The 144,179-nt window shown below is 40.7% G+C and overlaps 3 protein-coding genes across 7 annotated transcripts; all 3 read left to right on the forward strand.

Moving 5' to 3' along the window:
• Positions 1 to 2,641: 2,641 nt before the first annotated feature.
• seh1l (SEH1-like (S. cerevisiae)) lies at positions 2,642 to 12,538 on the forward strand. Of its 3 annotated transcripts, XM_061081048.1 has the most exons (10): positions 2,748 to 2,876; positions 3,332 to 3,382; positions 3,494 to 3,536; positions 3,724 to 3,870; positions 4,006 to 4,217; positions 8,274 to 8,372; positions 8,489 to 8,629; positions 8,786 to 8,940; positions 10,514 to 10,667; positions 11,869 to 12,212. In XM_061081048.1, the coding sequence occupies exons 1-10, from the start codon at positions 2,815 to 2,817 to the stop codon at positions 11,948 to 11,950; spliced, it is 1,146 nt and encodes a 381-aa protein (XP_060937031.1). In that variant the 5' UTR covers positions 2,748 to 2,814; the 3' UTR covers positions 11,951 to 12,212. The 3 variants fall into 3 exon arrangements, with proteins under 3 accessions (XP_060937032.1, XP_060937030.1, XP_060937031.1); XM_061081049.1 differs by lacking the exons at positions 3,494 to 3,536; positions 11,869 to 12,212 and adding an exon at positions 12,276 to 12,538 and having other exon boundaries at positions 2,642 to 2,876; XM_061081047.1 differs by lacking the exon at positions 3,494 to 3,536 and having other exon boundaries at positions 2,642 to 2,876.
• A 4,354-nt stretch (positions 12,539 to 16,892) lies between these two features.
• Positions 16,893 to 71,575, forward strand: cep192 (centrosomal protein 192). 2 transcript variants are annotated; one of them, XM_061080464.1, is made up of 51 exons: positions 16,893 to 17,078; positions 17,854 to 18,095; positions 18,321 to 18,428; positions 19,679 to 19,836; positions 20,453 to 20,514; positions 27,563 to 27,698; positions 27,860 to 27,975; positions 29,096 to 29,248; positions 29,435 to 29,585; positions 29,711 to 29,925; positions 30,365 to 30,487; positions 31,104 to 31,259; positions 31,505 to 31,781; positions 33,769 to 33,918; positions 34,029 to 34,093; positions 34,895 to 35,110; positions 35,264 to 35,396; positions 35,516 to 35,604; positions 35,991 to 36,266; positions 36,703 to 37,528; positions 37,630 to 37,747; positions 37,915 to 38,071; positions 38,219 to 38,912; positions 39,432 to 39,602; positions 39,876 to 40,024; positions 41,106 to 41,336; positions 41,535 to 41,660; positions 42,153 to 42,293; positions 42,491 to 42,551; positions 42,714 to 42,853; positions 43,350 to 43,442; positions 44,930 to 45,048; positions 45,753 to 45,950; positions 46,323 to 46,413; positions 47,220 to 47,399; positions 47,537 to 47,797; positions 48,003 to 48,124; positions 50,430 to 50,539; positions 50,644 to 50,806; positions 52,451 to 52,541; positions 52,657 to 52,735; positions 52,866 to 52,989; positions 55,679 to 55,784; positions 55,887 to 56,106; positions 57,925 to 58,001; positions 58,275 to 58,370; positions 60,073 to 60,192; positions 62,216 to 62,328; positions 62,566 to 62,692; positions 66,037 to 66,095; positions 70,158 to 71,575. In XM_061080464.1, the coding sequence occupies exons 2-51, from the start codon at positions 17,926 to 17,928 to the stop codon at positions 70,288 to 70,290; spliced, it is 8,250 nt and encodes a 2,749-aa protein (XP_060936447.1). In that variant the 5' UTR covers positions 16,893 to 17,078; positions 17,854 to 17,925; the 3' UTR covers positions 70,291 to 71,575. The 2 variants fall into 2 exon arrangements, with proteins under 2 accessions (XP_060936447.1, XP_060936448.1); XM_061080465.1 differs by having other exon boundaries at positions 35,516 to 35,598.
• Positions 71,576 to 91,446: 19,871 nt separating this feature from the next.
• LOC133013571 (low-density lipoprotein receptor class A domain-containing protein 4-like) lies at positions 91,447 to 141,855 on the forward strand. 2 transcript variants are annotated; one of them, XM_061080552.1, is made up of 5 exons: positions 91,787 to 91,851; positions 98,572 to 98,632; positions 133,704 to 133,858; positions 135,665 to 135,715; positions 139,294 to 141,855. In XM_061080552.1, exons 3-5 carry the CDS (start codon positions 133,745 to 133,747, stop codon positions 139,876 to 139,878), a joined length of 750 nt encoding a protein of 249 aa, XP_060936535.1. In that variant the 5' UTR covers positions 91,787 to 91,851; positions 98,572 to 98,632; positions 133,704 to 133,744; the 3' UTR covers positions 139,879 to 141,855. The 2 variants fall into 2 exon arrangements, with proteins under 2 accessions (XP_060936534.1, XP_060936535.1); XM_061080551.1 differs by lacking the exon at positions 98,572 to 98,632 and having other exon boundaries at positions 91,447 to 91,851.
• Positions 141,856 to 144,179: the final 2,324 nt, after the last annotated feature.

Raw genomic sequence — 144,179 nt, forward strand, 5'->3', positions numbered from 1 at the left:
CTTATTTTTGATATCTGTAACATATAAAATTGTATGATCATTATTTAATGTATTTTAACTTTTGATATTTGTAATTTAACGTATGTTTTAAATGTTTGATATTGGTATTGTAATGTATGTTTTAAATGTTTGATATCTGTATGTATGTCTTCAATGTGGACCCCACTAAAAGTAGCTCTGTCTCAGGGTAGAGCTAATGGGGATCCTTCTAAATAAACAAATAAACAAATAAACAAATCTGTAGATACCCCAATTTATGTAATTGTTAATATTGTTGAAGTGTCTTTCTGTTATTTCATTGGGAAATATTGGCTCGCTTTAAGGTCTGACAATCTCATTTCCGTTTTTGTATTAAATGCTTTAATTTTGAAAGTAAAGTTACGGTAGAGACGCAGACTTCCTGTTATGAATCTGTAATTTCACAAAGGGAAAGTTTTATGTTTTAGCGATCCTCTGAAGAAGCACAAACTCTTACGGGGTTGTTAAGCTTCAAATAAAGCTGAAAACATCAGTTGAAAGTCTCGACCATCTTTCAGGGGGATATTCTACAAGACTCGATCATAGTCCATGTAGTGATACACCTGCGCACTGCAGATATTCTGTATGAAATATATGAAACACTTTATAGACTACAAACTGAATTTAGACTCATGTGTATCCCAGCTCACAGGGCCATTGAGGGTAATGAAAAAGCAGACTCACTTGCTAAACAAACATTAAAACAGGAAAGAATTTTGGTGGTAGCTCTGAGTTAAAGCTCCAGTATGCTACTCAGAATCCATTACGGACAGACGGACGGACGGATCGCACGGACACTTTTTCATTTATAGTTCTCCGGTGCTGAAAACATTTCACCGCCAGAACAGTAGGTGGTGCACGCAAGACGAGCTTAGAGAAGCCTACCTCATCAGAGTTTTTCAGAAGAAGTCCACGCTGTATATTTACTTTTTTTAACTCCCGGCTTTCCTCACACACAGTGAACAAAATAAAGTGACATCCAGCGGGTCAAAATGCTGATGTTATTGTTTCATAGCGCAGCGGTTCCCTGGTCCTGTTTCCGAACGTTGTTGCTAATTCCACAGCTTGAAGCTACACGGAGGCAGCTAGCCCCCCCCCCAGCTTCCACACACAGTCAGCTGGGACTCCCAATACTAACTAATACCCAGTGTTTGCTTCTAACCTGACGGTGTTTGAGAAACAGTGTCATGAAAGCCTTGGAATCAAAGTTTTTGCGCTGTTACCACCGCATTTAGCATGGTGGCTAGCACGCTAGCGCCGTTATAACTGTGTGTGACCGTACACACATGCCGTTAGAAGAAGAAGAAGAAGAATATACACTTTATTTATCCCACACACATGCACAAACATGCATAGACACACTCATGCAATGGGGAAATTAGTCCTCTGCATTTATCCCATCTGGTGTGTGATCTTTGGACAGACACACAGAGCAGAGCAGTGGGCAGCCATGTACAGCGCCCAGGGAGCAGATGTTGGGGGAGTAAGGTGCCTTGCTCAGGGGCACTAGACAGGGTAGGGAGAATAGTCTTTTGATCTTTTGGACAGATCCAGGTTCGTCTTGATGTTGTTATTCTATCCAGGTATGTTTTTGTTGAAACTCCGTGGAGTCGAACCGTGGAGTCGAACCAGTGACCTTTTTCTGCCAGTAGTCCAAGTTTCTGCCACTAGTCCACCGCCTCTCCCAACTAGCCACCGTCAGCCGGACAACTCCGCTGGCTTAGCACACTTGTCACATTAATCGTAGAATCGTAGTTGTGTTTGGGTTTATTGTGATACAGGGAAGGTAACAGGAAGTTTGAGGTCCGGAAATGATGTCGTTTCGAAATGCTGTCGTTAGCCGACTAATCACAGCCAGGGGCTGTCCCGAGGCTCTCCGCCATGCCGACGTGTAGATAGAAAAATCAGAGGTGCACGAAAAGCTCTCCGAGGCGCTCGGAGAGGGCGTTCCACGGCGGAGATGGCGGTCCTATCTGTCCGTGTCAGTAAAAACGGAGTAGCATAGCCTTATAGGCCGAAGCCAAATCAATAATTAGGAGTAACACCATGAATGACTGGCAAAAACAATGGGATGAGGGAGAAGAATGATGCTATCTATAACAACTAAAGCAAAAAGTGGGAGGAATGAAAACAATAGAGTTAAACATTAGTTTACACAGTTATATTAAGGTTAAGAATAGGACAAACAGGATTTTTAAAAAATGCACTTATAGGGAAACATCAATCAGGACAGTGTGAATGTGGTTTAGGAGAAGAAACTGTGGAACATGTCATCTGTCACTGCCTGAAATATAACACAGAGAGACAAACTACAGAAGGAGCTGAGGAAATGTGGAAGAGTTAAACCTGAAGAATTTGTTCAATATTGGATAAGGGAAATGTAAAGTAATCTTTGAGTTTTTAAAAGAAACTTGATTCATGAAGAGCATTAAAGTTTTAATTTTATTTTCATTTATTTTATTATTTATTTATTTCCGCAGACCAAACACTCTGACCCACACTCCAGCATAGTAGGTGAAGGTAGGTGCAACCGGGTGCAACCCGCTATTAAACAACAAAAAAAGAGAAAAGAAGAAGATGCGCCCCTCTGTGGTCAACATGGGAGCACACACTCACTGCTAACACACACACACACACATACACACACTACGGGGACCCGCCAAACACACACACACTCAAATAGACACATGACAGGCCTGCTAGCTGAATTGTGTCGCCAGTGTTGTTAGCACTGGGTTGTTGTAATCATGTTTGTGGCGCGTAGTATCGCTGCGGATCATAGAGATCTGATCCACGATGTGTCGTATGATTTCCACGGCCGGAGAATGGCAACGTGCTCCAGTGACCAAAGTGTTAAGGTAAGTTACTTGGAGCATCAGTTTGCTAACGTTAGCGTTAGCTTTCACCGCTAGCTAGTTAACATGACCCTCACCACAAGCGCCCTGAGCTCATCACTTAATATTCGGACTTAAACAACATTAAGTATGTTGCTTATTCTGACTTTCGATTGCAGTTTTACCTTGTTTTATTAAGCTTAGGTTAGACATTTTTTTCGTAGCACATAAACTAGTGAAGCTGTGGGTAAGTTGTACTGTAGTTGTAGGTAATCTTTTCAGAGTTAGCATGGAGGAACAACATGAAACTCCCCAGTATGTATAGTACACTTGTGATTAATAAGTAGTAATCTGATCGGTTCAGGACCACAAAGTGAAGACCTTTTTAGTTTCCAGTTATGCCAGTGCGTGTTATATGTTACTTGACATTAACACACGTACTTCAATGCAACTTTTAATTGTGATGTTATTTCTCTCAGGTTTGGGACAAAAGCGAAAATGGAGCGTGGCACTGCACAGCAAGCTGGAAGGTAAACCACCTGCTGCTCGATCACTTTTAACATTTAAAAGCTCATGGCTAAAATTACATTATAGCCTACCATCCAATTAAAGCTATACATTTGCATAATTTTCTTTTTGAGGTATCTTTTATTCCTTGAGGATTTACGGATTCAGCTTGAACTAGTAAGTTTATTGTTCTGTATTTGGGAAATTCAGTTTCAAAACAATGCACATCATTCACATCCCCCACTTCAAGCCAAGACTCATGAAACAAACAACAACATGACATAGAGCAAGCAGTACACATCATTCGATAATATTCTTTTTGGAGTTCAGTGATTTGACAGAATCTCTATCCTCTTTTCCTCAGACACACAGCGGTTCAGTGTGGAGAGTGACCTGGGCTCATCCAGAATTTGGGCAGGTTCTGGCTTCCTGCTCCTTTGACAGGACAGCTGCTGTGTGGGAAGAGATTGTAGGCGAGTCCAATGACAAACAGAGAGGATTGAGCCACTGGGTGAGTACAACTGTACCACTAGATTCTGCTCTTTATGTTGCAGTTATAACAGGGATGATCATCCACTTACTTTGCCAAAGTTCTTGGTTTTTCATGAAAGCTCTGACCCAAGTATTTCACATTGTTCTGCTTTAGATAAAGAGAACCACACTGGTGGACAGTAGAACGTCAGTGACTGATGTGAAATTTGCCCCCAAACACATGGGCCTGATGTTGACCACCTGCTCTGCGGATGGAGTGGTGAGAATTTACGAGGCTCCTGATGTGATGAACCTGAGTCAATGGTCCCTGCAGCACGAGATCTCCTGCAAGCTCAGCTGCAGCTGCATTTCTTGGAATCCCTCCAGGTTAGAACACAACTTCACTTTACATAAAAAAATGCTGTGACAATGCAGTGTCTGCAATGTATATGATATCTATATAGATATAGATGCATATATCTATATATCTATCTATATAACACAATTTGCTGTGTGATCATTTTAAATCAAGAAAAAGTTCTCCCAACAAAGAAAAATGAACAGAATAGAATAGATAGATTGATGTTAAGTACGCTGTAATGTCACTGAAGCCAGTACGATACATTCTATAGAATTATTATTGGAAGGGTATACAGGGCCTAGTGATGAATGAAAGATAATTTGTTCTATATACATCCAACAGCATTTCTCATCAAATAAGCCATATGCCCTTATAGAAGACATTTAGACTTGTTTTGGTAGGAAAAGTACAGATGTGTACAGGCTCGCTTTCACATTGTCATGGCTAACTGTGTTGCTTTTATAGAACAGCTCATTATTAATGTTATTGATACCTGTGTTTTTCCAACTATGATGAGACCAATTGTCAGCTTTGAAAAAGGACCACTGCTGTTGGTCTACAATGTTATACTCATCCTCTTGAAATTCCCCCACTCACTAAATTGTCACTGCTCCCCAGTTACCTGACCTTACTTCATAGTTGAAATGGGTAAATACAACTTATGGTAAATGGTTTTGTATTTATATTGCGCTTTTCTAGTCTTGATGACCACTCAAAGCGCTTTACAGTACAGTTTTACATTCACCCATTCACACACACATTCATACAGTGCATCTATTCGCAGCACTTTGTTATTCTATGGGGGGCAATTCAGGGTTCAGCATCTTGCCCAAGGACACTTCGGCATGCAGATGGGTCAGACTGGGGATCGAACTGCCGACCTTCAGGTTGGAGGACGACCACTCTACCCCCCAGCCAAGCTTTTATTTCTAAACAACATAGAACTGCACCAAATACAGGTGGACTGTTGAACGCATATTTTAACTATGGCTGCAACTATTTTGATTATCTATAAATTTGCCAATTATTTAACATTATATTTAATCGGATCAGAAGACAAAAACCACATAAATTCTTGCAAGCAGTTTATTTGAAAGCAACTTCATCCTCAATGCTCTTTTTATATGTATTACAGATATATGCAACTTAATAATGACCATTCCAGTTTCAGATACCAACAATTAATCCTGACTAGTCATAATTCTACATCAAGATATCTAATTCGCCTTAATTTTGTACCATGTCAGAATGGTGTTGTGTCAGCATTTTACTGTAGATATTTATACCTTCTTTATGAAAGATGGTAATAATTCAACAGAATTGTGGATATTTATGAAGAGAAACCCAATGCAAATGAATGGCAAAAGTAGTTTTTACTACTACCTGCTGTTACAGATGTTAAAGATTTGAGTTTTGAGTGGCCAAACTAAATTAAAGATATTATTTAAACTAGTCAGAAACTCAGAATGATGTTATTGATATCTTGCCTAAACATTCTTACTCTTCGAAATGTATTACTAATGGAAATTATGTTGTTGATATACGTAAAGTTAATTCTGGATAACCAAACTTGGTCAACATTAAATTAGAGATCTTAAATTCAATATTCTCTAACCCAACCATTATTTCAATGCAAGGTTTCTGCTGTGCTAAAATAGGAAAAATATGCATTACTTGATCTACAAATGAAATAAATATTTACAAAATTGTGTGTAATTTTTAGTATTGCATATTCCAATCTATATTTTATTTACAGATTTTTGGCTTCAACTTCACAGATCTGATCATTTTCTCCCTTGAATAGCTTCTTGTGTACACAAATGTGAAACATGTGAGGACGGCCTGCAGGTCCGTCCACACATTGTGCCTCATTTACTAACATGTGCGCAGAAATATTCTTACTCTCCGCAGAAAATAAGTCTGTGCGCAAAATCGCCCCCGGTTTCATGACATCTGCAAACCAGCCTATTTAGTTCTCACCACCATGCATATATTTGTGAATCAGAATCCTTCTAAATTGACTGATCACAAGTTATTAGGACACGTACAGTGACAATGTTTACTTTGTGTTTGTTTGATTCACTTTAGAGTTTGAGACACATGCAATAAATAAATTAACCTGCTACGTCACAAGATGTGACAGTCAGGACATTAGGGTTATAGTGACCGGAATGATCCAGAGAGATTAATAACTGAATACATGTGACTATCAGTTCGTGTGAAGAGGGACAGAGACGAACAAACACACACACACACACACACACACACACACACTCACACTCCTGCAGACAGGACACTTCATTGTTGCAGAAGAAGCGAAGCCCCGTTTATCCAGAACATAAATATGAATTCATCAGGTTTTTATAGAGATGAGGAGGAGGAAAGGGCATCAATATCGTAGCAATTTAAAACATTTGGTCAATGCATTAGTAAATTTAATTATTGCTGTATTTCAGCTATTTTTTTTTTATGAATGGAGTTTTAATATACTATGCATTTAGTCAAAAGGGTGTGTGTTTACATTTTTCCAGGACAGCCAGGCCTATTTGTGTGTACGCATGGTCTGAGGAAATTCTAAATTTGTTCGCAGAGTACCAACAAATATAGGTACGAACATATTGATGAATCACAGATTTGTGTGTCAACTGACGTACACAGGGTTTATGCACAGATTTGTGCGTACACACTGTTAGTTAATGAGGCCCATTGATCCAACAACTAAGCTACTTCATTATTGTTTTTTTGATAGACTGCTAAACTTGAATTTAGACAGTGTTTTGATATTTCTCCAGAAAGTAACTTGAATTTCCTTTAGTTTTTGTTTATTTTGTTGTTGGAAAGCTTAATGTAGATTGATATATTACTTTAACTTAAATGGAACAAGCTCTTCCACTAATTTTATTTTGGAGAGATATGGGACTGTTAAAACCCTTGTGTTGTCCTTGGGTCGGGTTGACCCCCAGTGTGTGTGTGTGTGTGTGCATGCGTGTGATCATCCGCAAGCCCTGGCCGGTCAGGTAGAGGGTTAGGGTGACCCAAGGATTTTCCTTATCGAATTCTCCTGGGTGTAGTTGACACGAATGGATTGTCATTCTCGATTCGTCTGGGGGGCCAGTTAGACACACACACACACACACTGGTGGTCAATCCGACCCAAGAACAACACGAGGGTTTAATTAACGACACCAGAGAACAGGCCACTTAGGTTAAGGGGGGGTGTTTTTAAATCAGTACCCAAACTCCCACAGTCCACAGCCAGTGGAAGCTAGTCCACAGCTGGGGGAAGCCGGGTCGGGGTCGGCATGTCATATTGTGTCTGTTTTACTTAATTTCCCTTCAGGGATGAATAAAGTAATCTATCTATCTATCTTTTCGTGCGTGTCATATACGTCCCTAGCCCTAGTTGGCAGTATAGAGTTCAAGGTAAAGTGACATGAACTGTTAAAGCAGTTCTGACTTAGCTTTTTGTTCTTGTGAAAGTGTGCCTTGTAGTGCATACTTTGTTTTCATCAGATCATATTCACGTCTTTGAATACATTTTTAATAAATTCATTATTATATTATTGAGGGACTTTAAAATCATCTATAGATTAATCTAAAAAATAATCATTAGATCTATCTAAAAATGATGGATTAATGTGTTGGATTAATCGATAAAAATAATAATTAATAGGTGCAGCCCTAGTGAACTGGGCCTCAGATACACTGTAGCAGAAAGGAATAGAAAGGACTTGCTGTTTTTCCAGCAGAAAAATATCCTGTTTTTAAGACGTTCAATTTATTGGTTGCTGTATAGAGTCTTCAGCTGGTAAATGGGTTTTAGGTATTTAAGTTTGGATTAGAACTCACTGATTATACATTTGTGAACATTTAGGGCACAATTTTAATGAGGTATAAGTGTGTTTTAAGGCATGTTTCTAAACAGTTGACCTCTTATTTTTCATAAATGTGTTTTGGGCGAAACCTGTCATAAACTCAATAAGTGTCCGATCCCCAATTCTCTCTTAAAAGACATCAGCCTTGAATTTAGATTTTGAGTATTTTAGGTTGAACACTGAATTTTTTTTCTGCCTACCAACCAGCTCTCGTGCACATCCCCCAATGTTTGCAGTTGGGAGTGACGACAGCAACGTGTCATACGGTGGGAAAGTTCAGATCTATGAGTACAATGAAAATACAAGGTATGTGTCCTTTAGCCACTTTCAAAGTTAACCAATATAAAGAAAAAATCTTTGAATTTTTGTAAGTTTTCGTAGAATGTATTGTTTTAAAAAAATTATTTATCAATGTTTAAAAGGAAATATGCCAAAGCAGAGACGCTGATGACCGTCACTGATGCAGTCCATGACATTGCATTTGCTCCAAACCTGGGAAGATCCTTCCATGTCCTTGCCATAGCAACGAAAGATGTCAGAATCTTTAAGCTTGTTCCTATGAGGTGATCAATTCTTGTTAATTGTCAAAGTTGTCATATGAAGGACTCAGACATAGAGGTTGTAGTGTCATTGCTTTAAACCTGCCTTCTACGTGTCAGTGAATCTTCAAAAATGACATGAATCTATAAAAAAATATATATATTTTATCCATCTGACAGGAAGGATAGCACCTCAACAGGACCCACGAAGTTTGAAGTGCAAATTATGGCTCAGTTTGACAACCACAACTCCCAGGTGTGGCGTGTGAGCTGGAACATCACCAGCACCCTGCTGGCCTCCTCGGGAGATGATGGCTGTGTGCGGCTCTGGAAAGGTTGGGAGGATTTTTTGGTGTTGCCTGCTGTTAATGACTGCTCATGTCTCTCCATTTCATTTTGAAAAAGCACTTTTCTTTTTAATAAAAAGATTTAGATTACCAGTTTTATGAGTAAGTATAGACTTTTACGATAACCACGGTTTTGTAACTGTAAGAATTGTAAAAACTACAATACCTGACTATGGTTTCCTGCATCTCGTGAGTCACGTAGTCTGTATGTTCGCAGATCTCCTCATGATTCACGTTTTGTGTGTGCGGATGCGCTTGTTTGTGGGTGCGAGCACTTAACTGAACCGTTAGTTGAGAAGAGGGAACTGACATACCAGCCTTATTTCCACCAAGAAAAATGCCTTAAATGTGCAGTGTGGGAGCATTTTGGATATCTAAAAATGCAGGGCAATGAAGACTGATATTAAATCTGCAAAACGTGCTGTCAAAAAGTGACTGCCAAAGTTTCCAATACGTCAAACATGTTGCAACATCTTCAGGATCATCAACTATTTCTGTATGAACAAATCAAGGTAAAAAATTAAACTAGCTAATGTATGCTGCTTCAAAAACTGTTCACAGCGAGAGGAAAGATCCTTGTTTACTTTCTGATCAGCTGACTGTGCCAACAAGTCAGACATTGATTTGTCCACATTTGGAGCCATTGTCTGTAAAAACGTACGACTGTTGATATCGCGATGATGATACATTTTATATATATCGTGCAGTTGGTGGTTTAATCCCAGTCTTCCCAATTCCGAATGCCCAAGCGGTGAGATGACTGCAGTGCCATTCTCATAGATGCACTGTATGTATGAATGGATGAATTACAAAATCTGTACCTTAAAGCGCTTTAAATAGTCAAGACTAGAAAAACAGGGGTTGACAAAAAAAAAGTTGTTGAAGTCAGTGAGCTGACAACTATTGCCGATCTTGTGTCTCGAATTTTCTTTTGTGTTTCAGATAAAAAAGATGCTTTGGAAATCCACAAAGAATACAACCAACAAAGAAAGAAAACTTTATTATAGCTGAAAATGTTAACTATAGTGTAAAGTGAAAATACATACACAAGTTTGCATCATCTATAGAGAGAAATAAACATAACCTTCAGAAAAACAAAATAAGGTACAATAACTTAACAGCAACAAAGAGAAAAAAACAGATTTTTCCTGCCAGTGGTTATGCATCTTCAGAAAATCAGATGTACATATCTATCACACGTTAACCAACATCTCCCGGTGAAAAAGTGGTAACACAGGCGTAGAAGACACAGACGAAGATGATGACGGTGTCGGTGTGCTGTAAAAATGATCACGTGATCTCTGCAGCGGAATTAATATAATACGTTCTGCCTCTGTTTGCTTTACCACCTCTTGCCTAAACAATGCGGAGGATTTGTTGCTGTTGTTAATGCATCTGTGCAGATAACCTCCCACTGCAATGTGCGTGTGTGAAAGGTAAAGTCTGGTCAAATCACCCTGACTCAAATTGTCCCATCATCTCATTCCCTTTGATTATGTCCGTAAGAAATTACATATTACAAGTAGTGAAGCCCTGACTTTGCTCCATTGTCTTTCTGCAGCAAACTACATGGACAACTGGAAGTGCACGGGCATCCTGAAGGGAGACGGCAGCCCGCTCACCAGCTCATCTGGTCAGCCCACAGCCATGAGCACCATTGTGGGCTCCTCTGTTCAGACACCTCAGAATGCACTGAACGGGATGTCTGCAGGAAGGTAGGTGGTGTGGTGCATTAGACGCCACTCACCCAGCCCGACCCAAGCCAGTCAATCTGACAACTCACTCTGCCTCACACTGACTGGGACTGCAGCTTCTAACTGACAAATTCCTGGGCCCACACTGACCCAATGCTGCACTTATGCAAAGAGCTTGGCTTCCAGCATAGGAGCTGAGGGCATCAAGCCTGTGGAGGCCAAAGTTAATTTTTCCCCCCTCTTGATATGTATGGATAAATGTTGTGAAAATGATTTAGGGCTTAACACTTTCTTGGTATAAAAAGTAAAATAAAGCCGTTCATATGCATTTGAAATTGGACTATTATTTTGAGTGATTTTCATATTGCGAAAATACGGCAGAACCATTGTGTCGGTAGGAAGCAGCATTTTGTATATGTCATAAACTTGATTACAACATTTTAACATCAAGTAGCTCTATGACTGTTGCATTTAAAAAGAAGCTCATTCATTTCCTAAACACTTTTTTTCCCGATACATCTGAATGCATCTGAGCAAATATTGCCAAACTCTTTGCTGGGCAGAAGGATGGCTTGAATCAATCGCATTAACTACCTGTAATAACATTAGAAAATAGTTTATACACATGGGCATGAATACAGCCACTGACATTGACAGGTTACACGACTATGAAACTTTTGAGAAACATGCTAATACATATTTTACAGGTAACATGGTTGCAATAAACATTTTAATTTCATCATTCAATATCTGAGTTTTTTGTTGATATAGCCTAATATAATCTAATAATAACACTTTGTGAGTGTCATTGCAGATCTTCAGTTCTCTCCACTTGTTACATCACATTTTCAAGCATTTATCATTATCTATGAATAGTCACCTGCAAAAGTTACAAATGTCTACTTAAAGATATGGACTATATAACAGAAAATATTATAACTGTCATATTTACTGATGGTAAAAGGGGCAGTAAACTAATTTAGCTAATGCTTGTTTTGTCAGAGTATGTATGTGGCTGAATTCACTTTTAATTTGTTAACTTTACTTAACAATTGTTTACATTTAACTCTAACCTGAGTAACATTGGATCTGTGCACAGTATGATGATCTATGTTACAGAATAATCCACTCTGCGACCAAGTAAAACTTTGTAATGCAGTTTTCTCTCTGGTTGACAAAACTGTGACATTTAATACGATATTGTACTGCTTGTTGCATGCAGGATTGGCAAGAGAGCTCCATTTTCCCCTCCCCTGCAACAGCTGACTTCTCCAAAGATTTACATGGATCCTGCGTATCAATAATGTCTCCTCTGCATCAGCTACCATTTGCCCTCTTTGGAATGCATCACAAATGTGTCTGTTATGTCGTAGCTCAATACATGGGAGTTACTTCTGTTCATGGCTTCAACTTTGCTGTGATTACAAAATGATGTCTGGTGGGTTCACCTCTTTGAATAGGCCCTTTTGAAATCATAATCTTGTAGAGCACAAAATCCATCCTTACGCCTTTGATTTCTCATCTTTACTTCCTTTTACGTGTTTTCCCCCTGTATTCCATTGTTTTTGCCCTGTCCACGTATTTGTCGTCTTCGTCTCCTCTCCTTCCTTTTTATTTTTGTTGCTTCAGGTATTTCTTTCCACCTTTGGATTTTCCCAGAGCAGGAACCAGGTATGGTCATCTGCTGCCTCCCTCCTCCCTCATAGAGCACTGTGATGCTGAGCCCATTCAGCCTCAACAACAGGCTCTGCCCGACAGACACTCCTCTAGATCACTGCTGACCTTACCAGAGGCTGAAGGGTAGTGATATTGGGAGTGTTTTAGCTTAAATAAGCAGGGAGCCACAGAACTGTCGCTCATTTCTAATAAAGACCTTCATTCTGTGTTTTTAATGGCTTGTTCTTTGCAGAATTTTTTTATGTCAAATGATTGTGGGAATTTTACATTAAATGGCCAAGGACAGCCATTTTGACAACTGCTGTAATAGTCTAACATATATGCTAGTAAGTGACTAATAAACATAATTTTCCAATATTTAGCTTCGTATTTAAAGGTTTACTGTGTGAGATTTAGGTGAAAGGGATCTATTGGCAGAACTTGAATATAAAATAACCACACTGATGATTTCACTAGAGTGTTTCATCTATATTGTACGGATAGTTGTTTTATGTAGCTTTGTATTTACAGAGCAGGTCTTCTCTACGGAGACCCCTATGTTTTTTGCATTAGTCTAAAGACAAACTAAACACCTTTTGAGTTTTTATGACAACCGAAGGCTACCACAGATTCTCTTTCATCTTTAGAAGAGGAGGGTTAGGTGAGGGGTGTTCAGATGCAACATGCAACTTAACCACAATATGTCACTAAATTCTGAACAACCTTTAAGTGATTTAAGTGCATGGAATGTAAAACAAAAACACATGTATTGATTTATATGTTTTGGGAGCATGCAACATTGGCATAGTCATTGACAGATACATTGACAATCTTTTAGTAACTACTGATATTTCACTCAGTACTTATGGATACTTGAAAGTTAATAAGCTGTATAATTGGATGTATGTAGCACCTTTTAAAACACAAATCAATGAAAAAGGACAGAAATAAAAATAAATAATAAATAAATAAAAAGGCTTTCTGGTATAGGTTTTCTTTTTTGTACTGTACTGTAAAGATATATTGAATAATTAAATAAACACATTTAAATAATACTTTTCCTGGGATCCATCTGCCCTGGTTAAGGCATGTCTACCCATCTTTTGCTCCACCACGGTCAACATAATCAACAGCTATCCTGAAAAAGCCAGATTTGGACCTCCAATCAACCTAGGCTCAGTGCTTGCCTGAATGACATACAATTCTGGGTGTCATTAAATATTTTCAAACTTAACAGTAACATGTCTGAGCTCATGGTTGTGGCCCTCAAGGCTCTGAGCCGGGAGGGTGGGGTTCTTGTCCACGACATTAACAGCTGCTCATTTTTCCCATCCCCGAGGTCCGCAACCTGGAAGTTATTCTCGACTCCATCCTCTCTTTCTGATACCACATCTAATCCTTCACCCAATCCGCCTTCTTTCATCTCAAAAACATCAACCAGACAATGTCCTGAACAGACTTCCGTATGTGCAGAACTCTGCTGCCAGGGTTCTCACTAAGCCCTGGCAGCACATCACCCCGGCCTTCATTCACCTCCATGGGCTCCAGCATCAAATACAAACTACTCCTTGTCACCTATAAATCCCTCCACGTCGTAGCCCTACCATATCTACCTGACCTCCTCCACACCTCCACTCCACTCAGAAGGCTGCGGTCCTCAAACACAGGTTCTTGCTCCATCCCCAACACCAAATTAAAAACCATTGGTGTTGCAGCCTCCACCCTCTGGAACTCTCTCCCCGCCGGAATCCGCAACACTACGCTTTCAATAAACTCCTCAAACACTACCTGTTCACAAGGCCTTTGGCCTCAGTTAACGCTCCACCCTGTCATAAGTGCTGTTTATTTCTATTCTGTTATGTGCGAATTACTTTCTTTTCTTTCTTTTTTCTCTTTTGTCACCACGGACACATGTTAATCGTCTTTGTTTCTCTTGAAAAGCACTGTATAAATTCAAGCTATAATTATTGTTATTGTTCTATTTTATTTTTTAATCTTGAGTTTTGTTTAAAAAAATTTCTAAAAAAACATTAGTTTTTTTACACTATATTATAGCTATTATGATCTGATGTGGTTATCTAGAGTCTGATTGTCAACTGGTCTGTTTTAGGAAACTTAAAAGTCCTTGTTTTCCAGATATGAACATCTGCCCTGCTTAAGTGTCATTTAACAAGTAACTGGTCAATTTGTGTTGTGGTTACTCTTCCCTTATTTTGGCTGAAATGAGAGATTTCCCCTACGGGGTGTATGGAGCTAGAACAGTCTCATAAGTAATACATGCACACAGAAATGAATACATGCGCAAAAAAGATCCACAAATGTGCAAAAAAGATCCACAAATGTGCAAAAAAGATCCACAAATGTATTTGGGGATTTATATATATATGTGACTCAAAACACAAATACATTTTCAATGCACACACAAATATCTTTCATTCCATATATAAGTAAAAAAAATTCACACGTAAAACATAAGATTCATATACTTATTTCTGATGCACACACAAATATAAAAAAAATTCACAAATATACGCATGTAAAAGTATTTGCAATCTTCATCAAATACATGTTTGGAGCTTGTTACATTCATATATAAACTGTTGGACCTGCATTTACAGTGCTTTTAATTTGAAAACCTCGCTGCATTTGTGTTTGGACTTTTGAGACTCCCCTGACAGGAGCCTGATCCACAAATGCGTTTTTTCTAAGAGGGGATCGTCTGTAGCCAATCAGATGTCTCACTGCTCCAAGCCAATCACGTGAGAGTGCCTCCACACGACGTCATTACAACGCGCGCTGGAGTTTTTTTTCTGTTCATTCCGGACATCGAATCAAACGAAAGTGGATTAATCAGCGACATCTATCCCGGCGTCCCTACTCGTCCCAAATCAGAAAAGGCCTCTGTCAGACCCTCAATTGCCTGCCTGGAGGATTTTAGCCCGTCTGCTTACTACATCCCGTCCGGAGTCGCATTTCCGGGTTCATGCCCGGAAACTGCGGAAACCACGGAAGATTTAGAAGAACGAATATGGACCAAAATAGAAGAGTACTTGGCAGAAAAGATCCGAAACTATGACCACTAGTATAACCCGTCACTGACCGGCGGATTTGTCCGCCAGAAAAAGGCTCTGAGGAGCCGCCGTGGCGATGTCAATAAACGTGTGCCACACACGAAGAAGAGCCGACTTCAACAACAAACATTACTCCGGCTAGTGGTCTGGCGGTGAATTGCGTTGCAACACGCGCAACTCTGGGGGAACTATAAACCAAAACGAGTCCGTAGAAGCTGCGTGCGTGCGTAAAAAACGACTATAAATCGGCCTTTACACTTGAGTGACCAGAGGCCATCTTGCCTCTGGCCTATTCGATGTCCGGAATGAACAGAAAATAAACTCCAGCGCGCGTTGTAATGACGTCGTGTGGAGGCACCCTCACGTGATTGGCTTGGAGCAGTGAGACATCTGATTGGCTACAGACGATCCCCTCTTAGAAAAAACGCATTTGTGGATCAGGCTCCTGTCAGGGGAGTCTCAAAAGTCCAAACACAAATGCAGCGAGGTTTTCAAATTAAAAGCACTGTAAATGCAGGTCCAACAGTTTATATATGAATGTAACAAGCTCCAAACATGTATTTGATGAAGATTGCAAATACTTTTACATGCGTATATTTGTGAATTTTTTTTATATTTGTGTGTGCATCAGAAATAAGTATATGAATCTTATGTTTTACGTGTGAATTTTTTTTACTTATATATGGAATGAAAGATATTTGTGTGTGCATTGAAAATGTATTTGTGTTTTGAGTCACATATATATATAAATCCCCAAATACATTTGTGGATCTTTTTTGCACATTTGTGGATCTTTTTTGCGCATGTGGATCTTTTTTGCACATTTGTGGATCTTTTTTGCGCATGTATTCATTTCTGTGTGCATGTATTACTTATGAGACTGAGACTGTTCTAGCTCCATAGGGGTGCAGTTGGTGGGGATTCATGTTTGTAAATATAAGGCAATTCTTTCCCTGATTTTACTTAAAAATTATGGACATAGCCTAAATAGTGTTTAGTTTCTTTTGACAGGGGAATGCATGTGTAGGCAGTTCTCTCAGTGGGCATCTGTCTGCTAACCAAGGCTTGGCAGAACACGTGATACAATAAAATCCCCTCTTGGACCAGGGACTATCATTGCTCTAGCATCTCTGGCCTCGTTTGCTGTGTGATAAACAAAATGCTTTGCTTATTGGGGGAGCTCTTCCAAATATAATTTTATTCTGCGAATTCACTTGTTTACACTGATACATCTGATTTCTACAGTAATTCAAACAGTCTTTAACCGATTGAAAATAAGCATGCAGTTTCTTTATTTTCTCTTGTGTTAGGAGAAGCCAGGCTGATTCATTATTTGGCTGTTTTTCAGTGTGTCTCACATTCCCACAGAAATGATTGACGTGTGCGCAATCAAATCATGGTCGACTAATGCATGCCTCACGTTTCTATTGTCCAATAAGAGTGGTTTATAGGGATTAAGTCTTGCCCCTCTCGACATTACGCTCTCGCGGGCTTCCTGTAGTTTCCGGGCGCTGCTGCTTGGTCCTGCTAACCTGTGAACTGTTTCACGGTTTGTTCCTCAAACGTACCAGACTTTCATTATTTAACACACGACTTTGGGAAGTTACTTTTGTAACTTAACTGCGCATTGCAGCCTCTCGCTGCTAGTTTACAAAGAAAATACTTCGAGTTGGAAGGGAAAAAGCGGTGTCTCAGAGTTTTCAATGTAAGTTGAAGTCCAGCTATCGTTCACGTTATCTTTTGAATTTTTTCGTCTCGGTGAAATGGACCACTTCTGAGAGAATTGGTTTATATTAGCTCGCAGGATTATTTAAATAACTAGCAACGAGCAACTCAAATGTCGAGCGTAATGGCGAGTTTGACAAACTCATTTGTTGTTAGCAAGTAGGTTAGCTAGCGTGTGTGTGTGCGTGTGCGTGTGCGTGTGTACTGTATTAGACTGGACTGTGTTGGGCTCGTGTGGTAGACTGAAACGGACTTTATATATATACAGATTGAACTCTCAATGTTTAGACTGTAAGCAGCACACACACACCTTCACCTCTTTTCTTATTCTTTGGTTATTTTTCTTCACGTAGTTATATTTGAAGTAGAGTCCAGTTCTTTAGTGTTCTTGTCTTTGCTGTTCCTAATGTTGGTGTTTTAATGAAACCCAGAAATGTTCCCCCAGCTTCCCCCTCCCCTTCCAAACATGACAGAGAACCTGTGCTAGCCTTCAGTTATCATAAAAAATCAATCAAAATCAAAAATCAGTTTGCCAAGTTTGGACTTCTGTAAAAAACATGGCGACCTACGTAGAGATGACCCGCTCTCGGTGTAAATATAAAGGGCCCATTCAAGGGTTAAGAAAACAACAACTTGTACAATTTTGTGAAAATGTCATTCTTTAATTAAATCAAATCTGCCAATTGATCCATTTTACATTTTTGTTTGTTTTCAACTAACAATACCCTGCCTTGTTGTCCAATTATCTTTCCTAGACATTACAAATGAGCTTCGCTTGAATTCAAGACAAGCCACACTTGGCTGTCAACCTGCTCATTTCAAGCACCATGGCAGGTTATTACAAGCTGGAAGATGAAGTCCTTCCCAGTTTCCTCTGTGAGTCTATGGACAGCTCCAGTGGCCGTGCTTCACTAGGGAATGTGACACTGGGCTCAGGCCCGGGATTGCCAGTGGCTGCCTCCACAGTGGCCAAAATCAGACCCAGTTCTGACAACAGGTGGGAGCTGGCTGCTGCTTAGGACAGATGTGACTTTCAGTGTGAGAGTGGATACTGAAATCATTCCAGTTTTGTTTGAGAATTTTTGTCTTTGTTCCATCAATACTGAGGGTGTTCACACTGAGTCAGCATTCAGCTGTCTGAGCACTGAAAATAATGTAGAGCTGTTGGTATGTTAAAAAGCATCTGTTTTTGAAATCGGTGCCCTATGCTTTTGCTTTACAGAGAAGATCATTGGAAGTCATATCTGGATGACAATACGTTGAAGCAGGCCAGCTCACAGCCATCAGTTGGAGAACAGCCCAAGTTTGCCCTCAGCTTTAAGGATGAATTGTGAGTATATACATGAATGTAGATCACACAGCAGAATTTCCTTTGGAGTGTTGTCTGAAGTCTTGTATGAGCTGAATCTCATCTTCAGGTTCCTAGAATTGTTTTATTATTGATTTTTTTTTGTAGACCTTTAGCTGGGGTTTGGATTGACTTCTTATTGCTGTATTTAAACTGGTGCCGACGTTTGTCACCAAAAGGCAAAAGCTTGTTGTACGTTACTGTAATAATTGTGTAACTGTGTATATTTATCTTTTTTTAAATCAAACCTTGTCGTTAGATTATTTCACTGAGAACTTTTACAGTTCAGTGCACAGGTGAATTCCTTTTTAATGCCTCCGTGCAGGTGACAGCCAGGCGCCATTATGTTTTCGGGTTGTCTGTGTACTACATTCACTTGAGCTCAATATTAACTGATAACATATTGGTGGTCAAAGGCCAGGGTCTCTGAACTCCGGAAGCAATTTCTTTGCTTTGTGAATGCTATATCTGCTGAATGCCTTGAGGGAATCCTTTCACATTATGCACAAACAGTCACTTTGACTCAAGCATTAACTGATTTGATTTGGTAGCCTCTTAAAGTATGCTTTTTTTCCCAGCTTGATGTGAGGACTTTTAAATTTGGTGCAAACATTCACTTGGAATCTAAGATGAACTGATTAGAATTTGTTGGTTGAAGGTCAAAAGGTCAAACACATGTGACTGCATGTTGTTGTGAATGCCACATATCAGGAATGCCCAAATGGAATTTAATTGCATCATTCACACACATTCATTTAACCTAAAGGATAGACTGATTAGAATTTGATGTTCAAAGTTCAAACATCTAGGTCACGGTGAACTACCAAAATCCTTTTTTAACCCTACGGAATTTTCTCCATAACACCTCAAGGGAATTCTTGCAAATTTAGCAGACATGCTCACTTGATGAAATGGTCACATGATCGAAGGGCAAGGTCACGGTGGCCTTGCTAAACATGATTTTTGGCCTCTTGAATGTGATATCTCAAGAGCGCCTTTAGGGAACCTCCTAAAATTTGATCAGTTGTCACTCAAAAGTAAAGTTCACGGTGACCTTATGTAACTCAGAAAAACTAAAATGATCCAGATGGACTGCACTGGTTGATCGAGGCATACAACCGCAGTGCTGTATTTACCTTGTGGACAAGCATATTATTATGAAATAATATGTTCTATATTTGACATGTAATTTGTATGTGGTCTTAATTATTTGCTACGCATCACCTTCACAGGGACAAAGCGGATGACTTCATTGCAGCCCACCGTCTTTCAGACATGCTGGTGAAGATTAATCTAGATGACAGCGCATCTCAAAACCAGGGCTCCATTATTCACCAGCTTCCTACACAGATTGGTTCAGTCCATGGCTGGCCCACAGAACTTGGAACAGGTAAAAGCGCCTGCTCCTTTCTAGCTTTAGATTATCCATACTACCCAGCATGAGACTCCGTTAGCCCATTCTTAACTAGAGCACTTGAGATTAACACCAGTAAGCGACCATTGTTAGATCACGGCCCACCTATCAGAGAATTTATTTACCAGAGTGACAACCACCATCAGTAAATAATCCAATCACAATTGAATATCTTTTAAGAAGCCAGGAATGATTGAAGAAAAATCTAAAGACAGCGCAGCGCCAGACTCAAACCATAAAAAAAAAGTTATGTTTTGTAGTTTCAGTAGTGAACATGAAATACCACAATGGACTGGATTTACACGTTCGGGGAAAGCTGTATTCGGGATAAAGTCGCATAATTGAAGTACTTTTTCTTTTTTTTATTGATCTGATTGGAAATGAAAATAAATATTGTCAAAAACAGAGAAGACAGAAAAGAAAAGGAAGGTGCACAGAATTATCTGAGCTGGAGCTGCACATCACTGTAAACTCAGCACTGCAGGTGAACCCTCAGCTGACCATCTGTGGATACTCGACCTGAGCCTGACGGGAGAAATAAATTGAACACATATTTTTCAATGATACTAATAGAAATTTTTCCTCTCAACAGATCTGTCAACAGGGCTTCTGGCCCTTCCCCAGTATGGACATAAAGACAAAACGGATGCAAAGGTACCCATCTTAGTTGCCCTATAATACAGGCTAATTTACAATAATGTATAACCAGTTCTGTTCATAGGTCATATATTTTTGTTGATTTTCTCTCAACCTGCATCAAAATCAAAGGGAGTCATAATCAGCTATGTATTTGGTATCTTGCGTCTTCCAAAGGCTATTTGGGCAGCTGTGGCTCAGGATGTAGAACGGTCGTTCTCTAATCAGAATGTAAACATACCCTGTCCTAGGGCTGGGTTTTAAAAAACAATTCTCTGATTAAAACGTATCTTCCTTTAAATGGCCAATATTATGTAAAATACATTTTCTGGGCTTTTACTATCAGTAATTACTTGAAGGGGGTCAATAAATACCCTTAAAGTATTAAAACAGTCACTCCACAGACTTTTTCACTCAGTCCATTCTAAGAAATTCTAAGAAAACGTATCGTTTCGTACCTCCTCTTCGTATGATGTCATCTTGGAATCGCACTCTTCTCTCAGCCCTGCCCGGCCGGTACCAGCACAGCCTCCGAACGCACCCTCCCAGCGGTCTCGAATAGTATGGACATGGAAATAAACATTGCACCAGTTTTTTCGACTTTAACCCTATAACACTAATGTCGGGTGTTTTTTACCCGAGCGTGTGTAGTCATGGGATTTTCATTGAGTTGCTGCTGTCTGACTGGCGTGGGTCCTTGGGTAGCTTCAGTCTGCTCACTGACGTCATAGAAGGTAGGGTAGTCTCCCTGCTCCCATTCCTTTTTTTGCAATAGGCACGTGTTTGGGTCATTTTCACCTGACGTTAGTGTTAGAGGGTACATTTGTTTTGAAATATTATATTAGTTGTAAATGATGCAGGGAGACTGTGGCTACACCGGACATGTCCCAGGAACGGCTGGACTGAAGAAGAAGTTCCCAGCTCTATATATATTTTTTTTTAATGGTGTTACAAATTTCACGTTAGTGTTCTAGGGTTAAACCACTGATATATCATCTTAGGACAGGGGGTAGGCAGCCTTTACTATCAAAAGAGCCATTTTGCCTCCTTTGAATTTGTCTGGAGCCGCAAAACATATTTGATAACTCAGCTTATAAAGTTTTATATATAGTTATTCCATATACAGTGGGTACGGAAAGTATTCAGACCCCTTTACATTTTTCACTCTTTGTTTCATTGCAGCCATTTGCTAAAATCAAAAAAGTTCATTTTATTTCTCATTAATGTACACTCAGCACCCCATCTTGACAGAAAAAAACAGAAATGTAGAAATTTTTGCGAATTTATTAAAAAAGAAAAACTGAAATATCACATGGTCATAAGATATTCAGACCCTTTGCTCAGTATTGAGTCAGGGTTCCCGCGGGGTCTTAAAAAGTCTTAAAAGGTCTTAAACTTAATAATCAAAATTTTAGGCCTTAAAAAGTCTTAAATTGATTCGGCCAGGTCTTAAAAATGTATGGATTCTCAAACTGTGTCGCGCGACCGGGAGCTGGAAATGTGAGGCGGAACATAAGTTTTGACTTCGGCATCTCTTTAACGGTGGAACCGTAAACACATCGTTCTTTCGCCGTAGCCATGGGTCACAATACAGTCTGTGGTCGCAACCCGCGGCTCTGCAGCGGCTACCTGTCCTCCTCCTCCTTCTTCACGGAGTGGTCCCGAGCCGCGATACTGGCCTCGGGGAGGTTAAGGTAATACTTGTTCTCCAGTAAATGTGTTTTGGGGAGAGGTCCGCGCTGCAAAATGTCCCCCCACCCAACAATTCGTAAGGAAATAAATCAGCATGGAACCAATAATCACTAACTTTGCAGCCCCCGGTGAGGACTTATCGGCGAACACCCAGTGCCTAGAGGCATTACAGGTGGGCGCGCGACCGGGAGGGGGAAATGTGAGGCGGAACTAATGTTTTGACGTCCGCATCTCTTTAACGGTGGAACAGTAAATAAAACGTTCTTTCGCCGTAGCCAGAGGTCGGCAACCCGCGGCTCTGCAGCGGCTCCCTGTACAGTGTTGTGCGTGCGTGCCCCCAGACAACACACACACAGGCCCCGGGGCTTTGCCCCGGGGCTTCGCCCCCACTCATTCGCTCAGAGAGACACACAGTGAGATCAGAGCTCGTTAACGTGCAGCCGCCGGTCAGTGACAAACAAGAGACAGTGTTCAAACACCAAGTTGAAAAGAAAGTACGATGACGAAGCCTGTCTTGCTCTTGGCTTCACAGTGAATGAAGGAGGACATGAGGAGACCAGTGTGTATTTTAGGTCTGAAAACTCTGGCAGCTCACAGTATGAGACACAACAATTTAAGAAGACACTTAGAAACATTACACCCCAGTCACATGCATGTGTTCTTTTTGGTTGAGCTTTATCATCGTTGTAACAAAGTGATTAGAATTTAATACATTTTTTTTCTATTTTTGAAAAAGTAAAGACTGATGGAGGAATGTAGTGATAAATGTCACCAAAAGTACTTCAATTAAGTTGAATTTAATCAAAGTTATTGCACTATTCTTTGAAAAAAGTGTCACAATAAGAATCAGAAATTGAATTGAAGGTGAATTTAATGTTTATGTGTATTTTATGTAAATACACATGTTAAACTTGGCCCATTTTGTCATAATTTTGTTGGGGCAGGGTAGTGAGTGGGGCATGAAAAATATTGTAGCTCCGAAGTGGGGCATGACAGAAAAAGTTTGAGAACCACTGGCCTAGAGACTGAACAGGTGCGCAGCAATTAAGCGAAAAGAGGGAAATTTTACTTGTGTGTCGACTACTTTTGTAAATAATGGGGAAGTGTAAGTTTAACCCATCTTGGTTGCATAGAAGCACGTTTAGTGCGTGCCTAAAACCAGTGGAAGGGAATGCTTTTGAAGCCCACTGTACTCTTTGCAAGAAAACGGTAAAACTTGGAACATTGGGTGTAAGGGCTTTAGAGTCACATGCCCAGTCAGATAAACACAAAACCCACGTGAAAAGCCAACTACAAACTCCTGCCATCTCGTCGGTGTTGGCCCCTGCTTCGGGACCATCACCTGTGTCAAATGCTCCATTAGCTGGTGTGCCTGTCAAACTGGGTAACTGTTTGGGAAAAAAGCATGTTTATTGATTACAAGGCTCAGTTATTTCTGATTCTATTTGTTACCATTTTGGACTTGTTTGACTTGTGTACTGTTATGTTCAGTCATTGTTCTTATGTTGAATGGATATAAATTTACTTTGTAAGTAATTCTGTGACTTATTTCTTCTTTCATAGTAATTTTCCTTCATACTTTTTGCCAGTATGGTCGTGAAATAGGTCTTAAATTCTATTCAAAGTGGTCTTAAAAGGTCTTAAAAAGTCTTAAATTTATCTTGTTAAAACCTGAAGGAACCCTGTGAGTAGAAGCACCCTTTTGAGCTAGTACAGCCATGACTCTTCTTGGGAATGATGCAAGAAGTTTTCACACCTGGATTTGGAGATCCTCTGCCATTCTTCCTTGCAGATCCTCTCCAGTTTTGTCAGGTTGGATGGTGAACGTTGGTGGACATCCATTTTCAGGTCTCTCCAGAGATGCTCAATTGGGTTTAGGTCACGGCTCTGGCTGGGCCAGTCAAGAATGGTCACAGAGTTGTTCCGAAGCCACTCATTTGTTATTTTAGCTGTCTGCTTAGGGTCATTGCCTTGTTGGAAGGTGAACCTTCGGCCCAGTCTGAGGTCCAGAGCACTCTGGAAGAGGTTTTCTTCCAGGATATATCTGTACTTGGCCGCATTTATCTTTCTTTCAATTAGGGCTGAACGATTTGGGGAAATAATCTTATTGCGATTTTTTTCCCCAATATTGCGATTGCGATTTAATATGGGATTTTTTTATTTGATCCCATTTTTTTCCCCCAACAAAACGTAATGAATGATTTAAATATGACCAACGCAATATTAGATACATTTAGTGTTAAATAATATTTAAAATTATAGGTGTCTTACTGCTCCCAAGTCAGAAACATTTCACACAACTGAAACATAGAATTTGCCTCTACTATACTTTGAAAATATTTTGTAAAATCAAAGTTAATAAAGTTATAAATAAAAAACGGAGAAATGCACAGGCCACAGAGTCAAACAGTATAACTTCATGTATGAACAGTTTCCTGAAGTTAATGAAATGGTCCCACTCCTCAGACTTTGATTTTTAACCCTTTCGATCACAAGTCACGTAACAGACAGAGTGTGTGTGGAGCCACAACACAGCAGACATGAGGCGGTGTAAAGCCTTGAGCATCCCGTTCATGTGCGAGTGGTCGTGCAGATGTACGGAGGTGCCGGGCCTCAGCAGGAAGACCCCCGTGCTGAACACCTCCGTCTCGCAGATGTGCATGTAGGGGACCGATTTTCAGGTCCGCCGCCGGCCCCGCGGTCACCAGCGAGATGAGCTCGCTCTGTGTGTCCGTCACGTAGAAGACTCGAGGCCCCTGTAGGTGATGCCGGCCTGCTTCGCTATCTTCTGGATCAGCGGAGTTGTGTTGTCCCGCGGCATTCTGGCTGCAGGTGCGGACGGCAGCCCGGTGCGCTACTCTCGTTCGCACGTTATAATCGCGCACGTTGCGATTAGGAAATCGCGTTTTATCACATCGCGATTTAATCGCAAATGCAATTAATCGTTCAGCCCTACCTTCAATTGCAACCAGACGTCCTGTCCCTGCAGCTGAAAAACACCCCCATAGCATGATGCTGCCACCACCATGTTTCACTGTTGGGATTGTATTGGGCAGGTGAGCAGTGCCTGGTCTTCTCCACACATACCGCTTAGAATTAACAGTTCAATCTTGGTCTCATCAACCAGAAAATCTTATTTCTTATAGTCTGGGAGTCCTTCATGTGTTTTTTGGCAAACTCTATGCGGGCTTTCATATGTCTTGCACTGAGGAGAGGCTTCCGTCGGGCCACTTTGCCATAAAGCCCAGACTGGTGGAGGGCTGCAGTGATAGTTGACTTTGTGGAACTTTCTCCCATCTCCCTACTGCATCTCTGGAGCTCAGCCACAGTGATCTTTGGGTTCTTCTCTACCTCTCTCACCAAGGCTCTTCTCCCACGATTGCTCAGTTTGGCTGGACGGCCAGGTCTAGGAAGAGTTCGGGTCGTCCCAAACTTCTTCCATTTAAGGATTATGGAGGCCACTGTGCTCTTAGGAACCTTGAGTGCTGCAGAAATTATTTTGTAACCTTGGCCAGATCTGTGCCTTGCCACAATTCTGTCTCTGAGCTCCTTGGGCAGTTCCTTCGACCTCATGATTCCCATTTGCTCTGACATGCACAGTGAGCTGTAAGGTCTTATATAGACAGGTGTGTGCCTTTCCTAATCAAGTCCAATCAGTTTAATTAAACACAGCTGGACTCCAATGAAGGAGTAGAACCATCTCAAAGAGGATCAGATGAAATGGACCGCATGTGAGTTAAATATGAGTGTCACAGCAAAGGGTCTGAATACTTATGACCATGTGATATTTCATTTTTTCTTTTTTAATAAATTTGCAAAAATTCCTACATTTCAGTATTTTTCTGTCAAGATGGGGTGCTGAGTGTCCATTAATGAGAAATAAAATGAACTTTTTTGATTTTAGCAAATGGCTGCAATGAAACAGTGACACATTTTAAGCGGTCTGAACACTTTCCGTACCCACTGTATGTATATATAGTTTGAAATTATTGAACGACAATAAAGAAAACTGTTGACATTTTATTGCTATTGTTACGTGCTACATTAAAGGAAAACACCAATCTCTAATGAAGAGGAGAAAAAAATACACTGGCAAGTGTAGGCCTACTTTGAAATATGTGCGTGCGTGCGTGCACTATCTGGGAGCAAACACACACACGCTCGCCCGCTCCTGGTATTTCATGATGGCCTGATACGATAATGATTAAAAAATGAACGTGGCGTTCACTCACGTTCATCATATGAAGACGGCTTCGTCAAATTCACTGTTTGGTGAAAAAATTACACTGTACAGGGAGCCACTGCACCTTTCTGGGATTTGGGATTTCAAATTAAATCCCAGAAAGGTGTAAAATATGGGCCCTTTAAAAATCCGATATGGATTCAAGATCTATCTTTTAATATATGCCTTTGCCTCTTGAGTTTTTTTACATGAGAATGTCGCCAACATTTAGCAAGTTGTGTCACTTCTCTTCTCCTGTGTTAGGAGTTCCAAGAGCAACACACACACACAATCTAAGAGGAAATACTGGAATACTGACCTAATACAAACCTAAAAGCTTATCCCAAGCATAACCATCCTATAACCAGTTTACCAAACTGGTAAGATATACCTTGTGCCAAATTATATTTTATATTAATTTATTTAATCTTTTTTATTTTTTTATTCAGGATATTTGAATGTTTTTATTCTAATTCAAATGTAAGATTGAATATGCATAAAGTTCATTGCTCTTTGAAAGAGTTAACTTGCATTATTATGCTATAATATTATCATTATGTCGGTGGTTATTAAATTGTCTCAAGAAGATGACAATTATATAATTTATCGCAATAAATTCTGGGACAATATATCATCCAACAAAATTTGTTATCGAGTCTGGCCAACTTCAATATTTTTTAGTAATGCACCAAGTAAGAAGTTTCCTTCCACAGTTTACAACTTTTGTTCTCTGAGAATCACTTTCATTTCCAAGCAAAATTTGTACATACACACATACACACACACACACAAGCACACACAAGCTCCCTCGCTGTGAATCCAGCAAGGGGATTCCCTGCTGTGTTCTCAAATCAAATCCTCCCGAATTTCTATGGACTTAATACATGCACAGAAATTCTGCAGAAAACTGCAGAGCCTCTCACTGTGACATTTGCGTTCACACATGCACCTCCTCCGGAGAAAATAAAGAGTATCTGCAGAGTTCAGTGCATGTCCAAAAGCTGGTTCAAGGAAATCTATTTTGAATCAAATCAAGACCTTTTGAATCAGAATCTTATTAATATGACAAATCAGTGTCAATACCCAGCCCTACCCTCTCTTATCTTATAAAAAGCATGATAAAGTACCTTCCTTTTTTCCACATACACTCAGGCCTCACCAGCCATAGTGGGGGAGGACAATGTGCAGAGTGAAGGAGTGGACAGTGACCATTTCAGTGGCAGCAATTCAAGCTTCCTGGCAAACGAGAAGCTCATGTCTGTGGACAGTATGAACAGTGATATCACGGGTATGACTTGTCTTTAACTACTAGAATCATTTCACAGTATCAATTTCTTAATTTACCTAATATACTTTATACTTCCTTGTTATTTTAATTGCAGAAATAACTGTAAAATTGTTCACATGTTGTCAAAGCTTGAGTCCGAATCTTCTGTGTTTTATTCTCAGATGATGACACTGACTTCAACAATTTGCCTGATGACGAACTGGAGCTGTACTTCAATAAGCTGGTTCCTCCTGCCATGCAGAGAGGCAGAGTGGAGGGCCAGGAGCTTGTCTCAACAGTAAGGCCCAATCTCATTTCACCCCTTTTCCAACCCCTACCCCTTGTTTTTTAGTCATCTTGTTCTTTGGAGTAGTGTTTGAAATTTTCTCCTGCGAATTGGGACAGCCCCTTTTGCCATTCATTCAATGGAAATGGAAAAGCTTGGATGCGCTGCATTATTTCCTGTCTGAATCAAAAGCACACTACTTCAGACTGCTGGTAACATAGCTGCTATACGCTGGTTAAATCCATTGTGTATCTTCAAAGAGGGGAGATGCGACATGACTTTATGTCAAAAGAGTTAGGGTTATTGTGAAAACAATGATCATAATACATTCAAACGATATTAAACTAAGATATTACAATTATTATCGTAATTTTTAAATCTGTATTAATGGAGAAAATAATAAATTTGTGGGTCTCTCTCCCATCTTGCTTGTGATTCACAAGGCATTCTGGGAAATTCTCATAGCAGTCAGTTTAAAGTGTGGGTCTGAAAAATCTCGATACAGACCTTACACTTGGCCCTCCATCTTAATCCCAACAGGTATTTGGACAGCCTACTCCTACACGCGAACACGCAAAAGGGAGGGGAAGTGCCAAGGTGTGGGGAGAAGGGGTAAAATGGGATTAGGCCTAAAACTGTTCTCTTGTTTCGTAGACTGTACAGTTTATTTCCACATAAGAGCACTACCTGCTGTCAGGAGGTTGCATCTGCTGTTCGCTATCACCTTAGAAAAAGAAGAAACCATGAACTGGCTCAACCATCTTTAGAAAGTTGTGGGAGAGCATTTTAATTTAACATAACTTTTCAATCAGCTCTCATTCACTAAATGTCTCATTAATAGCCTGGTGTTACTGATGACCTATTAACTATACCTTCTGCAGAGTCAGTACAGTATAAGCACCAATTCTTTGATAACAATGATCAGGTGAGCCCACCCACTCCCTTTGTGCCAAGTGCTACGTTTATGGACAACAGCTGCTTGAAAATATAGTTTAGTTCCAACTTAAAATTCAGTCGTAACTCATGATTACAATATCTTAGGCCTTTCTTATTTTTCCATCAAATTTAGCTTTGTTCTCCTTGTGGAGATTTTTTGTAATGTTTTATTATATCTTCTGCACTTTTATTTCAGGTGGACTTCATGATGCCTGACGTGCGTCTGGCTGCTACAGGTATGGACTCCTGTCCTGCCAGTGATGAGGACACTGAGGATGAGCTGGAATCTGCCAGAAGGAACAATGATGCATCCAGAACACGGCTGCTGTCAAGCACCTCCAGACAACTGGTCAGAAATAGAAAGAAGATTCTCAAACTGTGAAAGTTTGTTTTAGTAACGTATTAAGTATAATGAGCAATATTGATTGGCCTTGAAAATGCAGTGTCCAGTATCCTCATCTTTTACTAAAATGTACAACTTTTGCTTCATTCAATTTGTACTTTTACGTTTGTGTATATCGACTTTTTGGAACAGGTTGGAGAGAGTAATCGTCCCAGTTTCAGGCCGGGTTTAGAGGGAGGCAGTTCTGATGATGAGTATTTAAGTGGCCGCAGTGGTCCATCTGTGTCAGGGATCGAACACAGACGATCTGCTGAGGGACAGGTCATCAACCCTCCTGTTACAGGTGTGGTATGAACTTTGCTTCCTCATGTATTTCTTTTTTGGCTCTCTGGCTTGTTTTTTCTGCCACAGCTCTTATGCCAGACCTTCAAAAGATCTCCTTTTTTTTGTGTCCTTGAGTAACTATAGGAGATGGAGGCGGTGGGGATGGGAGCAGTGGGAGTGAGGAAAGTGGAAATTATAGGGGTGTGTCAACCATCCCTCCTCCAACAACTATTCAGACCACTTATGATGCCCTGCGTGGGCTAGGAATTGTGGGCAGCAGTGCTGTTGGTGAAGATGAAGACGAGGATCTCAATAATCTGGTTGGACATGGAAGGAACCGTCTTTCCAGACATACTGAGGTGAGAACGAGTCACACAGTCATTGGTTCAATGGATAGTATATACAATGGTTTTATTCCATATAACAGCAAGGTGGCTCAGTATACCACCCAAAACAAAAGTGTCTAAGGCTGGATATCAGCACTGATTTCCACATTCATTTTGTTCGAGCGGAACATTACATTACATTACATTCAACAAATAACAATGCAACCCTCAGCAAGGTTGGTTATTCAGCCTTTAGTTCACTTTATAGTATAAATTGCTAGTCCATTTCTTGGTAACACATAGCTACTTTGTGTACACATAACTTTTTACACATATCATGTGTACTGAAAAAAAGCTTCAAATGCCAATTTAATTATTGGGATTTTAAGAATTGTTTTGATTGTAATAGCACTTTCTCATATACTATAGTTTTTCACTTTGAGACCTGTAGAGTTTTTTTGTCCTTGTGCAGATTGGTCACCGGGTGGGTCCTGTAGGAATAGGGGAGGCCAGCTCCTCTCTGGCAATGTCCCTGGGAACTCAAAAGCTCTCTCCTGTGAACTGGAGTATTGTGCTGGATCGACAGGAGGCACTGGTCAGTACAGATGCATGACTGTAATTCAACTACAGCTGGTCAACTGGTGGCCATTTTAATAACCTTATGCAGTGTAGAGGCAGCTGTGTCTCGGGCTGTTTGATGTATCAGTCTCCCCGACTGCGCATGCCAAAGTTAACTTTGGCAAAATACTGAAAGCCAAGTTGCCCCTGACAGCTGTGGCAAAAATGTGTGAATTCTGTAGGATCGAGAATGTGCTGCACATGGAAGCGCTGTACGAATGTGTGTGAATGTTAAAAAAAAAAAAAAAAAAAAAAAAAGGTGAAGTGCCTAAGGTGGTCACTAAGACTACAAAAGCGCTATACAAATACAGATAATTTATATATTTGTGTTATATTGATTTGATATTGCTTTCTCTTTTATCACAGTTATTTTTCATTCTAGTAGCATATTTCAATTTTATCTGTTTAATATGAAATCCTCAGTAGCGCTAAACAATTTTTTTACTTGTAGCAAAACTAACCAATCAATTCACCATAAATGTGTTTGTTATTCAGAGGTTGGAATTGGGATGGAGTGTCAGTTAAAAAAAATGTAATCCATTGATATTTTTGTGACTGATGTGGACATCATTGTGGTTCTAACGGGATTGCAGGATGCAATGGAAAGCATGGAAACTGGGCCCACAGTTGACCGATTGCTGGATTCAGTCTACCTGAGAACTAGAGCTGGACTCCGAAGACCCCAAGATGTCGTAAACATGAATGTCTCCCATCTTCAAGGCACCCAGGGGAGTTTCCACCTCTGCCAGGTACTACATTACATACAGGACCAGATGAAAATAAGTGATTTGCAAAGATCTAATGCAAATATCTGTTACACATATCTACAGTTTGATAAAGATTTGCTTTCTATATCCATTCTGAAGTCCTTGCTGAATTAGTGGAACCTACATCTAACACATTTCAAAATTAATTTGAGAATTAAGACAATGGTATTGGCACAATCTATAATGGTTATTCAGCTCTTCCTTTCTTCTTGTCCACCTTCTTTCAGGTATTACTCCCAGAATTTGGTGACAAGGATGGAGATGATTATGATCACAGTGGAGTAGATGAACCTGATGGTGCCAGACCCTCTTCAGGCTTGAGGGGAGGGCCTTGTGGGGATGTTACTACTGCAGAGGCATCAGGTGGTACCAGTGAGGATGACACAAATCCTCTCTCCACCTCCCTGGAACCCAAGTATTTCTCCCAGAGCTTCTACCAGGAACAGGAAGATTCAGACGAGTGGAACCACTGTCCAGACAACCTGGAGCTTGAGTTTCAACAAGGCAGGCTGTCTTTTTCTTTTCGATTTTCAGATCAAGAGCTGTTTACTTACAATTTATTTAAGCTGCTTTCAGACATGCACTGAACTCCAGAGATCCACCGCAGCTTCTTTGGAGGAGGTGTATGTGTGGAAACAAATGTCAGACTGAGAGGCTCTAGACCATTTGTTGACTTTCACCGCCTGACCCCCTAGTATAAAATCTACAAGAAGTCTGCCGAAGTCGATGTGAGAACGCAGCAGAGATTCCCGCTATCACTGTGAGCGAGTGGGGGGGTTGATGATGCTTCTTACATTTATAAAAATAAATCTAAAGGAAACAAATATATCCAGGTTAAAAAGCATTGTCACGGATGTTGAAGATAGACAAAGATGTTTATGTTAAGAGCCGATGACGGTGTTGCGGTAAACAAAATCACGTGATCTCTGCATCAGAATTAATACATTACATCCTGCATCTGCCTGCTGCACCACCCTCCCCTGAATCCTGTGGAAGATCTTAATTATTGTATATTATAATGAGTTTACAATATTGTAAAGGAGACAGGAATTGGAAATCTAAGAATGCACTTTCACTCTTTTTCACACAAAGCAGAATCGAATAACTAATTTATCGAGTACATTTTTTTTTAAATGTACTGCATAAAATGTATGATGTGCAAAACATAGATATGATTATATACAGTATATTACTGCAGGAAGTTCAGGTGATAATGACCCTCCAAAATTATGTACGCATTTGTCTTGAAGTGGAGGGCAGTGGTTGTGAACCGTGCACTGCAATTCACAACTTGTTAATCAATTGACTTAGAAATGTATATAATAAATTAGAAGCTGGGCTTTAATTAGTAGATAGCTGTTCAGCTAATGCCTATGGAAAGCTTTGCAAGCTTTTTGATGCACAGTGTATCATTAACAACATTGCAGTGTTAATTTCGTTGACGAAAACTAAAACAAAAAATATTCGTTAACGAGGCGGGCAAGTGTGTGTGTGCTCCCAAATAGCGCACACACACCGGTCCCGGGGCTCCGCCCCCGCTCACTCGCTCAGAGACACAGTGGGATCAGAGCTCGTTCACATGAAGCAGCCGGTCACTGACTTACCGGCTGATTCTTAACAATAGAAACAGTGAAAACACAGAGTTTCTCTGGTCTCAGCTGTTCAGAGATTAGCGCCGCAGCTTTTTGATCAGAGTATAAACTGCAGCTGGTTTCTACCGAGCTTCAGTTTCTGTGTCCGCCTCCAGTCTGACCTGCTCTCACTTTTTGTTTTCACATTTCACCAACTAAAATATATATTTTTAAGCTATAAGGCTGCAGCTATATGTTTTTTATTTATTTCAAAATAGGGTACTTCTTATTTCATACATTTCCCACAAATATGGGGAGGACTCAAATAGCCCTACATAGTTCTTTTTAATTTATTTCAAAGTAGGCCTACACTTGCCTGTGTATTTTCTTCTCCTCTAGTTTAGGTGTTTTCCTTTGTCGTAACAGGTAGAAATAGCAATACAATGTCAACAGTTTTCTTTGTCGTTCTATTATTTCATAAATGCAACAAACTATAGTTTAGTAAAGTATAACTTTATATAAAACTTAATTAGCTTTGTTATCAAATATGTTTTGCGGCTCCAGACAAATTTCATTTGGGGGAAGAAGGTGCAAAATGGCATTTTTTATAGTAAAGGTTGCCGATCCCTGCTACAGACCTATGCTATGAGGGATATCTAATGGACAACCTAAGTACTGCAAGCTAGACTATTATGCAGTTCGAGACACAACAGAGGGGGTCCCTGGGCCTGAGAAGGGAAGAAAAGGAGTTTAATGTGGCTATTAAATGTGACCAAAACTAGACTAAAATGTTCTCGTAGACTAAAACTAAGAAGGATAAAAATTACTGAATGTGACTAAAACTAATATGCATTTTTGTCTTAAGACTAAATCAAAACTAGCTGCAAAAATTAACACTGCAACATTGTTTGTGTCTTTAGGTGCCAGCACCACTCATAATGTTGTGTACCAGAATGAAGAAGGGCAGTGGGTGACAGACCTGGCTTATTACTCCTCCTTTGAGAAAGAGGTTGATGGGAAGACCTCTGAGAATGCTGGCCAGTTTCATACTGAGGACTTTGTTGATCCCAGTAAGTTAACAGCACTACTGTAATACAATAGGATTGTTTACTATAGTTTTTTGTTTTGTGCAAAAATGTGTGAATTGAGTGTTCTGGCCCCTTTTTTCCCTCCTTTACAGGTAGTGCTTTGGAAAAGTTAGATAAAGATCAAGAGGAGTTTGAAAAAGAGCACCAGTTCATTCAGGTAAACATACACATAGGGCTGGGCAATTGCCCGAAAATGTATCGAAACCAACATTAATAACCTCTAACCGACTTAACCTTGCTCATTCACTCCGTTGGGTTTCCACTATGCTCATTTTGTCATGGCACCCCGGTTACCTTGTACCATGGTGTATAACCCTGCCGCATGTCCTCCCTCCTTACTCCACCGCTGACCTGGGCTCATTTTACACTTCAACAATAAACATCTAGACTAATCAGAGAAGGACACATACAGGACTTGACGTTGACATAGTGTTTGTTTGATTTGCTCTAGAGTTAATGAGACATGCATTTAAACACATTGGGGAAAAAAAGTCCAACCTTTTGTGAGCATGAAGCTTCCTTGCTATCCATAACACAAGATTTGACATGAACAATCCAGGTTCATGATCTTACACCATAGATTTATAGCTAAATAAATGTGTCATGAGCGACCGAAACGTGCAGACACACAAAATCACACACTCCTGCAGACAGGAGAGAAGTGTTTATGACGAAACAGTGTTTTAACTATATTGTTGAAGAAAAAGCAATGCCCTATTTATCCATGAACATGAATAGGAATTTAGCGGATTTTTTATAAAGTGCAGTTCTATTGTTCTCACTACGGAAAATGTATTTGAACAAATTTGATTTATTATTCAATTAAACATAAATTAATGAATTGATGAGAAATCATTTATTGTAGTTTGTTTGTCAAATTTTAAGGTAACAAACTTACAACTCTTGACTTGCATTAAATGTGAAGCAAAGATTTGGTTTGTTAATGTTCTTCAAATAGGAAGAGAAGATTGAACTGGTCAACAGCAACACCTTTCAGAGTGACTCATTTTGGAAGATCCCCAGCAATAGCCTGATGAGGGCTTCCCAGGTCACTTCTGAATTTAAGCAGGGAGACCAGAGCTACCTGCGACTCTCTTTAGGAGAGTTTTTTGGACAACGCTCTGAAGCCCTGGGCTGTTTGGACAGCATGAGTGATGTGGATGGAGTTAAACGGGTAAGTGATCTGCATGCTTAAACTGCTTATTGAAATTGAAAATTAAATTTTACTTCCTTGGCTAATAATTTAAGTTATTCAAACATAAATCTATAGTTGAGGTTTGCATCAACATTGTAAAGTGCATTAAAAGTTTGTTTTTTTGTTCTATAGCCATCCTTTGGCTACATTATTACCTCTCCAGAGAAAAGGGAACCATTTCCCCTCATTAACTCCCAAAGAGTCGTAACATCGCCTCACATTGACACCATGGAGCTCAGTGAAGCAGACAAAACACTCAACCCAGGTGTGTCCATGGTGTTGCTGTGGCTGAATGATTATTTAAGATTCATACAACAGTATCTAGTGTTGTATTTCTTTTTAATTTAAAGTGACACACTGTGCTTTTTTTCATGTTACATGCAGAGGACCTAGAGAAAACTCTTGAGGCTCCAGGTGTAAGGACGTCACCAAAAGGTGATATTGATCGAGAATCCAGTGAACAGGAGGTATATGTATGTTATTTATATTTTTACATCATATATTTTATATTTAAATATTTTTAAACATTTTTAATTACTTTTTTGTTCCTTTATAAGTTAGGTGACTTTTTTTCAACATGTTTAAATACTATTCTGTAGCAAATCAAACAAGCACAGAGTAGCCTGTACATGAACTAATAACTTCTGATTAGTGTTGGTGTTAATTATTATCGTGTAAAGTGCGTGCAGGTCAGCAGGGGAATGGGAGGGAGGACACTCGGACAGGAGACTCCAACATAGTGAAAAAATACAGGTCCTATAATTTGGGTCTGCCCCACTTTTGTAGCGGCAGGCCACTGCTGCAAAATTAATTTAGTGGAAACCCTGCATTCTGACATGAGCTCATTTCACGTCTTTAGGACCATTTTGTTAGTGCTGCATTACCTGACCACAGTGAGGGCTCTCCAGAGTCAATCTGGGGTAGTCAAACCTGTGCCACCCTGGACAACAACAGCAGTCACTTGATGCTGAGTATCAGCACCATTGCTTCAGCCATTGCAGATGCATCCATCAGCACTGACCCATCACAGCTGGCTGCCATGATCATGGCGCTCTCCAAGAAGAGTAAGATGAGGAATCAACCCATCGCTTCAGTACCTGTTCACAGCACAGAGGATCCACACTCAGCTGAAAATGTAAAGCTTTGGATATGTATATTTTTTATCATTATACATATTTTTGAAATGACGTTTGTTAGTTTGTATATGTTGCTCATTTCCATACACAGCAAAAGTGTTCTCAGTCCTTTCTGGTGTTATGACAAACGCTTACCAAATTGTTAATTCATAAAATTGAATTCCAGCATTCCATCCTTTGAACACTTTTGTTTTTTTTAATACCTTCAATTATTCTGTTACTGTACTGTTTCAATATAACAAACCCTAAAACATGTTCTGGTCTACTTATAAACACCCTTCTGTTGAACTTGACAAAGAAAATGTATTCCTTGTGGTGACTGATGTAAAATACTAATATTCTGTTATTATGAAGCATAATTTCTTCAGTTCTCTTTTAAATGTTCCTCTTAAAATTAATGTTAAATTTAAAGAACACTACTTGGCCTCTACATAGATCCTCTCTGAACCAGATGAGAGTGCCATGTTGGACACACTGCAGACAAGAACCCATGTTGGAGAACCAAGTGCCTTTGACCTGGAGAGGTACCTGAAAACGACTGATGTCCCTTGCCACGGTGATGCCTCTTTCGCACACACTACCTTTGACCTGACCAGATGGGCGCACAACCTCAGTAGGAACCCTCAGACAGGATACCAAGCGGACCAGAACAACTCATTTCATCAAGTGGACAGTGAGACTCAAAAGAAGGCATCTGCAGTCTCACTTTCAAATTCATTATCGCCAGGTAATGGTTTATCAAAAAGAAGCCCTCTTCCTTGTCCCGAAAAATCTTTCAGCTCAGCCAGGAGGTCTGTGGGATCAGGACAATCTTCAATGCTGAAGATTCCTGCAACCAAAACGGCAGCTTGTGATAAAACCATTTCTTCTGGAACCAAGACTTGTGGATCCACAGGCAGCACTTCCACAGAAAATGGAGTTAAGCCAGGAGAACAAAAGCCACCAGCAACCAACAATACTGGGTATTCTTTAGATGCAACACAAAAGAGTGATAAAATCTCTTCTTCCTCAACTGGCTTGCCTAGAACCTCCCCAGGATGGAGGAAAGGGCAGTCAGGTCTGCCCTACCTTAAAGGTTACTCTCCCCCATCTCAGAGGATGAGGACTGCAGGCCAGCAGCATCAGGACAGACTGAGTACTTCTCCGCAGAAGAAACCACTATCCAGGAATATTGTGGGAACTCCACTACCTTGTAGCTCTGAGGAAAAACAGGCTGGCTCCCCTTCCCAAAACATCTGGCCCTCAGTAGAACCTGCATCAGGTAAATAAGCAGCTATGTTGTACATTGTTGGCAGGTATTGCCTGGCTTAATCATCATAATGAACTAATTTGTTGATTGATTGGATTGACTTTGTTTCTCAGAACTCCCGAAGGGTTTTTCAGAGCCCTGTGTGGAGGAGACGCAGTGTAACTTCAGACCATCCACTTCTCCACTCACCCACTCATCTCCAAGTCAGACCTCCATTCCCAGTGCTAATGGGTATTGTATCACATCATTTCTGCAGATTGTATTAAATGTCAGTTATATTTTGAAATGGTAATTTTCAAATAAATGTAACTCAAATTAATATGTTACAGTATGAGACAAGAAAAGAGATGCCATATATTTCTTTAATCACTCTGCCTTTACGTTGTCTCGTCTTACAGTATAGTGTCACCTTCATCCTCCAGTGAATATATGACGGACAAACGTCCTGGTCTTGACCTCTCTCCTCAGTCTACCTGCTCGAGCCCTAGTCTCAGCAGGCTCACATACATCTCCATGAATGATGGTACTGTCATACCAACTCCTGAGAGACAAAAGGTAATGTACAATATAGTGTATTTTCATTTGTGTTGAAAAAATTCCCTTCTGCAGTAGTAATCATTTTAAGACATACGACAAGATGTAAAATATCAATTGTATCTGTAACAATTAAGGCCAATGTCTTCTTTGTTTTACTCTCCACAGAACAATTGCACCATGGCACTGAGCACCACCATCATTAGATTCAGTCCAACTCCACCTGTAGGACCCGATGAACAGTCTAACCTTGATATTCCTTGCTCACCTAAAAGCATAGATCAGCTGCAACCACAGCATTCTAAAAGTCTGGACCCTCTACCAGCACCGCAATGTAAAACCCAAGAGCCCTCACGTAGTGGTTCTGCCCTGAGCTGTACTCGCAGTCAGAGTGAATGTAACTACCACTGTGCCAGGGACAGGACCAGTGACCTTGTAGCAGGTTGTAGGACCCACAGGCACCTCTCTGAATCCAATGTAAGGCAGCTCACCAAAGTGGACTCAGGTTATTGTAGCAATCTGAACATTCAGCAAACTAGAAGCATCCCAGCTCCTCAGAGCTCCCAGCAATGGGGAGCTGCTAGCTCAGCGTTGTCATCTGTCATCTATGCTGGTGGCCTTGGCGTTCCTCTGTCCTACTCATCAGAGGGATTTCACTTTGTGCCCATCCCCAGCTTTAAGCCCCAGTGCACTGGTTTTATTGACATTCCCCACCAAGGTGATGTGCAGTCCCTCCTAACTGGATGCTCTCTCTATAACTCCCAGCTGGCTCATCATTATTTGGGATCTGAAGCTCCATTACATCCTAGTCCTTATCCTGTGGGACCAACAGGAAGCGGTATCTACAGTGTGTCCTCTACCGGCATGTGTCTTTTCTATCCACTTTTTATTTATTTATTTTATTTAATCTGTATTTCATCAGGCAGCCACATTGAGATCAAGATCTCTTTTGCAAGAGAGGCTTGAGAACAAATAACATTCAGTATCAGCATAAAAAATTAAACCCGAGCAACAGGAAAATAACACCATAAAAATAACTTCATCAAAACCGTAACAGTAAACTGTAAAGGAAACTGAGTTTGATTTAAAATGTCTGGGTTAGTTGTTGAATATGTGTTTTGAATGAGAGTGACCTATCTAGCCAAATTCCTAGATTTTTGTAAGGGTCCGTTTGAGTGATATGGGTACCATTTAATGTTTAAGAGTGGGATGAATACACCAGTATTGTAGGTAGAAAAGATAATACATTTCCTACTGTATCTGCATTTAGAACCAGTTATGATTATACAACTTTATAAATAGTCATTATGCTATGTCTGAAAAATAATACTTACACATGAAAAATAATACTAACACATGATAAAACTAACTTTTTTTTAAGGCACATCCAATAATGATCCAACATCAGGGCCTCTGGGAATTTCTGCTGCTGCTGGCTCTCTTCGCCTCCCTAGACCCCATCAGAATCAACAGGACATAGGTATAATAGCGACACCTTACGGTCACCATGATGCAGAGCCACTTGGGACGGGTGGACTTGAAGAACCGAGAGGTAGCAATGGTTTTTGCATTCATAAAAATACCCTCTTGTACATATTTCAATGTATTTTGCATATATATTAGAGAATCTGAGGAGACGTTTAAGAAATGTGAATTTAGGCTGTTATTGTTTTATATATATTCTTGATACCCTAAACTAATGAAATCTGTGGATAACAGTCTTTGCATCTCATTATTTTCACTCTTATAATAAGAACATACCTTCCTTTGCATTGAGAAGCAGCATTTCCCTGCATCAATTTCCTCACTCTGCTGGTATCCCCAGGCCAAGTGGTGGTACCAGGAGAAGTGCGGTTTCCTAATGCCTGCTGTGTAGGCATTGCCTCACAGACCTCCCTCAGCCTCTTCAACCCCTCGGAGAGATGGCAGCAAGTTTCAATCAAGGTCACCAACCTTGCTATTGATGGAGAGAAGGTGAGCAGAGAACACAGGGGTGTAAGTGGTGACGAGTTCTATGCAATATCAAAGCACCTAGATAATACTTTAAATGCATACTTCACATTTTAAATTTTCAGGGTTTTGGACACAATTTGTATGGCATTTTATCAATTAAAAATGGTGAGAAATTGCAGATTAAAGACAAGTTCCTATTATCTGTAACCGAGCAATATCTATATTGTGTAAAATAAATTTATCTGAGCTTTTACTATCCGTAATTACTTGAAGGGGGGCAGTAGGTACAGTCAAAGTATGAAAACAGTCACTCTGCTGACTTTTTCACTCAGTCCATTCCATGAAATATGTTATTGAACGTCTCGTTTCGTACTTCCTCCCTGTATGACATCATACGGCTAGACACTCGTCTCTGAGCCCCACCCAGCCAATACCAGTCCCCGATCCCACCACCCCCACTCCCCGTCACCTACACACCGAACGCAACACCAAGCAGACAATTTGCTGAGCTAGCAGCTTGTTAGCTACCACAGGTGAAAAACAACTACAAACAACACTGAAGAAACACTGCAGACGCTACTCCGTATTGAAACTCCGTACTGAAACTCTGTACTGTAACTCCGATGATACTCCTTCACTGTCCTTCTAAAAATTGAACAAACATGAGGACATTGTTACTTACCGTTGCAAACCACTGTAAATATGTGGCTGGTCTTCTATAGTGATATCCAAACATAATGTGACTTTCAGCTGCGTTTACCAGAGAGATTGTCAAATGCGCAAGAATGAGACCGGTAATAGGCCTGGTCGCGTATCACTCAATGTGCAGTCACCCAATCAGAGGAGGGGCTCAATAGGCAGGCGAAAACCACCTGTTCTGTCAGCAGCTCCAGAGAGAGGCAGAAGAGAGGACAAGGAAATACACATTGCAGCTGTTTTTTCGACTTTAAACCACTGATATATCATCTTAGGGGTACCAATACATAAAATGAATACCCTGAAAGGTGTAAAATATGGGGCCTTTAAACTAGCTGACATGACTTAGATGAGTATGTGAAAATGCAGTTCAATTAAATTCTATCTTCAACATTATCTCCTACAGGTGGAGAGCTTGCCTTATCAGTGGCTCATAGTCAAGAACAAGACTATCATTGGGCCAAAGAGCACAGAAGAGCAGAAAATGTTGTTCATAGCTCCACAGGCTGGTGTTTACGAGTGTGTCCTCAATGTTTGCTCCTGGCCTGCTTCTGCTGAGATAGAGGTGGCTGCCAGGGCTAATATCTTTGCTAAAAGGGTGGTGTTAATTGCCATAGCGGAGAATCCTGCAGTAGAGGTAAGGATCACATTCTTAACCAAAAATAACCATCATAAAATGAAATACATTACTCAAAGGTTAATGTTCACATACAGAGATGGTGATATATTTGCAGACATGACATAACCTGTTTTCGCTTGAATGAGTCATGGATTAAAGTTAATATGTTGCATTTCGATCTCAAAGAAGGATTCTTTAATTTGTTTTGATTCTCAGGTTGAAGAAAGTAAATTTTGCTATTTGGATTTTGGAGACCTTCCGGGAGGCAGTGCCAAATCTCTTCCTCTGAAACTTGTCAACAAGACTCATGCCACAGTTCCCATTCGTCTTGTAATCAGTGCAGTGAGTCCACAGCATATTTTTTCACATTCTTAGACCATATACCAATACACAGACACTGATCCACAACAGAAATGCAGTGACCTCCAATGGCAGCTCCATGGATTACTGTGAAGGCTATAACAAATGTATAATTTAAGCAGCGTCCGCTGAGTTAAACGACATCTAGGCTAATGACAGAGCAAAAGCTAAATCTGAGTTCATCACTGTTTTGATATTATGGAGATTAGAGAAGAACAAACAAGATATTTTGATGTTTCTTCTCATTATGGAAATTTCAAGTAGCTATTTAAAAGTTACTGGTGCAATAAGTTCCATATCTAGTATAAATGTGGTCTTAATGCATCTGCTCTAACTCAAACTTTGTGTGGTAGGAAGGATATTATTGTACTTTGTATAAACTCATTCTGGCTTTGCTTTGCTATGGAATGCAGTTAAATAACAGCAATATAAAAAAATGTAATCAGTGTTTCACATTCTACATCTCTCTCCTAGAACGCTACAGCAAGCCGATGCTTTACCTTTTCCAAGCAGCCAGTTATCATGACACCCGAAGAAACACAACAGGCTGGACACATCACCCCAGTGTCCTCTCCCTCTGTGATTAATCATGTGATGCCTGCCAACTACGGAGAGGTTAGATAACTCAATCATTGAAACATAATCTGTTATTTACACTTTCACACATAATTATGGGAAACTGTGTTTCCCATAATTATTTATGCACCAGGATGTAATGGAAAAATACACAAAATATTATTTTGTGTATTTAAACTGGTGGGATAAACTGTTGAAAACACTCATAACTATTACTTGTCCTTCTGTCCCCCCAGAATACAGTAGGCTTCATGGTCTGGGTACATTTCAATGCCCCTCAGAAGTACACATTTTCAGGTGATTAACCATGACTGATTACCTCAGTTGCATTTAATAGACGTATCAAATATTCAGTAGGTCACTGAACCTATAATAATCTTTGAATTATTTGATCTTGTATTTTCCAGATGAAATAATATAAGCTATTTTCTGCTAACTTAATCTCTCTGTGCTTGCCAGGAGAGCTTGGTCCGCCTGTTGAGTACCTTGCTCGGGTGGACATTGAATTGGACTCTCCTGGTCCAAGTCATATTATCAGGAGTATTCCCCTCAGTGCCAGGTCTGGAACTGCAAGAGTCCATGCTCCTAAAGACCTACAGGTAGTCAGGCTGCTTAATTACTTTTTATTTTAGACTGATCGTGTTTCTCTGTACACTACATTTAAAGGGATAGTTCACTGAAAATGTTAAATTCACTCGTTATTTACTCACCACTATTCCGACATTCATATTTGAATCGTAACAAGGTAATTTACACGATGTTTTCAGCCCAAACCCTACATATTCACTAGTGGAGTTACTAATTACTATTATTAATTAAAAAAACTCTACATTATGCTAAATAATAGTTTTCCAACGTGAGAGTTTAAACCATCTAACTACAAACTTTAATTAAAAACTGTTTTGCCCATGTCTCCTTAGGGTCTCCGTGGAATGTGGTCTTTTGAACACCACTGTTTATATAATACTCCACTGATACTATTATAAAAGATTATAAATATATATATTTTTCTTGTTCTGCTGTTTGCTATGTTCTATAACTTCTTGACTGTTAACATCAGAGTTGTCAGTGAGCTGTGCTTTTTTTTTTGTCTAGAATCTTCGCCTGTCTGCTCCGCTGGGAAAATCTAGTAAACAGATGCTGCCATTAAAGAATGCTGGAAATATTGATGTGCAGCTGAAACTCGAGGTAAGTCTGACCTTTACATTTCTTATTAGACTAGGGTTTCGGGTAAGTCTCCTGCATTCTGTGCTCAGACTGTAGCACATGTAATGGGAATTCATTGATATTTTTGCTTCTATTTTTCTTGTGCTATCCATGTTTTTGGTCTTCTTTCACTCTTTCACCCACTCATCCTCCCCTTTTCTCTCATCTATTCTCACCTACTATTTCTCCATTCCTTTTCTCTTTTCATCTATTCACTCTGCCTTTTACTCCTAAGCTGCTTTCAGACATGCACTGAACTCCAAAGATCCCCTGGAGTTTTTCCGCAGGGGCTGTATGTGTGAACACAAAGTGAGTGATAGCCCTCAGGAGATTCCGTGGTCTTCCTCCATTTGGCCTCCTAGAAATTCTGTAGAAACTCGGGAGTAGCCAATGGCAGAACATAGCAGGAGACCCTCTACAGGATTCACTGTGGCCTCTTTGTCTAGAGGCCATGTCTTGTTATTCAACCTTCTATTCCTTTGTGGTTTTATCCTATGTACTGTAGTGTTGCACGGTGTACCGGTACTAGAAAAGGTACCGCGGTACCCTTACGTTAAAAACGATACGGTTTAGCATATTTTTAGTACCGGTACTTTATTAAAATAGCAGCAGTCAGAGCGCACTCTCTGCTCCGCTCCCTGTCCCGCTGCCTGCATGCATTGACTGCGAGGGGCGGGGCTACCCAGCTCTCACACATGCAACAGGCAGCCGTCACTCACAGCGAGGAGGGGAGACATGGCCGAGCCGACCGTCCTCGGCTTGTTGAAAGTGATTCTCTCTCAAACTGTGGCGCGGCCAGGCGGAGACATGACAGGTGGAGCGCGCCACCGGGAGAGGGGGGGGATGTGACGCGGGACTGTAACAGACCAGCATGAAAAAACCAGGAGCGGGCGTGTGTGTGTGCGCGCTGTCCCGCGCCAAGACAGCGCACACACACACAGGCCCCGGGGGCCCCGCCCCCACTCACTCGCTCAGGTGGCATGTTTTTACTTTTTTTTTCACCTCAAACACACATCTGTAAAATTATGTAACTCTTGTGGAAATAACTATGTAGTCATATAGTCAGATACGGACAATAGGCCTGCATCGCCGTGTATAATCAATGCTATGATGTCACCATGTAATTTTCATTTATATCTTGCTGTAGGCTAATACTAATATGAATACCATTTGTTAAGTGTTCAAAAAGCTGGGCAGGAACAAGCTGGTAAAAAAGGGAACCTTACAGATGTTTTATTTATTACTATGATAAATAAATATACCAGTATCGTATCGTATTTGTGGTATCGTACCGTATTTGTGGTATTGTATCATATTGGTGGTATCGTATCGAAAGTATCGAGTATCGTGATATTTTGGCAGGTATAGTATCGAAGTCATAATTTTGGTATCTTGACAACACTAATGTACTGTCGTCTTCTCAATTCTATTTACTAACTTTTATTTCTCTTTCATTCTTCTGTGTACAGAGTAGTGATGCTGAGTGCAGTTTCTCCGTGACACCTGATGAACTCTTCCTGAGAGTAGGAGATGAGCAGGAGGTCACAGTTTCCTTCAAGGCACAGAAAAACAGGAAAACCAGAGAAAGGTTGGCATATATTTATTGCATTTTAAAGCTCTTAAGTTAATTTAGTTTATATTCTGGGGAAAAAATAATTTCTGTGAAAAAAAAGAAACAGTTTCCTCAGTATAATAGCTGTTTTTAAAGAATCTGAGAAACCAGGATAAGACAACTTTATTTAGTCAGGAGGAACCTGATAGTTTGATCGTCTATATGTTGTAAGGTTTCTAGACTTCAGATAGTGAAGTATTGCTGTGACAGCAGCGCTGAGGGAATCATGTATTATTTGTAATATTGTGTCTTTATATAATACAACATTAATCCAAATTCTAACACTGAAAACAGTGGCAAAATTAAGAATGAAGGCTTGACAAGTTAACATCACAATGGTTTAACAGTAGACTTCATAATGGATCTAGACATATTTCATTCATATTGTACACTATCCCCTGTCACTGCAACACCAGTATAAACCAAAATAAAATCAATCATATTAATCTCAAACCACTTATTAAATTTAAAAAAGAATGCTTGCCCTTGTTCAAATATGTAGCTGGCAATGGGGTTAGAAAATTTAGCAGCATGTAAATTTGGGGTTTATACCATAACCAGGTTATTGCAGTACATGCCTGAACAAAATTATTAGTTATATTGTGTCATATATGCCAAAATATTATGCTCAGTGGACATGCAATTCACTAATTGCAATAATCTTTGTTGTTGTGTTACAGCCTCCTCACCATATTGGTGTTGCCATCAGGCCCTCAGTATGAGGTAACCCTGAAAGGAGAAGTTATACCAGAGGACTCTGGAAAACCTGCTGTTCACTCTTCTGCTGCCTTTGGCTCTGGTCTGGCCAAAGACATTCCACCAATTCTCTCTAATAAGCAGTTCATAGCTTGGGGAGGCGTCACTCTGGGACGAGCTGTGTAAGCAACTTTTCAGTTTTCATCAATTTACATTAGATATTACTTGGTTACAAAAGAAGACTCTAGTCATTCTAGATATCAGTCATTCATTTGAAAATAATCAAAAAACTGGAGGCCCTATGGTCTACCTTATTCCATTGAGGTTTGTATAATATTATTCATGGGAAGGGACAGAAGCTGTATACAGAGGATGTTATTCCTCAGGGGTAACTTCAATAAAATGCACATTTTAGCAATTATCTTGAATCATTAGTCGCTACATTCTTCTTCACACATTTTTATTCAAAGTTTGTCAGAGATACTTGTGTCATATTTACAACTGAACTCCTACTACTTGTTATCACATAACCAATAGCAGCCATTATTTTTCAGCCAACAGAAGCTGGTTCTAAGGAACAACTCTACCAACGTCACACAGCAGCTACGGTTGCTCATTCGTGGTCAAGATCAGGACTGTTTTCAGGTAGACTCAAATTTTTTAGTATTTGAAGAGTGAATGCCGCATCTGTGTTTTGTATTGCTCAGAATATTCTGACATTACACTTGTTTTCAAATCCTAGCTGAATTTTCTCATCAAGTAAAACTAAAGTCCGGACTACTACGCTATCCTGTCTGAACCTGGACCCAAAACTGAGAAATCATTCAGGATTCCTAATTTTATATTTTGACATTTTCTCGCCTTTGCAGCAATGGTTTAGCTGCCCACCAAACGTGCAGACCAACAGGATGCATTTAATTCTTCTCAGGTGATGTCATTCAGGCAATCAAATCTGTTGATTCTGATGAGCAGTGTGTGAGAAAACACACCAGGTAGAGATGACAGGAGGAGAATAGATGTGAAAAGTAAACAAGCAACTTCACACGGTGTGATCTTGAAAGTAAAAGGTACACAGTGTGAATTTTTCATCAAGACTAGACAGACGCGTACACATTACGAGACTGTGACGATTGTTAAAAAACAGCATTATGAAGCAGCCCTATACCATTCCAAATCATTTAAAATCCTGGCATGACAAGCTAGAACTCACTTGTCTCACTGAACAAGGATAGTGGGGTTGGGATCTAAGGGGGAATAAGGAAGAGGAAAGCAAGTATTACAGATGATCAGTTAAAGGGATGGTTTACCCAAAAATGAAAATTCACTCATTATCAACTTACCACTATACCGATGGAGGGGTGTTTGAGTCCACAAAACTGTGGCTCTCCGAATTTTAAATGAATACACTTGCCAGTTCTAATGTAAAGTATACAAACTTATTTTTCACACAGCTCCAGAGTATGTTCAGTCCAGAAGAGCGTCTAACCCGACATGGGGAGCTGTCCATCCGTCCCAGAGAGGACGTGGCTGTCCACCTGCTGTTTGCTCCCACCAGGGTGGCCTCAATGTTGTCCAAGCTAGAGATCAAACAGTCTGGAGTCCGGCCTTCACAGCCAGGGGTCAAATTTACAGTGAGGATGTGGCCATTCGTTTTTCGCTGCTCTTTTATTTCCCAGTTTTATTTTTCTTGTTTCATTGTCACTGTTTTCTACTTCAGTTCCTTCACTGTTTTGTGGCATAGTTGTCATTTTTTGTTTGTCATCTTAAGATTCCACTGTCGGGCTATGGCGGGACCAACAACATCATCCTGGAGGACCAGAGGAAACAGGCCGACAGCTATGTGGCGACGCTAACAAACATTGACGTTGGTCGCGTCAGCAAAGTTTGTTTGTGTGTGAGGAACACAGGCTCCAGAGCAGCCTTCATCAAAGCAGTGGCCTTTACAGATATGCAGACGCGATCAGTTTTGGAGCCCTCTGTCATCAGCCTTGCTCCATCACAGTTTGTGCTTAAGGAAAGGACACAAGAGGTAGAGAGTGTATACAGCTAATATCATTTACTATTATTAACCCTTAACGAAAATAAATCGTGAGAATTTCTTTATGTACTGTACAAGACACTATTATGCAGTAAGACGTAGGGAAGAATTAAGTAATATAAACTGTGCTATTGCTCTGCTATGGTTTGTACTTAACTAAAACTTTTTCACCATTTGTGTTTGTTTGTGTTTTCAGGTGATAACTGTGCTCATGAAGTCAACCCAAAGAGAACAGAGCCTGTGTCAGTCAGTCACTGCCCTGCTGGCTACTGTCTGTTTGTTCTGTGGAGATGAGGTCTCCAGGCAGCAATACAGGAGGTGCGACTATTATTATTCAAACTTAATAAAGTTCATCAATTTATTTTCTTTTGTAGTGACAATGGGCCTCATTCACCAATCGTTCAAAAGAAGAAATTTCTTCTTAAAACCCTCTGACGCCATTTGTACTAGGCTCTGACATTTACCAATGTTTTTCGTTCTTATGCAAAAACAGAATCTACGTACACCGCTCACTTGACAACTGAAAGGCTTGGGTAAAATAATCAATTATTGTGTTTTTTACTTTTAATTCTACAGTTGTATAATATGATTACAAGTTTCAGTGCACAAATACAAACATTTTTAGTGAAATATTGAACAGGAGAACACACACACATAGACACTTTTCAAACAAGGATCAAAGTCAATGCAATGTGACGAGGCCAGACACCCAGGTTAAGGTAGTCAGAAACGAGGTAGTGTTCAAATTAAATGAATAAACATGGAGCTATGTCACATGAAAGCTTGAACACATTAAAGCAATAATATGACAATAAAAATTAACTAGCAAGTAAAACAAAAGGTGAAAAGAATACGCTCCACTCAGAAAAAGCTTCGATGTTAATATCAGATCTGAACGGGGTGATGGTGATGATTTACAGTGTCTTCATCATGTCACTTTCTCAACCAAAACTTCTTAATTCCCTGAGCACATTGTCACTTGGCTTCAGCATAAAAGTTTTGTCCTGTTCAGCAATGGCGAATTAAGAGACAGCGGAACTCACTCTGCTTAGTTCTGTTATATAAAGTCTCTTGAAATCATTTAGTGCTACTTGTCAGGATCTTAAAGGGATAGTTCACCTGTCGATGGAAGGGTGGTTGAAGTGTTTGAGTCCACAAAATATTTGTCTCAGGGGTTAACACTAGTGGTGGGGGGAAAAATCGATTCTGTTCAATATCGCGATATTTTGCGCCCGCGATTACATCGATACTGTAGCATTAAGTATTGCAATATTTTTTTTTTCGTTTAATATTTATTTACAATTATAAATGTAACAGCCCCTGGCTGGCAAAGCATGACGAGGAGAGTTTCAGAGTTTAAAAGATACCTAGTGTGTATGCGGAAAGGATGTTCTCCAATGCAGGAGATATAGTAACGGCCCAGAGGAGCACTTTAACATATGAGCATGTTGACCAACTCCTTTTTCTCAACAAAAATGCCAATATTCCCAAATGAATTTAACATTTTGGGTCATGACCTTTCAGGTCTCAATTTGGTTGAAGCTCTAGGTTACTCTTATTTATATGATTGAGCTCAGTGTTCATGTGAGAGGTCTCCTATTCAGAAAATAATTACAAAGGTCCTGTGTCCTGAATGTTCAAGGACAAAGTTTTTACAATACCCTTTCTTAGTTTTTGCACTTCAGTTAATGTGTAGAAGACAATGTTGTTCACAGAATTGAATGTGACATTTGAAGTGAGTTGAGCAGTCTTATTTTCCTCAATACTATTGAATCGTCACATTTTTGCCAATTCCCACCCCTAGTTAACACTGTTGTAGCCAAATCAAATACAATTGAAGTAGCTGGTGATACTTTTTTCAAACGTAATAAAACACACATACATAAAATGCCTCCATGCTCGGGTGGTGTCATCCATCTGTCCGGAAGCCCTGGCATTCAAATTTGACTCGAAAGAGCATAATTTACACCATGTTTTTAGCACAAATGTCCACTAATGGAAGTATGGATGCTAGCGGAAGTAGTGATGCTAATGCGCAGGCTTGGGTGACCACTTGTTTGCAGTGTCTGTGTGTGCGGATAAAAACGCGGCTCAGAGGAAGATATCAGAGGAAATTTAGGCTAAAAACATGGTGTAAATTATGCTGTTTCGAGTCGAATTTGAATGTCAGGGCTTCTAGACACTTGGATGACAGCACACAAGCACTATGGAAGCATAATGTTTTTTATCTCCTAAATTGTTTTGCCGACTCCAGCACTTCACACACACACCCCTCCATTGGCATAGTGGTGAGGAGGTAATGTGTGAACTATCCTGTAAGTCTTTTGAATATACATGTAGTATACATTCTTTCTTTAAATCGTTTGTATAACTCTTCCTTTCAATAATAGGAAATCCACATAGCAACCACACATTTGATTCCCACGTTGATGTGTTGTGCTACATGGAGCATAATTGCACTTCTGTCTTCACTCACATATGCCTCTCTCTGAAGTTTTTTTTCCCGACTGCCTTGGGCAAGATACTGAACCCCAAAATGGCCCCTTCTTGTAGAGAAAGTGCTGCACATAGATGCACTGTGTGAATTGGTGAAAGGCCAAACTGTACTATTTTGCTCTTTCAGATTTCTTCAGAGCAAACCAGAAGCTGCACAGAAAGCTCTGTCCGAGAACAGTCTGCTGAAAAACATCAACTTCAATGAAAAGTTCCTGGGGGAAGAAAATGTCACAGAGAGTAAGATGTTATATTTGATAGATTACTTGAAACGCCAATTTTGTCATTTTGGAATTCATGCTTTAACGTTTAAAGTCTGACTAATGATTTAACTTTTCCTGTAGCCTGTGACCTGCCCCAGCGGCCAAATGAGGCTCACATCTTCTATGGCAACATGAGTAAGGTGGTGGTGTCGTTGCTGGGAAGTAGAAAGAACACTGCGTGTGAGGACAGAGACCATACTGAGCTGCAGCTGCCCCCTGCTAGGCGAGATTCACAGACAGACTGGTAATGTCCAAAGTATTACCCACGTACATAAGCTTGGACCTGGTTCATCTTAATACCAACCTTCACTTTCACTTCTCAACACAAAGACAGGCATACAAATATAGATTCAAGGTTTCCCCCAGTGCTGTATAGGCCTGGCGGGCCGCCAGGCCTATACAGCCCCCCCGCCAGGCTAAGCGTCGTATGTTTTTTTTATTTAAAAAAAAAAAAAAAATCCGTCACCCGCGCACATCAACAACACTTCACTTCCTCATTGAGCCCCGATCCCCAAGCAACCACCCTATTGGTCCAAACAGTCACATGTCCCACCCAGACGCCTTCACTGACCCTCGGACATCAGAACGCTCCTTCAACACAGTGTTTTACTGAACATACGTCGCCTTCACTGACCCTCAGACATCAGAACGCTCCTTCAACACAGTGTTTTACTGAACATAAGTCAAAACCGAACATAAACATAAACCTAGTCCGTTACACGATTAGGCTGCAGCTATTTGGTTTTATTTATTTAAAAATAGGGTACTTCTTTTTTCATACATTTTCCACAAATATGAGGAGCACTCAAATAGCCCTACAAAGTTCTGTGTTTAATTTATTTCAAAGTAGGCCGACACTTGCCTGTGTATTTTGTTTGTTTGTTATTTTGTTGCTTGTCTGTTTGAGTAGCTGGCTGAAAGCAAAGAAGTAGTACGCTTATCTTTTATTGGTAACCAAACTGTTACGGTTCATTGTTTCTGAAATAAGAGGCCTGACTGCTATGTTCACAGCAAACTTGAATTTTTTTGAATATTAAGTAGGGCTGCCACTAACGACTATTTTTCTATCGATTAATCTGACGACTATTTTATCGATTAGTCGATTAATCTAAACGATTAATTTTCCTCCAAAAAAATCAAATTGACCATTTCAATTCAGTTAATTTTATTTTGATAACAACAAACTGTATGTCACCGTATAATGCAGCACAAAACAAAATGTAAACAAAGGCTCAAATATTAAAGTGCAAAACTGTAGGTTTAAACTAGCAACTCCAACGTGATAAAAATAAATAAAAAAGAGGGCTTATAAGTCAAGTCAGCAGTGCAACTCAAAAAGATATCAAAGTATCTATTTAAGCCCTTATCAAAATAAAAAGGTTAGGTGTGCATATTAAACAAAGTGCAACATGTTTAGAGTATAAGAAACAATGGTGTCCAGCTCAAAATCCGACCACCCCCCCGCGGGTGCCTTCTAGCAGCCCTACCACCAGGCTTAGCAAGTTTTCTGGGGGAAACCCTGAGATTGATTTTGACTGTCCAAGTGCCAAAAAAACCCCCAGGTCAACTGGATTTCGCTGAGTCCAGTTGTTTTTGTTGTAATCGGCATTTTAGCATCTTTCGATTAGGCATTCATCATTTTGATATTTGAGAGCTACTTGAAGTGTATGGTTTCAGTAAAAAACCTAGTTATTCGATCTGTCTAAAGCCTAGCCAATTCTGGGTTTAAGAAGAATTCCATTATCAACCGATATTGTATCTATTTATACAAAACCAAGTAACACTGAAAAGAGAAGACAATTAGGCTAGAAAGCAACTTATTCTGACTCCACACCATTGTCCGCTCATGTTATAACACATTGCATAATTTGCTTTATATGTTTTTCAGTGGTTTGGTAAATGGGGGTGTGTCTTTAGATGTGCTGCCAGTCAAAGGTCCCCAGGGTCCAGGACTGAGAGTGAAAGAAACCTCCTTAAAGGTACAGATATCCTCTTCAATTAAATTAAATAATGTTTATCTGAGTGGCTTTTATATTGGTGCTTTTTCAACAGGATGAGATAAACACTGTAGAAGATGTTTTCTATCTCCCTCAGGCTTCCAATCTATTACTCAGGAAGTCTGATTCCTGGACCATCCATCCAGAACAGCTTGTCCTAACAACTCCTGCCATTCGTGAGTAGAATCGAAATTTCATCAAAATTGTGTGAACTTATCATGTTAGATGTCTACATTACATTTCTGCAACACACCACATTTAACTGGCACTGAAATGGAATCTAACATTGTTGATATTCATTTTTAGATGGAGCGGCCACCACCAGTCAGATTCAGATCCGTAACAACACTTCCAGAGAGCTAAGCTTTGATTTGTCCTGGCCTGCTCACTGCCTCACCATCACACCTCAACATGGAGTGATCGAGCCTCAGTAAGACAAAATTACACTCGGTGGTTCAGTAAAAGCTGTGTAATCTTAAATAAATGCTTGATTCATGAAACATGCTAAAAAACATTTGGTAGCCTTATTGGCCTAAATAATTGTAATATACTGTATACTTATACCAAACTTATTGAAATGTCAATTCTGAAATACACGCTACATAAACTAATACTACTACTGTGTTTAGATAATGTGTCATGTTGGCTGTTGTTCCACTTGACACTTTGGTCAACGTTTTTAACAAAACAGCCACATTAGTGACCTTTTTGACATGATGGCTATCTGATTAGAGATGGCTTTGAGTAAATGTTCAACAGAAGTTAAATATTGTAGACATTACAATACTACCCATCTGCATGCCGAAGTGTCCTTGGGCAAGATGCTTAAATCCAATGGCCCCCCCATAGAATAACTATGGAAGCCCATTTCCGCCACTGTGATGAAAAAAAAAAAAAAATTGGTATCTCATAATTATGAGATAGCATCTCATTATTATGAGATAGCATCTCATAATTATGACTTAGTATCTCATTATTATGAGATAGTATCTCATTATTATGACTTAGTATCTCATTATGACTTAGCTTCTCATTATTGTGAGATAGTATCTCATTATTATGACATAATATCTCATAATTATGACTTAGCATCTCATTATTATGAGATACTGACTGCAGGGTCTGTCATGCGAGTCTGCGTGTGCGTGTGCGTGTGTGTGTGTGTGCTTGTCTCTATTCCTCTTCACTAAAACTGATAATCACATGTATTTTTTAGTAATTATTCGATGATGACCGATCAAGACTTCGGATCGCTCCGTCACTTTAACGCTGACGGTCCTGTACTGTGCGCGTCACGTTACATCTCACGTTACGAAACACATGTTTAAACACCGTGTGCACGTAGTCCCCAGCTCCACACAACACGTGTTTCATGAACTCAAACAAACACAAAGTAAACATCAGTCCTGTACGTGTCCTAATAACTTGTGATCGGTGCTGGTGTTTATTGTTAAAGTGTAAAGTGAGCGCGGGTCAGAGGGAAGTGAGGCGGAAGCAGAGTCCGACACACACAAGACAACCGGACTTTTAAAGAGCGTCTTTTCTGATCCTGGAGCAGCGCTTGTTATAATTATTCAGCGGCAGCACATCGCTAAGACAATGAACGGAGCAGAAAACATGGATCGATCCTGTTATGTCTCTGTATCGATGCACAGTCGCCCACTTCCGCGAGTAAGGCTGCTGTCCCCGCACCCGCTCAGCCTCGGGTTCCCTGCTCTGTGGCGCCCCGCCCACAATCCGTATCTCATAATAATGACTTAGTATCTCATTATTATGAGATAGCATCTCATAATAATGACTTAGCATCTCATAATTATGACTTAGCATCTCATAATTATGAGATACTATCTCATAATTATGAGATACTATCTCATAATAATGAGATACTATCTCATAATTATGACTTAGTGTCTGACTGTGGGCGGGTTGCAGCAGAGCAGGTGAGCAGTGGTAGAGAGGCTGGGAACTCAGTGAAGTAAAGTTAAGGTTTGAGTTAATGATAACTATGCCCGCCACTGTAACAGAAATACAACATTTGACTTGCATGACAGACCCTGCAGTCAGTATCTCATAATAATGAGATGCTAAGTCATAATTATGAGATATTATGTCATAATAATGAGATACTATCTCATAATAATGAGAAGCTAAGTCATAATTTTGAGATACTATCTCATAATAATGAGATGTTAAGTCATAATTATGAGATGCTAAGTCATAATTATGAGTTACTATCTTATAATAATGAGATGCTAAGTCATAATTATGAGATAGTATCTCATAATAATGAGATGTTAAGTCATAATAATGAGATGTTAAGTCATAATTATGAGATACTATCTCATAATAATGAGATACTAAGTCATAATAATGAGATGCTAAGTCATAATTGTGAGATACTTTCTCATAATAATGAGATAGTAAGTCATAATAATGAGATACTATCTCATAATAATGAGATGCTAAGTCATAATTATGAGATACTATCTCATAATAATGAGATACTAAGTCATAATAATGAGATACTATCTCATAATAATGAGATGCTAAGTCATAATTATGAGATAGTATCTCATAATTATGAGATACCAATTTTTTTTTTTTCATCACAGTGGCGGAAATGGGCTTCCATAAATAACAAAATGCTGCGAATAGATGCACTGTATGAATGTGAGTGGGAATGGGTGAATATAAAACTGTACTGTAAAGCGCTTTGAGTGGTCATCAAGAATAGAAAAGCGCTATATAAATACAAAACCAAAACCATTTTACATGTACATTACTGGGTAATTATGAAGTTGTGTAAACAGGATAGTCTATCCCTCCCAGCACTGAAAATAATGGATTAATCTTGGAAGGGCAGTGATGTAGTGCTTTTCTCCTTATGCATGCAACATCAGCAATCAGCCAGACGAGAGCATATTGACCAACTTGTTAAACAGGAGACCACAGCACACACTAAATATCTTGAGCGGTTAAATCTATTTGATTCTGATTTGCTTGTTTGTAGCAGCTCAGCCCCTAATACTATGTCTTCATATCTTTCTAGGATGAACACTTGCAGGAAGATAATAATCTTTGTGACTGTGTGACTTTTTCCATTTTACTTATTAACCAAGGTGCCATCTGCAGATTTGGATCAGCCCTAACCCCTCACTAACAACTAAATCTGCCCTGCTACCATGGAGTGGACAGGTTTATGTCCAGTGTGATGGTCGACAGAAGGTACTAAATATCACGAATGCACTCCAAACTGTGAGCAATTGCTATCTTCAATTGTGGGAACTCAACATGAGCTAAATGTGAACAATGTTACCTCTGTTTTAGTTTATTAAGGTCCAGATTCGTCAGGACCTGGCTCTGGATGTGTCCGCAGCCCCATCAGATAGGACACTGTCAGCGCTGCCCCCTCATGCTGCCACCCCTATTCTTCCTGTGGCCAGACTCACCACTGAGCCCTCACTGGCCCTGGAGACCCCACAAGCTCAGGTGGAGATCAGCAACAAGAGTATCATCTTTCCCACCACTCCCACTGGGGAAACATCAGGTAGGGAGGTGACTATCTAGAACAGTGGTTCCCGAAGTTTTTACAGTCCGGTACCCCTTCAGACATTCAATCTCCAGCTACGTACCCCCCCAGTTTTATTTTTAACGTTGGCAACCGCCGCCCCGCTCTGGATGGGGGTCGCGACTGACGACCGGGCCGGACTGTTCTCAGTGCGCCTCAACTCGTCACGTTGCTCAGGGCAGGGTACGTCTAGAAACACGGACCAAGGAGTCTAACGCGCGAGTCAGAGGGCTCGTTTCGAAACCCCGTGGCGCAATGAAAGTGAGGGCCGGCGCGCGCCGGGTGAGGCAGGATCCCAGCCCCCCGGGCTCTGTGCAAACCACCGGCCCGTCTCGCCCGCACTGTCGGGGAGGTGGATCGGGTGCGATAGGACCCGAAAGATGGTGAACTATGCGAAACGCAAATTTTTCTCCCCCCTGAACGGTACGCGTACCCCAGTTTGGAAACTGATGATCTAAAAGAAAGAAGTTTCTCTTTTTTTTAAATGTATATTAGCAGTCATGTTTGAGTAATGACAATGGTAATCTACAAGTGTTTTGGTGTAAAAAAAACTATAAGGGATTGTAGATGGTGGTAGTGCTGCATGATATATTGAAAATTGACCGTCATGCAATATCAACATGCGCGATATATGTACCACAAAAGACTGCTTGAACTTTCTTCAAAGCAGCGTGTGCATTCATTGGTCCATCCTGTTCGCTCTCTTCCACACACACATCGACACACATAAACAGTGTCAGCAGGCATAGGGTTGGTAATGAATATTCGATTATTCGTCATTAAGAATTTATTCGAATAAAAATCCAAGCCTAATGAATAATCGTTCTAGTCCCACGCATTATGAGAACAACCAAATATTACTTCAAAACGTAATTTAAGTGCACTGCACCACGGTGGGCATGAAGTCCAGATATTGCAATGCAGTAGGCTAGTCTGTAAGGTAGCTATAGCCTATAATATTTAGGCTGTCGCCAGCGTCGGGAAGCCTGACGTTTAAAAGGATGGATATAAGTCATTAGACCGTGTTTATTTCTTTTTAAAATTATTTTCCAATGTTATTATTATTTATACATTTTTCAAAGGTCTATGCTGTAGCCAGGCAATGTTGCTTTGCAATCGCTACCTGTTAAAATCCGTCGGATGGCATAATGCGCTGTGAAAAGTTAAACTTGACTTAAAAATGGCGGGGGTCATGAATAATCGAATAATTGTTCAATAACGTTATGAATATTCGAACATGAAAACTTCTGTAAAGTCCCATCCCTAATCAGGCACGGGTAGAAGCAACATAATTTGTCAACTTAGACAATGTATGGAGAGCCAGACGAGATGGCAGGGCAAGCACAGCTTGGCTCAATTCGGTTTGCAGTGTTGCGCAAATGATAGAGACACATAGCGGAGCAGTAAATTACTGTCAGATCCGGTAAAAACTGTCATACGTAACTTTTCACTGTCCAAACATGTATGAATAGACCCCAACTGATCACTGTAAGCAAACTTAGTTGAGCCACGCCCTAGGGTGTCTAAAACCATGTTGTTTAAATGGAAATAATGGATTTAATTTTTTCAGTTTCTGAATAGGCTACTCATTGTGTGTAGTCTGTTAGCAAGGGTAGCCAAAGCAGAAATACTATAACACCATATTATAGAATTTGTTTATTTAGCGTAAGTCATATCGTAATCGCAATATTCAAAATGTTATTGCATATCACATGTTTTGCTAATATCATGCAGCCTTTGTCTGTAGTCAACAAACAGTGTGCTTATTCAAACTCTTGCGTTGCTGCTGTACTTCAGAGGCCAAGCTGGAGGTGCAGAATGGGCAAGTAGAAGTGAGGTGGTACCTGTCATCATTTGCCCCACCATATGTCAAGGTGCTCTTTTCTTCATTATCCCTTTCGTCTGCCAACTCTTTTTGTTAGTATTGCTTATGTTTCCTCCCTTTAGTCTCCCTCCATTTTACTATTTCCAGTTTCATTTATTTAGGTTTTTTTTGTCAATTCTTTTGTCTCATGAATGACTTTGGTAATGATTTTTTCCTCTGTAGGTTTACACCCCAGATTTTGTTTAATTGATCTTGTAGTTGTCTCTTATTACTGACCATTGGGTGATAACAGTGACTTTTGTCAAACCGTTTCTTTCCCCAGGGTGTTGACAACACTGGTGATGTCTACCGGGCTACCTACACTGCTTTCACATGCTCCAGGGTCTCAGGAATTCTGGGAGCCAATGAGAAAATGCAGGTAGGCATTCACACATTTTTAGAGCAAGTCAGTGTAAAAGAACAGGGCATGATTTACGAGAGCTGCTTTCAGACCTTCACTTAACTAACCAACGTGATTTAGGCTTCTGCTTCTTCCTCATCTTCTCTCCGTTTACTGGTGGATCATTAACAACTTAACTCATACAAAGCAGCAAAGATATTAAATGTAATTTTCTGATTGTTTCACAGTGGTTGTTCCAAAGCATTAAAACAACCTGCTGTAGATATAGACGTTTTGTGTAAATACAGAGATGAATTCAGCTCAGTGCAACCGGTCAGCTGTGAGTCACACAGACATCTGTCTGTATCATGCACATTCAGCAGGACAAATAGTTTTAACATTTGTATAAGAAGAACTGCTGGAAAGGACAAAAAATGTGCCTTTTGTCTGTTTTTTGTTTTTTTTTATCCAGTTTTAATCGACTAATTCAATTAATTAATTATCAAATAATCGTTAGTTGCAGCCATATTGTGAACGTCCGAGGTGATGGTCAATTTTACCTTTGCAAAGGTGGGTTGTAAAGTCAGCGTGTTGTCGCTGCTCTGGAGCAGACACCTCGTCCATGAAGTCAGTCAGGAGGAAATCAGGTGTCGGAGTCAGGTGTATTGTTTATTCCTAATGGAGTTTCCCGTTACAGTAAGCCGTCGTATGCCCAACTGACTGACCGACTTTACCATCAACCCTACCAGTAGTGCCCTGTACATATTGTATATGGGAACACTTTTATTGAAGCGATAAGGATGCTTCTCTTCTTGTTTACGTTCCTGAGTTGTTGGTTGATCAAGATCTTTGTTAAAACTGATTTGCTGCATCTGTTTTCGTTGATTGAACTGAACTTTGTTGAGCTTGTGGGGGAGACTGAAACAGACTTTGTAAATACAGATTGAACTCTGGACGTTGAGATTGTGGGAGATACACACACACACACCCTCACCTCTTTCCTATTCTTATTATTTTTGTTAAAGTAGTTTTATGTGAATTCATGTTTTGGTTTTGTTTTGGTTCCAATGTTTTAATAAAACCCATTCAAACAAACCCAAAGTAAATATTGGTACTTTACATGTCCTACATAACTTCCGATCAGTGATTGTGTTTATTGTTAAAGTGTCAAGTGAGTGCAGGTCAGCAGGGGAGTGAGGAGGAGCCGACTCCAACAGAGACTGACACATACAGGTCTACTGGACCTTTAATGTGCATCTGTCCTGGTCCTGAAGAAGCGGTGGTTATAATTATGCAGCGGCAGGACATTGCTAAAACAATGAACGTAGCGGAAAACATTAATCGATTATGTTCTGTCACTACATCGATGCAGAGTTGTCTTACTTCAGTCCTGTTCAGGTCCTGATAACTTCTAATTAGTGTTTGTGTTTCTTTATAAAGTATGAAGTGAGCACAGGTCAGCAGGAGTGTAGAGGGAGCACACCCAGACAGGAGACTGACAAGTACAAACCAACCGGGCTTCTGTAACAAAGGAACATCTTTAGTCGTACAATATGTTGTTAGAATCACAAAAAAAGGGTTCTGTATGTACTTGAGCCGCAAATATTATCCTATTCCTAAAATTTGTCTGAACTATTTTTTTTGAATTATGAAACCATTATGATGTCGAAGAACACGTGAGTGCATAAGAAAAAGTTAAACTACAAATACTTTTCCTCCAATGTTTTTCTTATCCTCTCAGGTGCCTATGACTTTCCTGCCCAGGGACCGAGGAGATTATGCACAGTTCTGGGACTTGGAGTGCCACCCGGTGTCCGAGCCCCAGCCAAAAACCAGAACCCGCTTCCAGCTCTGTGGCACTGTGAGAGAACCCAGCCTTTAGTTTTATGGTGGTTGTCTTGGTCTACTTCAGAACATACTAAAGCAAATTTTCAGCACAAGCCAGACACTTCTTAGTGTAGTTTAAAATGGCCATAGTATTATAACTTCTCCTTAATGCATGCTTTTTCTAAACCATAATGAAATAAATTTACTTTTGCAGAGTTCAAACTCTTGCAAGCAACAAATCAGGGGATTGATAATTTTCTGAATATATATTTATATATACACCCACCGTGTTGTGCCAGCATGTTTGAATAGAAGTTATGATTAAGAAAGTGTTCATAGTAAGTTTATTGGCCTATTAATATCCAATAGTAGGGGAAGCAACACCCATAAAGCCAAATACAGCCTTGCATTGTTTTAGTAGGGATTTCACGAGAACCAATACTTACGATACCTTTCGATACTAAGATAACAAAACACAGACGATGCCCATTTTTTTTAGGCACCGTGAGCGTCGATGCCAGCAGCTGTTAGCAACTTAGCATTAGCATCGGTGCTGCGCCAGTCGATGTTTACATTCAGAAAACCAAGATGGCAACTGCAGCTGCAGCGTTCGCCCCACCTCGACTTGTTGATAAAAAAAAGGCTCAAAGAGTCGTGTATGAAAGTACTTTGCGTTTGAGGCAGATGACCGTGGCGTTATCATTAATCCGCAGAAGCCATTATGCAACCGATGCTATTGTGGTCTTCAGACCAAGGGAGGTAATACTTCCAATTAAGCAAAGCACCTGAAAGACTGTCATCCGGATTTGTTTAAAGAATTCAAGGTGAGTTCTGATTCATATTAACTGTAAATCAATGCTAAGCTCGCTTTAATGCATAACGTGTCTCACAACGATGCGTCCTCAACTACCGTATAACCCACAGTATATGCGCAAGCACATTAAACTACCGTATATGACATTAACAACATCCAAAGAATGCACTTGACTTTGGTAGCCAAAGGTCAAGGTCATGTTGGCCTCACAAAGTATGTTCATGTTTTTATTGAAATGTATATCTGAAGATCAGCTTCGGGGAATGTCTACTAATTTGGTACAAATGTTCACACAAACTGATTCGATTTTAGTGATTGGAGGATGACAGAATTAACAAATAAGAAGAAGAGAACTTGCTAAGATTGGGTTTTTTAGGTGTTAAAGGTGGTGTGCAAAATCCCTCAATTGCAAATCTTTCACTCCAATTTGAGAAACTACATATGTTAGGGACCTGCCGGAAGCGGCCACGAAATGCTGCCTGCCTCCTTTCCGTGCCCATGTTAGTCAATTGGGCTGTTCACGCCAGCAGCAAAGCACCGCTGCCAGCTAGCAATCTGCAATTATGGTTTTGGTGTCTGTTCTATTCTTTTCATTTTAAACAATATAAATTATATATTGTATATGATATAAATGATCAAATGTGAATCCAATTAAGTTTTCCTGCTATTCTTAAGTTTCAGTTGTGTCTAAACAGACAGATACACACAAGCAGACAGACAGAGAGAGAGAGAGAGGTGGGGTGGATATAGGCTTGCGTAGGTCAGTCACTTGTGAAGACTATCATCATTTACCCCCGAACCCCTCAATTAAACAGAGCCTACAACAACCAGCGGAAAAATCGTGGGCTGACCGGCGGGGAGAAATGGGTTTCTGGTGTTAACAGCCAACGGCTGGGCCCGATCTGCTGTTGCCAATGCCATGGGTAAACTCTTCAAAGACAAGATTAGAGGCTCACTGACACGTTAAAAACTCAAATCCGGTCAGCGTCACCACGTTATCTTGATCAAACATAGCTAAGTTTAATGTTGTCCCCCCCATCGCTAGTAAGTCTTGTAATATGAACTCATAATGACTGAAAGACTTTGGGTCACAAGACAGCAAATCGTTTTGTGTGCTGCAGTAATCCGACGACTTTGAACTTGTCTTTAAATAGCCCAATGTTTTGAGGGGTCTTTCAGTTTTATTTGCTCACTTTCTGAGATGACTAGCAAAGATCCTAAAATGTTGTCTGTTTGTCTAAAGGGTGTAAAAGCTGGATCTGTGGAAGAACCACAGGAAGAAGACAGCACTGTGGTGAAAAAAGAGCCCACAGTCGAGACCAGAGAGGGAGATGATGCCTCAGCAGGCAAAAACAGGTTAGAAATATTTTGCTAAAACTTAATATGCATATGATCCTCAGCAGGTTCCCTGTAGAACTTACAGCCAGTATGGGAGGTATCAGATCATCCACCTGTTGTAGAAGTAGTCTGTTTACTTTGTGTATAAGGAAGCTATATTTGGATGCCATGATAGCGTAGAAATTAATCTCACATCCCCTGAATGTAATTGTGTAAGGCTTCCTGTTTAAACTATCACAACTTGTAATCCCCCAGGCAGGAGGAGACTGTGTGGAGGGGTGTGTATTGTCCACAGGATCTGTACACCTTCCCTGCCACACGGATGGGTGAGACAAACACTTTGAAGGTCAGCATCCGCAACAACTCATCCAGCACGCATGAGGTGAGACACAACTTATTCCCATCAAGACTTTTGAAGGGATTTATTATTCTGAATTACTGCAGCAGAAGCTGAAATACAGTTTATACACACATATTCAGCATTTGCTATACCACAAATTGTTTTCTAACAAGTTATTTCCATTATTTTCATTCCCTTTTGTAGATGGGATGGGGTCGTAGGGCTCCAGACTACAAACTTTTTTTCAGTGGTAGCACTGATGCTCCGTACAGAAAATTTTAGGAGCACTAGCACAAAATCAAGGCGCACCACTTGTGGCGACATGCAACACAACACATAGGGTTGCAAAATTCCGGGAATATTCAAAGTTGGAAACACTCATGGGAATTAACAGGAATTAACAGGAATTAACTGGAATTAACGGGAATAAACTGGAAATGTTGTGGGTAATTTTTACTAACTGTATTTACCTTGTCATATACAGACATAAATATAAACATTTTGTTTTGTCATAGGCTAATTTGAGCCCTGAGGAAACTTTGGGCATTTTGGCTATACGCTTCTGCATCGTTGTGTCATTCTTAACATAGTTTGTAGAAATGTCTCCACACATGAGAGTGCACGTGGCATTGTTCTGTAGAATAAGATGAGAACACTAATGCAATGCCAGAGATATAAATAGTTCGCCAAACAATTGGAATAGTCTGTAAAATATTTTACAATTGATGGATAAATTAATGGAAATAGGCTAGATGAACAGATGAACAATCCTCAAAAAGCATGCTAATATATTTTCCCAAGTAATATCATCGAAACTTACCTGACTAGTCCTGCACGCTACAGCAGGCCTTAAAAGCCCTGCTGTAGTGTGCAGGATGCTGGGAATTATCTGTGCATGTGATGGAAGAATGCACAGTGGAGGATTGAAATTCAACGTGCAGCGTGTGCTGCATTCCATACATCTTTAAAATAGAATTTTGAATGATGTTTTTATTGCTGAGCGTTTAAGTTGCGTAGTTTTTTTTTTTTTTTTTAATTCCCCAAATTCCCGTGCTTAACTTCCCATGGAATGTTTCCGGAAAGTTTCCTGTAATTTACCGGAAACTAACAACAGATAACAACACATAACAATTTTTTCCCATCTTAACTGTTTTACAGATATTATTACATTTCATTTAGCTGACGCTTTCATCCAAAGCAACATACAATAAGTGAATTTAAATATGAAGGTAAAAACACAGAACAACAAGAATCAAGTAAGTACAATTTTCATAAAGAAAGCCAAACTACAAAGTGGGAGTAAGAGAGAGTAAGATAAATGTTTTGGTTATAAATAGACAATTTACAAATTCCAGAAATGAAAAAAAACTAATTAAAGAACTAGTTTTCAGACATAACCTTCAGGTAAAATAATATTGTACTTTGCCTTTCACAAATGCACAACAAAGAGGGAGGTTCTCTACACAAACGTGTTCACAACAGCATCTGATCCTTTGCATTATTCAGGCAAAAGGTTGAGCAGCCAGAGACAGGAAGCGACCTATTAACTCCGCTGCATGGATCATGTGATCATGTTTACAGCACCCTGATGTCGGCTCTTATCACCACAAACTCTCTCGACACCTACGTTGGTGTCTTCCATGTGTATGACTCCTTTTTTTATTTTGCAAAATGTAGAGGAACTGCAGAGTCCAGTGCCTGTTGGAAAGCAGCTTAAATTAAATTGCACTTTTTAAAACATTAAGACCAAATAAAAAATTTTAAATGTAAACATGGGTTATATGCCTCTCCTTTCCTCTGTTTAGAGCACATCCCCTTGAGGACCACTCAGAGGCAGTTCAAGAATATTCTCTTCAATATTTAGACTAATAAGTTGAAACAATTAATTTTCTTAGATTGTACAGTTTGTGTATTTTATGTCTTTATCTTGCTTTTGTTGGCAACATTAACTCTTTCACCCCTTCTTGAAGGTGCATATGACCTTTTTAATTTTCCACTGTCAACTAAAAAATGCTGATGTCCCCTTGTTTACAATATTCACATATTACATGGTGGGCAATACTATGGTGGATTAATAAAAAAATGTTTGATTAATATTCTACCATGGCAACCTTTAGGTGCTGCAAAAGTAGGATGAACTTGCTGCTGCCATCCCATTTAGCACTGTTGTCATTATGATCAGTCTCCTCCCTTTGTGGATCTAAAACAATTGATTGACATAGTCAACACTTAATTAATTACATTCTGAATAAAACTACAATTTCACCTTTTACGGTTTAGCATAAAGTGCAGATATTAAACAATGACACATAAGAAAACTGCACAGTTGACATTGCCAGCTTATTTCAGTAATTAAAAGTAGGTATTCAAGTGACTTAATTCAGTGGGAAACTGTAGAACTCTCCCAGTTTGTTTCTTATTCATGAAGAAATCTTTGAGGTCTCCTTAAAATATAGAATTCTTACCTCAACTCAGGCGAATATTGCTGTGCTGCTACAGTGACCACGATGAGGAAAGTCCATAGTGAAGTGAAAGCATTTAATCGGTGGAGCCACAGAACCACTTCCTGTATTGCTTCAAGATGAAAGCCCTCTAGAGTTTTATACAAAGCCCAGCCTCTAGGTCTCCGCATTGCTTCCGTTTTGTTGTAGAGCCACGGGTGGCAATCAGATTCTAAGGGGGGTGAGATTCCAATTCACAAGATCTTGATACGTTTTGATTCGATATGATTCCGTTCAATATTGATTCAGTTTGGGATATTTCATTGTACAATACCAATTTTGCTTGAATATGAACGACATTCTCAGAGAACTAAAGCAGTCAAGTGTGAAAGGAAACCTCTTACTCGGTGCATGATGTAAAATATTGAGGTAGGCCTGTCATGATAACAAATTGTGTTGGATGATATATTGTCCCAGAAATTGTGACAAATATTATTGCCATACCTTTTAAACTATTTCATACCACTGAAATGATATTCTTTCAAAGAGCAATTCCCTTTTTATTCTTAAGAATATTCAGTCTTACAATTGAATTAGAATTTAAACTTTTATAATATCCTTAATAAATAAAACATTTATAAAATGGACTCTTTGTAAACTCAACTCAACTCGTTCCCAGTCGAGAAGTCTGGGAGCGCACACAGTTTCTTGCTCGCTCCTGGTATTTAATGTGATGGCCTATATTATAATGATTTTTTTTTTTTAATGGGGGGCATAAGTGCCACTGTTTATAAAATTGTTGCACTTTCTCTTAAAATAGTTGCAAAATGCAACTAAATAGTGGCAGTCTGGAGCCCATATGAGAAATGTAATAACATCAAACTAACAGTTGTCGCTGTGCATGGGTTTGATATTTGATGTCTTGCTTCTCTAATTGTCTTGCAGCTGAAATTTGTAAACACTAAGGAGCCATTCTACATCAAGCATTCCAAATATTCTCTGAGGTGAGTCCAGTAGTTATTATCCTTGATAGAAGCTCCATTTCATGATAGCAGCCCACTGAAAATCTGGTTTCAGGAACTTTAATTTGTCTGTGTAATTTTTGTCGAGCTCTGTTTTGTGTTATCTTATTACTACTATACACTTTTCCGTTTGTTGTCAGAGATGGCTCCACACTGATTTCTCTCAAAAAACTCAGTATCTATGATCCAATCCGGAAGAGTAGGGCCAAGTTTTATGGCTCTACTGTATAGCCCTCAAAACGTACATTTCTCTGACCCTCACTTCAAACGCAGGGGTACCCAGAGTGCCTTGCGAATCACTGGCAGGCTGGGAGAGAGGCCCTCAAATGTAGTATTTTCTAAACTAATAAGGATTTACAAATTACGATATTGATTGTAATATCTTAGTTTAATATAATTTCAATGTATTATGGTCATTTTTTTCACAACTTTAAAAAAAATGAGCGCTAGCTATCTTTTTTTATTTTTTTGCATGATAAAAAGAAGGGCACAAAGCACTTGATGGAACTCGCGAATAGCAGCGGTGATACTGAACTTAACTGCTCCTGTTGTGTCTTTCAAGTAGCAGAGTCTTGTTGAATTTGATGTTTAAAGGAAGGAAACTGCGGACCCAAAACTTACATCTATACAATGTTTATTACAAGAAGTTTACAGGTCAGGACGAGCTCTAGAAGCTCGGAGATAACACAAGTCGAATGGTGAAAATCTGCCTTGCCTCTGCAAGACAAGGGCTCATATAGGGGAGTTGTTTACCATAAACCTAGAGATAAAATGACGTCACCCACAGGGTCTCTGACTACATTTGGCCATGCGTTGTACCTAAGATTGAAGGACCTGTTGAAGAACATCCCTTCTGTTACTCATCCATAAGCGGGTCAAAGATAGTTTAGAGAAGGGAGGAAACTTAACAGAACACATCTGGATTAGTATTTAAAAGTCTGAGCATAAGAATCAAGACGCCAAGGATATTAACATGTCATTTTGGTTTATAACTATGCTAGAGAGATCCATTAGCTGAATATAAGTTTGAGCATAAGGCGTCATAGATGTAAATGTCATCATGTTTTATAACCATGTTCAAAAGATCTCTTAGCTGGATATACGGCGCTCCTCTAATAACAAAGCATCCTGGCAGGGTTCTATACCAGCCACTGCTAGCAGTGTGCTTTTGCTTCATACGTGAAATAATGCAGCGCATCGAAGCTTTTCTATTTCAAATGTCATTGATTCCCCTGCATTAGCATAGATGTTATTAGGATATTATAGGTTTGTCACTTTAGTAACTGCAAACAATAGCATTGGTTTATTTAAGATCTCAACAATGATATTACATTGACATCCCCGGCAAAACTTTTGTCTTGTCTGTTTACATCGACGACTAGTGATTTCTCAGGTTTTTAGCTACGACTATTGATGATTTAACGGCTTCTTGAACAGGCTGTCCCAATTCGAAGGGCAAGATTTCAACCACTACTCCCTGTAACTCCATTTCAAGGGGCAAGATAACCCCCTTGAAAGAGGGGGTGAAATGGTATTGGGCCTATGGATTAATCTTGAGTCAGAACATGCTCTACCATTTTCCAAATCACTGTGGGAGTTCGTGGGAGATGTTAGGTCCTGGTGGATGATCAGATCAAAACCTGCACCATGCCAGCTTCTTTCAGTAATTAAAAGTAGGTATTCAAGTTACTTCATTCAGTGGGAAACTGTAGAACTCTCCCAGTTTGTTTCTTATTCATGAAAAAATCTTTGAGGTCTCCTTAAAATATAGAATTCTTACCTCAACTCAGGCGAATATTGCTGTGCTGCTACAGTGACCACGATGAGGAAAGTCTGTAGTGAAGTGACAGCATTTAATCGGTGGAGCCACTGAACCACTTCCTCCAGAGTTTTATACAAAGCCCAGCCTCTAGGTCTCCACATTGTTTGTGGATGATGTTACTACAGTTTATTCAGTGCACACGTTTTGTCGAACTGAGTCCTCTTGGCAATCAGTCACAGATACTTGCTGTGCTATGCTCTGTTGATGAGCAACTGTGTTCAGTGGGCAGAACGTGTTTTGAGTACTGGAGATTTTCGTCATAACCTTAAACTTGCCTTTTGTGTGTTTGAGAGTTTGTCCTAGCCGTGTGGTGACCCCAGCATGTTGAACTTTGTATCACGCACTCTCATGTCCACCCGACTGAACACAAACCTGCCCTTGTTATTGTTTATTTGTTATGGATGATTTTGCATTTACAGTACATTGTAATTAGGACCCGAGCATTCACCGATCCTCACAAAAATGAGGACTACTACTACTTTGGTCTGATCGTGTCCAAACTAGACACATAAGACAAGAGTCGCGCTCTGATGACATCTACACAGAAACCATGAATTAAAATTACAGCGCCCCCTGGTGGCAGCAGGAAATGTCTGGTTTTTGGTACGTCTTACACTTCCTCATCCACTTTGCGCAACCATGTCAAACTGTGTCAAATGGGTCTCAAAACATTGATAATATAGATATAAGAATACTGTGACTTGGCATCAAAGTTCATCAACTCGCCATGACAAACGAAAGACACAAAAGAATAAGTCTCTTGGATACATATGCTAGACCAAACAGGAAGCCCGCCATTTTGGATTTAGTGGCCATTTTGTCCATATTCCGCATATTTACTTTGACATACTTGTCGTAGGGCTTTCATCAGATCAACTTAAAATTTAGATGAATGTCTTCACAACAAGATGGAGATCCAAAGTTATTTGAATTTTAACTAGGGCTGGGCAAGTTAACTCGTTTTAATCGAGTTAACTCATCACTTATTTAACTCAAATAAATTTGACAATTATTTTATCTCGCATTAACTCAGGTTTGATTATTTATTGTTTTATTGTGAAAGTCAGGCTTTTATTTTGTGAAAGTCTGTTGCTGACTGCTGCGGAACCGGAAAAAAGAAAATAATTGGCGGATAAACCACCATGGATAAGGGTACGGAGCTTTTACATGGCCATTTTCATTTTAAAGTTCTTCAAGACGGCGGAGTCGACAGAACCAAAGTAATTTGTATCCACTGCCAAGGTGAATTTTCTTATCACCGGAGTACTTCCGGTCTAAAATATCACCTAAATGCAAAACACACAGTTGATATCAGCAAATCACTCAACGAAACAGCGAGCGGAGCGAGGCTTCGGCAGACTACGTTAGACGCAGGGAGGAGTATACATTTTTCATAACGAAGAGGATAACATTAATGCCCTGGCAGTGGCATTGAGCTCTAATTTTGTATTTGCTTTGATAACATTAAGTTGAGATTTACACTGAATATTTTATTTAACTGCTACTGTATTAAATGCTGATGTTAAAAGTGTTTGCACAACAAATGTTATGGCACTTTCGTTCATATGGCAGAACATTGAAAATAAAATTGCGCTATACACTACTTTTTAATTAATTATTGGATTTTGCGTATACAAATGCGATTAATCGTGATTAATCAGGGAAATCATGCGATTAATAGCGATTAAAACTTTTAATCGTTGCCCAGCCCTAATTTTAACATTTCGTCACACCATGTGACCGTGGCCTGGCGTCAAAGTTTGATTACACTCCATCGAAACACGGACATTCTGTATCTCAGGCATATTTGGTTCAATCGAGTCCAACCTATGCATGTAAGACAAGAGTCGCGACCTGATGACATCAACAAAGACACCATGACTTAAAATTACAGCGCCACCTGCTGGCTACAGGAAGTTGCAGTGCCCAAACGCATGCAACGCGGAGACCAGCGCTTGGTCATCAAATGCTCTCTTCTCCGACCACAACAGACTTGAAACCGCCGGTGTGCTCGGGCCCATTAGTGCTACAACGTAGCCCTAGTTAAGATTATTATTTTAGCCATAGCCTCATTTCATGATTCATATAGTGCAATCTTGAGTATTTGATTCAATTTTAATGTGTAAATACATGTTTGTGTGTTGTGTATTCATGCTTTTACTGTGTTGTGTGTGTTAAAGTTTACTGTGTTTTCACACTTGTTTTTCTCCTCAACCCATTAGATCACAGCACTATTTGAAGCTACCCATCCAGTTCAGGCCGAGCACTGCAGGCAGACACGCCAGCTTGTTGCTCATCAAGTCAGAAACAAGTGAAAGTCTTGTAATTCAGCTTATCGGTGAAGCAATGCCTTGACCACACCATCTACCATCCTAAGCCACCCCCACATGCTGACTGGTCGGTTTTGGGTGGATGCTCATCTCTGTACTGTTCATCATGGCACAGAGGAGAGAAACGGGTGAAGAAAAAACTGCACAAAATCCAAAAATAAGGAAGCCTGAACTTAAAACTTTCCCTGTCTTCCTATTTAAAGATGTGGACTGTTTACCTTGAAATGACTTTGAATCTGCTACCAACATCTGCCTCTTGATAAGGCTCGGGTGTCATCAGGTGGCCCATGGAAAATGATTTGTCCTGAAGCAGAACATTTGGGCTAACTGGCTTATAATAAGTCTGCGACACTCAGAATTTGAATGATTCCTGTCACGTGATTCACAAACTTATATTTGCTTAACCCCTTAGTTGCGTCACATGGGAGCATTGTTGCCACCACGGCCTGTCAAACAGAACCAGTACCAGTTGGGATATATAGGGGATTTTTTGGAGTTGGTCACTCAGGAATGTCTTTATCTCTTATTTGGTAACAAGATTACAGATTTTTGAGAGAAGTCCTTTAATGTTGCAATTAATTTACTTAGATATCAATAAAAAGTAGCATATAGGATTAACCTAATTTATTGTAGTAACTCCAATGTGCCCCTTGGGATTTAAGGAGTATGTTTTCTTTGAATCACATAAATTGTTGGTCTGTTCACATTTCTTAAGATCTTTTTCCTCTGTGCTTGTGGGGTTTCTGTGTATGAGACTCCTTGTCACACAGAGCCCACCTGGATATGTGTCGACTTCCAAAAAACCTCAAAGAAAAAAAGTTCAAATATACTTGATTTAGTCATCATCATTTATTGTTATTTTCTGCTTAAATTTGAGGTTTTCTGTACAGCAGCTTGCCATGCCTGCTTAGTGTGGTTACCCTGGTGTTAATTGCAGTTCAAGTCACAGGAAATTAGCTCCCAGTTAACTCTTTTGGCACTGGGGCAAATCGCCAAAATTGCGTTTGAGTATTGGATCACATCCATAATGATTTTTTATATCTGGATGGGGAAATATTTGAAACTTCAACCAAGATGTGGCATTTTTCTGTTAGAACAAGTAGACAACATTTAGGCAATGTAAAACAATGTTTTTTTATACTTGTGCAGGAAATGTTTATAGGAAGGCAGTATATTGTCTCAGGTTGCGCTCAACATGCTCTGACAGCTATCCTATCATACATTTATTTACAATTTCCACATGCTATAAATAGTATATCATGTAATATATTGCTATGTGTACACATTTTAAATAAAACCTGTGATTAATAGCTTTGCTTATTCCAGTTCTTCCAAAAAGGGATAGTAATTGGAAAAATAATTTTATAAAAGAAAAAAGTAGAGAATTCAAAGATCTTGAAATAACCTTGTGTGTTTTGTCCATTCATTCAACCTTTATTTATACAAGATGATCAGATCACAGCAGATCAGTGAAAACAACTTGCATGTCTTTCAGCAGAGCAGCACATACTTAACAACATTGGTAAATCATTACAAAACAAACTACACACAAAATAAAATCACTGCATATCCTCCTCAGAGACCCTCTAATAATCCACACCAATCTCCATGGGATCTTTTTTTTCTTTATATCATGGTAATTTACCCCTATAGGTGAACAAGCTATAGGACCACAATCTCTGACCTAATTATAACTGAAGTTACCCCGATAACTGTAAATTCTGCTTCGTAGTACAGGCCTGTGCTCTGGAGCAGGTAACATCAGATCAGATCAAAACCTGCCAACAGCCCAACTGACTAGTCACGTCCTTAATAAAAGAGCCCCCACTGCCTCAACCCTAATGGTAAAGTAACTAATATTAAATGAGAACTTATATTTGTGTCATGAATCAAACAACTATTTCAAATTTGTGGTTTTAAAATGAACTCTTACAAACAATGGTTGGTCGCCCACAATAAATAACTACATAATATATTTGCTGCATTTTAATCGTGCAAAGATTGTGTTAATTACTTTATGACACCCAGGTCTATTCTGTTGCTGCAGCTCAGAATAATATGATGACAATTTGTGGAATTAAAACTGGTTAAGAACATGAAATTCCCCCTGATGTATTGTATGAGAGATATTATTCTCACACAGCTCAGTATTCTCCCAAAACAGCTTTATCTGGTAATCTGGCTTTACTGCATCTTTGTGCTCACTCTTTTTTATGAGTGTCTTGTGTACACAGGATGATAAAAGCTAAGAGCAGTAAATCAAACATTTGAAAAAAAACTAATTAATTATTAAACATTATTTAAAAAGGTTAATACTGTACGTAAAGTAAAATAATGGTACGCATAACACAATGCAGTATAAACTGTGTTGGTGGTATTAAAGATGAAGTGAGAGAGAGACTGTCTCATGAAGACCATCTAATGTGAAAGCAAGATAAATTAATTAAAAATTAATTCAAACAACTTCACGTGGGAATTCATTTAGAGCTGAGACAGGTACAAAGTGAATGAAAAATCACTTTTTTAAAAGGCATGGGTTTAAGAATTGTAGTGGAAAAATAAATAATGGTAAGTAAGTTTTTGCAGACCTGTCTAAGGACTTTTATGACCTGTCTAAGTACACATAGAGCCTGTCTAAATACTTGTATGACCTGAACTGTGACCTGCAGTTAGTAATTATGACTTAGTATCTCATTATTATGAGCTAGTATCTTATTGCTATGACTTAGTATCACATTATTATGAGATACGGACTGTGGGCGGGGCACAACAGAGCAGGGAGGCCGTGCTGAGCGGCTGCGGGGACAGCCTCCTGTCTCGCAGAAGTGAGCGACTATGCATCGAGGCAGAGACATAACATAATCATTCATGTTTTCTGCTATGTTCATTGTCTTAGCGATGTGCTGCCGCTGCATAACTATAACCAGCGCTACTACTGGATAGTAGTAGTTAGTGTCGGGAGTCCCTGCTGACTGTGTGTGGAAGCTGGGGGGGAGCTAGCTGGGATGGGAGCTTCAAGCTGTGGAATTAGCAACACAGTTCGGAAACAAGACCGGGGAACCGCTGCGCTAAGAAACGATAACATCAGCATTTTGACCCGCTGGGTGTCACTTTATTTAGTTCTGTTAGTTGGTTCAGTGTGTGGGAGGCAAGCCGACAGAGATAAACAGACACACGTGGACTTCTTCTTCCAAAATTGGGGTAGGCTTCTCTGAGCTCGTCTTACGTTGCGCCACCTATGGGTTTGGCGGTGAATTTTTTCGACGTACAGTGGTCGGAGAGGTAAAAATCAAAAAGACTCTTCGCCCTCCGTGGAGCCCTCTCCGAGAAACGGATACGTAGAAGCATACTGGAGCCTAATAGATAGTTCGTTACTTAACACAATAAATCTGTCATTATCATGAGGTTATGTACCACAGTCTTTTAAAATAGCTGTAATCAAACCCCTACTCAAAAAACCCACCCTAGACCCAGAGGTTTTAGCAAATTACAGGCCAATATCCAATCTCCCCTTCCTCTCTAAAATCTTAGAAAAAGTTGTAGCCAATCAGCTGTGTGAGTTTCTCCAGGAAAATAATATATATGAAGACTTTCAGTCTGGGTTTAAGAACCAATCACAGCACAGAGACAGCCCTGGCAAAAGTCACTAATGACCTTCTAATAGCTTCAGATCAGGGACTTGTGTCTGTCCTTGTTCTGTTAGATCTCAGTGCAGCATTCGACACAATTGACCATCAAATTTTATTACAAAGACTAAAACAGTTAATTAACATTAAAGGAACGGCCCTAAGCTGGTTTAAGTCTTATTTTTCTGATCGCTCCCAATTCGTACAAATTAATGATGAGTCATCTGTGCGCACCAAAGTTAACCATGGTGTTCCACAGGGGTCTGTGCTCGGCCCAATTTTATTCTCATTATATATGCTTCCACTAGGAAACATTATCAGGACACACTCGGTAAATTTTCACTGTTATGCGGATGACACCCAGTTATATTTGTCAATAAAACCTGATCAAAGTAATCAATTAACTAAACTTCGAGCATGTCTCAAGGACATAAAAACCTGGATGACCCGCAATTTTCTCTTATTAAACTCAGATAAAACTGAGGTTATAATACTCGGCCCTAAACACCTTAGAGAAACATTATCTAATGATATAGCTGTGCTAGATGACATTGCCCTTGCTTCCAATGAAACAGTCAGGAACTTGGGAGTGATCTTCGATCCTGATTTGTCCTTTAATAGTCACTTAAAACAAATTTCTAGGACCCCCTTTTTCCACTTGCGTAATATCTCAAAAATCAGACATGTCCTTTCGCAAAAAGATGCAGAAAAACTAGTCCACGCCTTTGTTACATCGAGACTGGACTACTGTAATTCACTATTATCAGGCTCCAGCAGTAAGTCGTTAAAGACTCTGCAGCTGGTCCAAAATGCCGCAGCACGTGTCCTGACAAGAACTAAGAAAAGAGAGCACATTTCCCCAGTATTAGCATCGCTACACTGGCTTCCTGTTAAATCAAGAATAGAATTTAAAATTCTCCTCCTCACCTTCAAGGCCCTTAATGATATGGCACCTTTTTACCTTAAAGAGATGTTAATACCATATCAACCTACTAGAGCACTCCGATCCCAGAATTCAGGTTTACTTGTCGTCCCTAAAGTCTCTAAAAGTAGAGTAGGAGCCAGAGCTTTTAGCCATCAAGCCCCACTGCTGTGGAATAATCTCTCACTTTCAGTTAGGGAAGCAGACACGCTCTGTTCGTTTAAAAGTATACTCAAAACCTTCCTTTTTGATAAAGCTTATAGTTAGAGCTAATTAGTGGAATTTATGACACAAGACACATGGAGCTTCTCTTTCCTGCTTCTCCTTCCTTTTCTCCATCCCTAACACATCAAGGTAATTCTTATTTCATCAGTACATGTTACTAACTTGACCCCTTTCCCGGAGTTTCTGTGCCTTAGCGCCCGCGGATGCAGGGCCACAGCTGTGGCCGCACCATGGATATGATTATGGATCGCGCGTTAGAGGTCGCAATGGTGGATCCAGTTCGGTGGATTCTGTATTGTGCCTGCTGATCGTAGTGGTATTGGAGGATCCTTTGTCGCGCTGGCATCAGCTGATGGTGGACCACGACCGAGGCGGCAGCTGATAATGGATTCTAACTGGCGGCAGTGGACTATAACTGTGGACTATAGTGGATCCCATCCTGATGCTGGATCGTGATCTTGCTGCTGACCAGAGACTATGATTGCAGCAGGACTGCTTCACATATAGTATTGAAAAAATGTTTACCCTCATCGATGCTGCTAAAAACTTTAATCCTGATGATGTTTTCTTAACACTTGACATCTATTGCACTTCTGTCCGTCCTGGGAGAGGGATCCCTCACATGTGGCTCTCTCTGAGGTTTCTACATATTTTTACCTGTTAAAAAGGTTTTTAGTAGTTTTTCCTTACTCTTGTTGAGGGTTAAGGACAGAGGATGTCACACCATGTTAAAGCCCTATGAGACGAATTCTGATTTGTGAATATGGGCTATACAAATAAAACTTGATTGATTGATTGATTTATTAGGACACGTATGTTTGTTTGAGTTAATGAGACACGTGTGTACACCGTGTGCACGCAGTCCCCCGCTCCACACAACACGAGACGTTACGCGCCGTGCACAGTCAGGACCTCAGGAGTCATGATCCGACACCATCGATTAATGACTAAATACATATGATTATCAGTTTGTGTGAAGAGGGACAGAGACGAGCGCACAAACACACACACAAAAATGCACGCTCCCGCAAAAATAACGGCAGTCAGTAGCTCATAATTATAATATCGTTCCGTCACTTAAACCCTGATGTCCTGACTGTGCGCGGTGCATAACGTCTCGTGTGAAGCAGGAGACTGCGTGCACACGGTGTTTAAACCTGTGTCTCAAACTCAAACAAACAAAAGTAAACATCAGTCCTGTACTCGTCTTAATAACTTGTGATCAGCACTGGTTTTTATTGTTTAAGTGTAAAGTGAGCGCAGGACAGAGGGGAAGTGAGGCGGAAACAGACTCCGACACATAAAGGACGACCGGACTTTTAATGAGCGTCTGCTCTGATCCTGGAGCAGCGCTGGTTATAATTATTCAGCAGCAGCACATCGCTAAGACAATGAATGGAGCAGAAAACATGAGTCGATTATGTTATGTCTTTGCCTGGATGCATAGTCGCTCACTTCCGCGAGACAGGCGGCTGTCCCCGCAGCCGCTCAACCACGGCTTCCCTGCTCTGTTGCGCCACGCCCACAGTCCGTATCTCATAATAATAATAATAATGAGATACTATCTCATAATACTGAGATACTAAGTCATAATAATGAATTACTTAGTCATAATAACGAGATACTATTTCATAATTATGAGATACTAAGTCATAATAATGAGATACTAAGTCATAATAATGAGATACTATCTCATAATAACGAGATGCTAAGTCATAATTATGAGATACTATCTAAATGGGCTTCCATACAATGCCCCTTGATAACTGATAACTGATGATAACTCCGCAAAGGGAAACAAGTTCTAGGCACAGAAAAATAAGATAGTTTCTCTTTTGCAGCCTGGACAGTGCTAGTACAGAGAAGAAAAAATCACTGGACACAGTCTAGTTTTGCTGCCAAATTTCAGAGAGAATAATAAAGACTGAACTGAACCGAGCTCCTGCATCAGCACCTGGATAATTCTAAAGGGAATAAATGGATGGGGAATGACTCATTGATTAAGTCCCTGCCCTTTGTACACACATCGCTACTAACCATTGGATGGTTTAGTGAGGTCCTCGGATCAGCCCTGCCAGAGTCGGTCACGGCCCTGGTGGAGCTCCGAGAAGACAATCAAACTTGACTCTCTCGAGCAGACAAGGGCAAAGTACGGCCCCCGGGCCGTATACAGCCTGTTGGGCTTTTTAATCCGGCCCAACGAACTTGTCCAAATATCATTATTATTATTAATTAAAGTTTGCCTTTCTCCTGTAATGCCCCCATTTCCCAATTAGATGGCTCACTTTGACCAGGAGTGTGGTGTATCTGAGGTACCTCGTCAGTCTAACTTCCAGGTTTCTTCTAAACCTTGGATTAAAATTTACCCGTCTTTCACACATCTGGGATCCAATCCCCACTAATTTCTCCTAAAAACTATGTTTACAGGTGTAACAGGCCAAATTAACCACCGCCCAGATTAAAACTGGGTATTCTTTGGCCCAGGCCAGAGTATACCCCGGGGATAAATTGTCCTAGGCCAAACTATATTCAGGGGGTGTAAAATAGCCTAGGCCATACTATACCCCTCCAGGCCAGAGTATACCCCAGGGGATAAACTGTCCTAGGCCAAACTATACCCGGGGTGTAAAATAGCCTAGGCCAGACTATACCCGTCCAGGTAGGGCCAACCAATATTTTGACATTAAAAAATACATTTAACATAAGGGGAAAATTGACCAAAAATCTAAAGAGGTAGCGCATTGATGGGTATGGGTCGAGTGTGGGTCGAACGGACAATAAAAAATGTAATTAATAATTTTTTTGAAAACTTGCATACACCTAGTTCTTTCTTAATATCATTGGTTGAATGTTTCCCGGTTCTGTATCCCTCCACTCCCCGAGATGCCCGACATGCAAGAGACGTCCTAACAAACGTTAGATGATGGCTGAAGTTCAAGCACTCTGGACTCTGGCCACTCTTTTATTGACAGAAAATAAAAAATAACGCACTGCAGTAATGGGAGACAAGCATGATCATTTTGATGTTATCAGTGTTTAACTTTGAACATTTATATTGTAGCGAGGACTTGCTAGTTTTAGAAGTTGAAGTTCCAGGACGTAGTAATCTTTGATCTTTGTGGAAGTCTAATATTTTTTGTGTTTTTCTGGTTGAAGTAATAAAAGTCTATGTTTTAGAGTTTTAAGATTTAAGTCAGTTAACTTTCTCACTTATACCTGGGGTATAATCTAGCCTAGGCCCCTGTTACCCCAGGTATGGTCCGGACTGGGGGTATACTATGGCCTTTACACCTACTTTACACTTGAACTTTCAGATTATCACCAGATAGATTGCAGCAGTGAGACGATCCTGGCTCGGGTCTCGGTCCCTGCGTCTCACCCGTTCTTATTGGAGAGGTAAGGGTTGGTAGAGGTTAACTACTTTCACAAGAAGGCCACTCAACCGTAGACACCGAGTCCAGATGCGCCCAGTCGTGCAATTCCACTTCTGACGCCGGGTTCACAGCGGACGCTTAAGCGCTAATCCCTAGGGCACCGGCACTAGGCTGGTCACACCGGACGCGTAAGCGTCGCGTAAACGCTGGTCCGGACACTCTTTAAACTCCGCGGCGGTCATCCTGCGATTCCTCTCCGTGATCACACATACAGCTGATATTTGTCATTAACTGCAACAGCGTCCCAGCATTTGTCCTTTTTAATGTTGTCTTTATACAACATGTGCCGAGGATCATACAGCTCACTGTACTACTTCTCCACATCAATTATTAATTTAATGTCATCCATCTTCAAGAACTTCTCCGCTGTTTGCCCCGTTCAATGTCGGGTGTCGAGGGTAAATTACGTATTCTCCACTCAAGCCTATGTGGAGAGTACGTAGACACCCCCCCCCCCCCTTCTCTCTCTTTTTATCTATATGTTTGTGTGTCTGTATCACTGTGTTTCCCGGAGCGATACGCAGTGTTGCCAACTCCTCAGCAAGGAAAGTAGCTATTGGCTGTCCTAAAAATCGCTAGATGTATTCTTAAATGTGGTTTGTATTGGGGGGTAACTTCTCTCTGATTGTTTAAGAAAGAGGATATTTGACTTGGATTCATTCAGTTTATATCCTGAAATTGAACCAAAAGTGTTTATTAGTCGCTAAATGACGTCATCGCCTAATTTGCATAATTGTAATGGTCACTGTAGGACGTACAAAAAGTGAGAAAAAAATCACCTTTAATATGTTCAGAACTACAAATGAGCTTTCTTCTACAGAAGCGTATTGCATTCACTTGAAAAACAAGTTCTCAATAAAATAAAAAACAGAACTTTTTTTTTCTCAAGTGAATGCAATACGCTTCTGTATTCTTCTGTTGATTCTTTTTTTTTTTTTTAACTTGCCATTGAAATAGACCATCTAGAGGTGTGGAAATGTCTTGATTCTTAGATGCATCCCGATGTGGACTCTGCATCGATGAGACTGAACTCAATGACTCATGTTTTCCAGTGACAGTGAAGATACATTGACACTTACATCTCGGTCTGTAAAACAGGGCAGGATCAGCGGCGGCTTTGCGCATGCGCAATTCATTTGCAGTCTGCTCTCCTCTCTGCTGTGACTGCAACTACTGGGAGACTGACCGCTTGTGAGTGCTCTGGGACGGCGGAGGGGATTACGGCAGCACCCGCTGCTCGTTGAGGACAGTAACTGCAGAACGATACGTGCTTTCACGTCAGTCTCCAAAACACCAGAAAGTCGCTAGATTTGTCGCTAGTAGCTTTTGACAAAAAAAGTCGCCATGAGGGTTTGGAAAGTCGCCAGATATAGCGACAAAGTCGCCAAGTTGGCAACACTGGCGATACGCTTGCGTCAAGCGCAAAAAACAGACCCGACGCCGAAACGATCGCTGCACGACGCAAGGCAGTTTTGGCACAATTATTTTGCCATCCCGACCTTGTTATCTCCTCCCCTATGTCTGCGCACCAAGCAAGTCTCTTGTCCTCTGATGACTCTGGTGACCCAGATGACAAAATCTTATAAAAGATGGAAATAAGACTTCTCTGGTGAGGGCTTACCATCATTTTTTCTACTGCTGAGAGGTCAGGTAATGAGAGCTTTTTTTGGGTCTTATAGATGAAGTCTCTGATTTGTAGGTATTTGAGAAATGATTAGCTGGTATGTCAAATTGTTTTTTGATATCTTCAAATGGCATGAGAACATCATCTTGAAAGAGATCTGCTATTTGGCCAATACCTTTGTCCGACCATAGTTTAAATCCCTTGTCTTTTGCCCCTGGATGAAAATTGTTGTTTCCCCAAATGGGTGTGAACTGTGATAGCTTAAGGGGAACCTTTAGGTAGCTATGAACTTCATGCCAAACACGAGTGGAGTTGGAAACAAATGGGTTACCTGTGGATTTCTTTAGTTTATCCGGTTTATCTGAGTATAGATACATATGAAGAGGTATGTTGGCTGAAGTTTCTCTTTCCATGGTAACCCATGAGGGGGATGGACTGGATCTGAACCAGAAGGAGGTTGTCCAAAGCTGGCTTGCCCAGTAGTACCATTTGAGGTTGGGGAGTTTCAACCCTCCCCTGTCATATGGCAGATATAGTAGAGAGAGGCGTAATCTTGCTCGTCTGTTACTCAATATGAACTTTCTGAAGACTTTAGTCATATTTAGGAAGAAGTTTGTTGGTGGTGGAAGTGGTTTGCATTGGAATAAGTAAAGAAATTTGGGTAGGACATTCATTTTGAGGATATTAATCCTGCCAATCATTGAAATTGGCATGGTTGTCCATCTGTTAATAAGGTTAGTCACTCCTGATATCACTGGGTTATAGTTAGTGGATACAAGGTCCTCTGTTGAATGAGTAATTTTGATCCCCAAATAAGTAAAGCTAGATGTATTCTTAAATGTGGTTTGTATTGGGGGGTAACTTCTCTCTGATTGTTTAAGAAAGAGGATATTTGACTTGGATTCATTCAGTTTATATCCTGAAATTGAACCAAAAGTATTTATTAATCTAAGGACATTTGGAATAGAGCTCATTAGTTGAGTCAGGAATAAAACTATGTTGTCTGCGAATAGTCCTATTTTATTCTCCACATTCCCTATTCTGATACCTGTTATACTGCTTTTTTGTCTAATTGCCATTGCAAGTGGCTCGATTGATAAAGCAAACAGAAGGGGCGAAAGGGGGCACCCCTGTCTTGTCCCTCGTTGGAGTTTGAAGGGTTGGGAGGTTACAAAGTTTGTCATGACTGATGCGTTAGGGGAGTGATATAACATTTTCACGCATTTACAGATGTATTCACCAAACCCAAACCTCTGGAGCACTTCAAAAAGATAATTGTGTTCCACCCTGTCAAACGCTTTTTCGGCATCCAGGGAGACTATTGCTGTGTCTGGGTTTTCCTTCCTCACATCTATAATATTTAGTAGTCTTCGAATATTATGAAAACTCCCTGATCATAGTAGGTCTGCTTTAACCGAGTGATACTGTTTAAGGCCTTACCTACTGTAACATCATTATATTTAGCCCTTAATTCTGAGAGCCTCTGTACATTCTCCGGTGTGTTATTCACTGAGGGCTCCCTTTCTAGGTCTTTAATATCTCGCTCAAGTTCAGTCATACAGAGATGCGTCTTATTTATATTGCTACTAGTATAAGAAATCATTACACCTCTAATATAGGCTTTAAAGGCTTCCCATCTAATAGATGCTGAGGTTTCATCTGTATTTGTAGCAAAGAAAAGCTCAATATTCCTTTCCACAAAGTGTAGAGAATTCTGATCATGGAGCCATCTCGGGCTAAGCCTCCACACTGTTTGAGATCTGGCATGTGAAGTAAGGCGGTAATGCATGAACAGTAATGTATGATCTGAAATAACTATGCCTTTGTGTCCACAGTCCTGTACATTGGCCGCCAGAGTCCCAGAGATTAAAAAATAGTCTATGCGGGATTGTGTTTGGTGTGTGTTTGAGTGGCATGAATATTCTAGTGTGGAGGGATTTCTAATTCTCCAGATATCACAAAGATGCAGTTCTGACATGAAGTGTCCTATCACCTTTCAGGTATTTGTATGGGAGGAATCAATTTTCGATGAGCGGTCCAGAAAGGGGTTGGGAGCACAATTAAAATCTCCACCCATAATTATTCCCCCCTGAAAAGAGGAAACGTTCAAGAAGAGGTTATTGAAAAATGTGGCATCGTCATTGTTGGGCCCATAAACGTTTACAAGAATAATTTCTTGATTCAAAAGAGTTCCCCCAACCACCACAAATCTACCCGCAGGATCCTGGATAAATTTGTGAATCCTAAAGGGGACTGATTTGTAGATAAGGATTGCTACTCCTCTTGCCTGTGAGGAGTAGCAGGAAGCTAGAATTTGACCAGGCCATCTCTTCCTTATGCACCCAATCTCCTCTGATAATAATTGAGTTTCTTGGAGAAGTATGACTTTTGCTTGGAGTTGTTTAAGTCTGGACAGTATTTGTTTAATTTTAACTAATTTTCTCATCCCCCTAACATTCCATGAAGTAATATTAAGAGAGGGAGCATTACTCATAACCCAGCCTAAGTAATATTATCGTTATAACTTCTACTCCTCTTCTATCATATGAGACTAGTGTGCCATCAAAACACGAAAAATAAAGAAAAGACAAAAAAATAGTAACAAATGCCCAGCGAGCTAGCGAAATCTAGCTAGACTCACCCACGTCAATGTCCTGTTCAGTCTGGGACCGTTCTGTCTTGATCTCGTGGATGAGGGCCTCTACCTCTGATGGAGTAAGAAACGTACGCGGTTTACCCTTGTGGTAGATTCTCATCTTTGCTGGGAACTGTAATCCAAACTCGATATCCTGATTATGCAGTCGGGTTTTCACGCCATCGAACATTTTCCTCTGCTGCTGGATCTTCGCGGAAAGGTCTGGAAAAAACATCACACGATTCTCCTCGAGCTGTAGGGATTTCTTCTTGCGAGCAGCCTTCATCACTCGGTCTCTGTCAGTCAGCCAGCGGAATTTCACGAGAATCGCCCGTGGAAAAGGTTTAAGGTTTGGCTTGTTAGCTTTAGGAGTGGCTGCTTTTGGAAGTCTGAAGGCTTGGTCGATGGAGGGTGGAATCGGGAAATCCTCCCGGCCAAGGAGGTTGGGTAACCATACGTTGAGGAAGGATACCAGGTCACCTTTCTCTGTGTTTTCTGGCAAGCCCACCAGTATCACGTTCAGTCTGCGCTGGCGGTTTTCCATGTTTTCCAAATCGCCTTCTCTCTTCTTCTCTTTACCTCTTGTACAGGGTTTACTCGACTTCATTTGGCTCCCACTTGTAGCGCGCACTTATATCACTCAACTGTGACTTTTTACAAAATCACACGAGCGGGTTTACATTTATATATGATATGTTTTACCAGAGCACCTGGGTTTTGTGACTTCTCCCGGCTACGTCATAACCGGAAGGTGACCGTCTGTGATCATCCTAACCACCTTGACCTGCTCTTAGTTATGCTGCTATAGGTCTAGATGGTTGATAACATCAACTGACTGCATTGATAAGTGCGGCAGAGCGTAACTTAACCTATGTTCTAAAATAGGAAGCGTTTAGTTAAAAAAGGAATAGAGGTATTGATGTCTAGTCTACTGAGTGGGCCACATGGTTTTCATAGTACTGCCATACAAACCAGTAGCCAGTCAGATTTACCTTGAGCCTCAGTGTACCCTCAAGTTTGGCCTGTATCATTGTATCATTGATTACAAGGCAAAAACACCTGATGGTGCAGAGAGAATTTATGACCCATGACACACGGAGCTTCTCTTCCAGCTTCTCCTTCCTCTTCTCCATCCTTATCACATCAAAGTAATTCATATCACATCAATACATGTTTCTGACTTGACCCCTTCCCCCGAGTCTCTGTGCCTTATCGCCCGCAGATCCAGGGCCGCAGCTGTGGCCACATCATCATGGATTGCGATTTATGGATCGCGTGTCGGTGGATGCGGTGGTGGATCCAGTATGGTGGACTCTATGTTGTGCCGGCTGATCGTAGTGGGAATTGAGGGTTAAGGACAGAGGATGTCTCACAATGTTAAAGCCCTATGAGACAAATTGTGATTTGTGAATATGGGCTGTACAAATAAATTGTATTGATTGATTGAAAATTATTAATTTAAAATTAAAATTATTTATTAAAAATAATTAAAATTGATAAAGTTATCAATTAAGAATAATGAAATAATTAATGAAAAACAATAAAATTATCAATTAAGAATAATACAATCTGTAATTATAATTTATCCAAGACGGGGCACCACCCTGGTATCAGGGACCAACAATCAATCTGTAAGGATCAGTCTCAGTTTATTACAGCTCAATTAATAATCTCAATTATTAATATTAATGATTATATAAGGAACAATGAAGGGTTTAAGTTCAAGCACAGGCTATCACAATCCAGCTGTATTCACATACATATGCACAAATAATCACAAGATTCAGATACTTTAATTACACTAGAATTTATTAAAAAGGTAATAACATTAATGTCAATCAATGATTATTCATTTAACAAACTCCACTTTTTCCTATGGAATGCTAGAGCTCACACTCAAGGAGCAGCTAGAAAAACCATGGGGGGTCCTCCCGGGCATTCTGGGATTGTTTGGCTTCAGAGTGAAAAACTCTAGGAGAGGCTTTTTATTTAGGCCGATCAACAGTACATACAACAACTGTTCCCCAGGTTCTTCACAAGTCGAAGTTGTATGGGAGAGTGGCAAAGAAAAAACTGCCACTGTTGAAAAAAGCTCATATGAAATCTAGCCTGGAATTCACCCGAAGGCATGTGGGAGACTCCAAGGTCAATTGGAAGAAGGTTCTTTGGTCTGATGAGAAACAAATTTAGCTTTTTGGCCATCAGACTAGACGCTATGTTTGGCAAACACCAAACCCTGCACATCACCACAAACACACCATCTCCACTGTGCGGCATGGTGGTGGCAGAATCACGCTCTGGGAATGCTTCTCAGCAGCAGGCCCTGGAAGGCTTGTAAAGGTAGAGGGGAACATAAATGCAGAAAAATATCGCCAAATCCTGGAAGATAATCTGATTTCAGTCTGCAAGAGAACTACGACTTGGGAGAATATTTATTTTCCAGCAAGACAACGACCCCAAGGATACAGCAAAAGCTACACAGAAATGGTTCAAAGACAACAAGGTGAATGTTCTGGAGTGGCCAAGTCAAAGCCAAGATCTCAATCCAATCGAGAATTTGTGGCTGGACTTGAAAAGAGCTGTTCACGCCGGATCCCCGAGCAACCTGACAGAGCTTGAGCTGTTTTGCAAGGAAGAATGGGAAAAAATTGCAGTGTCCAGATGTGCCTGCCTGATTGAGACATGTCCACACAGACTCAGTGCTGTGATTGCAGCCAAAGGGGCATCTACCAAATACTGACTTGAAGGGGGTGAATATTTATGCAATCATTAACTTTACCTTATATATTTTTAATTAATTGACAATATTTTGTAAAATCTGTTTTCACTTTGATATTATAGACTTCTCCTTTGCAAATTCTTGGCAAAAAAGCCAAATTATATTGAACATGATTTCATGTATAAAACCAACAAAAGGGGGAAATATCGAAGGGGGGTGAATACTTTTTATAGGCATTGTACATGCCTAAATATGCTGGTGTATATATACATCATTCTATTTGACGTTTAAGCAACAGCTGCGTTGAGATGTATCTACCCTTGGTGTGTGTGTGTAAATGGTAAAAGGTTCTGTATTTATATAGCGCTTTTCTAGTCTTGATGACCACTCAAAGCTCTTTACAGTACAGTTTTACATTCAACCATTCACACACACACATTCACACAGTGCATCTATTAGCAGCACGTTTGTTGTTCTTTGAGGGGCAATTTGTGGTTCAGCATCTTGCTCAAGGACACTTAGGCATACAGATTTGGAAGACTATGGATCGAACTGCCGACCTCCAGGTTGGAGGAAGACTGCTCTCACCCTCAGCCGCCCCATATGTGTGTGTGTGTGTGTACATATGCAGGTAACAGTAGGAGTCTGTACCCTGCACCAGCCACACTCTGTAATCGCTGCTGTTTATGACTGCGCAAAAGCAACGCACACTCCTCCTATCGCTCCTTTCCTCAATTTTAAAGACATACACACGACACACAAACAAATGCAAACATAAAATTATACCCGCTGTTCGTCTAAGGGGATATGTGATTATTGCTGCCTAGGTTGGGGCTTTTATCAGTGTTGTGAAGGAAGTGGCTGATGGGGACTCACACACAAACACACCTTTGTTATTGCCTGTTCTATTTGCACCTCTTTTCTTTCTTTTTTTTCCTAATCTTTATTTTCCTCTCTCAGCAGTGCTCTGTTCTTCCTCTGGTACAGCAGCAGTGCTGTTGCATCTATGCTCACCCTGCCGAGCGTTGTGCCAGTTCAGGAGATTGGCACTAAAGCCAGACATGAGCTCATCGGCCCAGCTGGACCGACAGCTACAATGCTCTGCATTGCCCATACAGCAGGGGTGAAAAGAGCTGAATGGCTTCTGATTTTCTATTATTTATCTCTCTCATATTTTCAGGACACAGGTCGTTTCAGAATCTTAATAGATACGATTAGTGGCAGCTAGAACTGACATGAAGTGAGTCTATAGTCCGGGAGCAGTAATGGAGCTTTTAAAGGCAGCTGGTCAATCAAGGCCCAAACTCCAGCACACCAGGTTCTCATCTGTAATCAGCCACGCCACCTACACACACCAAGAGAGAGAGAGAGAGGGAAATAGAGAGCCTAGTAGGCAGGTGAGGCAGAGGGCATGACACTGTATTTATATAGTGCTTTTCTTGATGACCACTCAAAGCATTTTACAGTACAGTTTCTTTTGCCATTCACCCATTCACACACACATTCATACAGTGCATCTTTGGGCAGCACTTTTTTTCTATCAGGGGCAACTGAGTGTTCAGTATCTTGACCAAGGAAACTTCGGCATGCAGATTTGTGGCCTCCCAAGACTGGAATCGAACCACCGTTCTTATGGTTGGCAGACTACCGCTCACAGCCCCCCCCCACTCCCCCTGTTGTCAGCTGGTGAGATAAATTGCTTTTAATTTATGAATATCATTCAGCCTTGGTTTTAAGACTGAGTCATATCAATCTATTGCTCTTGCTATGGAATGGCTTTCAGTAATGGTGACTATACAAAGAAGGCGCAGGGTGTTTCCAATTATTGGTGCACCTGTGATGTGTTATGTTAGAGTCAAAATGGATCATCATTTTAGAGCATGGTAATGCTCCACAAAGTCTGGTTCCAGTGGTGGGTAGAGTAAACAAAAACAGTACTAAAATATCGTTACTTTATAATTATAATGACTCAAGTACATAAGAGAAAAAAAATAGATCATAAAAAATTACTCAAGTGGTGAATGACTTCATTAGGATGTATTGCGTTCAAACAGGATATTTAGAGGTAATAACGATGTAGTGCACATTGATTGTTATTATTAAAATGACATTAAAAACTAGTCTAATGCCAAAATACATACTGTTAAGCCCTGTTTGCTTTGGAACAAAAAGACACAAATTTCACTGAATCCTCATAGGAACTGCTTTGATGCAGCCTGCATTGTGTGTGCGCATGCGTTTAGTTTCCAAGACAAACTGAAATTTAACTTAAAAAATAATATTGCAAAAGACATTCAAAAATGAAAGTAGTACTCCAATAAATTAAACACAAAAATTCCATGCCATTTAATATACATCTTCCAAACTAGGTAATAAGATAAATAGGTCACACACAGGCACATGCACAGACATTTTTCGGGGGGCAGGTGCTCAAACCAAAAAAAAGGGAACCCATCGCCAAAATTAAAAATAATCATAATAAATAGATAAAAACTTACTGATTCTCCCTCATTTGTTTTACTAGTTGATGGCCCGATCCAATATAAAAGAGAGCTGCTACCCTGAGCTGCCTGCTGCAGTTCCCTGTCCTTCTGCTTTTGGAGTCTCTCTTTTCTTGGCATTATGCTGCAAATTGTTTAAATGAGATAAATCAATGTTGTGCATAATAATCAAGAGTGACTTACATAATCTCTATAAAGCTGACAACACAGTACACACACATTTTTGTTTACTGTTTTCTGACAGAGTTGAAGTATAAGCAGCATTACACTAATAATATACCAAAATATACCTCACCAGACTGTCATGTAGCTCAACTTAAGACCTACCTTTCATTTCAATAATTACAAAACTAGTGAACTTGTCTAATTTGTAAAACAGTAAAACTGCCTTTAAATTCTCTGCCTGCCTGCCTGCCTGCCTGCCTGCCTGCCTGCCTGCCTGCCTGCCTGTCTGCCTGCCTGTCTGCCTGTCTTGCCCGCTCCACACAACACGAGACGTGCACACACGTACACACACACACACACACAGTCTTATGACTTAGCATCTCATTATAATGACTTACTATCTCATAATTATGCGATACTGACTGCAGGGTCTGTCATGGGAGACTGTGTGTGTGTGTGTGTGGGGGGGTGTATGCTTGTCTCTGTTCCTCTTCACTAAAACTGATGATCACATGTATTTTTTAGTTATTATCCGATGATGACCGATCATGAATTCGGATCGCTCCGTCACTTTAACGCTGACGGACCTGTACTGTGCGCGTCACGTTACGTCTCGTGTTGTGTGGAGTGGGGGACTACGTGCACAAAGTAAACATCAGTCCTGTAGGTGTCCTAATAACTTGTGATCAGTGCTGGTGTTTATTGTTAAAGTGTAAAGTGAGCGCGGGACAGAGGGAAGTGAGGCGGAAACAGACTCCGACACACACAGGACGACCGGACTTTTAATGAGCGTCTGTTCTGATCTTGGAGCAGCGCTGGTTATAATTATTCAGCGGCAGCACATCGCTAAGACAATGAACGGAGCAGAAAACATGGATCGATCCTGTTATGTTTCTTAGCGTAATAGCCTTATAGTAATACTGCCTAACATAGAGATCGGCATTGACATCCACCTACTCAAAGATTCGCTTGTGGATTGTACAATGGGATCATAGTTGAGAGAGACTATATTCTCAATTTCCGGGACTATTTTGATTCCTCTATATATGAAAGGGGGTGATGAAAATGACTCAAAGCTTGTGAGCTTGTGAGATAGCTTGGTTTCAGAAGTAATGAAGCCACAGAGAAGAGGGGTTACCACAGTTCTTCCATCCTCCATCATTTTGGGACCTTTTCTGAGCCAAGCCACAAGATGGCGCATTGAAATAGTCTGTAATTCAGCACCGCACAGGTTCAGGAGAGGTTGCTCTCAATGACATAGGTTTTTTTTCACAGAGAAAAAGGGTAGAGATGTTTCATGAGACTCTGTGATGAACTTCTGAATGAGAATGAAACACTGTGAAAAGTATTTTCAGACACATCTCATTATGTATTCCTAAAATACACAATTAGACAGACACAGAGAGTATAGCAGGAATGAAAATGTTTATAGTTTAGTAATTGATGAGTAAGGGCCCAGGTAAGAATCATATATGAAAATAGAAAATTATCTAAATCAGCAAAATTCATAAAGCAAATGATGATAATACAATACTAAAACAATATTAATGCATTAGTATTATTATTACTGACCGAAAAAGTTTGATGATTGGACAACAATGGGGCAGCAGTCACTATATATGAACAGATGATTCCCAAAAAATCAGTTATCTCAGTGTAACTTTGCATTGACGGGTTATAGTCCACAAAGAGATTATCTCGTACACCTCAACCAGAATTTTCACACATAACGGCTGTTACTTTCAGACTGGCAATCATGCAAAGCCCTGTCTACATGTCTGTCGCTGTTGTGTTTAATAAGCCTGGGTGGAGAGGGTTTGATTCAGAGATTATCATGGTGGGTGTATGATAAATGTAGTTCTGGTTCTGATTACCAGTTTTGAAGGTGCAGGTTGTACTCTGGAGCAGCATGTGTGTGCAGATTGCAGCTGGGGACGGGGTTTTGTAAACTAGGGTGCATTTGGTATTCAGCAGTGCCCAGTATTTATCCGTCTGTTGGCTGTCTAGTCTGGACTGGCTTGTTAGTGGTGTGTCACCCTGCATGCTCCCCAGGGGACTAAATTGATGATGCAGACAGACTGTGCATGTGTGTGTGTGTGTGTCTGAGTGTGTGTTTGGTGGTGGTGGAGGGGAGGGTGAAGAGGTTGTTTCAACAGTTAGAATGTGTGGCTGAGTCTGTCTGTGTATGAGAGCATTGTGTGTGTTTGTGTCTGTGTAAGGACATGAGTGACCTCAAGAGAGTAACTAACAGTGTTGCATTACATGACATTAGAGCTTGTGTTTATTGCTTAAGTCAAATCTGAGTTGTCTGTAGCATGTTACCTCAAGGTAAACCAATTCAACGAACTGTCAACATTAGCTTCAGCCCGACTCAAAGTGCTCTCCCCCACAACAGACCGATCACCCCCACCCCTTCCCTGCTCTCCCCTTTATTGTCAACCAGGCCCTCCGCTGAACTTCTTTAGGGAGGTCTACCCCCCCCAACCCAATCATCTGGGTCCACCGCCTTAAAAACACACACACATACACACACACACACACACACGCACTCCCTGTCCCCATCCGATACTAGTTGTATGTAGCGTACATTTATGTGCTTTCGGTGAAAAATGAGGGGCTAAGGATAATTTGGACCTGCAGGGAATGAGGTTTTACTTACTTGAACAGTTTTTCTTTAGAAATGAAGTGCTCCCATGTTTCCTGCCGGGCACTAAAAAATATCAATCTGACATTTAATTTATGAGCTGATGGCGTTTTTAAAACTCATCTTAGAATATTTGTGTGCTCCAAACAAAGGCCCATGACGTAACTTTGAAACAGACGCAACACTTTAATATATATGAATGGTCTGGTAGCACAATAGCCCTTAGGTATCCTATCTAAGGAATCTGAAATCTTATCCAATTAATGCATTCTGCAGCTGATGCATGCAGGAGGCAAAACAATTATATTAATTTGATCTGACCAGAAGCTAGTGTGATACAATTCAAGGATTTCAAATTTGCACCATAAAACCTGTTTTTTTCTTATTGTCAGCATTAAGTTTGGTGCAGCCAGATGATTTGTTGTTAAACTGAACCTGACTCTGGTGTCTTGTTAAGCCAGTCTTTCCCTGGTCTATACTTTCAGGGAGGTGTTTGAAGTATATGACTTTTTAGTTTGTTTTTGACGAGTTGGGGTCAGAGTTGTGTTATTTCTGACTGTTATTGAAGGCAGCACCTCTCTTCCTCCCAATGTGGTCCTCCTCAGCAGCCCTGTGATTGGCCGCAGTAGCTGTCTGTCAGCTGCGCCTGGCGGTGGTTGAACCCGCGGTGTGTGCTGTAGTGGACCGAGGATAGCTGCTCGTAGAGCGGAATAAGGAAAAGAAAATCCAACACTGTGCGTTAGACACCGAGCAGTGGCTCGTCCCCATAGCACTTGCCAATTCTCTGGCTCCGCCGCTCCCTGAGGAATATGGCGTGAGGAAAACCATGGAAACTAAATGCAAAACTATCGGGAGTTACTCGTAGTGGCGGACTCTGCTGCCACTGCCTTGAAGTTTTTGTGTGTGAGCGTGAGTGTGTGGCTTTTCCCCCTGTCGAGGGGCCCCAACGGGGGCGGCGGCTCTCTCCCCGGAGAGGTTTCACTGTCTGCCCAGCTCCATGCAAAACCTAACGGCCCCAGGCGGCCCCGGAAACTCCAATGTCACCTGCTCCTGCAACTGCACTGCTTCTCAGCCACAGGAAATGGAAATATGTAAGTAACATTACTTTTGCTTGTCCTGACCTTTAAAACCTGCTGAGAGATTGTAGTGTCTAATCCCTTTTACGTGCACTCCTCCAGTGTAGTAACGGAAGGACGTTCAGATCAGACTAAGCATTCACACAAGACAATGCATACATTCGCTATCAGCCGTTCCCATTAGCAAGTCAATTATTTATAGTGCTCCTGTGAATCATGTGTAGGGCTATCATGTTATGTCCACGCTGTCGTGCAGAAATTTGTATCTTATCTTTATATTACATCAGTTAAAATGTGTCATTCATATAGCAGTACCGAAGTTCAGACTTATAGTTATACCTTTTACCATGTATGACATGCAGGAGAGCCCCTCCAAATTTTTTTTTAACTCTTACTTTTTCGAGACATTTTCTGCTATAGGAGTTGTTTTTAACAAGTGCAGATTTAGTCCTGTTGGGCCATGCTTTAAAGGATCACCACAGAGGGTTATATAGTTGGCACAGAAAGAAAACATAGGAATGGTGTGTCTGTCTGTCTGTCTTGTGAGCGAACCAGAGAGAAACTTTCAGCTCCAACCCTAATGCTGGAGCCAGCCAGATCCCCTGGAGACATTTCCAGTTCATGACCGAGTCAGACCTTTCAGAGAGCAGGCAAACAGGTAGACCCCTGACAGACATACTGTACATGTGTGCATCTAATGTAGCTGATTTGCAGACAAACTTATGAAGACAAATTAACTGGCACATAGTAGTAATTCATAACAACGAGCAGATTCCCAGCAAGCCAGAGAGAAGCACAGACAGAGATATGAACAGTGGTGCAACCAGACAGATATGTTGACATGCAGACAAACAGATACGCTACATACCTAAGGACAGAGTTACGTATTTTCCAATGGGGCAGAGGCCATGCCTGGGCAATGTGAGGTGAATGCAGGATATTATATTTAGATTTGGCAGAAGAGTGTGGTTGCACTGACTCCTCGTTGTTACCAAGAAGTGTTTGTGTGTGGCTATGTGCGTGTGTGGGTTTGTCTGGCAGATGCACCAGTGTTTCACCATTCGTTTTCTGTGGTGTCATGGTATTGCTAGCCTGGAAAAAACACACCTAATCAGGCACGAACCAGTGCCAGCCACACAGAAATAGGCCGTTTTCAGACATGATCTCCGGGTAAAATCTGGAGAATTTGCTTCAGACTTTACCCAGAGTCTGCCTTTCACACATGTGCAACGCAGCAGGTTTTCTGCACAGACATGTTTACAACAACAAAAACTGGAGGAGCCGGGTGCAGCAGGAAGAGGCAGGGAGTGGCGTATTAACTCTGCTTTGTAGATCATGTCATCATGTTTACAGCACCCCCACACCATAGTCAGCTCTTATCACCCCAACAGGGCTCCAGACTAACTTTTTGGCTTAGGAGCACCGTGCTCCTAACCCAGAAAAATTGGGAGCACCAGCAAAAATCTAGGCGCACCACTATAAAACGTTGGGCAAACCAAGTAATACTACTATTGATCAATGTTAACAACCTGGAATAACATGTTTGAACAGATTATAAAAGGTAAGGCATGACCTTGCTTAGATAAAGGCCTACATTGATAGGTGGAAAATAATTGCACGGTATTTTAGGTGGTTTAGATGGTAGGGGAAGTAGGACAAATCACACCATTTGTTTTAACCAAATTCTTTATTACTCAGACTGCTCTTGTACCTGCAGTCAACTGTTGAAAAATAAATAACAAGAATATTATAACATTAAGAAACCATGGTGACACTCACAGATCAGGATTGATTTTGACATTAATAGCTATAAATATAATCAGTTTTACGGTCATGATCAGTAGAACAACATATTACTATCTCCTACATGTGCCATAGTGTTACAACACTATATATATAATGTCCTTTCTTAATAACTTAACATCATACATAAGAATGGCCTCACAGATCAGGATTAATTTTGACATTAATAGCTAAAAATATAATCAGTTTTACAGTCATGATCAGTAGAACAACATATTACTATCTACCAGAGGTGGGACCAAGTCATTTTTTTGCAAGTCCCAAGTAAGTTTCAAGTCTTTGCCCTCAAGTCCCGAGTCAAGTCCCAAGTCAAGACAGGCAAGTCCCGAGTCAAGTCCAAAGTCAAGACTGACAAGTCTCAAGTCAAGTCCAAGTCCTGCAGTTTGAGTTTCGAGTCCTTTCAAGTCCTTTTGATCACAGAGTAATAATATGTTTACACAGATCATCTATGCTTTTAAAATCTGTATTTATTTATTAAAACAAGTGCAATTGAAATTGCACTTGCGGGAGCCGCTCCTATGCAGTGCAAAAAAGGACAACGGCTCATAAATCCAATCCAAAAACAGTTATTTTTAATTAAAGGAGATCTTTACAAATTTAAGTGCAATGACATTAAACATGTCAAACATTTAACATTTAACATGTCAACACAACATTTAAGAACTTTTGGGAGGACATGTCAAGACATGAACCACATGACAGCTAAAATAAAAAGTTAAAATGCCGCTGTCCCACTGTATATTTAAACTTTTGGTTAAACTTTGGTCCACCTTTAGAGCACTAGTCTACAAACATCTTGTTGAGTTTGATGAGCAGCTGATTTTCAAGGTGAGAAGAACTCATCCGGGTTCACTTTGCAGTGAACAGCATCCAGCACAGCTGAAGAGTCACCCGCAGGCGGCCGAGACAGGTAGGCCAGTAGGCTATTGAGTTTCAGGCAGTGTTGTGCATGAACAAGTTCAAAAGAACGCGTTCATTGAACACGTTCATTTTTATGAGAACGTTGAACTAAACGCAACTTAATGACAAATAATGAATTTGAACGGTAAACACGTTCATATTATCTGAGGTCAAGCTGAAACGTTACGTTATGTTTTCCGTCTCCTGAGGAGAGACGCTGTCTAAAACAAATGCTTGCACCATGTCGTTGTGATCGTTGTTGTGTTTATTTGAAATGAAATGCAGTCTTACAGGGCAAAATACCGTCTGAAAGTTGCAATTCCGTTTTTCAACTTTTTTTTGTTGAGGGGGGGGGGGGGCTCTTGCATAGAGCGCCAAATATGCTAGGGCCGCCCCTGTGTAGCGCAGTGATTCTCTGTATGGTGCACCCCCCCACAGGTGCGGCGCGGAGGCATAACAGGCGCGCGACCGGGAGGAGGAAATGCGAGGCGGATCTAATATTAAAGCCGAACTAATGTTTTGACGTCCGCATCTCTTTAACGGCGGAGCAGTAAACAAATCGCTCTTTCGCCGTAGCCAGGGGTCTGCAACCCGCGGCTCTGCAGCCCCTCCGCAGTGGATCCCTGTGCAGTGTTGTGCATGTCGCGCATATTTTTCGCGAACAGTGAACTTTACGATCAGTTTTCATATGTTGAATGTGCACGTTAGGGAACGTCATCCACTCTATGCAGCAGCTACCACTGCGGTGAGAATTGCCTTGCCTTTCGTTATTTTACACCCCTGACGCACACATACACAATGAAAGATACCGAGCGTTCCTTAATAACTTACTTTTTAATCTTTGGGTTTTGGGGAAAGGAGCAAGTCTTATCAAGTCAAAAGGCTCAAGTCCAAGTGAAGTCACAAGTCATTGATGCCCAAGTCCAAGTCGAGTTGCAAGTCTCTTTACATTTTGTCAAGTCGAGTCTAAAGTCATCAAATTCATGACTCGAGTCTGACTCGAGTCCAAGTCATGTGACTCGAGTCCACACCTCTGCTATCTACTACATGTGCCATAGTGTTACAACACTATATATATAATGTCCTTTAAGTTTCTTACTTACTCAACATCATACATGTACATAAGAAAAAACAACAACGTTAACAGTCAGCTCATTAGACAGGGCAGGGACGGCTGAACTCCGGTCTCCTGGCTCTACGGCCGGCTCTGATCCACTTCCTTACAGAAGGAAGTGGATCAAAGTCCTCCAGTGAAGGACCATCCGCAGATATTGTGCGCTTCATCTTGTCCCTGACAGGTTCACGAAAACTTATGGCCAATCATACACACGCTTACTAACTGTGCTTGTTGCTTATCCTATCTGCTCCTTGATTCGCGAATCATGATCAGCTGACTCCAGGATGCATAACGTCATGGGAATTATGGATCGGTGCGCTGCTAGCGCTGCCAGCGATAGCGCTTCCGGGTTCTGTGTAAGCGGGCGAGTGACAGCAACTATCATTCTATCGCTTGTGTCAGAGTAGTTTATTTGATCGCTTGTTTCTGTCAGGGGACTAGTTTTCGCCAGCGGGGCGTGGATCTTATTATTTCTAGCGCTCATACCAGCTTATGACTTGGCGCACGCGTGCGACCGTGATTTCAAATCAAGGCGCACGCGTGCGACCGTGATTTCAAATCAAGGCGCACGCGTGCGACCGTGATTTCAAATCAAGTCGCACGGCCAAAATTCCAGTCGCATATGCGACCAGATCAGTCGCAGTCACGAGCCCTGCCCCAAACTCTCATGACATCTTCCTCTGTGTCTTCTACGTGTGTGTCAATGCTTTTTTACCCGGAGATTTTTTTTAGTTTTTGCATTTTTGCATTTGTCACACGATAGAAGCGTCATCAACTCATGCACTCGGTCGCTGCAAATCCAGCAGGGGATAGCTGCTGTGTTCACACATCCACTTCTGCTGGATTTCTAGGGACTTTATACTAGGAGACCTGGTGAATAAAGTCCGTAGAAACTATGGAAAGTTTCACTCGGACATTTGTGCTCACACGTGCACCTCCTCAGAAGAAAATACGGAGGGTCTGCTGAGTCCAGTGCATGACTGAAAGTGGCCGCTGGGAGCTAGATGGATTTGACGGTTCTTGACCTCTCAGTCCCGTTGTTGTCATGTCATCAATCCCGGAACCTCACCCAGACCCGGGTCTCTCCGGGTCCCCTTCCCCGTAGACTGAGGGTCCGTGTGCGGACATTCAGCCGAGCTCCGCAGCTAGCCGCCGCAGCTAGCGGAGGCTAGCTCGAAAGCTAGCCTCTTCGGACCCGGACAAAGCCGGGTCTGGTGGAGGGGCTCCGGGAGTGAGAACGTGACAACGGCTGGACTGAGAGGTCGAGAACCGTCAGATCGAGCTAGCTCTCAGCGGCTAGCTGCTCTCTCAGCGGGGCTGAAGAGTACAGCAGCGCATATTTTCAAGTGTAACCATTGAACGATCCCGTTTAACTGCCACAAGAGTTGTTCATCTTGTAATAAAGATCTCATGAGGAAACACGCTGTGTTTTTTCTATTTTCACTGCATTTTAACAGCCCATAAATAGTGAATTTTAATATAAAAATATTAATGATTAATCGAAAATTCGTCATTAACTCTCCCGACGATCGATGAAGACAATTTAATCGAATGCCCATCCCTACAACTAAGAGAGTGTATGGTGGTGAGTTTGCCACAGCCAGGAATCAAACCTTAGCTTACGCACTGGGATTCACATTTAGGGAAGTGAATGGCAGAGATCTTTTATAAGTGTTCCTCTCAAGCTGTTGCTGAACTTGCATTCGTTGTGTAGTGAATTTATCTTGTACTGTGGGTGTGGTATGATAAAGTGCTGAGGTCGAACACCACAGCTTTATACAAATGTGTTGATTATCCATTAGAAAGCAATCCATGAACAGGGCTGGTAATTTTTCTTTAAACATCCATAGTCCATAGCGCCAGGTCACGTCATTGGTTACCTGGTTGTATCTGTTGGATCTCCTGTCCTGACAATGTTTTGAATCAATTAAGTTCTCACCCGGCTGTGGGGAAATTAAAGTGCTTTGAAGAAAACCATGTTGGTAAAGTATGTTTGATTTTCTTACTTAAACTCAAGTCCATTCTCAATAGAATCAGTCACTTTCAAATCATACTCAGCTCAAACTATGAAATAATTTCCAAAATATGTCTCCTCATAGAAAACAATACATCTCAATCCTCTATATGCACACGTAGTGGAAATGCAGTATACATGGCTTTCCTCTTTGATCCATGTGTCAGAGACTTGAGTGGCTGTCTGTGTCTATGTATATGTAACAGTTAAAGGGACCAGCCAGACAGACGGATGTAAACAACCTGATCTGTAATCCTGTGTAAGAGTGGTGTTAGTCTGTAGGTGGCAGCAGGGTCATCTGTCAACTACCCCGGGCAAAACACACACGGCACTTGTTGACTCTTGGACACACATACACAGTAATGTTGATGGTTTTCAATGTAGTGAGTCTCCGGTTCCCGGATTTTAGTGTGTCCCTGGGAAATTCGATGGGCCCCAATCAAATAAGTTTGATGTTGGTATAGTTTGATATGGTTATAATGAACGGATATGTTCTCATATATGTTCAAATTTTATTTGAACTTAAATGATCAATAAGACTGCTGATTTTAACCCAAACAAATTCTACAAAATAAACTGTCACCAAAATAACATCAACATGTTCTAGTCTGAACATCAACTAAATCAAATGTGATAAGTGATAAAAAAAATGCAATGAGTCAATCATTGTGAAACTTTTAGCACAAAAATTAAACTTAAATCAAAACAAAAATACAACTGTAATAGTCTGCTGGCCACCAATAACTTTCATGTTTTTCTTCAGTGGCATTTTTACATTTTCCTTCTTCTGCTTACTCGAAACTAGAAAAAATAGTATCGTACAGTACCTATGCATTGTCTGAGCATATTTAAATATTTTTTATCACAGCCACCGGAGTATGATTTCTTTATTTCATTACAGCACGTCCCCTAGAAGTTAAACATCTTCGACATAAGTGAACACAGCATCAAGCACTGGAAACGTGAGTTTATTTACTACTATGAAGTTTGTAAATGGTTTTGGTTTTGTATTTATATAGCGCTTTTATAGTCTTGATGACCACTCAAAGCGCTTTACAGTACAGTTTTACATTCACCCATTCACTCACACATTCATACAGTGCATCTATTTACAGCACTTTGTTATTCTATGGGGGGCCATTCAGGGTTCAGCATCTTGCCCAAGGACACTTCGGCATGCAGATGGGTCAGACTGGGGATCGAACTGCCGACCTTCAGGTTGGAGGACGACCACTCTACCCCTCAGCCAAAGCCGCCCTTTGTGTCATTAATTGTTGAAATAAAATATGTGCTGAGTTTGTTGTTCACAAAGAGGCGCATACGTAGGGCGCATGGATAGTGTGTTTACTGCGTCCTTTCAGATTTTAATGCGTCAGGGAAGCAGTGGGCATACCTATCAACATCACTGTATCTAGATATATGCCTGCAAGCGTTTATCAGATGGAGAATTGGCTACGGAGTTTGCCTTTCACACATGCACAACACAGCGGGGGTTCTCTGCACTGACACGTTCACAACAGTATTATTCAGGCGAGAAGTGGTGCAGCCGAGTACAGCAGGCAGAGACAGGAAGTGACGTATTATCACTAAAATCTCTATTGACATCTTCATCTGTGTCTTCTATGTGTTTATTTTGACTATTTGTTTTGTTTTCTTTTTGCATCTGTTGCGCTTAAGAAGCCACGCACCCGCTCGTGATGAATCCAGCGCGGATCCCCTGCTGTGTTAACACATCATATTCTCCTGAAATGTCTACAGACATTATACTAGAAGGCCAGGCGGAGAAAGTCCGGAGAGACTGCAGAGCATGTCCGAAAGCAGCTATATAGACCCACACACACACAGGGACACTTAGGAACAGTCAATATTTACCCTTCAGTCTCAAGCCAGACAACCAATCCAATCTCCCACTAAGCTCTTTGTTGTTTGTCTGGGATTGTTTTTAATAAAACTCACAGTTGCAATTAAAACTTTAAGGGCCTTGGGGAGTGGATGTGAAGTCCTTCTAAACAGAATTTGTCATCACTGCTCCAGTAATTACTTTAAAAGGGAAAGTGTTAGTTTCTCTCGAGCTGCTTCCAGACATAAACTGGACTCCGCAGGAGAGGTGTATGTGTGAACGCAAAGGTCCGAGTGAGATGCTCTGCTGTTTCTGCGGACTTTATCAGCCTGGCCTCCAAGTATAAAGACCGTAGAAATCCAAGAGAAGTCAATCGTGAACCCAAATGTAGAGGACACTGACGATGTTGAGAGTGGTGTATGGGTGCTGTAAACAAAATCACATGATCTACATGGGAGAGTTAATACGTCATTTCCTCCCTCTGTCTGCTGCACCCGGCTGCTCACCTGTCGCCTGAATAATATGGAGGACTTGCCCCTGTGCAGAGAACCTCCCGCTGCGTCCTGCATGTGTGAAAGGCAAACTCTGGATAAATTCCTTAGCCAATTCTTTGGATTATACCCAGAGGTCATGTCTTGAAATGACTTCAGTGGAGTATTATTTAGTCAGCCACCTCTCATTAGCTTAGGGGTTTCACTAGTGAACAGTGGTGCTCGACTCATAGAGGTTAAGACAGAGCTTCTTGTTTTATTCAAGGAAGTGATATCAGATGGGTCCCCACGCCCCATTTCTAAACTGTGGAGCTGACCTGCCGATGCGCTCTGCTGGCCAAGGTGACTTACACACACTTTGGAAGGAATTCTTTATTCTGGTTCAGGGCCTTATATTGTTATAACACACAGATAACACCCCCTTAAGATAAAATAAATAAAATGTACCTCGTATTGATCACAGTAAAGGAAATTTGAAATCGACCCAGCAGCACAGGAAGTAGCAGCACAAGGGGGAAATGTATTAAGAATAAAAAGAGAATAAATAATATTATATATTAATGAGATTCGATATATATATAGATCAATATATACTGTATGTCTGTGTGTTGTCACGCTCCCAGGCTGCACACACACAGACAGGTCCCGGGGCTCCGCCCCTTGCCCTGCTCACTCGCTCAGAAAGACTCAGTGAGTTCAGAGCTCGTTCACGTGAAGCAGCGGCTCACTGACTAACCGGCTGCTTCTTAACAGTGAAAACACAGAGTTCCTCTGGTCACAGCTGCTCAGAGCCGCAGCTTTTATAGCAGAGCAGAAGCTGCAGGTGGTTTGTAGCGAGCTTCAGTTTCTGTGTCCGTCTCCAGTCTGACCTGCTCTCACGTTTGGTTTTAATGTTTCTTCCACTAAAATATGCGTCACATCCTATTACGTATACGGCCCGGCCCTTTTCCCTGCAGGTGGCTAATCTAGAGCTTCTGACCCCGGCCTTGGTAGGCTAACAATGGATGAATCCAAAAAAGGAAAAGTCTCGGGGGAAAATAGAGAATTTAATTCTGCGTGGACTGATACATTTGCTTTCACTGCCAACGATGCTGGCTGACCTGTGTGTTTGATTTGTCATTTCCATAATAAGCACACAGCATTTGCGAAAAAAAGTACAAAGCTGGAGATGAGAGAAAAAGAGCGATTTCGGAACTGCTGCAGAAAGCTGAGCAGGGCAAATATGCTTTCAAGAAGTGCACCAAGTAGGGCTGCTCAATTAATCGAAATATAATCGTGATTACGATTATTGGGTCAAACGATCTCCAAACTGCTATAATCGAGTTGAAACGATTATTTGGCTTTTTTTTTTAAAATTCAGTCCCTCCCCCGGAGCATTCAACGCGGCCCCGCTGACTGGCACTCGCTCTCAAGCAGCTGTGAAGTGAAGGAGGCGAGTTGTGTGTGTGGGGACCGGCGGTGTTTAAAAAACAGCGCAAGTGGAAAACGGCAGAGGGAGGGCAGCCCCGTCTGATCGACTCTTCGAATCCGACGAGCAGCACCACACAGTGTAGTGGCCGCGCGGCGCGCAGCGTCTGCTCTACAGCGCGCAGCCGCCCGGCTGCTCACACCGGACCCGCGCGGGTCAGGTCATGATTCTCCGCTTGTTGTTATATGGAACCCGTTCAATGTCGGGGTTCGGGGGTAAATGATGATGGTCCTCATAGCCCACCCCTCTCTTTCTCTCTCTCTGTGTGCTTGTAGTGGGGGGGCAGATGGGGACATTTAATATTGAGAGGAAATTTCAAAGTTCTCAGTTACAAAGTGTTTTTATGGAGAGTGTTAAGGGTTTGAATAACCGGGCACCGATATCCTGCATAGTTTCACGGAGGAATAAGACACGCAGCCGTAATCGGTGTTTACCGGAACCGGAAGTGACTGGTACTTCCGGTTAGTCATTTAAAAAAAATAAGGGCACAAATTAATAATCGTTTGAATATTCGTGATTTCGTTTTTGTCCAAAATAATCGTGATTATGATTTTTTCCATAATCGAGCAGCCCTAGCACCAAGTCTGTAAACTCAACTACTACTGCTAGTTTTGTGGCCTCTCATGAGATAGTAAGGCGTGGAAAGCCGTTCACAGATGGAGAATACATGAAAGAATTGTTCATTAAAATATCAGAGCATCTATTTTTGGACTTAAAAAACAAACGTGAAATTCAGAAAATTAGAGATATGTCTCTCTCTGCAAAGACCGTCAAGGACAGGGCCATCAAAATGGCAACAAACATCACCAGACAGCAAATTGAGGACATCAATTCAGCTTACTTCAGCATACTCAATAGCCTGTGATGAGTCAAGTGATGTAAATCATATTGAACAGACAGCGCTGTTATGCAGATATGTGAACTCTGATGTGCCTCAGGAAGAAATCATTGAGTTGATACCGCTTAAAGGCCAAACACGGGGGGAGGACATTTGTGAGGCTGTTGTGATTTTTTTAAAAGCCAAAGAAATAAAAAACACTCACATGGTGTCAGTGGCTACTGATGGGGCACCTAGTATGAGAGGACCACATAAGGGCTTTGTGACTTTACTTCAGAAGTCGCTAGATAGAAAGCTGCTGACGTTTCACTGCATCTTGCACCAAGAAGCACTGTGCGCACAAACATTTCCCCCCGAATGTATGGAGATTATGAACCTTGCTATTAACATAGTGAACAAAATAATGGCAGAAGGGTTAAACCACCGACAATTCTTTTCATTGTTAGATGAAGTCGACAGCGCATATTCGGATCTACTGATGCATAACAAAGTCCGGTGGCTGTCCAGGGCAGACGTGCTGAAACGGTTTGCTGCTTGTCTGGACCATATGAAAGCCTGCCTGGAAAGCAAAGGCCTCACCTATCCAAAACTGGAAGATCTAGATTGGCTGGAAAAGTTGCACTTATGCATAGTAAATGTAAACTGCATTTGGGGAAAGATTCAGCGAGTTCAGAAAGGAAAAAAAAACATTATCCTTCCCTGTTACACACCTGGACATCGACCCATCCCTGCTGAACATGTCCGCATTCACAGGAGTACCGAGCCAACCAGATCTTGAAATTGAACTGGCCGACATAGCTGATAAAGACTTATGGGTGTCCAAGTTCAAAAGCCTGACAGCTGATCTCGGCTGATAACAGATGACAGCCTGCAGTCCTTTGTGAAGAACAAAGTCACATCTTATAGCCCTGATATAGAGAAGATCTGCAGTGATGTTCAGGCACAGAAATCACATTAAACAGGTGAGAACACTATCATTTAAAAGGCTATTATTTAGCTAAAAAATATTTATTTTAGACGCTGATTAGTGGTGAGGGAAAAAATCGATTCTGTTCAGTATCGCGATATTTTGCGCACGCTATTATATGGATACAGTAGCACAAAGTATTGCAATATTTATTTAATTTTTTTAATACTTTATTTACAATTTTTGCAATATTTCATTATGTATGTGATGTGACAGCCCCTGGCTGGCAAAGCATGACAAGGAGAGTTTCAGAGTTTAAAAGATACCTGAGCATTCCAGGCACTAGTGTGTCTGCTGAAAGGGTGTTCTCCACTGCAGGAGATATAGTAACGGCCCACAGGAGCACTTTAACATCTGATCATGTTGACCAACTCCTTTTTCTGAACAAAAATGGCAATATTCCCAAATTAATTTAACATTTTGGTTCATGACCTTGCAGCCAACTGGACTGGACTCTAGCAGAACACATTTTTATTTATTTTTCTCAATTTGATTGAAGCTCTGAGTTACTCTTAATTATATGATTATTCTCAGGTTTATGTTACTCTATTATGTCTGCTTTATGTTACTGTATTATATTTAAATAATTTTAAGCTATGTGCTGGGAGCTCAGCGTTCATGTGAGAGGTCTCCTTTTCAGAAAATAATTAGAAAGGTCCTGTGTCCTGAATGTTCAAGGACAAAGTTTTTGCACTACCCTTTCTTAGTTTTTGCACTTCAGTTAAAGTGTAGAAGACAATGTTGTTCACAGAATTAAATGTGACATTTGAAGTGAGTTGAGCAGTCTTATTTTCTTTTATTTTTTGTAATGCCTTTGAATTATATGTGGGACATGAATCGCAATATATCACAGAATCCAATCCCAATACCTGCTGTATCGCAATATGTTAAGAATCGCAATAATATTGAATCATGGCCCAAATATCGCAATACTATCGAATCGTCACATTTCTGCCAATTCACACCCCTAGCGCTGATGTAGTTGTTTAGCTATTTTGATTTGAAACTCTATACATATTCTTTATAACATATATATTTATATATATATAAAGCACCTTCATCATTCATATAATTATGGTGAGGTAATGTGTGAGAAGGACAGATGGTACGCGATTTATTGCATTTGAAGCCAAGAAGTGACATGTGAAGTAAACACAACCAATTACTAATCAACATTTCTGCCGGAGTGAAAAACATTCGGCTAACGAACTTAAACAGGAAGAATAATAGGGTCTGCTCAGATACTTCTTTGATACACAGGAACCTTTAACCAGCAAACATTTTGAAATACAACAATTGTTTACCCGTCCTGGGATAAATGAACAAGTTCCTTTTTGTGTACAGAAAAAGTTAGAATACCAAAATGTTGTGTGAAAAAATTAAAACGAACATAAAACATACTTAATTAAAAAAAAATTTGGACAGGAGAACAAGACTATGTTTTACAAAGGAAGGAGCAGATTTGATCATTGGCTTATTATGAGTAATCATCAAATATGATTAATAATAATAATACTATTAATAATTAAATGTAATAATGATGGGGCACAACGCTGGTATTAGGGACCAATAACTAAACTGTAAATAAATAAAATAAATATGCAAATTAATGGTTATAAAATGAACAGTGAAGGTTTAAGTCCGAGCACTGCCTGTCACATTCCAGCTGTTTTGCACACATATGCATGAATAATCACAAATGCTAGTTATTTATTTATAAATATAATTTATTAAACATAGTAACATTAATTCAAATCAATAATACTATCTCAACAAGAGTCCAATGTACTAAAGACACTACCAACACCAACAACTACACCGCGTTCCACATTATTATGCAGATTACACTTTGCTCAGATTTTCCTAAATAGTAATGCACAGCCAGTCATTATATTTTTCAAGTCATCAACTGTTAGAGTATAATTCAAATTTTATTGAACAAACCTCCCAATGATAACAGTATTTTTTTTTTAAATAAAAAACTCAAAATGCAGTGTTCCAAATTATTATGCAGTCTCTGAGTTTCTGAGTTTCAAGATATTTTATAGGTTGTAAAGAACTAAAAATTGTCATTTGTTGAATTTGCAGCATTAAGAGGTCATATTTACTGAAATCAAAAAAAGGTTTTAATCAAAAACATCTTAACAGGTCAAGTTACATGTCAACATAGGACCCCTTCTTTGATATCACCTTCACAATTCTTGCATCCATTGAACTTGTGAGTTCTTTGATAGTCTCTGCTTTAATGTCTTTGCAGGATGCCATAATAGCCTCCCAGAGCACCTGCTTGGATGTGAACTGCCTTCCACCCACATAGATATTTTGCTTGATGATGCTCCAAAGGTTCTCAATAGGGTTAAGGTCAGGGGAAGATGGGGGCCACACCATGAGTTTCTCTCCTTTTATGCAAATAGCAGCCAATGCCCCAGAGGTATTCTTTGCAGCATAAGATGGTGCATTGTCATGCATGAATATGATTTTGCTTTGGAAGGCACGGTTCTTCTTTTTGTACCACGGAAGAAAGTGGTCAGTCAGAAACTCTACGTACTTTGCCGGGGTCATTTTCACACCGTCAGGGACCCTGAAGGGGCCGACCAGCTCTCTCCCCATGATTCCGGCCCAAAACATGACTCTGCCACCTCCTTGTTGACGTCTCAGCCTTGTTGGGACATGGTGGCCATTCACCAACCATCCTTTACTCCATCCATCAGGACCATCAAGGGTTGCACGGCACTTATCCGTAAACAAAACAGTTTGGAACTTAGTCTTTATGTAGTCCTGAGCCCACTGCAACCTTTTTTGCTTGTGAGCTTGGTTTAGAGGAACGAATAACAGGTTTAAGGACACTTGCAAACCTCTTGAGCATCCTTCATCTTGAAGTTTGCAAGACTCCAGAGGCACCAGCGGCTTCAAACACCTGTTTGCTGCTATTCAATGGCATTTTAGTGGCAGCCCTCCTAACCCTACGCATTTGTTTGGCAGAAATCTTCCTTATTTTGCCTTTGTCTGAACTAACCCGCTTGTGCTGTGAATCAGTGACAAATTTCTTCACCGTCCGATGATCACGCGCAATTCTTTTGGAAATATCCAATGTTGTGATACCTTGACCAAGGAATTGCACTATTTGCTGCTTTTCAGCAGCAGAGAGATCCTTTTTCTTCCCTATTTTGCCTGAAACATGTAGCTTGCTTAATAATGTGCAGGGTTTCCCCCAGAAAACTTGCTAAGCCTGGTGGTAGGGCTGCTAGAAGGCACCCGCAGGGGGGGGGGGGGGGGGTGTTGAGTCGGATTTTGAGCTGGACACCATTGTTTCTTATACTCTAAACATGTTGCACTTTGTTTAATATGCACACCTAACTTGTTTATTTTGAAAAGGGGTTAAATAGATACTTTGATATCTTTTTGAGTTGCACTGATGACTTAACTTATAAGCCCTCTTTTTTATTTATTTTTATCACGTTGGAGTTGCTAGTTTAAACCTACAGTTTTGCACTTTAATATTTGAGCCTTTGTTTACATTTTGTTTTGTGCTGCATTAACATAGCAGTCAGGCCTCTTATTTCAGAAACAATGAACCGTAGCAGTTTGGTTACCAATAAAAGGTAAGCCTACTACTTCTTTGCTTTCAGCCAACTACTCAAACAGACAAGCAACAAAATAACAAACAAACAAAATACACAGGCAAGTGTCGGCCTACTTTGAAATAAATTAAACACAGAACTTTGTAGGGCTATTTGAGTCCTCCTCATATTTGTGGAAAATGTATGAAATAAGTACCCTATTTTTAAATAAATAAAACCAAATAGCTGCAGCCTAATCGTGTAACGGACTAGGTTTATGTTTATGTTTGGTTTTGACTTATGTTCAGTAAAACACTGTGTTGAAGGAGCGTTCTGATGTCTGACGGTCAGTGAAGGTGACGTATGTTCAGTAAAACACTGTGTTGAAGGAGCGTTCTGATGTCCGAGGGTCAGTGAATGGGTCTGGGTGGGACATGTGACTGTTTGGACCAATATGATGGTTGCTTGGGGATCGGGGCCATGTCTCTGATCGGGGCTCAATGAGGAAGTGAAGTGTTGTTGATGTGCGCGAGTGACTGATTTTTTTTTTTTTTTTAAATAAAAAAAACAATCGACGCTTAGCCTGGCGGTGGGGGGGGGGAAGCCTGGCGGCCCGCCAGGCCTATACAGCACTGGGGGAAACCCTGATGTGGAACATCCTTCTTAAGTAGTTTTCCTTTGATTGGGCTCACCTGGCAAACTAATTATCACAGGTGTCTGAGATTGATTTCAATCATCCAAATAGCCCTGAGAAACAATATCATCCATGAGTTTAATTCAAAAACTAAAAAATGAATGTTTTTAACCCTTATATCCAATTTGCATAATAATGTGGAACGCGGTGTATAATGATTGTGACACACTGCGTGTGTGTGTGGGGGTGGGTGGGTGAGTGAGAGAGAGAGAGAGAGGGGGCCAATAAAGATGGCGTACGAGGTCACACTGGTGACGTCATATCGCCAGATTCAATATGGCAGCGGAAACGCATGATTTAGACAAAGGGAGTTTGAGAACGAAGGACAATGTGACCTAACTCGTGGCTCTAGTCAAGGAATGGCTATTGATGAAAAACGTGGCTTGATCACCCAGTATGTATATAATTGTGATAAATGTATATACGTGTGTATAAATGCGCCTGAATGTGTCTGTAAGAGGGTTACAAGGGAAAGAGAGATAGAAAAGAAAGAAACATGCAATCAGTGATAAGAGGAGATCTACATCACTACCAACGACAATATGCTGTGATTTTAACACGTGGTAACCAGGCTAACCCTGAGGTCCGCCCAGCTTGGTACCGTTCTTCTAACTTGTAAAATACCTGCTATTGCTCTGACGTAGGCATGTCTTACAGTTCACGGGTGTGCTTAAAGCGCGGATTTTAAACACAGCGCAATAACACAGTAAATTCACAGCAACACCAAGACTGAAATTAATAATGATGGATAATCAGAACAACCCTTTCTTACCAATCACAATGCCAGAAAACAAATAACTGCACCAAACACATCAACCATGACATAAATCTTATCAAAAAATGCAGACTGAAATGTCTCTTGTGTGCATATGCAAACCGTCTTACATGCCAAAATATGTCGACCATAATGTTGGAGTCACTTTGAGTATTTTCAAACTTCAGAATAAAAAAGTTTGCTAACATTCTCTGTAGGGATGGGACTTGTAGTGGAAAAGTGTTCCTGTAGTGTCTGTAAACACAACACAGGTTCAAATGTATCTGATCATAAATTCTTCTGTTTTCATCTGCCTCAAGTGACCCGGGTTCATATGAGTCATTGAATGTGTGTGTGTTTCCGAAACTTTCTCTAAAAATCTATTGTTGGAGATTGTGTCTAGACACTGTCTAGTCAAAGTTCCTGTTTCAAATGCTGTATCTTAACTTTCTTTATGATGTTATTGATGCTGTGTAGGGGTGCAACCATTAGTCGACGTTGTCGACAAAAATCGATGACAAAAATAGTCGCCGACGAATTTACTCGTCGATGAATCGTTGGTTACCTCATAGCGCGTGTTTCTCGTGCCGCGCTGCAGAACTAAACAGCGTTTTACCGGAGGTGCTGATGGAAGTACCTGAGGAGTGAGGCATCTCGCTCCCTTCCTATCTCTGAAAGTCGTGCATGTGCAATAGCCACAAAACATGGACCAATGGCGGCGTCCGCTGCCTCGCGCAACACGAAGTAAAAAGTTCTAGAGAACTTCACTCTTAACAGCCCGAAAAAAACTACCTGCAATATCTGTACGGCGGACCTGCTCTCCATTGAAGCAGGACACGTGCATGTGAGGAGGAGGCACGTGTGACTTCGTAACGGAGACGATGCGGACTCGCCTCTGTCAGATGTTATATATAGACGTTTATACCCGTGCGCAGGATTCTAGAATCCATTACAACAATATGGTTTAAACTTTTTTTTAACGAGTTTAAAAGCGAAATGTTATCCTATTGCCTGACAAACGTCTTTTTTTAATCACAATTATTTAGTCCGAAGAAGACTGAAGTTTCGTTTGTTGGTGTTTTTATTAATGTTATTTTCCCTGTCCTTTTTTGTTAACACGAAAAATGGATACTTGATTTTGAATTTATTTTTAGTATCAGTACTTGGCCTGTTCTTGGTTAACAGTAAAAAGGGATACTTAAATTTAAATTAATTTTTTTTATTAGCACTTTGCCTGTCCTTGGTTTTAAATGGACAAAAACTAGATTTTTCTTTGCTTTTGTGTCAACAGTCCCCTTATATGCAGCAAAGTTTATTAAAATAATTTTTTTTTAATCAAGTATCGATCTTTATTGTCTTTATTTTCAGTCATCACATGCCTTGAACAACCTCAAGCTAACTTTAAAAGCTGCTTGCTAAATAATAGCAATTGAGAATTTGTGTCATTCATAATCCGATTAGTCGATTAATCGTTTCAATAATCGGTGACTAATCGACTATCAGAATAGCCCTAATGCTGGGATCAGATGATCTGCCTGTCCACGTGTGCTGTTCATGTTTTTGTGTAAAGTCCCTCTGAGTGTTTTGCGGAACTTGGGGGGCCTTCATAACTGCCATTTCCTGAGAGACTCATTGCACTCTCAAGCAGACAGCCTTGCTGTCAGTTTGATTGTGTCCGGAGCTTCGTTATTAAAGACAGACTAACTGTTTGTTTGATTCACTCATTATTCCTGATGACGATGAAAAATTGCCATAACAGACTTTTCAGGAGTTTTCATGTTCGAATATTCATAACGTTATTGAACAATTATTTGAATATTCATGACCCCCCCCCCCCATGTTTTTTCCCCCACCCATCACCCCCACACACATTAAGGTCAAACACACACACAACAGGACTGATATTTCTCAAAAATAGCTTCATTTAGGAAATACGCCATTTTGTAGTCAAGTTTAACTTTTCACAGTGCATTATGTCATCCGACGGATTTTAACACGTAGCGATTGCAACGCATCACTGCCTGGCTACAGCCTAGACCTTTGAAATAATAATAACATTGGAAAATAATTTTAAAAAGAAATAAACACGGTCTAATGACTTACATCCATCCTTTTAAACGTCAGGCTTCCCGACGCTGGCAGCAGCCTAATTATTTGACAATTGAGTTTTAACTTAGCCTACGCTACTAAAAGTAAAACTATGAGCGAAGTTGACGGGTCATCAGACTGGACACAAATACAGAAGAATAATAACAAAACATGGCTTAATGCCAAATTAGATCATTGTTTTAAACTGACAGTCATGGCAACTTATTAGCGAGATGTAAATGGTAAATGGATTTATATTTATATAGCGCTTTTCTGTTCTGATGATGTCAGACATGGCTTAATGCCAAATTAGATCATTGTTTTAAACTGACAGTCATGGCAACTTATTAGCGAGATGTAAATGGTAAATGAATTTATATTTATATAGCGCTTTTCTGGTCTGATGATGACCACTCAAAGCGCTTTACATTACAGTTTCACATTCACCCATTCACACACACATTCATATAGTTCATCACTTTGTTATTCTATGGGGGGCTATTCAGGGTTCAGCATCTTGCCCAAGGACACTTCGGCATGAGTATGGTTCAGACTGGGGATCGAACCGCATACCTTCAGGTTGGAGGACGACCACTCTACCCCTCAGCCACAGCCGCCCGTAGGCTATAGCTACCTTACAGGCTAGCCTACTGTAGGCTCTGAGAAATGGCTAACAAACATCAGGCTATTTAACAACTGTCTGCATGGATTGCCTGAGCATACACTACCTATAACAGGCCCATCTATGTGTTCTTGTTCATGAAAATCAACATATTCACATGTTCTGGGGTAAGACGTGTGCGCAGTTGATTCACTGTCAGTCCGCAAGATACCGGGAGATGTTGTTCTCATAATGCGCGGGACTAGAACGTTTATTCATTAGCTTGGATTTTTATTCGAATAAATTCTTAATGACGAATATTCAAATATTCATTACCAACCCTAATTCTCTACTATTGTTAGCTAAGATAACCACATTCCATTATGCTGAAAATGTACAGAAGACAGAGGATAAACACACAGTAATGCTTCTAGCAGCAAACCAACTGACCATACAAATGTGTCCTCTTCCACTCTGCTCTCACTTGAACAAATAAACACCCATCACTAGTTATCAGGACCTGATCAATACATGAATGAACTTAGTGTTTGTTTGAATCGCTTCCGAGTTTATTAGGCTGCATTTAAACATCATGAAAATTACTTCACAACATTTTGTGCTTAGTACAACACGAGACGCAATGCTCACAGTCAGGACTCAGTGTTAAAGTGAAGGCAGCGACACGCAGACATGATCTGACACCATCGATTCCTAACCAAACACATGACCGTACATTTTTTCACCTAAATCATCCCAATAAAAGATTACCTATAAACGTGAACCAGTTCATTTTCATCTGCATGAACTGAATTTGGAACTCTTTCTTTTTAAGTGTGAACTGGCTCAACACTGCTTCTACAGAGGGGCTCAGATTCAGATTTCACATTCACATTTGATTGTGTAAAGGTTTTGGTGTTAATTTGATTTAAAAATAAAAAGAAATAAGTTTTATTTAACCTTCCTATATTTGTTAAAAAAAAGAAGAGCAAAAGCTAAGATGTCCCAATTGTTGAGGATGAAGATTATCCTTGAGTTTGATAAATGTTATAAATAACATCATCCTATGTTTGCTTAGAGGCATAGCAAAGAGATAGACAAATATAATAATATAATATATAAACAAATTTAATTATGGTGTGGTATGTTTTAGTTTGATTTTATTTTTCAATCTTAATAACTATCACTTGGAATTGTCATCGATAAAAAAAACAAATGTTAAATGTATATATCCACCCTCTGGCATTTATCTTTCCATTCTTGCAACAAAATATGAAGAAAATTGGAATTTTTCGGGCATTTAGAAATGGTGATTAATCGTGATTAATCAAAGCTACCCTGTGATTAATCTGATTTAAAATGTTAATCGTTTGACAGCCCTAGTTCTTTGTTGTTCACTAACATCTCAACCTGAAGGGGGGGGGGGCATGGTCAATGTTAAGGCCGGCGCATGCTTCTGCGTTTTCACAGGCCCGGAAGCGCAAGAGCCCTGCTTTGCATCAAGCGCAACCCTGGGGGAACTTTAAATGAACACGAGTCCCACAACACAGCTGCGTGAAAAGCCGCAGACGCCGTTGCAGAAGCATGCGCCGGCCTTTAGTTTGTGTGTTGCACCTAAGGCTTAAAAGGATTACTGTATCAAGGTGGCACCGACTGGCCCCCCTTGGCAGTGCCACTGCACTGAGGCACATTACTCTGTGCTGCATTACGTTGTAATCTGCGGGGGAAAACATATGTCTGCAAGAGTGTGTTTGCTTTGCGTGTGTGTGTCTGCTCGTCTCTGTTACTCTTCAAACACAAACGGATAACCACATGTATTTACTAGTTATTAATCGATGTGACGGATCATGACTCAGGATTGCTCCGCTCACTTTAACCCAGATGTTTTTGTGTGTAATGTTACGTCTCATGTTGTGTGAACGTCAGTCTGTAAGTGTCCCTATAACTTGTGATCAGTGACGGTGTTTATTGTTAAAGTGTGAAGTTAATGCAGGTCAGAGGAGTGTGGAGGAAGCAGACTCCGACAGACACTCTGACACAGGACTACCGGACCTTTAATAAACTACTGTCATGGTCCTGAAGCAGTGCTGGTTCTAATTAAGCAGTGGCAGGACATCACTAAAACCAGGGTTTCCTCCAGTGCTCTATAGGCCTGGTGGGCCGCCAAGCTTTTCTCCCCCCACCGCCAGGCTAAGTGTCGCTTTTTTATTTATTTAAAAAAAAAAAAAAATGTTATGCACCAGAAACATGATACCAAAGACGGTGTAGCAGATCCCCCGAAAGATTTATGAGACTTAACTGATGTTCAGGTCGTTTATTGAACCGTCCTTGTCACCGTACACCAGTGTTAATTTTGGCAGCTATTTTTGATTTAGTCTTAGTCTTTAGACGAAAACGCACATTAGTTTTAGTCACATTTAGTCATTTTTATCCTTCTTAGTTTTAGTCTAGTTTTAGTCGACGAAAACTAATTACATTTTAGTCTAGTTTTAGTCACATTTAATAGCCACATTAAACTCCTTATCTTCCCTTCTCAGGTCCAGGGACCCCCTGTGTTGTGTCTACAACTGCATACTAGTCTAGCTTTCAGTACTTAGGTTGTCCATTAGATATCCCTCCTATAGGTCTATAGCAGGGGTCGGCAACCTTTACTATCAAAAGAGCCATTTTGCCCCCTCTTCCCCCAAATAAAATTTGTCTGGAGCCGCAAAACATATTTGATAACAAAGCTGATAAAATTTTATATAAAGTTATACTATACTAATCTGTAGATTATTGCATTTATGAAATTATAGAACAACAATAAAGAAAACTGTTGACATTTTATTTATTTTTACCTGTTACCACAAAGGGAAACACCAAATGCTTATGAAGAGGAGAAGAAAATACACAGGCAAGTGTAGGCCTACTTTGAAATAAATTAAACGCAGAACTACTTAGGGTTATTTGAGTCATCCCCATATTTGTGGGAAATGTATGAAATAAGAAGTACCCTATTTTGAAATAAATAAAAACATAGCTGCAGCCTATATATTTTAGTTGGCGAAATGTGAAAACAAAAAGTGAAAGCAGATCAGACTGGAGTAAGACAGAAACTGAAGCTCGGTAGAAACCAACTGCAGCCTCTGCTCTGATCAAGAAGCTTCGGCGCTGATCTCAGCGCAGCTGAGACCAGAGAAACTCTGTGTTTTCACTGTTTCCGGAGGTTAAGAAGCAGCCAGTGAGTCAGTGACCGGCCTGCTTCACGTGAACTAGCTCTTATCTCACTGCATCTCTCTGAGCGAGTGCACGGCGGCATGGGGCGGAGCTGTGGGACCGGAGCGCTATCTGGGAGCACACACACACACGCACACACACACACACTCGCCGCTCCGGGTACTTCAAGACGGCCTGATACGATTATGTTTTTAAAAACTGTTGTGACTTAGTCAACCGCCAACATTTTCGTTTCGTCTCGTCTCGTTAACGAAAATTAAAATAGATTTCGTCACAGTTTTTATTTTCAAAGATCCGTTTTCGTTTCGTCTTCGTCTCGTCTTAGTCATGGGAAAAGGGGCGTTAACGAATATTTTCCGTTATCGTCAACGAAATTAACACTGCAGTACACCTTAATAAAACTTTAAACAACAGAAACACCGTAAGAAATTGTGCCTCTTCGGCAGCTGCAGCTTCAGTATCTGTGTTCGGATCCAGTCTGACCTGCTCTCGCTTTTTGTTTTAATATTTCGCCAACTAAAATATATATTTTAAAGCTATTGTAGCGTCCCCGCTTCCACAGGACACAGAACTTCTTTGTAGTTTAGTAGCTTTTATTATCCTCTACACAAACATGTGCACTTCTCGCTCTTACTCCGTCACACGCACACATCAACAACACTTCACTTCCTCATTGAGCCCCAATCCCAAAACAACCCCATCCTATTGGTCCAAACAGTCACATGTTCCACCCCGACCCCTTCACTGACCCTCAGACGTGAGAACGCTCCTTCAACACAGTGTTTTGCTGAACATAGGTCAAAACCAAACATAAACATAAACCCAGTCCGTTACACTATTAGGCTGCAGCTATATGGTTTTATTTATTTCAAAATAGGGTACTTCTTATTTCATACATTTTCCACAAATATGGGGAGGACTCAAATACCCCTACAAAGTTCTGTATTTAATTTATTTCAAAGTAGGCCGACACTTGCCTGTGTATTTTGTTTGTTTGTTATCTTGTTGCTTGTCTGTTTGAGTAGCTGGCTGAAAGCAAAGAAGTAGTACGCTTACCTTTTATTGGTAACCTAACTGTTATGGTTCATTGTTTCTGAAATAAGAGGCCTGACTGCTATGTTCACAGCAAACTTGAATTTTTTATAATATTAAGCCATGGTTTAACTGCACTATAGGCTGAGTCCTTGTTTACCTGAAATGTGCACTTTATAATTTTATTTTGTACCGCCCTGTTTGGCAATGTTGTTTTTTAATAAAATAAAACATTTGCAAAAAGCAAGCCAATCCACTTTTCCATGTTGATAAGATATAAGATATAAAAAAATAAATGTAGGGACATTTAGAATAGATAAAAATGTGCGATTAATCGCGATTAAATATTTTAATCATTTGACAGCACTAGTTAATAAGTATTGTTAATAAATGTCTAAAAATAACACATAATTGTCATAATTTCAAAATTCCTTTCAACTTTTAACTTTTTTTTTTTTACAAAAACACGGTAGGCCGTTGGTCGGTCGGCCGCCGGTCGGCTTCTCTAGCAGCCCTACCACCAGGCTTAGCAAGTTTTCTGGGGGAAACCCTGACTAAAACAATGAACATAACTTGCCCACGTCTGTATCGCGATGCATCTAAGAATCAAGAAATTGGAAATTGACTTGTCCGTGGAGGGAAGTCCGAAGCACACACATAATATAAAATAGAAATCTAGGTACATGGATACCCATCATAATTGTTGTCCAAATCTCACACACACACACGGGCGGCTTTGGCTGAGGGGTAGAGAGGTCGTCCTCCAACCTTAAGCTCGGCAGTTCGATCCCCAGTCTTCCCCATCTGCATGTCCTTGGGCAAGATGCTTGCCCCTTATAGAGCAACAAGATGCACTGATGAATGAATGGATGAATGTCAAACTGTACTGTAAAGAGCTTTGAGTAGTCATCAAGAGTAGAAAAGCGCTATATAAATACAAAACCATATGATTATGATACAGATAGATAGATACATAGATTGGTTAGTGGATCTACTGACACCTGCAGCACAATTAATGAACTGATATTTATCCACACTGTGGTAGGATTGATATGAGCTATACATTTGGGACAATTTGGGGACATTCCTGTTTTATACTAGTAAAATATGGTGAAATATAAATACTGTATTGTAAATTTGGTACACATTGAGATATTGGAAAGCCGCAGCAGGATCTTATTATTGCAGTGTCTGCTTCAATTGCTAGGATTACAGAGCATTTGGTGAAAGAGTACTATATTTTAATGTCTTATTTTTTGGGTGATTGACTAAGTAATTACTGCGAAAAAGTATTAGGAAACCTCTATGCAAGGAAAATCTTGATGCATGGTAAATCTGCCTCTCCTTGGTGAGGTGTCTGGCAGTTAGAGGGAAGCAGGAATTGACTGTGTAATCAAATTGTTATTTGCCAGAAAAGAAGCATGCAGACAGACATGCAGACAGACAGACAGACAGACAGAGATATGGCATTGACACAGACTGACACAGACAGACAAAAGCCTACTTGTTTCTTCCTTCCCCTCCCATCTCTCAAAGACAAAAGAGATGATCTTTTGTTTTGCTCTTGTTTCAACTTCTCTGCTGTTTAACTGTTCAGTCTCAGAGATGAGACACAAGACGCCATGCTTTTGTTGTTTGTTAGCAGATTAAGCTTTAAAAGGCAACAGCGGAGCTGCCTCTGGAGGAATACAAGCGGAGAACTAAGACACGAGAATCACGGACAGAGACACTGAACTGAGCTGCAAAGCCGAGGTGCCAGCTTAAAAGCTAGCACAGTTAAGTTGTGTGTTTTTGAGTTACAGTTGAGAATAAAAGATGCTGAAAAGCAACACCCTTGTCTCTGGCTGTGTCCGGGAGAGCCCTGTGGCACGGTCAGAAATACAGAATTACAACCTACCGCCACTTTTGTTTCAGGGACAAGCTAGAGAAATACCCTCGGTATTGAAAAATTTTGAAATATTTTATAACACAAACAGCCCAACTTCAGAGACAACTACTGTAGCTTTAAGGAAAGTACTGCATATCTGTTGGATGTATGAAGAAAGCGAGCTTCCAAATATGGTAGCTGCCATGAATTTAGAGAGGATCTGTGTGCACAACTCAAAAAAATTGTCTGTAGTAATCCATCCACATTTAAGCGTAACAATTAGCAAAGCAACAAATGTAAAATATTAAGTGCAAATAGTGCGTTGTTAAACAAACATGTATATTCTTGCTGTTTGTATAACAGTGCACTTACATTTCACAAAAATAATATCAGGAAGAAGAAAAACACATTAGCAGCTCGACCAAATGTACTTGACTTAAGGCCCCTGAAGGAAAAATGCTTGCTCTCACATGTCCATACACTGGCTTGGGGTTGCCTCTGAGCCAGTACTTGTAAATCCCAGCAAAAGGTACTCACGTGAGTACTCTCTGCGAGTACTCTGTTTTGTTTTGAATGATTCAGTTAGATTTTCTGCAAGAGTTGGCGTTATGGAGAACCAAAAGGGGTTGACAGATTGCAGGTAAAGGTGGAAGTACGGAGAAGTAGAGGGAAAAAAAAAAAGGCAGGCGAAACAGCTCTGCTGATCAGTGGGAGGTTTACGGAGTGAAGTGGAGGTAGTGAATCCCTCGGGACTGCTACGGCTAAAGGGATGCCGCAACCGGACCTCTGAGAGACATATACCAACCGCAGATAAGTAAGCGCTTGACAGTCAGCTGACTGTCAGTATCGTTGCCGGTTGAGCTGACTCACACACTGACTGACCGACTGAAGGTTTGACTGGTGCGATCATTATTTCCCTTTTTTTGGAGTGGATTATTATTTTATTTTTTTTCGATATTTTTGTTTTTCTTGGACATAAACCTGAATTGGACTCTTTTTGTTGCCGTTTCTTCTTTGTTTTTTCTCTCATTGACCTAGTTTTTTTCCTCTCTTTTCTTGGAAAAATAAAAGAACTTTACATCTCCTGTGGTGTTTTGTCATGGCTAGGGACTGAAAGAAAACTATTTTTGTTTAAGAGCTTCAAGAGAGTTTATTGTCATATACACAATGATTACATTAAGATAAATTAGAATATACCAATTTAAAATAGAAATAAAATATACATGTCTAAAATATATATATATATACAGGGTTCCCCCAGAAAACTTGCTAAGCCTGGTGGTAGGGCTGCTAGAGAAGCCTTCTCGCGGTCACCTCAGCTACGGCGCCCGCGGGGGGTGTTGAGTCGGATTATGAGCTGGACACCATTGTTTCTTATACTCTAAACATGTTGCACTTTGTTTAATATGCAGACCTAACTTTTTTTATATGATAATGGGTTAAATAGAAACTTTAATATCTTTTTGAGTTGCACTGGTGACTTAACTTATAAGCCCTCTTTTTTATTTATTTTTATCACGTTGGAGTTGCTAGTTTTTTTTTTTTGAACTTTTATTAGAACAAGTACCTTGACAATGTCTCACACAGCATGTCATACAATATTACAAGTGAAAATAAAATAAAAATAAAATACAAATGGCAGAAGAGTTATCCCAATGGGTTCACATAGTTTCACATTCAGTTCAGCTTGTCCAGTCAAATGTCAACAGAATGTTCATTTTAACAGATACATTATCACAGGTGTCCACTTTGCAAAGTAAATGTCCATCCGGAGTCGGAGGCTTGCAGTTAAACTTTCCATGCAATTCACAGCCTGGAGCCTCTGGGCCCAGTGGTCTACGGTAGGTGGGTGTGACTTGAGACAATTTACTGTGATCATTTTGTGGGCAATTAGCATCATAACTCTGATCATATAAATTCGTTTTTCCCTAGCCCCCTTGAAGGTGTAGTTCCCAAAATCAGCTGTTGTGGGTCAATCAAGCTGTCTAAGTTCAAGATCTCCCGTATCTCCCTCATCACCTCCTCCCAGAACTTCTGTAATTTAGGGCAATCCCAGAAAATGTGAGAGAAGTCGCCTATCAGACCACAATCTCTCCAGCAGAGAGGGGAATACTTCTTGTCATACTTTGCTATTACTATGGGTGTTTTAAAATATCTCATTGTTACCTTCCAACTAAATTCTCTCCAGGTTGGACTACTTAAACATTTGTGCCAGGACACCCAAGAGCTTTCCCATTCATAATCTGTAATAATGGTGTTAGCCTCCAATTCCCATTTACCTTTTATATCCAATGTGTCAATAGCTGTATCCATATGAATTCTTGTGTATAAACAGGATATTATATGTTTTGTTTGAATTCAATACTCAGCCATCTCCACCCAGTACTATTCAAAATTGCCTGGTGTTTCCCTAATTTTGTCCCACTCCTTGTGTGTGGTCAAATAGTGCCGAAGTTGGAAATATCGGAACAGATCCTTAGCTTCAATACCATACTTTGCCTGAAGTTGTGCGAAAGCCCTGAGAGTCGTTCCTTCAAATAATGGACTTATTGTTGTCAGACCCTTCTCCGCCCATTTACTAAAACCACTGTCTAATTTAGCAGGCAGAAAATCACTTAGAGCAGCTATTTTTGTTGCCCTAGATACAGATAACGGTAGGTTTAATACCTGTCTTATTTTCTTCCAAACCTTTAATGTATACTTAACCCATTCATTTTGTACCCTGAGTTTACGCCATTCATTTGTCGTCTGAAAGAGGAGTGCTGAGAGTGATGTGTTTACTGAACTTTGCTCTATATGTACCCATTTTGTATCCATATCCAATCTCATCCAGGAAACCAGTACTCTAAGTTGTGCTGCCCAGTAATAACTTCTGAAATGAGGCAAAGATAAGCCGCCCTACTCTTTATGTGAGCAAAAAACTTTGAGTCTCACTCTAGGCCTCTTGTTCTGCCATATGAATCGGGAAACCAGCCTATCTAATAGCTAAAAGTAGATACCGGGACAGCAATAGGAGTTGCTAGTTTAAACCTACAGTTTTGCACTTTAATATTTGAGCCTTTGTTTACATTTTGTTTTGTGCTGCATTATACAATGACATACAGTTTGTTGTTATCAAAATAAAATTAACTGAATTGAAATGGTCAATTTGATTTTTTTGGAGGAAAATTAATCGTTGAGATTAATCGACTAATCGATAAAATAGTCGTCAGATTAATCGATAGAAAAAAAGTCGTTAGTGGCAGCCCTACTTAATATTAAAAAAAATTCAAGTTTGCTGTGAACATAGCAGTCAGGCCTCTTATTTCAGAAACAATGAACCGTAACAGTTTGGTTACGGTAAGCCTACTACTTCTTTGCTTTCAGCCAGCTACTCAAACAGACAAGCAACAAAATAACAAACAAACAAAACACACAGGCAAGTGTCGGCCTACTTTGAAATAAATCAAACACAGAACTTTGTGGGGCTATTTGAGTCCTCCCCATATTTGTGGAAAATGTATGAAATAAGAAGTACCCTATTTTTAAATAAATAAAACCATATAGCTGCAGCCTAATAGTGTAACGGACTAGGTTTATGTTTGGTTTTGACTTATGTTCAGTAAAACACTGTGTTGAAGGAGAGTTCTGATGTCTGAGGGTCAGTGAAGGGGATGTATGTTCAGTAAAACACTGTGTTGAAGGAGCGTTCTGATGTCTGATGGTCAGTGAATGGGTCGGGGTGGGACATGTGACTGTTTGGACCAATAGGATGGGGTTGCTTGGGGATCGGGGCTCAATGAGGAAGTGAAGTGTTGATGTGTGCGAGTGACGGATTTTTTTTTTTTTTTTTTTTTTTTAAAAAAACAAACAAGCGACGCTTAGCCTGGCGGGGGGGGGGGGAAAAGCCTGGCGGCCCATAATCGTAATCCATGGTGTTGCCACAGCTGTGGCCCTGCATCTGCAGGCGATAAGGCACAGAAACTCCAGGGAAGGGGTCAAGTTAGTAACATGTACTGATGAGATGAGTTACTTTGATGTGATAAGTATGGAGAAGAGGAAGGAGAAGCTGGAAAGAGAAGCTCCGTGTGTCATGTGTCATAAATTCCCTTTGCGTCTTAGCGTCATCAGGGGTTTTTGCCTTTTAAACAATGATACAATGATTAGGGTTGGGTACCGAGAACCGGTTCCAATATGGAACCGGTTCCTATCCAGACCGAAATGCAACAGAGATTTCGGTGCCTCATTTCGGTGCCTGAGCCAATCGAAGACTGAGGTCTCCGCTCCTCCCGCCTCCTCACACTTCCACTCCTTCCTTCACGGGAAGCGGCGGGCCCGCCGGGCGCGGGAGCCCGGGGACAGACTCTTGTCCCCGGGCTCCCGCGTGTGTCCGGGCTTCCGTGCAGGTGGGGGGGGAGTATCTCCTCGTGAGCCCTCTCCCCGGCTCTAGCTGGCCCCCCCTCCCCCCCGCCGGGCGCATTTCCTCCGTGGCGGTGCTCCAGGACCGGCTCCGGGTCGGCTTGGAAAGGCTCGGGGCAGGAGGAACGAAGACCACGCCGAGACAGGTTTCACAAAAGCGTCCGCAGTTTAGGGGGACGAAGGCGGGGGGCCGAAGCCCCCCTGCGACAGCCCCAGCCGCGGAGAAACGGGGGTCTCCGGGTGATGGAAAAGCGAACCTCAGTCTTCATTTGGCTCAGGCACTGAAGTCAGAGTCACGAGTCAGAGTGTGTGTGTTTTGTATTTATTTTTATTTATTTAAGTATAGTGTAAACTTTTGTTAACAGTTCGTATGTTATTCATAGTTTTAAGTTAAAAAGGGTTTTGTATTTATTTATATTTATAATCTGCTTTAAACAGTTAATATATTTGGCAATAAAAAAAGCCTTTCTTAGTCAAGCATCGTTTTGTGCACTTTTTTGAAAAAAGTATCGGTTCAGGCACCGTTTAGGCACCGGTATCGTTTTAAAAGTATCGGTTAGGAACCGGTATCGGATAAAAACCAAACGATACCCATCCCTAACAATGATACAGGCCGAACTTGAGGCTACACTGAGGTTCAAGGTAAATCTGACTGGCTACTGGTTTATATGGCAGTACGATGAAAACCATGTGGCCCACTCAGTAGATCACACATCAATACCTCTATGCCTTTTTAAACTAAACGCTTCCTATTTTGGAACATAGGACAAGTTACTTTCTGCCGCTCTAATTAGCTCTAATTATAAGCTTTATCAAAAAGGAAGGTTTTAAGCCTACTCTTGAACGAACAGAGAGTGTCTGCTTCCCGAACTGAAAGTGAGCGATTATTCCACAGGAGTGGGGCTTGATGGCTAAAAGCTTTGGCTCCTACTCTACCTTTAGAGACTTTAGGGACGACAAGTAGGCCTGAATTCTGGGATCGGAGTGCTCTAGTAGGTTGATATGGTACTAACATCTCTTTAAGGTAAAAAGGTGCCATATTATTAAGGGCCTTGAAGGTGAGGAGGAGAATTTTAAATTCTATTCTTGATTTAACAGGAAGCCAGTGTAGCAATGCTAATACTGGAGAAATGTGCTCTCTTTTCCTGGTTCTGCGGCATTTTGGACAAGCTGCAGAGTCTTTAACGACTTACTGCTGGAGCCTGATAATAGTGAATTACAATAGTCCAGTCTCGATGTAACAAAGGCGTGGACAAGTTTTTCTGCATCTTTTTGCGAAAGGACATGTCTGATTTTTGAGATATTACGCAAGTAAAAAAAGGCGGTCCTAGAAATTACTTTTAAGTGACTATTAAAGGACAAATCAGGATCGAAGATCACTCCCAAGTTCCTGACTGTTTCATTGGAAGCAAGGGCAATGTCGTCTAGCACAGCTATATCATTAGATAATGTCTCTCTAAGGTGTTTAGGGCCAAGTATTATAACCTCCGTTTTATCTGAGTTTAATAAGAGAAAATTGCGGGTCATCCAGGTTTTTATGTCCTCGAGACATGCTCGAAGTTTAGTTAATTGATTACTTTGATCAGGTTTTATTGACAAATATAACTGGGTGTCATCTGCATAGCAGTGAAAATTTACCGAGTGTGTCCTGATAATGTTTCCTAGTGGAAGCATATATAATGAGAATAAAATTGGGCCGAGCACAGAGCCCTGTGGAACACCATGGTTAACTTTGGTGTGCACAGATGACTCATCATTCATTTGTACGAATTGGGAGCGATCAGAAAAATAAGATTTAAACCAGTTTAGGGCGGTTCCATTAATGTTAATTAACTGTTTTAGTCTCTGTAATAAAATGTGATGGTCAATTGTGTTGAATGCTGCACTGAGATCTAACAGAACAAGGACAGACACAAATCCCTGATCTGAAGCTATTAGAAGGTAGGGATGGGTATCGTTTGGTTTTTATTCGATACTGGTTCCTAACCGATGCTTTTAAAAAGATACCGGTGCCTAAACGGTGCCTGAACCGCTACTTTATTCAAAAAAGTGCACAAAGATGCTTTTTTTATTTTTTATTGCCAAATATATTAACTGTTTAAGGTAGATTTTAAATATAAATAAATACAAAACCCTTTTTAACTTAAAACTATGAATAACATACGAACTTTTAACAAAAGTTTACACTATACTTAAAAAAATAAAAAAATAAATACAAAACACACACACTCTGACTCGTGACTCTGACTTCGGTGCCTGAGCCAAATGAAGACTGAGGGTCGCTTTCCCGTCACTCGGAGACCCCCGTGTGTCCGCGGCTGGGGCTGTCGCAGGCAGGCTTCGGCCCGCCTTCGTCCCCTAAAATGCGGTCGCTTTTATGAAACATTTCTCGGCGTGGTCTTCGTTCCTCCCGCCCCGAGCCTTTCCAAGCCGACCCGGAGCCGGTCGCGGCGCACCGCCACGGAGGAAATTTTTTCCTGTTAACAAAAATGACAGGGAAAATAACAGCAACAAAAACATCAACAAACGAAACTACAGTCTTCTTCGGACTAAATAATTGTGATTAAAAAAAGACGTTTGTCAGGCAATAGGATAACATTACGCTTTTAAACTCGTTAAAAAAAAGTTTAAACCATATTTTTGTAAAGGATTCTAGAATCTTGCGCACAGGTATATAGTAAGCTAGCCAACAGGCTATCTTACCGAGGCGAGTCTGCATCGTCTAAGTTACGTTGGTCCATGTTCTGTCGCTATTGCACATGCGCTACTTTCAGAGATAGGAAGGAAGCGAGATGGCTCACTCCTCAGCTACTTCCATCAGCACCTCCGATAAAACGACGTTTAGTTCAGCTGTGCGGTACGAGAAACACGCGCTATGACGTAACCAACGATTCATCGACGAGAAAATTCGTCGGCGACTATTTTTGTCATCGATTTTTGTCGACGACGTCGACTAATCGTTGCACCCCTAATAGACAACGAGTTCTGTACATCCAGTCGAAGGTGGAAAACACGCCGGTGTTTACCTGTTGTACCTGGAACAAGGAGGCGTCGAAGGAAAGGAGTGTCGCGGGCCGGCGTTCTAGTCTGGCTGAGGAAATTGGCATACAGGCCTCCAGTATTCAAGGATTCTTCTGGCTAATGTTCAGTCTCTGGATAATAAGCTGGACGTACTTCGGAGCACGATGGTTTTTCAACGGGACATTGCTTTTGTAATGTTATGGTTTTCACAGAGACTTGGCTCAACCCCTCGATCCCGGTCCCCGCCATTGTTCCCGAGAGGGTCTCCATTCACCGCCAGGACCGGACAACAAACTCGTGAAAGAGCAAGGGAGGAAGTGTCTGCTGCATGGTGAACAATATGTGGTCCTCAGATGTGGATATTATTTCTTCGGGCTGTTCTCCGGACCTGGAGCACCTCATGATCAGATAACGAACTATATCCCAAGGCAGTTTATATTGGTCGTTATAACAGCGGTATATATATTCCGCCACTTGCGACACTTATCAGCCCCTGGTCGAGCTGCATGCGTTTATCGACAGGACAGAGACCTCACGGCTGGACGCTCCGTTTATTGTGGCTGGTGATTTTACAAAGGCGAAGCTGAGGAAAGTCCTGCCGTGATATCCTTAAACACATCAGCTGTCCTACGCATGGTGAGAACACATTGGACCATTTTTGTACTCCCTTCCGGGATGCATACAGGGCCCTCCATCACCCCCCATTCAGCAAATCAATTCACGTCTCAGTTCTGCTACTGCCTTCTCATAGGCAAAAACTCAAATGTGACAGAGCGGTGGGTCGACCAATCAGACTTGGCTCTAAAGGACTGCTTCAGCACTACCGAGTGGTGTGTGTTCCAGAGCAACAACATCAACACGCGGTTATCTGCTACATCAGCAAATGCATCGAGGACGTCGTACAAAGGGTTACTGCACGGACATTCCCAAACCAGAAGCCCTGGATTAATGGTGACGTCCATGCCAAACTTAAAGCACAGACTAATGCATGTAGGTGGGTTTTTGGGTCATTGACTCAGGGCCCACTGCACACGCATAAGGTCTTACAATCGCTCTGAGGATTTGATCCCTGTACCTTACAGCAGTCATGGTACCATTGGCTATGACATGGAGGTTTGCCTCCCCAGAACATCACTGATATACCGCCACATCACATGTGCTCACTAGGGTTGGGTACCGAGAACCGGTTCCAATACAACCGGTACCTACCCAGACCGAAATGCAACGCAGATTTCGGTGCTTCATTTCGGTGCCTGAGCCAATTGAAGACTGAGGTCTCCACTCCTCCCGCCTCCTCACACTTCCACTCCTTCCTTCCAGGAAGAGGCGCCTCCCGCGGCTGCTGGTGGAAAAACTCTTGTCTCCGCGCTGCCCGCGTGCGTCAGGGCTCCCGTGCAGGTGTGGGAGGATCTCCTCGCGAGACCTCTCCCCGGCGCTGGCTGGCCCCCGCCGGGCGCATTACCTCCGTGGTGGGGCTCCACTGCCTACTCCGGGTCGGCTTGGAAAGGCTGGGGGGCGGGAGGAACGAAGACCACGCCGAGAAAGGTTTACAAAAGCGTCTGCATTTTGGGTGGATGAAGGCGGGTCGAAGCCTGCCTGCGACAGCCCCAGTCGCGGAGACACGGGGGTCTCTGAGTGATGGAAAAGCCACCCTCAGTCTTCAATTGGCTCAGGCACCGAAGTCAGAGTCACGAGTCAGAGTGTGTGTGTTTTGTATTCATTTTTATTTATAATCTAGTTTAAACAGTTCATATATTTGGCAATAAAAAAAGCCTTTCTTAAATGTCGTCAAGCACAGGTCTGTAATTGTTAGCTGTCTTGGTGCCCTGACTCCTATCAACCGATACCTACTGTATGCTGTGTCATAAACATTCACACACACTCATACTGTGGTTAAGTGTGGGTGACACTGTTGCTTCCAGGCAGCACACGTCACCCAAGGAACGTAGTATATTTTTGTGTGTTCGTGTGTGTGCACACACACCATTCACTTGCTCTCCCTCCGTGTCTTCTTCTATCTTGCTCTGTTTCATTGTGTGTGTGTGTGAGTGTGTGTGTATGACTGCTCATTATTCACTTCCTCTCCCTCCTTGTTTCCTATCTTGCTCTATGTGTTTGTGTGTGTGTGCCAACCAACCAACCAGGTTGCTGTCATGGTGCCACAGAAGCTACAGGCCTCGTTGATCACAAGGCCCAAGAGTTACCATAGCAACGGCAGTGGCAGCAGACAGGGCAGTGTGTGTCTATGTATGTCAAAAGAGGACTCTTTCTCTCTCTCTCTCTCTCCCTGTCTCTCTTTGTGTGTGCGTGTGTTTGCCGTGTGGTGGGCAGAAGGCAGTGAACTCAGCAGGTCTCTTGCTGGGCATGAGCTCTCTGGGCAACATGAGGAATATGAACAAGAAGGAGAAAATAATTATTTGTTGATTAAAATGTTTCTATCTCTCATATTTCTTTAAAAATGTATAATAATTCAGGTTTGTGGTTTATGGATGTACAACTAAAAAAGAAACCGACATGTTAAGGACCCAGCATGTTTACGTAAAATAAAAATAAAAACACCTCACTCACCTGAGTTTGCGCTTAGTTATTATAGGGACAATAACATTTTGGCCATTTCAATGAAGATTCTTAAGTCGTGTCCTGTTTTCTGTTGTCATATCATGTCCCAGAGTAGCATTTGATCAGGCTGACTGTTGTATTGATCCCAGAAACAGCTGTTTAGCTCTGGGGGTGTGTGCAGCTTGCTTTCAAGATAGGATTCATAATAGCTGAAGCTGCGTAGTCTCTTTAGTCTGAGAAAAAAGGCATTTCCTTTGCTGGTGGGAGATGTTCTACTACAGGGGTGTCCAAACTTTTTATCCCAAGGGTCACATACAGAAAAATAATACAAAGGTCTGGGCCACTCACGTCGCCACGCCCCCCTGCCTTGGAGCGGGGCGCCTTAATCGCTTTGCTCAGGGCGTGGGGGCTTGACAGCATTCTGAGGGCCAGCTGGTAGGTCAGGGGTGAGTTGGGTAAACTGAGTAGTGCAACACAGTGGGCCATAGTCCATTACATTACATTTCATTTCATTAGCTGACGCTTTTATCCAAAGCGACTTACAAGAAGTGCATTCAACCCCCGAGGGGTACAAACCCAGAACAACAAGAATCAATAAAGTAAAAGTGTCATTTAAATGCTACTAAATTGTTAGGTTTTTTTTAAATTTTTTGATGCGGGCCAATTAAAAATGGATGGTGGGCCGCATTTGGCCCGCGGGCCGGAGTTGGGACACCCCTGTTCTACTACTCTGAATTTGCAAGCAGCTTTGGAGCCGTTCCCTCAAAACTCAGGCTCTGCTGTCATCATACATTTATTTTGAAACCTGACCAATACAAACAACATATGGACAAATAATGCTCCTTTTTGCAAGCTAAGCAAGCCATGGCCTTGTTTTTTTCTCTGAGAAGAATCTAAGGTCATGTAAGCTCAGCTGTTAGGTGTGTTGGCTTTTAGATGCCCTGGTGTGTGTGTGGTCTCTGTAGTTAACCATTAGCCTGATTTTCATTTCACAGCCAAACATTTTTTTTTTTTTTTTTAGAACTTTATTGAAGAGAAACACAAACATTCCTTGATAACATCACAAATTATATACGACAGACTGATTAGTGAAGAAAGAAATAAAGAAATAAGTGGACAGTTAAGACATTCCATCGTACCACAGGATTCCCCTCAGTTAGAGACGTATCCTGCAATAGGTAGCCACCTCCTCACAAAAACATCAGACCTTAATTGTAATTGAGCAGTTAAAGCCTCTATTCCATACACCTCCCTTAGCTTCTGTTTCCACTGTGCCACTGTAGGTGGCTGTGGATTCAACCATTTTATTGTCACCATTTTCCTAGCAGCCATCAAGAGTATATGTAACAAGTGCTCTTGGTCTCTTGTGTACATCCCTTCAGGAGTTAGATCAAAAAGAAACTGACTTGGGGTGAATAGTATATTAATTCCCAAAACTTTATCTATCTCGCTCTTTATCCCCTTCCAGAGAGGAAGCATCATTGGGCAATCCCAAAATATGTGTGAGTGGTCGCCAACCATTCCACATCGTCTCCAGCAGTATATTGCCGCTGGATTATCTGCAAATTTAGAGACCACGGAGGGCGTCTTAAAGAACCTAGTCTTCATCTTCCAATCAAACTCCTTCCACATGTTACTATTGATACCTTTATGACATCCAATGCACATTGTTTCCCACTCCCCATCCTCAATTATAATATTTAACTCCAGCTCCCATTTGTTTTTAATATAAAAAGTGTTGTCTGATGTATCCAGTAACAGATTTCTGTATATATGGGAAACATGCTTTTTACTGGGTAAGTGATGTTTAGTTATATTAATAAAGTAAATTTCCATGTTCGTTGGAGCATTTTTGATTATATTCCAATCTGTATGGTTTGTAATGTAATTTTTTATCTGAAAATACCGGAACATATCACTTTAGGGTAAAAGGAATTTGTCTTGTAGATAGGAGTATGGCTGTATACCGGTGTCACACAGCAACTGGTCAATAACCCTCAGGTTTCTGCCTGCCCACCTCTGAAAAGTGATATCTGTTGTTTAGGGGGAGAAATCTGGGTTTCCATTATTTTGCATAGCCCTTGAGAGGGCAACTGATCCTCTAATTTTCTTCTGGACTGCCGACCATACTTTCAAGGTGTGTTTTACCCATACATTTTTTACTTCAAATTTCTTCTGCGACTGCTTGTTTAGAAACACTAACCTGGATGAAGGTATTGTTGGCACTGAGCTTAGCTCTATGTTCACCCATCCCGATTCTAAGTCATTGTTAATCCAAGCTACCACTGCTGTTAGTTGTGCTGCCCAGAAATAGTATTTTAAATTAGGGAGGCTGAGTCTACCCCTGTCCTTCCCAAGAGTGAGCGTTTCAAGTCTCACTCTTGGTCTCTTATTTTGCCATATGAATTTAGATATGAGCTTGTCCAGCATATTGAGGCTGATGTTGGGATCCCGATTGGGAGAGACTGAAACAAAAACAAAATTCTGGGAAGTAGATTCATTTTAACAGCTTCTACTCTACCCAGAAGGGATAATGGTAGCACATCCCATCTTGCCAATTCATTTAGAAATGTCCCAAATATTTGTTTATAATTTGCCTGGTATAGCATACTCATACCTGGGGAGTGAGTATGATCCCTAAATATCTGAATCCCTGTTTAGATCTGCGGAAGACAGCCAAACATTTTAAGCCGATACACCGTCATAAGTCACAGAAGCTAGATTTCCCCATTTCTTGTTGCCAGTAGGAATGAATTTGGTCCTGGTGAAAAAGTATTGCTAAGCCAGAATAAAGAGGCAGACGGTAGGGGTGGGCGATGTAGATTAAAATTATATCAAGATATTTAAAGGAAATTTCTGACGATATAGGAAAAAATACTGAACGTTTTATCTGTGATGCAGCTTGCAGGCAGCAGCGCCGGCTTTTAGTCTCTCTTTCTCACGCACGTACATACACACACCCTCTCTCTCAGTCTCTTCGGGGTTATAAGTGGGAGTTATAATAGATTGTGATTGGTTCTTACTTGACATTTGAGAAAAGTAACAGACATTTCTCATAAAAATACATTACAAGCTTTTTAATGGTAAATTAAACTTACACATAGCAATGTGCAGACGATGGGCAAAGCATGAAAGTAGGGCTGCTCAATTCATCGAAATATAATCGTGATTACGATTATTGGGTCAAACGATCTCCAAACTACTATAATCGAATTGAAACGATTATTTGGCATTTTTTTCTAAAGAGACGCGCATGCGCAATTCGGTCCCTCCCCTAAAGCATTCAACGCGGCCCCGCTGACTGGCACTCGCTCTCAAGTAGCTGTGAAGTGAAGGAGGCGAGTTGTGTGTTTGGTGACCGGAGGTATTTAAAAAACAGCGCGAGTGAAAATGGCAGAGGGAGGGCAGCCCCGTCTGATCGACTCTTCGAATCCGACGAGCAGCAGCACACAGTGTAGCGGCCGCGCGGTGCGCAGCGTCCGCTCTACAGCGTGCAGCCGCCCGGCTGTTCACACCGGACCCGCGCGGGTCAGCTCGCGATTCTACCCTTTTTGTTGTATGGAACCGGGCACCGATATCCTGCATGGTTTCACGGAGGAATAAGACACGCAGCCGTAATCGGTGTTTACCGGAACCGGAAGTGACTGGTACTTCCGGTTAGTCATTTAAAAAAATAAGGGCACATATTAATAATCGTTTGAATAATCGGGATTTTGTTTTTGTCCAAAATAATCGTGATTATGATTTTTTCCATAATCGAGCAGCCCTACATGAAAGTGTTGTCCAGTTATTTAGAGCAGGGGTCTTCAACGTTTTTCAGGCCAAGGACCCCGAAACTGATGGAGGGATGTAGCAGGGACCCCCTACTATATACATTGTATAAAATTGTGTTTTATATTAAACTGGACCTAGTGCCATGTATAAACATAGCTACCCTGTTATTGTGCATTCAATACTAAGCTATTCAAATAAAACAAAGATTAATAAATTCAAGTTTTTATTTTAAACGTGTGCAAGGTACAGGAGCTGCAGTGTGTGCATTGCTGACTGAAACATAACGTCTTCTGCGTCCATTTATCCGTTCGCTACAATATGTTGGATTCATATTAATGTGTGTTTAATGACATTTAAATTTGTGGAAAAACAATTGGTTGGACCATAAATTACAAATTAAAAAAATATAAAATTGTCTAATCAACGAAAGATTTCACGACCCCCTGCAGTACCTCCACGCACGCCCAAGTGGTCGCTGACCCCCTGTTGAAGACCTCTGTTTTAGAGGAAACGCCTGAAATGGTACTAAAGCATTTACAAGTCACTCAAAACAACTTTTACTCGTCCAATAAAATGAAAAGCAGTCAACTTCTCTGTCAACACTGCTGTCGACAACTTTATGCTAATTTGACCTTAAAAGACTAACCTAGTTTAACAAATTTAATGTTGTTCTTTTACTATTTTCAGTGAATAGGTGTTTTTTGTCTCATTGTTTGAAAGAGTTGTCACTGTTGTAACCTCTCTGAACACATTCAAATGATTTAAATGAACTTGATGGCCTCTCCTCATCACAGCAGAAAAGAGTGACGGAACATGTGACTTACAGTGCAAATGATTCAGCTTGCTGAGGGAATAATGGCACTGCAGATGCCAGACTTGTTTTGACAAGTGGATTACTGTTATGATAACATCAGACTGGTGCTTGGACGCAATCTGTTCTTTAGCCAGTGCAAGAGTCTGTACACTGTGTCTTGGAGTCTCACAGAATTCACTGAGAAACTAGACCTGTACACTGAATAGTTTTGAAGCCTGTTAAGAGAAAGCATTCATGTGGATGTTGTAACCTCTGAGAATATCTTGTGAATATTGCAGAGGTATCATGACTCCAGAAGAGTCAAAGAGGCAATCCGCTAAGACACTGATTCTCAAACTATGGTACGCGTACCAAAAGTGATACGCACATTATAATATTATTGTAAAAACAAATGGACGGTTAAAAAAAAAATACAATCTTGGCTCCTTTTCTTCTAGTAAACCGAGTGCAAGTGCTAGTAGCTACGTTAGCAGCGCCAGTGAAGTCTCCACAGCCCCTGCTAGCAGGTAACAGCGCAAACCAGTAAGGAGATATGACGCTGGTTACCTCAAATTTGGATTCAGTAGGAGTGGGAAGCAGGATGAGCCCAGGCCACAGTGTTTGGTATGTGGCGATGTTCTCAGCAATGAATCCATTGCATTAGGGCTGCACGATATTACGAAAACATGCGATAAAGTTGTTTGATATTGGGATGACGATATGACTTGTGATAAATAAATATAAAAAGTCCCTGGCTACGGACGCGGAGATGACGGACAGCTCCACAGCCGGGACAAGGTGCGCAGCCCGGCAGCAGCGCCACCACCAGGTTGTGGCAGTAACCAGGGTATTTTCATACATGTTTAGGAACAGGTTTTAGTGGCTCTGTTAGTAGTTTACATCATCTCTTGTGTCTGTTATTCACGCTGTACTGTAACAGTTGGTTGTCCTTTCAATTGATAATCACATTTGAAAGTGAATTATAGCATTCAGTAAGCACCCAATTTGTGGAAATGTAAACAGAATTTATTGAAATGTAAATAGTGTGTTAATGTAGGTTAACTCTGAAAAATCGTCGACATGAAGTGACATTTGTACATGAAAGGATAAAATAATGAACAAGAGAGGGAGGGAGGTTTTGCCAGATCAGCTCTGATGAGTGTGTGCAAGTGTGAGTATCACAGGACAAAACAACACAGTTATTCAGAGTTTCCACAAAGAAACCGTCATGCCCTACACACTTTACAAATAAAACCAGGCATTCACTCAGTATGTGACAGACTGACTGGAGTCTGTCCTGTGCTGCCCCCTGCTGGTGAATACTTACTACATACTACAATAGACAGAGTGCTGCTCAATCAATGAGTCTGCAACTCCTTAAACATTCTGTTTAAAAACTAAAACATGATTTCCTACTTAGAAAACTAGTAAAATTTAGTAGCTGCTCTGGAGCTTTTAGTAATATCACAGGGTTGTCATGAGTATTGTTATCATGGAACTGTAGAATTCTTTTGAAAAAAAGCGTTTTCCCCCAGAGATATTTTGACTGGTCATGGAAAAGCACAAGTGTCACTGATGACGTTGATGTGGTTTTACTCAAGCAAATCATATAAGTGCATAAAATTGCATTAGGGGAAAACCTTGTTGTTTTCAATAATAATTTTATATAAAAAAAATGTTTATAGATTGTTGGCTTAATCAATATAGAATAATATACAGATACATTTTATTCCTTTAGTAGTAGCACTACTTTCGATTTTATTATACCAAATACTATTTAAATAGCCCCGATAAATTACACAAGGTCAGGTTTTTTAATGTGGATTATTTTATTTTGGAATGACCTCTCTTGAGCTGCTCTCAGACATGTACTGAACTCTGTAGATCCTCCGTTTTTTTCTCTGGAGGTGGTTTTTCTGGCTCCCTCTCTGAGGTTGATGACCCTTCTATCATGCAACAGAAAACTAATATCTCCCTGTGAAAAAGCTGTAACACAGACATACAAGACAAGACATGACCTGCGGGGAAAGACTTTTCAAGTTCTAACCACCACCCCTCCCTCCTTTTCTCTGCAGCTGAGCTGGAGTTTGTTCAGATCGTCATCATTATCCTGGTGATGACAGTGATGGTTGTGGTGATCATCTGCCTGCTCAACCACTACAAGCTTTCCACCTGGTCTTTAATTACAAGGCAGAGCCAGTCCCACAGGCAGAACCATACCCTTCAGCAGGTCAGTCTGTCTTTCTGCGTGTGCGTGCGTGCGTGTGTGTGAGAAAGTGAACGAGACAGAAAATAAATGTTTGTATCAGGTTGTATTTATCTGCTCTGGCCAGGGTTCCAGACTTACATTTTACATTGCTTGCACTGGTCATAGCCAAGCTCTGTCAGACCTTGATCTTTAATTCACTTCAGTGTTGTCTATACAGCAGCACCACTGCAACCTGGCATGGCAACACACATATTACATAATACTTACCAACTTGCACATACACACACTGCAAGATTGCACCCCCTGAAATTCAGCTAATTACCCCACATCTCCTCTTTTTAATCTTTTTAGTCACTCTCTGTTGTGTGCCAACTTGTAAAAATGTATCAGACTAAAGCAGCCTCTAATAGCTCAGTTAATTACTGACAGAACTGGTAAAACTGTACAACTTTTCTATGGTCCAAACATGAATGAAAATACTCTCCCTCGGGCTGTGGAGCTGTCCGTGCGTCCGTAGCCAGGTGAAATTTTTTCAATAAAAACATATTCATAATGCATTACATTTTTTTCAGTGTCTGCATTAGCTACTCACTGTATGAGGTCTATAATAGCAGCAATTTTTAGCATTTGTTTATTTATCGCAAGGAGTATCGTCATTTCAACATTCAACAACGTTATTGCATGTTTTCCTAATATGGTGCCAGCCCTAATGTAGATGAAAAAAGACTGCTACTATTTCATCCTTGTATTTCTTTGTTGTACTCTTTATTTTGCCCAATATTTAGGGAGCTGTTTGTCCTCATTCCCAAAATTGACAGGATTTTCGTTTGAATCCACTAGGCGTCTTAAGTGTGGCTGTAACTGTCAGCACAACCAGCCAGTTTATGCATACTGTTTATTCTGCTATTTTGGGTTCGGTTTATTTTGTCGTTATGTGCAGCTAGGCTTTGGGGTATTTTCAGTTTTATTTTATTGTCTTTACACGTAGCGACTCCCCTCGCATTAATACCTGCAGCAAAGGAGCGGACGGTTTTAATCGACACACCAGATCCCTCGTTCCGTTCCGCCCCAGTGCAATAAAATACCGGCCGTACAGCCCGGCGCAGATCAGGAGCGGAAACCAAACCGGACGCCAGCCTTGCGGCACTTCTCGGACCTCAGAACCATCCAAACTACAATAGCTTAACACCCCTCGCCAAGCGGAACGAGGTAAGGAAGCTGGTCCAATTTACTTTGCTGCGGGTGGTGCGGAAGGGAGTCGCTATGTCACGTTAACGAGTCGGATGTGTCTCACGTGGCGATTTGTTTGTTCATTGTATTTTAAACGTTAGTGTTTGGTTTTAATGATTAAAATCTTTGTTACTTGTAAACTGTCATTACAGTTTTACGGTGCTACTACGGCAGGCCAGATACAAAAATAAAGAGCCGTGTACATCAGTCAAGAGACTCAGAAGTTTGTATGGAGAAGCGGGGGGGCCGTTACAGTGGCTGTTTCATCATTTGTGTTCTAATTAAGTTGTTATTTTTTCTTCTTCCCCCCCTTTTTGGTAAGAGAGACAGATTGTAGCATCAGCTTAATGGGTCACACTCAAAAATCATACCAGACATAACATGTAAGAAATCTATAGTTAATGTTGATTTTAATATATTGTCAAATAAAAAGTAGACTGTTCAAAAAGATGACTTTGTCAACATTAGAAAATAAAGATGCACTTACTTAACCCCTGAAGCTCACACATCTTCTTCAGACAGGTGCATAAACATATTCAAACCACTTGGGAAACTTTAAAACCTTAGCCTTTGTCCTTGTTTCGTCTTAATGTTTAGGAGGGGTGTCTGTGGCCTTCAGCAACTCGATCGCAACAAGGTGCCTCCGAGGTAAGACCACCATCACCCTGACATCTACAAAACCCTCTTAATCATAGAGAATAGCCATCCCAGCAGGGCTATAGATATGTTTGATATTTACAACCATGGTGACTCTGAGAGCCCTGAACTGTTGCTCTCAAGACTGTACTTAGATTCAGATATATACAGCACAATGACAGCTGTATTTAGAGACATGTTATTAGGTGTTAAGGAGGGCTGACATGACAAGCAGCCTGATAAGTGGAGTCATTTGTTTAATCTCAGTAATGACGAATGTAGCAGTAGGTAAGGGGTTGATGACGTTTCAAGTGTTACTATTACCCCTTTCCTTCACATGTGCCTTTTCTGTTTCCTCTCGGGCTTCAACATGTAGGATTTTCTGTTCTGCCAAGGGTAATTTATGTTACTTCCTGCTGAATCTGATTTGGTTTCAGAGGCCTCACTGTTCTATTAATTGTAACAAAACAATTACTACGTATAATTTTTAAGACCTTAAAATGTTAAGTGCTTTGAAATAATGTATTTTATGATTTGGCGCTATACAAATAAAATTGAATTGAATTAAATACATTTAAATATTAAACATTGTACAGCTTTTGTAAGTCGTTTGTTTAAATGATAACTTTCTTCATGTAGCACATTAAACTTTGTTTGACATACAACGGCATTGTTGAAAGTATAGGCTATGAAGATTGCAAATAATATTAATGAAACAAAGGGAGAAGAGCTGAATCCAATCAGTGATCTCTTTTTTTGTAGTGTAGATGCTCTTTATTAAAATATATCTGTCTCTTCTCAGGTCTTCTTTGTTTTGTCAGTTTGTTTTTCTTAGTGCTCACTATTTGTAGAATCACTCAGCGCTGACAGGAAAACTCTTGGGGAGCAGTGTTAATATTTGATCATCCAGAAATTAGAGCTTCTATGTTGCACTGGGTATAGCTGGCAATTCAATCCAAAAACAAAATCACAATTTGGCAAGACTTGTGAATACATAACCACAAACAAATGCCAGTACACTCACTGTGACTGTTAGTTTGATGGTGTCCATGCCAGATGGAGGAGGTTACTATTACCAGTGGGCAGAGACACGCCGGGAAAAAGTGGAATACAGAGTTCAAAGAACACATTTCCACAAAAACAGTGTGTTTGAATATTTTATTTATTCATTCACTGTAAGTAAACTGTAATGTCTTGAAAGGCCTATTATGCTCATTTTTGTTCATCATTTTAATTAGGGGCACTACTTGAAAAGGTTTACAGGCTCCAATGTCCAGAAAACGCTTTAGTTTTTTTTTATTCTATTATTTACTCTCTCTTGCGGGAAACTCACTCATTATCTACTCACCACTATGCTGATGGAATTTTAAGTGAAGTGTTTTAGTCCAGCGGTAAACGGCTTTGCAGCAAATTCAAATACAATTGAAGTAACTGTAAAAAAAAACAAAATAAATTGCCTCCATACTGCTACTGTGGTGTCATCCAAGTGTCTGTAAGCCCTGACATTAAAATGCGACTGAAAACAGGGTCATTTACACCAGTTGTCCCCAACCTTTTTTGAGCTACATGTTGGATGTCAAACAATATTTTCACGGACTGCATTTAAGATGTGGCTACGGAGCCTCACTACGGAGGCCCTCTGGTACGGCCTCTGGGGACATCGGTAGATTTTTTTTTAATTCAACGAAATTAACGAATTGTTAATACCAGCAAGACGGAGACAGAGGGATACCAAAGCTCCATTACGCACACGCTGCCCTTCTGTGTGCTTTGGAGAGATTTTTTATTTTATTTAAAATAAAAAATTAATTTGTAATTAAAAAAAATTCCACTGATGTCACTACAGATATGATGTCGGAAATGGCAACAGAGTTATTAGTGCTGTTGTGGCGATCTCAGGGTATTCTACCGTGACTTGATCCAGAACAATGAAAAATGACCGGATAATAAGTAAAACAGAAAACATTTAAGATGTTTATTCTTTCTGTGCGGCCCGGTACCAAATGACCCATGGCCCGGGGGTTGGGGACCACTGATTGACACCATGTCTGTAGTCTAAATGGCAAGTAGTGATGCTAGCAGAAGTAGCGATGTTAGAGGAAGTAGCAATGCTAGCGCAAACCCAGCACGTTCCCTTGGGCGAGAGCTCGTGTGTGCCTGCGGTATGTGCGTGCAAACATGAACGCAGCTTCAGAAGAGGACACAGAGGACATATAGGTTACGGACACTTAGTGAAACCACAGGAGCAGAATGTAGGCATTTTCATGACATGTAGTAAAATAAATAAATGTGGGGGCAGAGAGACGGAGAGGGGAGAAGTGCTCAGTGCATGATGGGAGTTCCCCCAGCAGTCACACCTACAGCAGCATAACTAAGGGATGGTTCAGGTATCACCTGATCCAGCCCTAACTATAGGCTTTATCAAAAAGGAACATTTTTTAAGTTTGACCTTAAATACAGAGATGGTGTCTGCTTCCGAACCCAGATTGGGAGCTGGTTCCACAGGAGAAGGCTCTTCCTCCCATTCTACTCTTACAGACCCTAGGAACCACAAGGGAGCCTGTGTTTTGGGAGTGAAGGGATCTATTTGGAAAATACGGTATTATGAGCTATTTGATATATGAAGGGGCTTGATTGTTAAGGTCTTTATGTGTGAGGATCAGGATCTTGAATTCTATTCTGAATTTTACAGGGAGCCAATGCAGAGAAGCTAAGACAGCAGTAAATATGATCCCTACTTTTAGTTACTGTCAGCAGTCCTGCTGCAGCACTGTTTACCAGCTTGAGGCTTCATAGATATGTACAGCTGGGTGTCATCTGCATAAGAATGGAAGTGTATGTGGTTCTTTATGATGATGTTGCCTAAATGGAGAATATATAGGGGTGAAGAGTATCGGTCCAAGAACAGAATCTTATGGAACTCCCTTACTAACTTGTATATGCATGGAGGAGTCATTGTTAACATTAAAAAATTGAAATCTATCTGATAACTATGATTTTCAACAGTCTAGTGCCGTTCCTTTAATCTCCACATGTTGTTCCAGTCTCTTTAAAATAATCATTTGATCTATGGTGATAAATGAGGCATAACATCCTACAGGATGAGTATAGGGACAAGTCCATTATCTGAGGCTATGAAAAGGTTATTAGTAACAGTGCTGTGTCTGTGCTGCGATGGATACTAAATCCTGACTGAAGTCTTCCAACAAACCATTACTATCTAAGTAATCAAACAGCTGGTTAGCAACAGCTTTTTCAAGGATTTTGGAAATGAAGGGCAGGTTTGATAATGGGTTTATAATTAGCTAAAACCTCTGTATCAAGATTTGGCTTTTTAAAATGTTTAAATGTTGGGAGTGTTTACATTAAATTCATTGTTTTACACAGGCAAAACCTAATTTAACAGCATTTTTGTGTAGTGATTGTGTTCAGTGACATACAGTTCTATCTATGGATATAAAAAAAAAGGTTTAACAGGTTGCTTTATAAACTCAAAACTGTTTTTTTCATTTTTCTCATCTCTCTCCTCCCTCCTCCTTTTACCTTTCTTCTTCATCCTTTCTGCATTGTTCTTTCTCTCACTTTCCCAGGTATTATACACTCCCCAGGCCAGGGATCGCTTCATTGCTCCCTCCTTTATGCAGCGTGACCGCTTCAGCCTCTCTCAGACCACCTATCCCTACTTGCAGCACCAGATTGACCTTCCGCCCACCATATCGCTGTCGGATGGCGAGGAGCCCCCGCCATATCAAGGGCCCTGCACCCTGCAGCTCCGCGACTCTGAGCAGCAGATGGAGCTCAACCGCGAGTCAGTGAGGGCGCCACCCAACAGGACCATCTTCCACAGTGACTTGATCGACATGGGAGGAGGTGGGAGTCTGGGTGGCATTGTGGTAGGAGGGATAGGCATGGGAGGTGGTGGTCCGAGGCCGCCCAGCAGTAATATGGGCTTCAGCGCAGCCAACTCAAGCAACCACGGATGCTTGGAGGGCCCCCCACCGGCATACAGTGAGGTGATGTGCCACTACCCCGGCTCTGCATTCTTTCCACACCAGCTCATCAATAACCCGAGGGTAGGGGGTGCAGGGACCAGGACAATCCCGCAGCAGAGCCAATCAGAAAGCACATTAGTACCTACAAAGGCCAAGGATGGCCAGCCGGAGGACCTGGTGTGACTAAAAGGCTAGCAAAGCAGGCTTGGCCACCAACCCCAGACTGAGAAATGTCTCTCCACTTCACCCCTGATGATCAATAAGTGTTCTTGCTCTCTGTCTCTCTGATGTCCTCCTTCCACACACTCATGCACAAACAAATATTAACCTTAGCTAAAACTAAACAAGGAATGTGAGGAACAAAGACTTGATTCAGGATATATGCACTGCGTGAAGACTTTCTTAAGAAAAAAACATATAAGAAAGAGATATACTGCTAGCATATATTGAAACCATTTGCTTTATTTGTCCCCTCGGTGATGGATCAATCTTTGGGAACTGAATATTATGATTTTCATTTTTGTTTTCTATTTTTTATTTTGATTCTTTTCGTTCCTTTTTTTCCGGACCTGTGCACAAAGCGAGAACTGAGGTGAGAATTAAGGACATGAAGAGAACACAACAAAACCTGAGCCTCACAAACCCAAATCTTAGTGCCAAGGTTCATGAGGAAACAAAACAAAGGGTGGAAATTACTCATTATGACATTTCTATGACGAGCAAGAAAAGTTGCACTATCCTTTTGCTGTTAAAGAGAAGATGGTATGTGATGATAATTATTCTGATGTTTTGTTTAGTTTTATTTTTGTTTTCCTGGGGTTTATTTTTGTCCTTTACATGGATGGACTGACTGAACTTAAGCTCCAAAGGAGCAAACAACTAAAACCAACAACAAGTATTATAAGCTTAAATCCTTCCTTTGAAAACCACAAGAAATGCTTGTACCCAGCCACTGTCGGCTGACACCACAGGCACAGCAAGACTTAGTAAGAGAATAACCTTGTACTGCTTCATGTCTTAGTAAACTTCAGCCTCATGGGGATGGAATCTGCTGTGTAACCAGCTGCTGGCTGGACAAAACATCTCTAAATCCTCTTGTGGTTTGTTACAGGATTTGATGATGGCTTTCCAAAGCCAGAGTAAACTATTAGAATGATGAGAGCTGCTTGGTGAGACCCATACCATCAAGTGGTTAATCCAGCCAGCTGGTTGGATATCAACCTAACCTTAAACAGCTGAACTCGATAACAAAATATCTATATTTATCCATGTGCAGAAAAGGTGTGTGAAAATGATGACGAAGCCCTTTAAAGTAGACCGGAGTGGAGACCTTGTTTGTCAGTGTGCTTTTGCTGTCTTCTCTCTGTGTGCGAGACGTGTGTGCGTGCAGCACTGTCCTTGTTAACCATTATTATTAATTAAGCTATTAATTAGAATTCAGTTGAGTGTCTCTTTAAAAAAATCACAGATGCACTATGGTTATTAACATAGGGTGGAAGTGACCTCAGGGATAACACTCAAACAAAGGGCACGCAGTCCTCCCACAGGCTCCATTAAAGCTGCACAGTGAAAACAATGTGAACTGAGCAATGTACAAACTGAACAACTTCTGTATGCTGGCTGTGGCTATCAACCTCAGGACCATTGATTCTTACTGCAGACTTTAATGTTATTAAGTTGTTATCCATTCACTAAAACAGATGGGTTACCAATCTGATTCCCACAAATACAACCAACTTCTTTCATGTCATTGATTGAGCAAACCCCTTCTGAAAATGAAGACTTTGATAGATGGTGGAAGGCCCAAGGAAACTGGAGCTGTTTTTAAAGTCAAGAACACATTTTAGGGGCTCACCAAAACTGGGTTTTAGCTCCACATAAGCCCATCTGCAGTTTTAAGAAGACTTTTTTCAGAGGCAGCTTACACATGTTGTAATTTAGACTAGTGAATAGGCCTATTTGGGTGTCTATTTATGGTAATCAATGGTGTTACCAAGTGCAGGACTGTCACTGATGTGTTTTAAATAGTTCTTCAAACAACAGTGGAGGCCAGTGAAAAAAAGGGGATGAGACACTTGTTGATTGGTTTTGATGTTTGTTGTGTTTTTAACGGATATGCTGACCATTACAAAAGCCTAAAATATCACCAGATTTCTCCTTTGTTTGTATTATTGGTGTTATACAAAAATCACACTTTTTATATTACTTCAGATATCATTTGAATTTAATACTGACATTATCTTGATATATGATTAGTAGAGACTAAAGAGAGTATATTAATGCAGCAGACAAGAACAGCACATATCTCTTATGTTCTGTCATCATCTCTCTGTGTGTGTGTGTGTGGGTGTGTGTGTGTGTGTTAACTTACTACATCACTGCTGCTATCGTTGTTGCTGCTACTGCTACCATTGTTGCTACCGCTGTTTCTTATGTCCCTTCTCAAGTTCCCTCGCCTATAATTGAAAGGAGAGAAATTTGACTGTCTGCAGTGACATGCGCAAGTATTGAGGGAAAACATGGTCTGTTTTTACCTGTCAGAAGATTTTGTTACACAGAAAGGTCTGGGGGAAAATACTGTCCCAACACAAGCCCTTTGTCTATACAGACCTTCTTTCTTTCCTCACTTTTCTTCCTTCATTCTGTTTTCTCTGCTTGTTCTGTCTGCACAGTCATAGCTTGTAAATGTAGTTCTAAAGATACATTTTATGCTTTTTACATGGAGGTTTGCATGTGACTATTATGTGAGTAAATAAGGTGCCAGACTACACCTTGGTGAAAATGCTGGTGGAATCCTTATAGGTGCTTAATGTGAGGGTTGTCTGGCCGACTGGAACAGAAACATGTGAGGGAGAGTTGGTTAAAGGGGACATATTATGAAAATTCCACTTTTGTAGTGCTTCTACACGTTAATATGGGTAGCTGGCATGTCCCCAAAACTCTGGAAAAAAACAACTTCCGCAATTTGTTATGGTTCCTCTATGTCAGAAACGAAACGCTTGAGTGCGTGCAATGGGATTACGACCGAAAAGTACGTCATTGTCGAACCATGCCCATGTAGGGAGTCTCGCTACATGGCCTTGGACCGCCCCCCACCATCATCTCACCGGCTCCGGGGAGAGACGGCCCGGCTCGTCAACATCGTCTCTCCCCGGGGAGCATTAGCATTAGCTCCGGAGGTCCGTCGGCCGGGGCGACAGCCGTCTCGGGGAGCTCCATCGTCTCACCGGCTCTGAGTGATGGAAAAGCGACCCTCAGACAGGCGTAGCTCCGGGAGAAACCTGGGGCTTCCTGCGGCGCACACCAACAGACTTTTGCCAATTCTTTCCGGTACATTGCCTTCAAATATGAATTCAATCCATTTCGCCCTTGTGTCTTCTGAGGCTGGGACGTTACGTACAGATCTCTCTAAACAGGTCAATCTGAGGAGGGCTGTTTGAGACAGGGTAAAAAGGGTTCTGTTTTAAATGATCCTTGTGGTATTTTGACTAAAAAATGTTTCAGACATTTCATTAAGACCCCAATGAACCATATAAACTGTGGTAAAATGGGCATAATATGTCCCCTTTAAGATTGCCTTAAAAAGATAATTTCCATCTCTTTGCAAAGTATAGTTCCAGTGCTGACACGCTTTCCTGGAGTGTGGATGACTCTTCTTACCACAGGACCAGCACTCTCTCTGTCTGTCTGTGTCTGTGTGTGTGTCTGTCTGTCTGTGTGTGTGTGTGTGCGTGCGTGCGTGCGTGCGTGCGTGCGTGCGTGCGTGCGTGCGTGCGTATGCTTGTGTGTGTGTGTGTGTTCACTAACAATATTTACAAGTCGTGTTTCCATTGTGCCAGACAGGAGTGGTGGTTCCCAGTGAAGCAGCTTAAGCCATTTCATTCAGTAACAGGCCATGTGTGGAGCAGGCATTGGAACCCACTTTACTCAAAAAGCTCCCACCGTCATTGTGCCTCACTGCTAACGGTGCTATTTCACTAGTCTGTCTTTCTGTTATTTTTAAGGTGCTGAATATAACTTGAATATATTATGCACATATCCTACCCAATGGGTAGAAATCACAATTTTTTTTGTGAATGATGTTATATAATGTAAAGACAATAAAATAATTTTAAGAAGGAAGCATCAAATTTGTATATGCCTACAGTAAAAAAAAAAAGAAGAACTTTGTCTTTTTTAATGAGAAAACATGGGTTGCAAGTTATGCTTAGAATATGGATATCACCCAAATAAAAAATAATATTTTGCTATAAATGATAATGTGTTGTGATAAGGATAACTTCTGGTTTGAGCAAGTTGTTGAGAAATATATATATATTTTAAATTTCTCTTCTGAGAACAAGCAGTCACAATAAAACTAGAAAAAACACACTAGAACTGCTATAGATGTAGCTGAATGTTGGGCTATACATATAGCATTTCAGATGTTCGGAATTGGAATGGTTAATGTTTTATTACATGATTACTGAACAGAAAGGAACATT

Source organism: Limanda limanda, chromosome 11 (genome assembly GCF_963576545.1).
Source record: "Limanda limanda chromosome 11, fLimLim1.1, whole genome shotgun sequence".
Taxonomy (NCBI): Eukaryota; Metazoa; Chordata; class Actinopteri; order Pleuronectiformes; family Pleuronectidae; genus Limanda; species Limanda limanda.

What these genes read in the sequence shown, in the direction of transcription:
- LOC133013571 (XM_061080551.1), top strand. Translation starts at nt 91,758, where the DNA reads ATGCAAAACCTAACGGCCCCAGGCGGCCCCGGAAACTCCAATGTCACC. An exon ending in GCCACAGGAAATGGAAATAT is followed by an intron (nt 91,852 to 133,703) that starts GTAAGTAACATT and finishes TTTTCTCTGCAG; the next exon opens with CTGAGCTGGAGTTTGTTCAG. An exon ending in CGCAACAAGGTGCCTCCGAG is followed by an intron (nt 135,716 to 139,293) that starts GTAAGACCACCA and finishes TCACTTTCCCAG; the next exon opens with GTATTATACACTCCCCAGGC.
- seh1l (XM_061081049.1), top strand. Translation starts at nt 2,766, where the DNA reads ATGTTTGTGGCGCGTAGTATCGCTGCGGATCATAGAGATCTGATCCAC. An exon ending in CCAGTGACCAAAGTGTTAAG is followed by an intron (nt 2,877 to 3,331) that starts GTAAGTTACTTG and finishes TATTTCTCTCAG; the next exon opens with GTTTGGGACAAAAGCGAAAA. An exon ending in GAGTACAATGAAAATACAAG is followed by an intron (nt 8,373 to 8,488) that starts GTATGTGTCCTT and finishes AATGTTTAAAAG; the next exon opens with GAAATATGCCAAAGCAGAGA.
- cep192 (XM_061080464.1), top strand. Translation starts at nt 17,926, where the DNA reads ATGGCAGGTTATTACAAGCTGGAAGATGAAGTCCTTCCCAGTTTCCTC. An exon ending in CCTAACAACTCCTGCCATTC is followed by an intron (nt 52,736 to 52,865) that starts GTGAGTAGAATC and finishes ATTCATTTTTAG; the next exon opens with ATGGAGCGGCCACCACCAGT. An exon ending in TTGCCCCACCATATGTCAAG is followed by an intron (nt 58,002 to 58,274) that starts GTGCTCTTTTCT and finishes TTCTTTCCCCAG; the next exon opens with GGTGTTGACAACACTGGTGA.